The sequence below is a fragment of the Lepidothrix coronata genome, unplaced genomic scaffold (assembly GCF_001604755.1).
Source record: "Lepidothrix coronata isolate B3197 unplaced genomic scaffold, Lepidothrix_coronata-1.0 Scaffold71, whole genome shotgun sequence".
NCBI classification, from domain to species: domain Eukaryota; kingdom Metazoa; phylum Chordata; class Aves; order Passeriformes; family Pipridae; genus Lepidothrix; species Lepidothrix coronata.
The window spans coordinates 2,628,583-2,772,761 of NW_016690251.1; the positions used below are offsets into that span (position 1 = coordinate 2,628,583).

Here is a 144,179-nt window from a genome sequence, read left to right on the forward strand (position 1 = left end):
CAGCCGAGAGCCTCAGAGAACAATGCACAGAAAGGCTTCCAAGTCTTCTAACTGGTGGAGTTTCTGTCGTCTTAAATTCTCATGAGTAGTGTGGCTGCGTGGTGGAGTTCTAATAATACGGTTTCAACAGAGTACCTTTGGTTTAAAACACTGGAGTCCTGACTTTTGTGTTCTGTACAGTCCAGAGCTGAAGTGTGATCTACTGTGCAAGGAAAACAAACAAAACACCTTGTCAGTGAGAGGGGGTGGAAGAAGAATGGTGTGACTTAAACTATTTTCAATTAACTTTTTTTTATATAGTCAACAGTAACGAGGTTACTGTTAAGGGCATTGTAAACCAGACACTGGATTTTTTTGCTGTGCATCTTTTTTTCCCTGGCACTGAGTAGTAGGTTGAGTAATCCTCACTTCCAAGTTTACTGTGCCACAGCAACTGCAAACTGCAGTGGCATATTTTTGGATGAAGCAGCTGGCCTTTTTTTTTGGCAATTAATATTAGTATGGACACAGGGCTGTTGGTATCTAGAATTATGTTCTTATAGGCTAAGTACAAGTGAGTCAGTCCAGGCTTCTTTATCCCAGACAACTGTGGGATATAATAGGGAGCGAAGATAAGATGTTATTGTACATGCTTCCTCTGGGAAATACGTGGGAAAGGAGAAGATATGATGCTACTAATTTGAATGTGCAGTGTTTGGATAACTAACTTTAATAAACAGATTGCTTAATCAGTGTGAAATGACTATACAAACTGCATTAGTTGGTTGTGTTTGTGCAAGAATGCATTACTTGGGTTTTTGGCTTGAAACTTCTGGCAAGGAACAGACGAGGTTATATTTTATATTTAGATGTGTCTCTTCACACCCTACTGACACAGGCAATATGTAAACCATTGTTTCTTTTAATGTCTAGTGTGGAACTTACAATCTCTTATTTGCTTTTGCTACTGTTCGGTATGCTTATTCACCACTCATTATTCCTTTTTTGGTATTGTGCACAGAAATTTGCAACATGCATGGAAAAATACTCTGCCAATCCCACCTACTACCCTTATGTGCTGTTTTGCATCTCAGCTCTTAGAAATTAGTATTTGATAAAATAATTTTGGACGTGTCAGTGGAGAAACATCTGTACTTACAGAGGTGCTCGTAGTCTCTAACAGGGTTTATTGTTTGTTTAAGGTTAATTGAAATTGAATTAACTGAATTAATAATGTTCATTTTGGAAAAGGTTTGGGATGGGTAACAGCCAAATTTAAATACTACATGAAATATATTCTACTTCTCTCCTAAGTACCTGAAAATGGTTCAAAAATGTGGGCATTGCTTAAGAACACAGCTGGACACAGGCTGAAGCAGTTCACTGTCATTCTTGAGGAGTTTGGTGTTCAGAAAACTTTGCAAGCACTGACGTGTCTCTCTATTAAAATTTTTGCAGGATCTCATGGTTGGTGATGAAGCCAGTGAGTTACGGTCAATGCTGGAAGTGAATTATCCAATGGAGAATGGCATAGTTCGAAACTGGGATGATATGAAGCACCTTTGGGATTACACGTTTGGACCAGAAAAACTTAATATTGACACAAAAAATTGTAAAATTCTACTCACAGAACCTCCCATGAATCCAACTAAAAACAGGGAGAAGATTGTGGAGGTATGTCTGTCTAGTAGAAGCTGACACAGACTGTCCGTGAAATATTGCTAAGAGGTTTTTTGTTCCATCAACACACAGTGACTGTCTGAGGCAAAGCAGTTCTGTTTTCTAACCAAAACTCATCCTCAGCCATAGTCATGAATGCTCCCGAGCTTAAATTCAAACAAGCTGATCTCATTCAAAAGCTGTAGCAGGCTTCTTGTCTCAAGCCATACCAGCATTAGAACACAGAATTGGGAATACATGTCTGTCTGCATATATCCAAGATTCGTTGATTATGAGCTATTGGATGAATGTTAATTACTTTAAATGACTTGGACTTCTGTAAGCCAGTAATGCTGCAGAGGAGATTGGAGCTGGATGATGCTCACCAGATGGAGCGGTGTTGTTGGAGGCGGTCGAGACAAAGGTGTGATGACAACCCATGCACTAATCATTAATTAGTGCTAGGGATTATCAATGAAAGCCTTCTAAGAAGGAAAGCCTGGTTCTTGGATCCTCGATCTCAGAGGGCTGCCCGGGGTGATCTAAGCTCCACCTGAACCTTGTGTTCATGTAGGTTGTCAGATGTTGTTTAGCTCCAGTACTATGTGACAAAGATACAGTTTTGAAGAGCAATAATGTTTGACGAGAACAAAAAGTTTAGTTTCCCATTTTGTTTGTTTTTTTTTTCCTCTCAAGCATCATAGGTATTTTCAATTAATATAGGTGTTCAGTGTAACTAAAATGTAATTTAAAAAAAGTGCTCTTAGAATACCTGATAGAATGGGAAAAATGGATTCCAAGTCTGTAACCATATCCATTTATCAGAACTTTGAATATCAAAGCTTGTATATATATTTTTCCCCCAAATTTATTGCTTATTCTAATAAGAATTTATATTTATTGTTACCTGCTGACCTTTCCCTTAAAATCCTTTTGTTGTCACAAGTACAGTAGTGCTTTTTTTTTTTTTTTCCTTGCAACATGGCAGCGAATGTTATTTATGCTAATCCTTTCTTTCAGGGACTTGGGAGCAAATGAATTCTAGCAAAGGTAAAACTTAAGTGAAAAAAGTCAAACCATGCTATCTAAATTCAGCATTTTTTAGCAATTGTGTGGACATTAGGGACCCATTACACAACTATTATGTAGTGCAACACTGGTAACACCACGTCCTGCACATCAGTCAGCTGAGGTGTGATAGGCATAGCAGATTATTCTGGGTGGCCTCCATGTAGCAGGAATGGCTTTATTTCCTGCCCAGGCTTCTTTGCTTTTCAGCTGTCTACAACAGTGTTCTTGTTTCTGTTTTCCTGCTGAACACAAAAGGCTGGATTTTAGTTATTCTGGTGCCAAGCAATTTTATACCATAAATTGAAAACAGTATGGCCTCTGAACTCTGATAAAATATTTGCATTGCTCTGTTTGCTTTTTTTATACCACTCCAGAGATTGTAGATACTTAATCGTGATCTAGAGGATTAGTGAGAACTAGAATCACTTTCTGTAAATTTAAATTCGAGTTACACAGAAGCTCATTGTTTCTATTAATATTTTTAATGGAACACAATGTTATGAGGACTTGCAATATTTATTTTAATGACAGTGTATTTATACTCCTTCTGTTTTTGACATGGCCTCCTCCTTTCCAGGGAGGGTAGCCCAGTGTGAAGCAGAGGACTGAATGCAGATATTTCCTAAAGCCTGCAGTAAATATAATAATGTCTGTGCAATTTAGGATACAGTGCAGTAGCATTCTGAAAGGAAAGCTTAGTCATCTGGACCATATCAAGAGGATAGATAATTACATATGCTGTCCCTCATTCTATTTTTAGTAATTCTCATTCCTTACCTCATTTCTTCATCAAACTCAGCCTCAGAGTAAGGCAGCACGTATTCACGTGACAGCTGTATTGTAAAATATGTATTTAAAAAGTGCCTTTTCTTTCACAGCATCTACAGGACACTGGTTGCTCTTCAGCTTAACTAGGTGCTGTTTGTCTCTCTCTGCTGCATTCTCATTCTGTAACACCCTCAGAAGCAGCCAGACTGTAATGGCATATCAAGTAGCTGTAGAGATACTCGAGCACAGTCACTTCTAATCCCAGACTAGAATTCATTACCATTCTTCCCAATTTTTAATTCTTCCTTTCTAGTTAGAATATCACTTCGTAGGTAATCCAAAATCTGCTCTCAAGGGAAGAAGAATCTTTTCATAGAACATCCTGCTCGATATTTACATCTTAAGATTTGTTAACATATATGTCCCATGTCAAGGCATTTTTCATGTCAAATATGTCTTGAAGGAAAGAATAACAACCCCCAAAAGGCCTGCATATAGGTTATAAAAGGGTTTGATACAACATGTGAAGGCAGTAACTAATGCCATTTGAGTATTCATTTTGTTGTATGAAGTTGATAATTTAGGTTTTCCTTATGTTATTTTTTCATTTAATAAGCATGTTGTTTGAAAATCTCATCTACTTGGAATAGTGTTGGATTTAGACAATGACTACTCATATGGAATCTCTTTGAGTTGCTGCCCTTTCAACTGTTCCCTTTCTGTTCTTTTTCACATTATTCTAACAGAGGAGGTTTCTTAAATAGCTCAGAATTCTAAAATTGTCAGGCATCAGCTTTTTTCTTCAACAATATTTGGATATCTTTTACTTGAGCTGTGGGAGTACTTAGGATTTAATCAGTTTCTAATCCTAGAAGTTGCAGAAGGGCTCAGGAGGCTGCAGAGTAGCAAAAGCAAAACTTCTCTATGTGTTGAAATAATCAGAGTTCATCCGTTTTTCCTGGTAAAGCATTTTGAGGGGAAAATTGCTGTACAGTATGATTTGTTTACTTGGCCTTTTTTGTGTTTATAAAGAAGACAAGATCCTATAAACCCTCCATCCTTTAATCTTGGCCTGTTTCTTCACTGAAACTAGTTTAGTGGTTAGGGGAACCTCATGTGCAAGAGAAGCAGTTACTTCTCATATTTCAGTGTGAGTTCTGCAAACCTGCAGTTTTCTGTCTGTAGTGGAGTTTGCAGTAATTTTAGAAGTTTGCCATCGGTTGTGCTTTAAAGAAGGGAAAAAGGTGGCCCAGATGCAGAGAAAAACCTGTGACACTGGACTTGTTCTAGACCCAGATGCACAGGAGTCTGGTTTTACTTGACAGAATCTGCAGTTGTAAAAAGTCTGTGAGGCTTGATATGCAGAATAATAAAACCCTGAACTTCGCTTTAGAGGATACACCTTTAACAAACATTGCGTTCCCAAGTCACACTTCAGTAATGAGGTGCTTGTCTGGTCTGCAAGTACTGCCTCCCACTCATTAAGCACTTTGGAAAAGGGCTTAGTAAAGCTGCAGAAGGGGGTGTGTGGATTTTCTTGTGAGTATTCCCTTCTTGTAAGGGTTTTCTTGTAAGCATTCTGCTAAACAGATGTGAAATATTTCATGTGTCTTATCTGGTGTGAACAGGTGAGGTATGGAACTGAATGTACTACTGGGTTTTTGATTAGTAAAAATATAAAATGCTAGAAATACAGTTTTCAAACACCTCTATGAAATTTCTTTTAGTATTTGGCCTGCTTTTGGGAGCTAATTTTTGCCTTCCTCTTACAGGTTATGTTTGAGACGTACCAGTTTTCTGGGGTATATGTAGCCATCCAGGCTGTTCTTACTCTGTATGCTCAAGGTAGGCAAAAATAACCTAAAATCTCTTTGGTTTATAAATGTGTTGCTGAGCCAAAGTACTAATATGGCATCACTGGGTCTTGGGCTTAATTCAAGGCTGTTCTCTGAGTAAGCTCAGCTCCAACTCAGCTCTGACAGGCTTGCTTTTTGTTTTGGGGAAATATTGATGGGTATCACTGTCAGTGTTATTTTCATGCATTACAAGCATTCGGGGATGTGCTTGTAAATGCAAAATCCTGGCTTATCAAAACTGTTACTGTTTCAGGGTGTGATTGTTTTGCCTTTGGCGCCAAGTCTTAATGGCTGACTTTTGATTTTCTGATCATGAGTGAATTTCAAGATAATGATCGTGTGGCTTTTGCAATATTTTCAGGGGGAAAAATAAGTAGAAAGTTGAGTCTTTTGCTGCAGATAAAGTAGGTTAAAAGCTCCTCAGTCTGAGCAGAAAATTACAGATTGACTAAATCCAGTGGAAATTCTACCACTGGCTGCAGTCCATTTAGGATTTTAAGGAGTGACTCAAGCACATCAGTTCTAATACAGTGACTCCTTACATCTGTTTATTAGTGGCTTGGTGTATTTAGCTGTCACATAGCAGGACATAAATATCCTTGTCCATTAACACATCATTGTAGTTTCTGTGTCCAAGAGGCAAAGTGATGGGGTACTGGAAAGGTGGTTCTGTTATGCAAGTCATTAAAACCAGTTGAACCAAAACCACTTTTGCACACCTGAATATTAATTTTATTTACTGCAATCTGTGCTATTATGTTTTTTTCCCCTTGCTTTTTCTTCGGTTTGCTTCTTTTAAGTATTTAATTGACTAACATCTACAGTCTTAAAATCTGTGTAATTGTTCATGTACCTTACTGTGTAGTGCTCAGTTATTTTGTGAATAACAAAATGGTGTCACAACTTAGAGCAGTCTGCAGTGTTTGTACAAACCATCATCTAAAACAAAGTTGAAGACCTTCTAAGGTGTAACAATCAAGAGGCCCATAAATAAAACATTTGCTTTTGAAAATTAAAAAAGCCCTTTAAAACATCTTATTTATGTTATATTAAAGGTTAAAGTAGTGGCTAAAGTTACATAGAGATGTACCTCATTTCAGTGCGTTTTTAAAGTCTCCCTTTAAAATATATTTTCTTGCTTTAGGCAGCTTGTGAAAAACTATAAAACTATTTTCTGGTCAACTTTCACCATTGATTTGTGCCTCTAAAGTAGAGAAACGTATGTTTCTGCATGTTTATGATATCTCAGTTTTGTACACCTTAGAAGTTAATGGTTTTGTGGTAAACCTTTTCCATGAGAGTTGACTTCTTTTAGTCCGTGACAGTGGATCCGATTCAGCTTAATGCTACTTCTGTGTGGAAAAAATTAGGTGTATGCTGTGCAGTCCAAATATTCTCCACCTTATGAAAGCATTGCTTTGGTTTTTTGAATACCAGTCAAAATCAACAAGTCCTAAGCGTTGTAACAAGGTAAAATTGTGGCCTGAATATCTCTAAGTTTCTTCATATTTGAGAAATTAATATAAGGTTGCACATATACAGCTGAATCTGTGGAGGAATTTGTGCCCCAACAAGCATTTAATGAGCATAGATCTTCTCTTTAATTAGAGTGCAATTTAAGATGTCAAAACACCAGGTAAAATTGCAAATGGTAGAGTTCTAAGCATCTAGGTAAAAGTAGAGGTAATACTTTAAAAAAAAAAATGAAAGCATTTGTTACTATGAACACATTAGCTTTAAAATCCAGTGATGACTGAGGGAACAGAGGTTGTGTTAAGATTACAATGAAAAAATCTTAAACTCGCTACTATTCTGCTCTTTTTACGAAAGTACTAATAAAAGTTGCACTTTTTTTTTTTTTTTCCTCCCCATCCTTTTAGGTTTGTTGACTGGTGTTGTTGTGGACTCTGGAGATGGTGTAACCCACATTTGCCCAGTTTATGAAGGTTTCTCTCTCCCTCATCTCACAAGACGGTTAGATATCGCTGGGAGGGATATCACTAGGTACCTCATTAAGGTAAGCTGGGAAGAGTTCTTAAAGGTTGAGGCTGTTATCTGTGGTACTTTGGTTCAAGTTAAAATCCCTTGAGAGCAATAAACCACTATACAGTTTCCCTTTATTATTCATATGTTAATTTAGACAAAGAACTCCTTTGTCTCTGTATTCCTTCAGTCTATTCTTATGTTTCCTCATGTAAATCACACGTGATGATATTGATGTTATTCAGAGACATCACATTTTCTTAGTGGCAGTCTTGTGGGAAGGGAATTTATTCCATATTTGGGAAGGAAAACCTCAAAAGTTGGCTTTCTCAACACATAAAATGAAAGCTAAACTCTATTCTCTCAGTTCTACTCGTCTATTTTCAGAAAGACTTTCTTACAGTGTGGAAAATAGTGTAGTGATTCTTCCCTGATTATTAAATAAGACAGCATGCTTGAAAGACAATTTGTTTGTTTGGGTGCTTTAAGTATAAGCAGCATTCTGGATTGACAAATTTTATGGTTAAACTGGAACACTGGAGTGTTCTGAAGTGAAGTGCTAAATATAAGAATTATTCTGGTTATCTTTAGTTTGTCTTTGTGATGGTTACACTGAAAGTTGTAGTGATGAAGAAAATTTCCCACTTGGAGTCACGCTGCTGCTATTCCGCTTTTCTGGTCATAACGGATATACCGGGATGGATTTGTCTCAATACTAAATTTGCAGTTAAAAAAGGGGGATGAGCTTTTAAAGATACATGTTTAAGTGTTCACCTCTACTGAGAGATCTGGACTAACCTGTTGTGTTCCCTCCAGCTCCTCCTGCTGCGAGGTTACGCTTTCAACCATTCTGCTGATTTTGAGACCGTTCGCATGATCAAGGAAAAGCTCTGTTACGTGGGATACAACATTGAACAGGAGCAGAAACTGGCACTAGAGACCACAGTATTAGTTGAATCCTACACGGTAAGTGTCTTAGAGACAATTTTTCTTGTCCTAAACTTCCTAGGTTTAAATTGATTTAGCTTTGATTCCTTCACGATTTTTCTTGGCAGTAGCTCATTTCCCAGCCATAGGAGTCTGTTAGAATCAGATTACTTGGTTCTGGGAAAAGCTTCTAAAAGCTTTTTTTCTTTTCAGATTTTCCAGAAGACTTTGCACTCGTTTTTGTCACTGTAGATCTTTGAAATTTGACTATTACAGTGTGGGAACTTGTAGAGAAAGTGGACTTACTCCAGCATATCAAATTCTTTCAGCTTCATCCATATAACAGTGAGACATATGAGACTGATATCTGCTGTCAGGAGTGGTAAACTTGCTCCTAGTGGAAACTTCCTGTGATCACACATGGGAGAAAATAATTTGCAGAAAAGCATTACTCTTGCTGTAAGATCATCTTTTAAATTGGTAATAGGAGTTGGTATTGTAAGGAAATGTTTGGTATGGATGTGTCTGGTCCCTGATGTCTCAGAGTGAGTTGCAGTGATTAAAGAATTTGTGTATTCTTTCAGTAGTACTGAACGACTTCTTGCAGTGCTGACAAGTATCAACAATTTCCTGTTTTAAAACATTAGGGAGCAATGTAGGTCATTTCCTCTTGGTTTTTTTTTAGTATTCAAGTGGCTAAAAGTAGTCTTCTCCATGGTGTTTTTGCTTCACTAGCTCCCGGATGGCAGGATTATCAAAGTCGGTGGAGAACGGTTCGAGGCACCGGAGGCCCTTTTCCAGCCTCACTTAATAAATGTAGAAGGGGTTGGTGTGGCTGAGTTGCTGTTTAACACCATCCAGGCCGCTGACATTGATACCAGGTAAGAGCACAAATCCTCTGTCAGGATGCAGGGGTGATGTGAGAACTGCATTCAAAGTAACATCTTTTGCTTTAGACACTAATGTCTAGGGGAGGGTGTATGCTGGGAGAGGGGCTCAGGCTGTGGTCTTGGAGCTCAGCAGGTTGTCTGGAAACTATTTTAGTGTGAATGAGCAGATAAAATCTTGAAAGCACAGGTTTTTTTTTTACTGCTGGTTTGTGGTGAAGCATGAGCAAGTCTGTGTAGTCACCATTTTTTAGATTTGTATTTGCTCCCCTGTCCGTACAGGTACCTACCCCTCATAACAGGGTAAACTATACAACACTAGAAAGACTGTTTTTCTTTGGGTCAGGTCTGAATTCTACAAGCACATTGTGCTGTCTGGAGGGTCCACCATGTACCCCGGGCTGCCTTCGCGGCTGGAGCGGGAACTGAAACAGCTCTACCTGGAACGAGTTCTGAAAGGAGATGTGGAAAAGCTCTCGGTGGGTATTGAGTGGCTGCTTCGTTTGGGGGGACACGGAGTCTTATCCTGAATCCCCACTAGAGGGAACCAAGTAGTCAAAAATGAGAGGCTGCGGGTGGCCCTCCGTGTGACTTGCAAAATCGCTGCCTCTCTGTTCTTCACACCCCTGCGTTTCCTTTGCAATAGTCACCTTTTAGTCCATGCTAAAAGCAAGTAATTCCTTAAGTCTTGGATTAGTTCGAATATAAAATGGGCTAGGACACGACTTGTAATGTAGGCTAAACAAAGCTAAGGAAAGTCATTTGTGCCTTAAAGTCATCATTGGGCAAAAGTATTTTTTTTAATCTGAAAGTTTTGATTCATACTACAAATGAAATACTCAAAAGTGAGAGGCTGGAGTTCAAGTGGAATAAGTTTTCCTATTTCATTGGTTACTGTGATAAGGAGGCAACAGCCACACATACATTACAGAAGTAACACTGTGTTATAATGCTGTCTGCTTTTCAAGGAGGAGATATTTACAGAGAAAACTCCTTTGAGTGGAGTTTCCAGTGTTGAACTAAGTTGAACTTCCCTGATTCTTAATACAGTGTCCTCTAAATATCTTTTGTGGCAATATGGAATGACTCAGTTGTACAGAATGTTTTACAACTGAGACAGTATTGCACACAAATGACTGTACTCATTATTGCTCTTGAAGTTAGAGCTTTAGCATTGAAGAATTTAAGGGAATATTAATTTGTTAAGCTGATTGTATAAATTTAAAATCTGTTTCGGCTATCCTTCTAAAACTGGGTATAATTCTAAAATATTTTGTGATTTGATGATCTGGTAACTTCTGATAATTTTAGCCATTGAAGCTTATGAAGTATTTCACTGTTTACTGTGTTCATGAAATGCAAAAATTGGGTCTTTAATTTTATATTCTGACTCCTGGACTTTTTGTGGATATACTGAAAGTACAGTTTTGGAGGAGGTGTCAATAGCTGTCTCTAATTTCCAGTGCAAAGTAGTTATTTCGCTTGGGTTGCACAAGCTGGAGGCTCACACGGAGCGCCCGGTGAGCTGACGTTTCAGTTCTCCGGTCGCGTTTTTCTCACTAGACAGTTTCCACTTCATTGTTCTGGTGGAAAGCCCGGTTTTTATCTTTGTTTCAGGGATCCCAGTAACAGTTTCTTTCCTTTCTCTTAGAAATTTAAGATCCGAATCGAGGATCCACCCCGTCGGAAGCACATGGTGTTCCTGGGGGGCGCGGTTCTAGCAGACATCATGAAAGACAAAGACAACTTCTGGATGACCCGACAAGAATACCAGGAAAAGGGAGTGCGTGTGCTGGAGAAGCTTGGTGTGACTGTTCGATAAATCCCAAAGCTTGTTCCCATCACATGTCTAAAGCTTTTTTTCTTTCATTGCCAATCTCTGAACTCACTCAGCTACATGCTATGGAAGGGCCTGTCTTGGCCTTTTGACCCAAACGTCAAGTTTTGTTCTGGTTTCTTGGGGTAGCTTTTGTTAAACGTTTCTTAATGTGGCTAAATTTGACTATTAAATTTGACCACTTCCCTGCAAACAAAACGGAGCAAGAGCAGCCTGTCTACTTCATTGTTCCTTCCCAGTAGGCAATTGGGTAATTCTGGTAGGCTTTTTCTTCTGGGTTTATTGCTGTAGTCCTGCTAGCTTTTGTCTCTAGTTCACAAGGGGTTGTGTGCCTTTTCTAGCATAAGAAAACCTTTAAACAAGAGTTTTTGCTATTGGATCATTGTGGTGATTATCTTTGCATCTTTATGCCTCTCTCTACATCAAGTTTATTTTTTTTTCTTTTCCTGCAAATTAGGAATTTTGATTAAACATTGCTAGAAACTAGTTGAAGTAGCTGGAATGGCTTTAACACACCGTTTCCATGTAATGTGGTTCCATATGCACTGCTGCCTAAACTGGCTTCTGAGGGGGTTTATCCTTAAAGGTGGTGGTGGCGATGGGGCTTTCAGACTGTATTTCTTTAAAGTGGGAATGTACAGTTGCCACAAATGGAGACAACACCTGATGTTCTGGCAAATGTACATTTGTGGCCTTAGGTGTCTTTTTTTTTCTGGAGAGAGGAGACAGGTTTGAGCTATGTTGCTTTTTTTGTTAAGGGACAGCTGGGGGGGGGGTCAGCCTGACCAAAAATGCCTCTTTTTATAACTAAATTTTGGTACCATGTTGTCTCAGCATAGGGAGCAAGAATGTTAAATTAGCTATTCTGTAATTGTTGAGAAACGTAGATATGCTGAGACAGGAGCCTCTAAACTTATTGAAGTGATTTAATACTTTCAGAAACGCTTGTGAAAACTGTAACTATAGATATTAAAACCCCCAGAACTAAGTTTTAAAAAAGTCTGATGTTTTAAGTGCTTGTGTGTACATCAGAAGCACTTCCATTAAACTTTACAAGTATATTAACCTAGTGCCAAGTAGTTACTGCAAATGAATATTTCAATGACCAGTGTTTATTGCAGCAAGCAGATATTTATAAACAACCAGTGGCAGTAGGTTATAAAGAATGACTTATATTTCTTCCAGTTAAAAATAACATTGGAATATGAGATGTTGTTGGTTGGTAAATAGCCGCAATTCATTCTATCCCGTCTTGATTTTTGATAGTTAACATGGGATGGGGAAGGAAGTGAAAACCAGTGATGAAAATGCTGTTTTCGAGAAAGTACATTAAAGCTGAGCTGTTCTAAAAAATAGAAGTTGTCACTAGTAATTATCAGCCACCTTCTCTGAGTATAGTTGCCTGTATTTTTTTTTTTCCTACTAGCAGACTGGTAACTATCTTTGCAATAAAATCTGCCTTACAGTAAGCATAGCAAAAACCGCCAGTTAGACTTAGTTCTACTTTGCTTTCCATGGAAATAATACATTACTTCTTGCTGGTTTTCCAAGCCTACCATAACATTTAAGCATAAGGAAGTCAAGATCTGCTTTTGACTTCCAAACCTTGGAATGTACAAGAGATGCTTTCATATACTTGCCATTTGTCTACATCTTTACATTAATAATTGACCCCAGGAACACAGAAATATTAAACTCCCTTGGATTCTTAAAATCTGCTTTCTTTCTAAATCGAGCAGACAGCTTCCTTTGGCTGAGCGAGCCAAAGGGGCAGAAACCATGTCTGCATTTCTTTAATAACAAGACAGTCACTATAGTATTGCTAGTAATGACCATTTAATTATAGGTGGGTGGGGTTTTTTGCAGCTATATTTACTCTTAACTTGAACAATATGAATTTACAGGCATGCCGGTCGTGCCTCAGTGCATGCACTTAAGCAGTTACTAGATTTTTGGGGACATGAATGTAAGGGGTACTCTGAATTCCTGTAGTCTTCTAAACATTTAATACACAAGACTTAAAAAAAATGCTGTGGGCTTGCTTTAGAGCTATGATTTCTCAAGTGACTGTCTCTGGGCTTTTCAGACAGTGTTGGGAATCATGGAAATAAACCAAAGAATGACTTAAAAAACTTTTTTTGAATGACAATCTGTCATGTGGTTTTTCAAATCTAGACCTTGACCCTGCAACCCCTTTTCTAAACCATCTTCTCCCCTGTCCATTGGATTCGGTTAGGTACGTGCATGTTTGAGTAAAGGTTTTGGAATTTGGCCCTTTCACTAGAGAACTTCACAGCACCATGAGTAATAAATGTCAGTTGATGGTGCAGAATCTTGGGTTTCCATGGAAACCATGTATATATTAAAAAAAAAAAAAAAAAGGAGGCAACTAGCATTTTAAATTAACTGTTATCGTGGATTCAGAGGAACACATATGTAATCCAAGTACTGAATGGGGTGTTCCAGTTGTGCTCAGTGTGGTTCTCCATGTGTGTGTTTGCACACACAAGAGTGTGTGTGTGTGTGTGTTCTCTCAGCTGACAGCTTCAATATTGCTATGAAAGCAATCTGGTTTTAAAATATTTTTTTTTTTCCTGAAGACCAAATAACTTGAATTGTATTTGCAAAATGCTTCAGCTCCTATAAAATTAGAATAGAAGATGCCGCATCAGTTGTAAGTTTTTTGGGAACATCCTATTTTTAATGTTAAGCTGCTTCAAACCCTCCCCTCCCCCAGTGTTCTAGGATGTTAACTGATGTAACACAAATGGCTTTTTATACAGTTCTGAATAATGTTAACACACAACACTGGTTGAGACCGTGAATGGAAATAAACATCTATTTAAATTGACAGGTCTTTTCAATACAAAAATAAAATCAGATTTTTTTCAAAGTAGATTATGTTTGCTTTGTTTCCTTTGGGAAATCACAGTTCTGTCAGTTTTTCTCTAACTTAACTTCCATCACAAAACTACCATGAGCAGCTTTTGCTGAGGAAATCTGACATGACAACACATTCTCTACTGATTGCTGTCATACTCTATTCTCTAGCCAATACCCCACTCCTTCCATCCCAGTTTCTTTAAAAAGAAAATAAAATCCTTATCCTTGGACAGGAATCTTTTTCTAGTTCAACTTCAGTACTGCAAAATGGGAAGAGCCCTTAACTTGTAGTGGCCTCAGCATCCTTGGCTAAGCTCAAGCCACATAATGATGCCCTGTTTAGGAAAAGCCTCTTTGGCATTGTGACTTTGTGTGCTGCTTCACCTGCGTCCCTTATTTTAACTGATGGAAAAACTGTGTGTGGGGTTAACCAGTTGCATTCAGAAGGATGTACTGGTTTGAAGCAGCTCTTGCAGCTGAAATCTTGTAATTCTGGACTGGTTGTGTGGGTTAGTGACTGGTCCCCCAGTCACGATGCATTTGTCTGGCCTTTGAAAGGAGCTCAGTCAGCCTCTTCCCCCCACCCCGCAACTCGTTGTGTGTGCTGTGCTGGAGGTGTGTTCCCCAGGCATCGTGTCCTTGGTAGGATAATGCCTTTGGATTTCTTAGAAGGACCCAATATGTATACTTTGGCTCTGGATACATCTGTCTCAGTGGCTTGGTCAAACACTTGTCATCTTAGGGACAGATATAAGGTAGATGGGATTTTTAATAGGAAGAAAAAAAAAAAAAGGCTTCCCAAAACCCAAGTCTCTGTTCCATCACTTTGCATTCTTGGGAAAAAAATAAATACATCTGCTCTACCTCTGCACAGTACTAATTCATGTTCCCTGCTCCTCCCCTGTAGCTTGTTTTTCCTGGCATGGCCTTTGTGTGGAAAGGACTAAATACAACTCAGTTGATATTTGCCAGTCAACTCTTTCAATAGTGAATTCCTCCCTGCAGGCACTTCAGCGATTTTCCACAAACTAGTGTCATTAGCTGTTTCAGTGCAGTGAAAAATCAAGGTTTGCCTTTTTTTGTTGTTGTTTGGGGGGTTTTTTGGTTGGCTTTTTTGTTTGTTTTTTAAATCCAAATACATCTCTTCCTATGTTCTAGCTACAGGGAAAATGGTGTTATAAAAAATTGATTTGGACCTTTTCAGGAAGTATTTAACTAAAAATTTCTTTATTTTAGCCCTCGCCATGCGATGCTTGTTCCTTTCTAAAGAATTGGTTTGTTCTGGTGGTCACAAAGTCACTGTCACTTTGCCATTATAGGCCTCAAGAAAAAAAGATCTTCCATTCAGAGTAGACTGCTAATTTTGCCTCTTACCTTCACTTCATTACAACATTAAGATCAGCTTTAAGTAACATCCTCCCTGTAAATTGCTCACCTTTGACCCAACCAACAACTGCACAAAACAACACTGCAGTGCACATCTGCTTGTGGCCCAGAACAACTGGAGAAGAGATTTTTGCCTGCCTTGTGCCTCAGGCAGAGTTCTGGTGCTTCTGGAGAGGAGAGGAAGCATGGGACTTTGTTTCTCAATTGTTTTTTTTATTTTTTTTTTTTTCCCTTTGAAAGCAATTCATTAACATCGAAGATCAGGGAAGGAGTTTCTATTCTAGGTCACGAATAAGGCATATTAAGGGTTTTAGCAGAGACTTGGGATGATAATAAGGGGCATCCTTCAGCCACAGAACTCATGTTCCTTCCTATACGTCCTTTTTTATTATTATTAAAAAAAAATCACCGTTCCCCAAAGCCTAGGACAAGTAATTAAATTGTAGCTGCAGGAATAATGACAGATATGGGCCCCTCGCCTACACCTTTTCATCTCTGCACCCATCTCCCATCTGGTTTTTGTTTGCCCTAAAGCTTAAGTGGTTTCAGGATCCTCCTCTTGCTGGCATGTTCTCACCATGTGCCCATCTTAAATCTCTCCCGGTATTTTAACGAATGTATTAATTGCCAGTTGTTGACCTCAACATAAGTAGATCCTGTAAGTCCTGACTCTCATCAGGCGCTTTTCTTAGTGCAGCGGTGCTTCTGGGGGCTACAAATTGAAACCTTTGTGTCATCCAACAACTTTCTGTTCTAAACCACTCCGTGTAACCCTGATTTTGGCTTTCCCTGCCAAAGCAGGAAAAGCAAGGGTGGCATTAAGGACATGAAAGGCAGTATTTCGGGAAGCGCCCAACCACATAATCTCCTTGGAATATTTTAGGGGTTTCCTGTTGTAGTGGGTATCAGCACTACTTCCAACTGCTGTGGGGCAAGTCCAGTAAGAGCAGGTGGGATTGACATTAGCAACTGTAATACTGGTAGATTTGTCCCCTCAAAGTCTTCTTGTAAAGAGGGTGTTAGTGCTTCTCATGGTGTTACTGGGTAATAACCTGGAACACCAGACTTTGACACGTGGTCAGTGCTGGAATCCACATAGTGCCATGTGAGAACAAAGTGCTGTAATGATAATTGCTCATTATCTAATTATTCAAGAACTTACAGCCCTAGAGGGTGAAAACAAATTAGATGGTTATCCGCTCTTAAAATGGCAACAAAGAGATGAGGAAAACTCATTCTTTCGGCTCTTTTTCCAGTACTGTCAGCAAAGTCACGTGTTCCTTGAAAGGTGAATGAGAAAGTCCAGGATGGATAAAGCTCTCCCCATCCTGCTGCAAGGACTGAGGCAGGGAGCTTGCTTTAAGGTGAGTCGTCTGCCTACTCAAAAGCAACTCAACTTTTGTGCTCCAGCTCAAAATGAAGGAGGATTCACTGGCCCAGGTTATCCAGAAAGGCAGCCCATGCTGGCCTTCAGAGCCACATGGGTCACATTTTACACTTGCTTGTGCAGAGTTTTAAAGATAAAGTATCTGGAGCGCTTGGTCCCTTGGTGTGGATGCAATGTGCTGAGGACAGGCCTTGGTTTTACCCCATGTTGAGACAAGCAGTTTCCACCTAGGAAAAGAGCTGCCTGTCAAAAAAAAAAGCAGCTGTGTTTTTTTAATGTGTGATTCAAGACCCTGCAGCTTTTGTTGCAGCAGTAGTACACCTCTGTAAAACCCCTTATCCTGTGTGCTGAGTCCACCAAGGATCAGCACCTTAGGCTCTAATTTAACTCTGCAAAAAGTACCAGACAGCTTCTACCTCATCTCGAGCCACATGTCTTCCTTTGGAGTCCTCATTCCTGCCTCTCAGTGTTCATGTGTTATCACTGCCCTGGTAAAAACACCAAGCCCTCACTGCTTAAACCAGGGTCTCCCAAATACAAGGGATTTGCCAGCCTTTTCAGAGCAAACACCCCTGACCTGCTGTTCTTGGGGTGCTGTTGAGAGATGAAGGCAGGCAGCAAAGCATGGCTCAGCAGGACCACACACTTCAACTTCTATTGCAGCGGTGCTCCAGCAAGCAACAGGTGCTGAGCTTCTGTGGGATTTGGGAGCGAAGCGTTCCTCTGCCTGTCCTGCCTGTGTAACCCAATACTGTAGGCATTCTCAAAACACAGTCTGCAGGCTATAAAACACACCTGGCACGGTTATGGTGCTCTCTGGTAGCTCACAGCTCACACCTGGGACACTGTGGCAGACCATGATTTAGAGCTGCTGGCTTTGGAGTGAGCTACAAAGCCCAGATATCTACCCTGCCAGAAAAGCCCCCTCAAACATAACCACCAAAAAAGAGAAGCAGAATTTCTGCCCCTTTCAGAGCCAGGGACTAATGATTTTAATCAGAAAAAGCTTAATTGGGATTAGGAATGAAATTTCAAGTGAGTGCAGAGACACCCAGGCAGTTTCTGGGGAGCAGCTGATGTGCTCTTGTCCACATTCTTGCAGTTACAGGGGTGTGTACAGTTTGGGTTTGTCATTGATTGCAGAGCTGTTAGCTGGATGTCTTCTATATCCAAGCTGGCTTTTTCTCTACTTTCCCAAAAAGCACAGTGCAAGTTTCTGCTGTTAAAGGTGGGGGGTACTAACTTGGGAGGTAGGTTGGTCCCTTGTAAGTCAGAATGCTTGCTATTTCTGGAGGTTTTCCTAAGGAGTGGAGTGGGTCAGAAGGAAGTGACTCCTTATTTTTTTAATTACCCATCCCCCCTGACATTGTAACACAGTTGTTGCTTTCAGGAATATGCATGGTCTGTTTTCTTCAGACTGTTGGCTCATCTGGTAAAATAATTAGCTGTTAGGCAGACAGAGGGAAAGGATCACATCTGCACAAGACAGGAAGACTGGGACAGTAGAAAGGGGAAAAAAAATTCCCTGCTTGAATCACAGCTGCCCACCATGCATAGTAAGAGAGCCTGCCAAGAATATTCAAATTGATTTAGGAAGAAAAGCTGAGGAAACCGTTTAACCCCAGCCTGCTTGGATCCATGACAGTATCTCCATGGGCTGCTCTGCTCCCACTTCAGGCCGAAAGAAAGGTTTTCAAGCTGCGTGTTTCCCCAACCAGCCTTCCCGCATCCCCCTTCCTCTTTTGTAACAGGAACACAAAACATTGCTGGGCATGAGGCTGTGAGCAGCTTTCCACACCAAGAAAAAACCCCAAAGGTGGGCACATTTATTTCATATTGATGGGATTAAGTTGTAATTGGATCATGTGATCGAAACCAAGAGCCAGGCAAGTTATTCGTGACTAATTTCAGACAACGGGAACCTTTTTGCTGCCTGCTGTTACACTCTGAATTAGGCCCCTTCTTAACAGAAGTGGTCAGCATGTGCATCATCTGCAAACAACCTTTTCAAGTGTTCGAGGCCAAAATCACTTGCTCAAGAGTTTCCGAGCACACACATCCGTTGCAGATCATTTGCAAGCACTTGGGAGGGTTTTGCATCAAGAAATGAGCAGCAATACTTTGGACAAGTGAGTCATACAGCAAATCCCTTTCCCTACTCAAATAAATCTAGATCTGTAAGGATACGCACATTTAATGATTAAAAATTAGGGCATTTGGAGTATTCGGTCTCAGAATCTGCTGTCTCTGGGACCATCTTTTGCTGCAGGAATCCCAGGCTCAGTCCCAGCAATATCCACAGGGGGAAAAAAAAAAAAGGCAGAACTGCACAGAATCATACCCAAATCAAATAAAAGTGCTATAATGCAGGTGTTTTGATACTTGATTTCAGGTGCTGGTCCCACCTAAGCTGTGGGTGGGCTTTCCTTGCCAGCTGCAGCAGCCAACTCCAGTGTTAAGCCCCTCCAAACCTCTGCTCAGCTGCAACCTCCCCTATAACGGGAGGCCTTTGGCACATAAGCTTTTTTCCAGTTAAAACACAAGTTCCCTCGGTACCTAAAAGTCTGCTGCGAGGCGAGTGCAGATCTGTTGAGACCCTGACAGCACTGAGCAGCTATGTGCTGTGTCCATGCCTAAACCACAACAGGCCCTACCAGCAAAGCGTTCTCTATCAAGCTCGCCTGCGGAGCCAGGCTGGAAGATGTGTGCGCAAGATGTTTTTGGATCAAGTCTCTCACAAAAACAGCTGTGGGAGGAAATGGGGCCAGTAGTCAGACCACATTTACCATTAATATTCATTTATGCACAAATACTAACACAATCATAGATGACTTCTAAAGGAATGAGCCTAAATACCTCCAGGAAGAGACAGCTCTGTGCTCTGGACAAATGATTTAGAGGCCACTGAAAGGAAACCCAAACCCTCTTCCTCTGTTTCGTGAGAAGGGCCTCTCTTGCAGAGAGTTCCTGCCTGTGCATCCTGGTGAGGAGGAGACATCTCCTTCTAATACAGGATAAAGCACCTGGCTGGCTTTGAGGGCCCACAGCAGTGTCCTCAGCCTCTCCAATTTGCCAGGGTTTGGCAGCTCCTTGCCCACAGCTGAGCAACTCCCAGGGATCGATTGCACATCGTCCCTCATGCACCAGAATGAAAAAGGTACCTGACGGCCCCTAGAACTGGCAGCTCCCCCAGGCTACAGGAAAGCCACATCCTTGCATAGATTCAAACCTCCAACTGCTCTGTAACTCCTGCAGGAGAGAAATGATCCTCCCTTCCTGTAGCACCAGACTACTAAGCAGGTATTGGATATAAATGGGCATTGCAGAAGGCTCAGATACAGAAGTAACTCAAGCTATACCTGTACTTAGGTGGATATATTTGAGGGGACATGTTTAGTTATAAAAGGAGCAAAGAGGTGTAAACCAGAATGACATAATTTTAATTTTGAGCGTGGTTAATTGGAAGCCCCAAAATCACATCCCTGAAGCAGACAGGATTAAGATGCAAGGCAACATCCCAAAGAATGATGGGTATCTAGTGCCCCAAACTTGCATCCGCTCACGGTAAGACAGAAACAGAACAAGGAAAATACAACTCAAGCAAGGAAAACCAAACAGTGGGAAAGAAGCAAAGAGGGGGAAGAAGGACAATAGAGATGACCAGGAAAGGAGGGAGAGATGGCAATGAGAGGGTTACCACTGGCTTACCAACCCTGGTTACACAATCAATGCCACGTTTGCAGGTGACCATGCATTCAAGCAGAGCCCAAGGATGCACTACAGAGGACATGGTCTGTCACCCCTTGTTTTGTGTGAGGTGCCAACAGTCAATGTGCAAACTTGTGGCACTTTTCACAAGGTTTAGAGCGCAAGTGGATGCTCATCCCTGGCCAGACTCCTTTTGAAATCAATGAAATCAGCCCTGGATGGGATAAGAGAGGTGTTGAACAGGGCTCGAGGGGTCCAAGGAAAATTTTCACTTGTTCCACCATTCCATTTTTAGTTAAAGTGCTTGATGCATCAGTGATTACTCCCTGTTGGAACCAGCTATGTCACAGGGAGCAAAGATGGAACTCTGGTTTTCCTCAAGGACACAGCTCCATTTTGAGGGGCAAAGCCTAGAAAAGTGCACAAGAGGGAGGAGACACAGAAACCTTCCTCCCCAAGGTTTGCTCAAGTTCCCTGCTCATGTGGAGAAGTTATTAAAGGATACAGAGTGTAAATCCACTAACACCAGGAATGCATTTTCTTTCAAACCAAGTTTCTCTGTGAATCACTACAAACACACAAGACCAAGTCCAAAACCCATGTCATTGCCTCATGTAGACAGTTTAGCATCACCTTACATGGATGGTCCATCTGACTTTCAATATCTGCAAGCACAAGACGTTGCCTGCCAACTTCAAGAGAGATATTCACATGCACAACAGGCAGGACAAAGCTTTAAAACCACTAGTAGTTACACTTTTACTGCCAGAAGCAACATTTTAATCTAAGTATTGGCTCCTGACAGAGGCTGTATTCTGAGGCACTCCAACATCTTTGCTCCATCTGAGTAATTGCAAATGCCTGTCTTTAATCTATTTTCAAGAACTGTTGGCTTTGGGTTTTTGATTTTTTTTTTTTTTAAGTACAAAAGAAAACGTTTCTGTGTGTACATTCATGGCAACAGAGCTACACTGAGACATAAACTAGTGGAAGGTCCATATGTTGAGAGAATATCATATGTAATGAGAACTGCTGCATTTTTGTAAAATGTAATGGGACAGATACGCAGCAGCTGTGGGTTACTCAAGAAGCAGCTAATTTAGCAAGCTGAATTCAAGGATATTTCCCAGATCTCCCAAACAATGAATAGCAGTGTTGTTTAAGATTACCATTATGCCTTGCATCCTCCTTTGACTGGAAGCAGGGGGAGGAAGCCTCTATCTGTGCTTCTGGGGCAGAAGTACACGATTAGTGCCTAGCTATCATAGGAAGTCCCAGGGGAGCAAGGGGATCTGGACTTGAAGGAAGGAAGGAAATTGTGTAGGATAAACAAAAAAGAGCCTCAGGAAAGCGGTTGAGATGGGCAAGACTTGGTGAAAAATAGAAAAGAGAAATCAAAAAGGAAATGTTGAAGGGACTGACTTGAGTTCTAACTTTAAAACAAATGCACCATCTTCCAAAACAGCATAAGAAATTTAGCAGATTTGTATTTCTGTATATTTAGGTTTGCTCTAAGGCAAGGTATTATACAAATTATTTTCAAATATACAAATAGAATTTTTAAGACTTGATTACCTTTAGATTTTACTTTTCCAGGGATTTTACTCACCCTCCCCCTGTAAAATAAAAGAAGATACAGACAACCTGGACATAGCAGATGCAACCACTACTCCACTTCACTGTTCACGGAGGACATGAGGCTGGCATGCTCTGTTCTCCTAAGGTGGCTGGTTTCCCAACTGCCCAGTTTGGTGCAGGCCCCCCAAAAAGCCACAGACCCATTGCAAAGTCACTGGGGCTGCCCTGGCTCATAGCACAGCCCACTAGACCCAGCTGCCCTCAGTTCCCACTGCAGCTGGAGCCAAGTGTCTCATATTGAAAATGGGGATACACCAGGGGACCCCCTCCAGGTTCTGCTAATTCATGTATTAAAATAAGTTATATACACTGCTTAAAAAAAAAGAAAAAGGGGAAAAAAAAAAAGAAAAAAGAGGAAAAATCAAACACGGCACTGCTTCAAACTCTGGCTCCTTACAAAATCTTAATTTTTGTGGGGAAGGTCTCTGCAGTGACAATGCCAATGGCAGTTTGCAGCCACCCTTCTGCAGCTGGGAGACAGAGAGAGAGGATAGGGACTGGCTAAGCTGGAATAAGTTGTTGTGGGTTCTACAAATACAAACAAAAATGACCAGGCCCTCAGCAAACTAAAAGATTGCCTGTGTGAACAGACTCTGTAAAGGACTTTCAGTCCTTTACAACTTGGTAGTAGTAAACTGAAAAGGACATTGTTGCATTAAGATATATTGCATTTATCTATTTCCTGGATCATGATACTAGAATTTCCTCTTGCTGTACTGTTGAGATAACCAAAACCTCTGCCTCTTTATAAAAGAAAAATGCTTGAGTTCCACACAAATGGAATGAGCTTACACAAGAGAAGTACGAGGAAAATCCACCTCTCCTGGCCAAGCTCATCTCTCTGCTCCACTAGTGGAAATCAGGACTAAATGCCTAAAGCTCCAAAACTTCATGTGAACTCCTGGGGGTAGAGCAGAGCAGAGGCTCGTGCTTTACTGATGGAGTCATTCCCACAAGCCCAGCTTTAGGAATTCATTATAGCAACAGGCTCAAGACAAACCTTTTGCTTAGTTACACAGAGAAGAGATCGCTCCTTCTGTTGAAATCAGTGTTAAAGCCACTGAGTGGCTTATGTAACACAGCATTGGGCCTCCAAAGTGTTTTGTGGCAGAGGAGCACATCTGGAGTCAGCAAAAGGCTATCTCGGGCCAAGGACTTTGCTCTTTGCCATTTATGAACTGCACATGCAAGTCTGGGTGTAATTCTGCTGCTAGAGCAGCTGAAGTGAGATAACACAGCTGAAAGTTTGGGAACTACCTGAAATAAGCACATTTTAAAATAGACACTTTTTTCTTCCCAAAACTTTTTGAGCTGACCCTTTATGTTTAGTGATAAACAAACACCACTCTGCCCTCATATCAGAATGCAGTTCCCAGAGCAGCTCATTCCTTTGCACAATGACAAAAGCCCAACCCATCAGCAAGAGAAGCCGGAGTTTATTCAGGAGTCCATAGGAAACAGCTGTTGCTTTCAACCCAGCCTCTCCTTTATCTCCTTTATTGTTTATTCATGTCTCAGCTCATACTAGCCACTGTGAGCAGGTCAGGACTCTGCACTCCAAAAAGCTCCTCAGAAGCTGATGGAACTCAGCCCAGTGCCAGTAGGATGGAGGAGCTGGGTTTTATATTATTCAATTCCCAGGTGGTGACAGAGGTAAATTCCTGACTTCATTAGCTAATAGTGCAGACAAGAGCCAAGCCTTTGCCCTGGATTTTTGCAGAGGGGGGCAAACATTCAATGAGTTGCATGAAAGAAACCAAATGCAACAAGCCAAAAATGGAGCGTGCCTTTGGATATTTCCCCCCTTCTTCTCTGAGTTTGTTGACAATTCCTTTGTACTGCAGAGGATGTTTACTCCCCCTCTCTTCTGTAATGAGGTATTGAGTAGGATTATGCTCACAAACCTGCAAATGTTTATCTGTAAAGACTGTGCTGTGGTGTAACGGCATGCACAAGTGGTCCAGGGCCAAAACAGACCAGGGGTATTTCTGCAGAGAAGCAAGAAGAAGGCACAGAGCGGTGATCCGAATACATTTGCTGGAAATTTGCTACCAGGCAGGGGGAAAGACAGCAGCAATGAGCCCAGTGTGAAGAACAGGAAAACAGAAAGAAGGCAAGGCTCCCACGTCCTCCTTCTAACTGCCTTCATTTGTCTCTGTTTCCCAGTCAAAACGTGGGTGTAATTGTTCAGGCATAGCAAGAAGCTTTAAAGACTCACAGTGGATCCGGCATAGCGGGAGGACAGCATGATGTCAGCAAGAAGTGAGTTCTCCTCCTCAGCAGTGAAAGAACCAGTGAGCCAGATATCCAGGGATGTTGGGACTTTAGTCCAGACTGGAAAGAGCACTTGAGCTCACCAGATTGGCAGGAGACAGAGGTCTCCCCTTGCAGAAAAGTTTTCCTGAGTTACAAACCACCTAGAGCTGCACATACCACTCACACCCTACAAAGCTCTGCAAAAACCAAAGCAGTGTCCCCATGGGGAGAGAAGCAACATGAGTTTGCCATGCAGAAAGGGAGAGGAGGGGTGAATGCCTGCTTGTGAGCAGACCTCTTTTCATTCAACAGCAGATGACAGCGTCACTTATTTTCACAAACAGCTATTTAACATAAGGAAGCGTAATGAATAGAGAACAGCAGATAAGGCATAAATTATACAACCAACTAAAGAATATGGCTCCTACTCCACTTTAAAAGGCAGGCCAGATGTCTTCAGATACTGTCGGCTGTTAGTCGGTGTCGCAAAGCCCTTTCAAGCTCAGCTAACTCGAGTCACAATGTGCGCTTGATTTGCTTGGCTGAGCGGGGAACTTCCCGGGCTCTGAGCAGGATCTACGCGCAGCTGAAAATACGGTGGGAATGAGTCAGTTCCTTGGAGCTTGCGTGGGAGGCAAAGACAGAACTGTGGGTGGCTTCAAAGTGTTAAACAGCCTTTTAAATTCAGGCCCAGTTTCTCAGAGGAATAAGGAAACAGAGCTATTCACCCAGTCTGGATTTAGTTCCATGTCTTGGGTCAGCCTTGAGAAAATTGCTCTCTGACAGTAACAGCCACTTCCTGGTCCACTTGCTCCGGAGCCAGTTCAGCTTCAGATGTAATTCTGTGGAGTTTAACAGCAACCCAGTTAGTCCCTCACCCACAGCTAGCAGCAGCAGCTGGCCCTTCTCTGCTAACATCTGGAGGCTGCATCCAAGACAAGGCAGCTTTGGGTCAGGCACTTGTCTGTCCATCTCACTTCTCTGCACCCCACCCTTTTTGCTTGAGCTGCCTGGGATAATAACTCTGCCAACACAGGCACTTCAGGTACCCACTCCCTGTGATGACAGAGAGCTGCTTCAACCTTTCCAGTTCTGTATTGGCAGGGAGTTTCCCCATTCCCCAGTCTATCATTCCACCTCTGGTGCCAAGAACTTTGGGATGTGGTCCTACCCACAACTGGTTTGCGCATATAGGGGGAAAGGGATACTGTGGGTTAAATTACCTGGTGCACTGGAAATTCAGGCCCCATGCAGTTACCTCCTGCCAACTGTTTGCCATTCAGCCTGGTTCTCCTATAGTGCAACTGGAGTCTGGTCAGCTCTAAAGAGGATTTATTGCTTTTACTGGATCAGGCTCACCCTTCCACCCTTAAGTGGATTAATGTGGGTTAGCTCTAACTTAGCTCCACACAGAATTAGCCAAGTTAACAGAAAGTTCCCTACTTTTGGCAATGTTGTTGTTTTTATCCTGTCACAATGAATTTTTAATGGTCTTTCTGTGTGAGAGCAGCTTTGCAAAATCTTAGACTCCTGTTTTCCAACTTAGATGATTTGGCATGCGAAGAATGCAATGAATATTTAAACCTGTAGTTTGGCATAGCCTCCACGGGGCAGCCAAAAACCCTAGTCCTGGCCTTTTGGGGACTAGCCAGCAGCGATGCAAAACCCTAAGCCTGGAGGAACAGCACGGGGAGCTTGTGAGGTTACATCAATCTTCAGTGCTCAACCAAAATCGCCCTAACCCCGTCATTCTTTAGATTCTTTTAATTAACCTCAGGACTCATATGGAGGAGCTGCACGCGGGTGGAGCTGTGGGTTATTTGATAGATGACTCAGATCGCTCTGCCGGTCGTATTTTATTCACGTGAGAATAACTGTTGAAGGCTGCTATTTACCACTGGAACCAGGGTCCTCATCCCAGCGGACCATGTGCAACCATGTGGTAACAATCTCTGCCTGGAAGAACTTACAGTCAAACCAGACTAGACAAAAGGGTCAAAAAGGAAGAGACCCCTCTTTTGCCCTCATTGTACAGACGGGTGAACTAAGGGCTCACACACACACTCAAGCAGCCACCAATTAGGAGTTTACTGTAACCCCTTTGTACACAATTTAGCCCACAGCAGAATCAAGGCAAATCGACTTAGCTTTAATGGCTGTAAAAGGGCACCCAGTTCAGGAGCCACCACCAGAAATCCTCCATCATCCACCCGAACACACAAGGATAGATGCTGGAATCCAGCCAAGACAATGTGGCTTTCATCTTTTACATGAAAGGGGGCTCCCTTTGACATTTTGAGGCCCACTTTTTTAAGAGCTGTTATGCAAACTTCAGCTCACAGGAGCTCGAACAATACGGAGGCACATAGTTCTGAAACTTTCAAAGTACGCAACGTTTCCGTACGCTCTGCAAAGATGGATGTGGGAACAGTGCCATTGGCTGAACAACTCCAACAGGCATCAGTTTGCACCCACCAGCCATAAAGGATGGCAGTGTAAATAAATTTCTGGTCTTAGTGCCCCCTGAGCTGTGGTTTTTGTAGAGATATTAGCATGGAAAGATGCATGGAAAGATCTCTTCAGAAATCGCTGTTGTTCTCTATCTCAGTGTGGCTTTCTAGAAATCCCAGATCTGAATGCTGGCAGATCTTTGCTATTTAACTTGTGAAGCCATCATAACCTCCTGTAGCTGGTGGGGTTCCTCACAAGTGATTATATTTAGGAGGCTCCACAAGCTGGTATGTCATTATCTCTGTGTTAATTGATTAAGTCTGGCCTACATACAGTCACCTGGACTATTCCCTTTTGGGTTGTTATTATCAGCAAGACACAGACATTTTAAGCCTTTTGGAGCCCAGGAATCTCTCTCATCATGCAGGTAGAAACCCACAGAAATCTCTTGGTATCACTGACTTTCCAGTTACAATAATTTAATTTCATAGATGGAAAGATGCTTATACTGATGCACAAGAAAGTGATTTAAAAAAAGGTGAAAGCAGACTTCAATCTGACAACAACAAAAAAGAAAACCATCCACCTACAGCCCTTCAAAGATGCAGCCAACACTCTCAGCTGAATTAACAAATTGTGAAGCAGACCCTTTAGCAGCTAAAGTCAGACTGAAAAACACCAGGGCATTACTTAACACATTTCTTTGCCCTGATTGGGAAAACATGTCACTTCCCTCCTAGATATCACTGGTATATGTTAAAACAAGTATTCCACAAGCGATGAAATAAACAGGGCTTGGTTTCCAGAGGATGTGTCTGAGCATGACTGGCTGTTTAGGTGAGAGGTATGGTGTGAAAGCAAAGCTGCTCTGGTGGGGTGGCTGTTCAGTGTCCAGCAGGGCATGACTGCCAGCTGAGTTTATTCACAGGTAAGGCATTCATCACAAGGTTTTTCCCACACTTTTCCCAGTGTTTAATCAGGGATGAGCTCAGCAAGAGCATTAATAGCTCTCTGTTTTACCCAGCTGCCTATTTTTATGAGGCCTGTAGGAAATTAATGTCTTTGAGGCCTCAGTTTGGTTTTCCCTGGACATGTGGCTCAAGAACCATTACTGGAGAAGACTATTATACGCAGAAGATTAATGGTGCAAATACAAGTCTGTCAGAAACCAAGCCAAAGATGAATTTGTCTTTTTATTCCAAGCTGTGATTAAATTCAATGAGGCGCAGAGCCTTAGGATCCACATCTCAGAAAACCCCATACCTGCTATTTTCAGTGATCTGTGGCCTGATTTCCAGAGATGCTGCTCATCTGTAGTTCATGTTGAAGCAATTAAAAACAATCATATTAGAAGTCTCAAATTAGGATCCAAACATCAACCAGTGAGTTTCTGCATCAGAACCCCAAAGTTTCTACGATTTGGCTGAACTGCTCACCTGGCCAGGCCTTGTTTTAAACAAAGCAGGTCTTTCACTTGTGTTGCTTGTGACTAAGACTGAATAAATGACTCTTAAATTGACTGTGATGGCAACTTAGGCTGAAGAATTTTCCTGTATTTCATTATAGGGTATGGGAAAATGCATAGAAGACCTTTGCACAAAGAAATAAAACACACAGAGGCATTCTGGTATTGTTCTGTGTATTAGCTCAGGCTCTTAGAAAAATAGCTGCCACTAATTAGTGTCCTAACTCTGTATTTTGGAGTTGATTATACTTTACTGAAGCCAGTGGGAAGTGTGCCATTGACCTCAGTGGGGCCAATGTTTTACATCTACCAAGCTTACGGGTTTTCAGGAAAAAACTAAGACATTCAACACCTCTCAGAGCAAAGCCCATTGTACTTATGAGCCTGAATACCGACTTTACACCTTCCTCTCAGACACTTCATCCTAGTTTACATTCACAGCTAGAGCACGGATGCTTTGGAAAGTATCTGAGTTCCAGAAAACAAGTATTATAAATCCAGCTCAGTGTCAGCAATCTGACAGACAAACAAACCAATAGGTTTGCTGTCTTTTCACTACCCGTCTCATACCTTCAATCTGTTTTGGGTCTTTCGATACACAGGAGGCTTCAGAGAAACTGTACAGCAACAAGGACACAACATCATCCCAACAATAAGAAAATTAAAGGATTTAATTTAAAGGATTCATAAAGGGTATTAAAAATTCTTGCCAGGAGAGAGATTTGGAGGAGGAGACACTGGCATTTGCAAAGTGGCTGCTATAGGGCCACAGCTCCTGAACATTGTCACATCTGCAGGGCTATCTGTATAAAAAAATGGCTGGAAAACCCCCTCAAACTATCACTTTAGCACTAGAAAAACCACCAGAGAAAATGGTAGAAGGGTTGTTACGGTATTTTAGAGGAATCAAATACATTTCAAATAAAAAATTGTTAGGTTTAATGAATAAACTTTCATCACTGTTATGCTCAATTGGATTTTTTTTTTAAGAGGCACATAAACTTTCCTGCTTGAGGAGATAAATCAATGACAAATTGTCTGATGTTGGGAAGAAATTTCCTCTGCTAGCAGATGATTCCAATACAGAGTTTCTTGTATTCTCTCCCTTTGAAGTATCTGGTGCAGGCTGTGGTTAGAGACAGGATATCAGCCTGATGAACCCCAAAGACATTTTCTTGTAGCTCAAAGTTCAGCTGGTCACAAACAGCAGTTGTTCTGGTTAGAAAAAAGCATCACGCATTTGCTCTAAGTTCAAAAGCTCTCTGCTCAGCACCTGGATTTGCTGCTCTTCGTGCCACATCTTTACAACCACTTCCTTCAGGAACTGGCCATAAAACGTGCTCTGATGGTGACAGCTCTTAAAATGTTATGTATGTGAGTGGGTTTGAAAACACAGCCCTTTCAGAGGTGCTTCTTTGTTTCAGGACCTTTCTGTCATGAATGTTAGTACGCAGGCACCCTTTCAACTTTTTTTTTTTTAATCTTCAATTGGAATTTTTACCTTATATGAAAAAGGATTGCTGCCAGCTTGAAACCCTGTCAAAAATGAGTGAGAGGTGGCTGAGGGAACCTCCCTGCCAATTTGTCACTTTTTCAGTCAAAACTGCTTACTCCTCCAAAGATACAGTTTTTTTTTCCAAGCTGGTTTGGGAAGGTCCAAGTAAATGAAATGTCTTAGTAATTGGGCAAAGGAAAAAAAAGAGGGGACAAGTTAAGGCGCTAAGTTTAAAACTGGGGATCCTAGGGTCCCAAAAGGCCTTCCTCATCTGTCAGCAGGATACTCTTGGCTCCTTTGCAGGAGCAGAAAGTGGTTCCCATTTCAAACAGCCCTTTAAAGACAGAATCGGGGAGCTGGAGCACTGTGTAGGATAAGAAATCCCTTTTTATGGACTTGGACATTGTACCCAGTGTCCCTGAGGAGAATGGGGGAAGGGAGAATCAAAGAATCATAGAATATCCTAAGTTAGAAGGAACCCACAAGGATCACTGAGTCCAATTCCTGGCCTTGCACGGAACATCCCAAGAATCACACTGTGTGCCTGAGAGCATTGTCCAGACACTTCTTGAACTCAGACAGGCTTGGTGCTGTGACCACTTCCCTGGGGAGCCTGTTCCAGTGCCCAACCACCCTTTGGGCGAAGAACCTTTTCCTAATATCCAACCTAAACCCCTAACAGAGCTTCGGGCCATTCCCTGGGGTCACCAGAGAGAAGAGATCAGGGCCTGCTCCTCTGCTTCTCCTCATGAGGAAGCTGCAGACTGTGTGAGGTCTCCCCTCAGTCTCCTCCAGGCTGAACAAGAAGACCATGGAAAGTTCACCTCAGAGTTGCCTGTGGAGAATGTGCCAAACCTTGAGATACTGGCATCCAAGTCCAGCAGATCCCAGGAGACAAATCCTGGCTTCACTTTGGCGTATGGGATTTTTGCCACTGACTAAAGTGGAGTCAGGATTTTACCTCAGGGAACTGGAGAACAGTCTCCAGTCATCTCCTACTTTTTGCTGGAAGAAGTCCATTTGTTCAAAACCTAGGGAATAAGAAAGGCAGCAAATAGCATTGCACTGGTGATGGCTGCTAGAGTTTTGAAATTAAATGTGATTCTTGTCACCTCTCTGCCACATTGCAGCCCTTTAAATCTCCCTGCAAAGACACGGGTAAGTGTGAGGACTTTGCTCACCCTACAGACTAATCCAGGCCTGTGGCACATCTGGTCACATGTGGAAGTACAACTATGTCTCAGCCCTGTGGCAGAAACTGTACTTAAACTGTGGAACTGGCATCACTGCAAAGGCTGCCTTGCTCTGGCCAAATGGTTTGCCACAAACCCCTCCATTTCAGACAGATGAATGAATGCACAGGCTTTCTTGTTTGCCAAAATGCCCATGGTTTCCCCACAGCCCAGTCACTGGCCCCAGAGAAACAGCATCACTGACCATGCAGCACATGACCCTCAAGCCACAGCAAAGCAGAAAACTCCTCTGAGCAGAATATATCTCTCTGCTTCATCCTACAGCTATTTTGCTTTCTACTTCGGAAGCTTTCTCATTTCTGTGGCTGGCTCAACCACTTAATAGGGTTCTGGGGTTTTCCTCAAGATGAGGATGTTCACTGAGAACTATTCACTAAATGAACAGAGAAATCCTGCAGCAATCCCCAAGACTTGGGGTCACTGCACAGAAAACCCTATTCATTGTTGCCAAGCCACCAGGGGCAGCCACACAGCTGGAGTTTTACCTGTTTGTTTAGTTATTTAAAGGGTAACTGTCACTTGGGTTTTTAGCTCATGTTGGTAATTCCATATTTCTGCTCCAAAAGGATATGCATCTATATGTGTATATACATTTCCATTTTGGCAGCCTGTGCCTCAGTGTTGGTGTGAGCACTCCTCTTTGAGGCACAGAGCATCTGCCCTTCCTTGCAGAAATACATGGAAACTGCTAGGGGTACTTTAGCTGGAACATCAGGGCCCCATAGCCATACATTACTGTGACAGTGGGAGCTTCATTTTAGGTACCCCTCAAAAAAAACCAAAAAAAAAAAAAAAAAAAAAAAAAAAAAAAAAAAAAAAAGAAAAAAAAAAAAAAAGAAAAAAAGGACTGTATTTCTACTTATGTTTCATATCTAGGATGAACCATGTATCTTGCATCTGCATTCAGTCCTAGCTTCTAAGCTGTCTTTTTTTTTTAGCTGCTCAGAGTTTTCTGAAATAAATTTACTGGAATTTGAACTTTGCAATGTTCAGACTCCTGCACAAAACCAGCAGAGTACCGCTTCTTTTGACTGCCCACACCAAAATACTCTCTGCTTTAAGTTGTGGCCAGCACTTTTGCAAAACGTGGTTGAAAGTTATACTTTGTAACCTGGCTTTTATCATTGTTCTCAGGAAGTTGTAAAGAGTAAGCACTTTTAAAGTCAAATCACTTGAGTTCAGTAGTTCTGGAATTGGGCTTTTAAGATAGGAAATGACTCCCTGGGGCACAAGGATGTTAATGCTTTGAATTTTAGAAGTGTCTGAACTTTTAGTTTCTGAATCGGGTTGGAGGAAAATACAATCTGCATACTGGAAATCTCAGATTTGAAGATATTTTTGAATCTGGGAACATACCAGACTTGATACTTCAAGGATCTCACTGTACTGACAAGTTCCCTTCCCGTGTTCTTTCCTGAGATTGAAATGTCATATCAAGAGCTCTATCGGTTGATAAGAAAACACTGGCACAGCACTGAATTGGAGAAATTAAGAGTGTGAAAATCAGCATAGTGCTGGCTCAAAGCAATAAGCCTGATAGTAATCCTGTCAGTTGCCTTAAAACAGATGTTGGCCAATTCTGTAGCTCATTGTGACATAACCTTAGAAAATGCAAAAAAAAGAAATGCCAGTTCGTATGACATTTTCTATATAATTAATAATAATTAAGTAATCTAGATAAGAATTAAGTTTAATGCTGTGTGTGACTTGCCAATGTCTTAGCCATCCCAAAGTATGCATTAATTCTAGCTCCCCCATGCAACAATACTTGCTCTTACCTACCATCTGTGACTCTTTAAGTGATTACAGGGATTATATTAAGCCTGAAAATGACTTTGTACTCTCCCTGTCACCTTTGAGCATGGAGCTGTGATTGCTCATGCAGAGAGATCAGATGTGTTACAGTCCTCACAAACCTTTCTCTTTACAACCACCCAAAGTACTGCCGTGAGATCCCGTCTCACACGACATTAGGCAGCAGTGTTGGAATCAAGCAGAAGCCAAACCAAAGTCTGTCGATTCTTCCTAAATGAATTTACAAGTGGGGAATGGGGGAATGAGATGAATGGCATGGCATGGTTGTGCATGAGTGCAGGGAAGCAACTAAAAATATTTGTGGGGGTCTAAGTATACCACCCAAAAATACACACATACTTTCCACCATTTAAATATCTTGTCTCTGGGTGGAAGCCAAACATTTTTCTATTTATTTCCACATATGTCACCAAGATTCAAAGGAATTTAATTGCCTAATTCAAAATGTTAAGAAAATATCAGTAGGCTGACCATCCTGGAAAAGGATAAGGCGTGAGGAGGATGTTAACTCACCTAGCATGGTGTGCTGAAGACAGGAAAGCATCTCCTTGTTGCTCTCAAAGAAAAAGGCTGCATTTCTTTCGTACAAGAAGCCAAGTTCTGTCTGTGGTAAGCACTGAGAACACATGCAACGATACCTCTTGCTTCCAGGCATCCTGAGAGCTATTTCTAATTTGCATTTCCAAGTGGAATTAGCAGAGAAAGGAGATTTACACACCCCTGGCTGGTGGTTTGGTTTGTGCTCCATGCAGCGAAGCTCCTGCTGAAGCCCAAACTTCCCAATGAATCTTCAGAATGATAGGAGAAATGACCTTTGGATGAAGATGGTGGTGAACTTGTGCTCAGGATACTCCAGGCCAGACTGTGCCACAAAATCCCCATATGACTTTACGTAAGTCATTCAAACTCTTGGACTTACTTGTTTTCACAACAGGGATAAGTCCATTTTGCCTATTTAAATTACAAGTTCTCCAAGCAGAGTGAGAAAAGCTTAGATTACTGAGTGATTAAAGCAGGCCAGGTGAACTCTCCTCATGCAAACATTCTGCCCCTAAAAGCAATGGTAGGCAGCTACACTCCTGAGAGTATTCTAAAATGTAATTTGTATCATGTTTACTAGTGAAACAGATTTTTTTTTAAACCAGAAAATATTCAATCTTGTTTCATATGGTTGCATGCCTGCAGTATCTGTGTCCTTTCCAAACTCAGTCTCTGTGACTCCATCCTACTAAGAGGACAGTACCTGTCTCAGATGATCAGGAGTAAATTAGGTTGCAGAAGGTTGGTTGCCATTCATGCTGTCTTGTATCTTGGTGACACTTTAATTTTCCACAGGTTCGGGGTCCAAATGTACTGTTTTCTGGTTCAGTTTAGAAATCTCCAGGCATAAGCAACACCTTTGATTCACAGATGGAAGCAAGAGGACATTGCAGGCTGTAAGAAATATGGCATAGCTGGGCATTTGTGGGACAAGCTAAATCCAAGTGGTCAGGAACAGGGTTGGAGGAGTCCTGACATAATTAGTCAAGAGAGCATGGACTATGAGCAACAGGCTGTTGGAGTCACTCTGCAGCTTTGCTATGGATGGAGCCAAACACCAACACAGACGGAATGATTTTGTGTGCAGCAAGTCCTGAACACAGCACCTGACTCACAGTGTCTGTGCTTGTCATGAGGACTGCAAGTCTTTTTTTAAAAATATGTAACATCCGTACAGTTGTATAATAAACCTACACAGAAATATTTGTTTATATGAGCATATAACATTTCCAGGAATATGTAAATACAAATATAAACCAACAAAAAGGGTGCTCTTTGCCTCCTCTCTGACACTGCTCCAGGCAGCTCTGCTGTTCAGCAGCGAAACAAGCAGCAGCACATAAAAAGGAGCAACAGCTTGGCTGTGTTACCACTTACCTACGGAAAAATAAACCTGAGCTCAGCAGATGTGGTTGGTGGTGGCCTGACCAACTCCTGTTGGAAATAATTATAAAAATTTGGATATACTCACTAGTTTCCCCCCAGTTTCCTCAGTTGATTGGGGGAAGCCTGATGTCCATTTTAACTGGGTTTTTCTCCTGACATCTCCCGCATTAAGTCTCTCTGAGCAGGGATGGCAGTGCCAGGAACCTCAGGAATCCCTCCTTACGAGCCGCTGCAAACCCGCTCTGCGTGCCCTCAGGAATCGAGGCGGCCCTCGCTCAGCAGCCATGTCTGTCACCCTTCTCTGCTCTCCCCTCCTCCTTGGAGCCACTCTGCTTGGGTGAAACAAAACAAAATAAAAACAGCTCCACAGCGTTTTTACCTCAGCCCCAAGCAGCGTGTGGGATGAGGACCTGGAAAGAAGAGCAGGGAGAGCAGGAGGAAGTCCCGGTTGCTGCCAGGGCCTACTGGGGCGCGGTGTCACCAGGCCACATCCTCCCACTGAATGCGTGAAACACCTGAAAACCACCCAAAAACCACTTGGAAAAACACCTGTCCTCGTCCTCCCCACTGTGTCTCGGCGAGAACAGCCCGTGCCCAAGGCTAGCAGCCTTTACCACCCAAAAATGTGAAATAAATCAATATTTTTCCTCAGAAACCCCCAGGTAGCTTCAGAGACGCCCCCATTCCATTTTCCCCTCATTTCCCGGACATCCGAATAACAATAAACAGCATCATTTTGACAATAAACGGCATCATTTTGATATGATGTATTTATATTTACATGGTACATTTTAAAGCAATAGCTACACTGATCATACATATTAGAAACAATAAAAAAAGAAGTTAAGAACTAAAATGTACATCATACACTTGTATATATATTTTTTTTTTACACAGAGGTAAAAAGGCTTATAAAAATCAATACAACAGGGTTTTAACTTTTAGTATATAGATACATAATGATGAGGCTTCAGGCACTTTAATTTGTTAATGTGAGCAATAGCTTGGAAAAAAAAAAAAACAAACAAAAAACCAAAACCTTTCCACAACAGGAAACAAAAAAACTGGTTAATGTTTTTGTTACCACAGATACAAAAATAAAATCTGAATAATTTCTCTCAAATGATTGATGTCAGTATTGCAAAGCTGACTGGGAGAACGCTACACACTGTTCAGCAGCAGTGTGGAAATTAAGGAGAAATATTTACAAAAAACCACCCATTTCTATCCTTGTGCCCTTACACCACTGCCATCACAAACCAAATAACGCACGCAGCAAAATCTACAAGTATTACAAAAACCCAAGAGAAGAGGGAGGAAGGAGGAGGGGGAGGAAAAATAAAATAAAAAAAGAGGGACTTTTTTTTTAAACTTTTATTTTCAGACATACAGAAAGGCATGGAGTATGTCTACTTTATTTAAATAAATAGGGGCACTTCAAGACCGGACAAAAAACTGTAAGATCTTTTTGTAGTGTTGTGCTTTATAGAGAGAAGATCTTACAGATGTTTGTTTACATGAAACAACTTTTGAGAACAGAAATAAAAGGAAAAGGTTGTTTCATTAATTATTTTTTTTACGAGGCTGGCTTGATGTTTACTAGACACCATTGAGAGATTTGTCAACTGCTATTAGGCACAAAATATTTATATTTCACTCAGCAAACCCAGACACATCACCCAGAGTGTAACACTCCATCCCTTTTCCACTATCATTCAATTTTTTTCTCCAACTGAAAAAATCCCCAGTAACTGCTATGAATTAAACCTACCCAACTCTATAGTGTATAATAAGCACATTGCATACTTAATTCATGGTTGACTAGAAAGCTGTGATTAACTCTCAGAGGAACCGTCGGGACATTCCACCAAGAAAGAATGGCAAGCGTTCCTTTTACATTTATTTGGCAAATTAATTATTAAAAAAAAAATTCCTCTCTTTTAAGACTGATGTCAATGTGCAATAGAGGGAGGGAAAGGACATGCGCCCACTGGCAATTTACTGCAGAAAGAAATTATGGCAGGAACAGCAGTGCCAGCTTTGACAAGCCAATCCCTAGCTGCCTCAAAGTATTCGGATTGTACTATGCTAGTTAGAGCTCACTGCGCTAAATCAGTTTTTTTTATTTTTTAATAAAAATTATTTGGCTATTCCTTGTAATATATTAGAAAAATACTCTTTTTCCAAGCTAATTACAAGCCTTGTACACAAGACAACATGACATTAAAAAAAAAAAAAATAAAAAATTAAAGTAATAGTATCCTGCTGTATGCACCTTATGCATCCACTTGATAAACCTGGGTGGTGAACTGGGGAGGGGGAAAGCCAGGCAGACGCTTTGGTCTGGCTCCTGCAAAGACTCACATGCTTCATCCTACATACAGACTCACAGAGACGCCGGCTGCGTGCGCAGTACGTTGAGACGTGTAAGTATCTGGAGGATTGGGACCACAGGTCACAAACTGGAAGTGGTAGTTAAGATCCTGGCTTTGGATTTTTAAATACCTGTTTAGATTGCTAAATGTTGTTTCTACAGTGGACGCGTATGTTCTCATGCTCATGTATACAGAAAACAAGCAAACACGATTTTCCATATAATCCACCACGTAATGCAGCATTTCCCCAGAATTGCCATAATAGTGCTTTTGACATTGCATTGTTAGTAATTCTTTGCATATCAACAATTTTCCTCATCTGGAACCTTAGTGTTTTATTCACAGATCATTACACTGCTGGCTAATGAAGAAGTTCCCTTTCTTTTTGGGCAGAGCTCTGAAAACACAGTTTTATTTTTCCAATGTTATTTAGGGAAAAAAGAAAACACTAAAATTTTAAGTTTCCCTTTCAAGTAGTGGTCTGAAATGATTACAGGTAAGGAGGACTTCCAGATTCTCAATGGTTATGTGACTATGAGCTTTCTGCTCACAGAGCTTTGCGAACAGAGAAATAATTTAAGATGTTTGCTGAAGGAAATGACGATGGACTCTAAAAGAGGAACTGCAGCTTAGATGGCTATTTTAGCTTTGGAAAACAGAACAAAAAACCCAAAGAAAACCAGTGACAGAAATACTGTGTTGTGGTACAAGTTTGTTACTAGCACACCTTCTATACACACACAATAACTTGACGGCAAGTTAAAATATCTTCCGAGTGAGATTCCATCCACTACACCGCCCCATTTCTAGAAATGTCAAAGCTTGCTAACACGCTGATGGTACCACACAAGCGGAGGCAAGACAGACACAACCTGGAGATGTTCTACAATCCACCACCATTTAAAGCAGTTCTTCTCTCAAACTCATTTTAAATGAAAAAAAAAAAAATATAAACATGTACAAGACAGTCTGTTTTGATTACAGATTAATAATACAAAAGTCTATGCTGTAGGTTAGTTAGTTAGAACAGTTGATGAGCAAATCAATGCAGTGTGAGCCCCAGACGACCCAATGTAAAGTGATCCAAACTGGTGGTTCCCAGATGCTGTCGGGCACAGTGGCTGCATCAAAATGAGTGATCTCAATGCTCCAAAACCAACGTGTTCCTTGAACTACAGGAGAAACGTAACACTTTGAATGCATCTGTAGTCATCCAGCAGCTTTGTGTTTTCCACCACAGCACCTGCACATGACCCCACAGTGGTAACAAGCCCGAAGCGGCAAGTAACAGCACATACATGGAGCAATGAAAGACAAGGCGATAAGGGCCATCCACCGGAGGCAAAACATTTCATCACTGGTGTCGCACGAGCAAGGATCCGTATAGTCTCCTTCTGGGTCGGACATACAGTGATAGAGCATAGTGTCTGCGCACCACATACAGCTCACTCGATGGATGCAAGTCTTGACGCGGTCTGGAGCATCCTGGCACTGACCCCGTTTGTTCTCCTCGTGGTTGAACATGTCCCTGCAGTACACGCACCGCGACCTCTCACCGTCTTCCTTCCGCCTGGGCTTGAATTTGACAGGTTGAGTCTTTATCACAGCACCCTTGATATCTTCACCCAGGTCAAAGTCCGAGTTGTCTACGTAAGGATAAGTGTATTCGTGTTTTGAGGCCTCGCTTTTGGCAAAACGTACGTAGGAGTCCATGTCATCAGGATCAAAGTTCTTTCCTCGTGCTGGGGCATGGCGATAATCCTCATATCCAGTCATCCAGATCTTTTCCCGAGGATTGATGCGCACTATCTCCTCATCATCGTCTGGAAAGTTGACGTGCCGGTAGGACCGTGGTACTGACTGTGGAAGTAGGAATGGAGAGGAAGAGAGAGAAAAGATAAATAAGCTCTCTTAGCTACTGGCAACAGCTGTCTCCTTGCTTCATGAAGAACCAATATTTAACAATTTTGTCTTTCCTTTTTTGTACGCCCTTCACCGTGATCCATCACAAGAGTTTCGGCCTTTGGCTCAGGAGTGAGTACAACTGTCACAGTCCTACAGTGGCCTGTGTGTACCTGGTACAATGTCACACATTAAACCACAGTGTAATCCCTCCTCTCCCCCCGCTTTGTTTTTAATAACTGGAAGCCATTTAAAGTTAACTGAGAGGGAAACAGGGAGAGTGGAAGCGGGGGGGCGTCTTTCAGGGATGTGGGGGAAAACCACCAGCCTTAGCTCTGGCAGAGACACAGACCTTGAGGTAGCAACACCGGGAAGAAACCTTACTTGTTCTAGATGGTAGTGGTCAGAGCTATAATGGTCGTGAAGGTGTCCACGAGTGCAAATTCTTCGATGTTCGCAGGATGCAGGAGAAGCCAGAGTTCGCACAGGCTGTTCCCTTTTCTGAGAGGAGTTGGAGGAGCTATCTGTAGCATTCTGTTTTAAATGGAAAGGGGAGGGGGGAAATGGTCACACATTCAGCTGTTACCACACACGGTATTAGGAGATGTTTTGCCACTCACTGACTTTGTGCACACCTGCAATATTGGCAACACCTGACGGCTGGAGGCTTCATAAAGTTTCACATAAAATACTTGAAAGAGGCAGATCTGTTGCCAGGCCATAAAAGCTGTCGCCACACACATGGAAAAATAATATGCCATAGCCTGCCCGTGACATATTCACCAACACCACTTGTATTTGCTTGGCATGTTATTTGTTATCCTGGGCATGGCAGGACGATGAGTCGTCACTAGAAGCTCCCTCTGAGGAGGAAAGTTAAACTCTCCATCAAATGATGCAATCGTGTTAAGTTCTGCGGGCTCAGACAGAGCATCTACCCAGGCTACAAAAACACTGGCAATTTTGTTAACCTTTAGACGTTCTCCAAACACTCACCAAATTCCAGTTCATCACAGGCTACTTGAAAAAATCAGCTTTCCTTTAAAAAGTTCAGGGTTTATTTTCCCTCTCCTTTTGTCACTGCTCTCTAACGTGCAATGAATGTTGGTTGAGTTTTTATATGTTCCTGGCTCACGGTGAGCACTTTCTTTAGGTTAATTAGTTACAACATTATGCAACAATGATCATGAAAGGGTGAAATATCACACAATAACAAGCTGTTGCCAATACCTGCAGCTTCTTAACATATGTATTTTTCCTCCTGCAGAAATACACAGTGGGATAACAGTTTTAGCCATCATCTCTCCACGGCCCTTCCTAGGTTAGTATAGTTGCCATACGATATCTAGAAATTCAGGATTTTGTCTGTTAATTCTATTTATAGCTTTTGGGCTCTTTCATATTACCATGAATATCAATGGACAGCTGTGAAATGCACCAGCAAACCGGAAGCAGGAAAAAAAGAGCCTCCATGCACAACGATCAGAACAGCTGTAGCATGGAACGTGCCTAAAACATTGCTGCTTTGAAATAAGAAAAATCTCCACCCCATCCCCCCCTCAACTAACAAGATGTGCTGCAGCTACAAGTCCAAGAGAAAGGTTTCCATTTGCCTCCACAGTTAGCTAGAGACACAACCCTGAGAGCAGAGAATTGTATCAGTAGTAGAAGACTGGTTTTACCTGAAAAACCTTCTCTCCTTGTCAAGAATGCACTCTCTAAACACTGTTTTCCAATGAATCGTCCTAGACACATTTTTTACTCCAAGAATACAAGCACCCTCATTGTGGGTATTTGTTAAATAAAACAATGCTCTGCAAGACTCTGTCCAAAGATAAGAATACCTTGAAGTGTCACAACACAAAAATAGATGTTGGTTCTCTTTTACTGGTATAGCACTTAAAAAGCACTGAACTCCCAACTTACTTTGTTTAAAGTAAATAAACAGATGTTTGCAGTGTGATGTAAAGCCAGTCAGGGTTATCTGAGAGGTACAACAAGCAGGATGAGTTTTGAATGGCTGACCCACCCACTAGGAACAGACTTTTAAGGCATGTGTTTGCTTTGGTTGTTTTTTTGCCCTTTTTTTTAAACAAGTATGTACAAGCAGATCAACTCTTAACACAGTTAACACCTCTAAAATGGAACTGCACCAATATTCAGGCTCTTCTAAAAAAGTGGTTTTATCAGCCCAGTCTTCATATCTTATTATACAAAGGCACTTCAAATCTGGGGTTTAAACCCTTCAAAGCCAAGTCCTGCACCCATAACTTCAGATCCTACAATAAACAGCACATTTTGGGGACATTTCAAAAGAAAACGAGCAGCTTTTACAAATACTTCATGACAGAATTAAGCTTACAACCTGTTTGAAAAACCCGAGGAGATCTAGGATTTAGTTACAACAACCATGTTGGTACTCATACGAGTACCTTTTTTTTTTCAGAGCTGTACATGGTGCACACCCCATAGTCTGGGCAGCCTCAGCTTGCTCTCAAAGTTAAATTTTGACTGACATGAACCAAAAAGGAGGCAGGCCTTAAAACCGTGCCATGGCAGCCAGTAGAATCCTTCACCTTCACTGGATCCGTGACTGAGCCCTGCTGGGACAAGCCTTTTGTGGATTCGCTCTGAAAACATCATGGGTGCTCATGGGTGGAACAATGAAGCCTGGGAAGATTACCCAACTGGAGGTGGTTGCACATACTGTCCTGCAACTCCCTCGCTGTCCTACATGAAAATAAAAATCCCACCCAAACTGGATATAACTCCTAGATAATCTCAGCAGGGCAGCTGGGAGCTATAACCAGCCCTCCGAGCAGGGCTATTCGCTGCCTCTCGGGGAAGGCAGCATTTCTGCAACAGGCAACTGGAAAGGAGGTTGTAGTGATTTTTATCTTGCCCGATTCGTATCTACCTTTGCTTTCCTCCACACCTTCTCCTCCTTTAGACCCGTCAGGGCAACTGAGCCTCTCCTCCACATGTGTTGACATGGCTACAAAACCTGTTTGCAGCACACCACAGAGGCCGTGGCTCTGCTCTCCGCTTTCACCTTATTAAAAATTGCTGCATTTCCACATTCAATGTCCTCAGATTAGAAGGGCAGTTTGCCAACACAAATAGTTACTCTTAAGAGCCCAGAAAGGGGAAATAAAGCTATCCGAGACCAGGGCTCTGCTCACTGGTCCATAACAAAGTTCATGCTGACTCCTGGTTGGCGACGTTAAAGGCAGCAGCTGGTTAACAAAGGCAGGGTTATCTTGCTGACCATCAGCTGGGATAAGCACTGTTACTTTCCAACAAGGTCCCTCACGGAAGCTTCAAACTTCCATAGGAGAAGAGAGGTCTTGACACATATGAATGGTTTGAAGATTGAGGAAAAAGAAAAAAAGGTAGAAAATACCCACCTCCCAAGCAGAAGGTCACCACTCAACCCCACAGGCTCCTCACCTGTGCTGGTGAGAATACTTATCAATGACCTGAGAGAGGTGAACAAGATGACACAATTTTCTGATGAAACTTAAGTTATTCAGAATGAAAGCTGACCCTGAAAACTTGCTTAAGAATATCATAATGCTGAGAGACTGGATGTTAAAAAAAAAACACCCCGAAATGCAATGTGACATAGACACCTTGATCTGACCTGTGCAATGATGCACTCTGAGCCAGTTATTGCTGCTCAGGAAAGAGGTTTGGGATTAAAACAGGCAGCTCTGGGACAGATTAAAAAAAAAACAAGCAGAAGCAACAATCACCAAGGCATTGTATCTATCTGCTGTGCTTCCCCAATCTGTCTGCAGTCCTGGTTCCCCTCCACCCTGCATCAATAGAGGTTATTTCCACCATGGCAAGGTGACAGAAGCATGGCCAGGACAACAGAGGATATGGGATGGCTTCTCAACAACAGCTAACTAAATACCCTGGGTCCCTCCAGCCTGGGAAAGAGATCATGGGGGAGAAGATGGGAAGAGAAGTCTACTGGACTGTGAGTCCCCATGGAAATGGGAGCAGGAAGAGATTATTCTTCTAGTATCCTTCAGAAGGGAAGATTCTGAGGCATTCACTGAAACTGGCTCAGATAAGGTTCAGGCAGAACGGGCTACCTCTGATGGTGCCTACAGTTAAAATGTGGTTCAAGAAGCCATAGGGAAACCCTCAGAAGAAAATAAGTATCCAAGGATCAGAGACATGATGATGCCTCAGGCCTTCGAAAGTGTACTGTTCTCTCAGTACCACTCCACTGGGACCAAAACTGGACTTGGTGACCAGAGAAAGTCAGGCATGTTCTCAAAGAAAAGGCACACTCATCTTCAACCAAGTGTCACTATGAACAAATGATGGCAAGACTTTGTTAGTGAGGGAAGCAGTGAACAATTCCTGTCCCTCATGACAAGACTGGGTCTTGGCTGGGATTTTCTACCATCAGTGTAGCAGGGAAACTTTTGGGGAGGATGGTCAAGAGTGGAAACATGAGAGGTTTGCTGCAGGTCATCCAACTAGAACACACTCGCCTACAGGAATACACCTAGAAAGGACATGCTGTCTGGAGCCAAGCTATTTCACCAACGGGAAATCAGGTCCCAAACCATCGAGACACTGGCCTGTCAGAGAAACACTGTCTTCTAAAACCTGTTGAAACCAATCCAGCTCCAGCATTTGGTTTTGAGGGGAAGCTATTGAAAACATGCCCAGTAGTCACAAAAGAGAAATGAACCCAAAACTAAAGTTGGAACAGGGAGTCTGATAAGAAACTGTTTCAACATGCCCTCGAATGCTCAATTATGAGACATTTGTGCTGCACGTACCAGAGCTTTGTGATTGCTATGGCGGCCCCAAAGTCTTGTGGTTTCACTGCCTGGATAACAAAATCGTTAATCATGACCGTAAGAGTCATTTTATAAAACCTGTGCAACACATTTCCTGTTGCAAGGGAGCCGTACATATCTGAGCGAGCAGACGTACCATATGTGTGGTATGGCTGCTGTAGGAAACAACACCGTGCTTCTACAGGCAAATGATGGCACTGTGGTAATTTAAAAAAAGGAAAAACTGTGTCCTTGTTTCCCCCTCAGACTTCTAGAAGTGACTCATTAAATTAAAAAGCCCTAGTCATTAGTAAAGAAGATTATGTTAATCATTTACTGCAGTTTACTTCTCATTGAAATGGATTTGTTACACAAGAAGGCAAATCAGATACCCAAGTAATAGGCATAGATAAGCATCTATCAGAAAACTTTGAGAAAAAGAAGCCTTCTCCTGCTCCTGAACTGGACTGATCAACTTGCCTCTAATGGCTTCACAGAATAGGTTCATCCCACGTGATGCAATACCCAAGGGTGACTACGAAAAAGAAGAAAGATTCCTCTCAGAATTACAAAGCAATACAATCCGTGGCAGCTTGTCAGAAATTGGTTGCCAAAGGGAAATTATGGAGCTCTGTCCCTTAAAACTTCCAGAAGTGCTCTCAGCCAGTTAAAGGATTCACAAGTTTGCTGTCAAAAATAATTGTGGGTCAAGCAAGACAAGATGGGGTTTTTTTATTCTCTTTAGGATTTTAACAGTTACATGAGGCAGGGGGGGAACAGAAGAATCACGATGTTGAACAATTAGTTTTGCAAGTAATAGTTCTAAAGGAATCAAAAACCCATGCCAGCTTGGCCTTTGCCTCTGCAAACCAACCTGCTCTCTATTGCCACGCTCCACTTTGCTCATCTCCCCCTGACATGCAAGCCCACCCACCACATCACACAGATGCAAGGGGGAGTGCTGACACGCAGCATGGAAATGCAAAACTCGGTGGGGCTCAAGGTCTCATCTTTAGCAAGGCACCAGCCTGTCTGCAACAGCCAAAGCTCCTCACAGCAGCTTCGGGACATGTTAAAGAGGAGCCCATTGCCACATGGCCATCTGAGAAGGCATCCCCACCATTCCCAGGACAAGAAAAACAGCTCTGCACCAATTCATGGCTTGAGGATGAGCCTGGAAAAATGACAGCCAGCAAGCTGCATCCTCCTGTGCCACAGCCCGACCTCCTCCAGCCGAAACTCCCGCAAAGAGCTCCCCAAAGGCAGTCGGAGCCCTTGGAGTGCTCTGCCCAGGTGCATTCCCTTGGGAGCCCGAGTACAAGCCAGACCTTCCTCACTTGACCCGTTCCATTCACTGGCAGAGGGGGAGGCACAGCTGTGTTATCAATACAGAAAGGAAAAATGATAAAGCTGGCAAAACGGCGCAGCAAGGGAGTGATTCTGAGCTCAGCGCCGGCCTGGAGCTTATCTGCAGAGCCTCCGCTGTTTAGGAACTTCACAAAGAGGAAGTTTGAGAGTTATTTCAGATGCATGGCAAAGAGACTTTCACCTTTCCAAAGAAATTAAGATAAAATACAGTCTCCCAGAACTCCCTCAGCTTAATCTTGCCAGGCCAGAACAAACGCTTCCTTTCCCCTCCAGTTTTTTTTATTTTTTAAAGCCTAAAGAGATACAGCACTTTCGAGTTTCACAGAGAATGGAACGGCACAAATCCTAATTTTTGTCTCAAAACACCTTTCTCTCTCTATTCAAGAAATTTAGAAAAGGAAACAGCTGATATTTTCCATCCACCTCTGACTGTGCCCTATATACTCATGACAGCCTATTTCAAGTATTAAGAAAAAGGTTCAGCATGAAAAATCTTTTAAGATTTGAGTGTCCTGTCTCCTGAGCATAAGCTTTTAATTTGTCATGGTAGGATAAAGCCACGGAAGAAAATGTTTTGTCAAATTTCTGTTTGTTTCCTATCACCGAAGACAGAAATTGTCTTGTAGAAAATTGCTTCTATACATTTTTGAAACATTTTGCCACTCTCATCCACTGAGGATGGCTGGAGCTGAATCTAGTTCTACTCCTTAGCAAAGAGTCTGAAAAAGCTTTGTGTTAGATCATATTCCAGTACAGTTTGAAGACAAATTGGCTGTACACAACCACTACAATAAGCATGGATTCAGACTTTTCTAATACCAGAACAGGACTAGAATTTCTCAAATGTTTGGAGTGTAGTCATCCCTTACAAAAATACCAATATAAAGTGCAGAAAGCTAGCTGGTTTTACTGCTATGGTTTTTTTTTTTTTATTTTAAGTTTTTGTGGTTACAGCTTTCAGTGCCAGAAAGATGCTGGTGGCTGTGCTGGCTGAAGTCAGCAAAACTCAGGGAACATTTACAAGAATTTGGTGCACAAGATCATCTCCATTAAACTCCTGCTAAACCCGATTCTGGCAACACTGGTCAGTTCTGCGTGGACCACAGATGTGGCTTAACAGCTCGCTTTGAGGAGTAAAAAGAATATATGAGAATCAGACACGGTTAAATGACACGGCACACTCAGATGTGGTAAGGGGGAAACCTCAGTGAGATTTTCCTGTTTCACTGTTTGCCACATACAAGGCACCAGACATCTCTGCAAAAGAAGGCATTTGGACAGATACAAAGAGAAACGTCTGCAAAAGTCAGAGGAGGACTGAGCTAAGACAGTACCACCCATTTTACTCAAACTCAGCTCAGGACCAGAGGCTGTGAGTGGGTCCACACAACATTTCCTTCCCATATGATACCCTCTTCCCTTGCCCTTACTGTGCCACTGGGCTAGAGCATCACTTCAGTGGAAGGAAAAGTCTTTGCATCAGGTACTTATAAGGGAAAACCAGAACATCGTAAGGGGAAAAAACCCCAAACCACAAGCCCCAGAGACTAAGGCTGCTCCCCCAGGCAGCACAGCAACCCCACAGTACAGTGGTGAGAGCAGGGTGGCTCTGTACCCATGTCCTCATCAATCTGGAGAGTCCTTACCAGGACTCCCACATTTCCTTCTTCATTCCTGTAACTCCTCCATGCGGTGGCCTGATTGGATTTCTCCATGCTGAGACGAGCTACACTGCTTCAACAGGATATTTTTACCTAAACCTGGGAACTGTTTAAACTAACCAGTTGCTTAAAACCATCTAGGGGTAGAGGCAGGCTTTTCCTTTTCGCAAAAAGGCTCTGTTAATCCCTTTATGCCTTGGAAGTGACATCTTGGTGCAGATTACAGCATTGGTGGGATGATCAGCATCCAGTATTTGTGTTTGTACAGCTCCACGAGGATTAGCAAAGCCTCCCTCCTCTAAAAAGTAATATTAGCCATGTTACCACATGTCCTCTCCTAAGGCCATGGGAATGGCCACCAAGGTCTGTACTGCTGTGGGGAGGTGATGGCCACTGCTTCTCCCTCCCACGAGTCCCATCACCTGCTCTGTGGGCATAGGTGGGTGGAGGACCACAGAAATCCAGGCCAAAATCATTTCTGCATCAGCTCCCTGACCTCAGCTGACCATCTGTGTGGTGGCACAGGAGGGTCTCCAGGTGACACAGAGAGTAGAGGTAGGGGAGGCTGGAGAGGGAGGTCCTAATTTTCAGGTGCCAGCAGAGAACACAGCACATCCAACGCTGCCAAAAAGCCTTTTGCAAGATGGGTAACGATGCCAGGAAATAAAGGAGGGAAGTTCAGAGGGGGGTGTTAAACACTGGACACACACAGAGGATGGCAGGAGCCTGCACTGCTGCTGAGCACAGCTGGGAACAGATGGCTCCACAGAACCCAGCACTGAATCTCAGCTCTCCTACACAGAAACTTTCAAGGAGGGGGAAGGAAGTAATATTAGGAGGGAAAGAAAAATGCTAATGAAAATTAAATTAGCCAAGCTAAAAGAACTGATGCACCTAATCCATCATGAATGTCTTTGCTATGTAAAAATTCCAAACTGCAGCCTCTAAATTCAGCAGTGCTGCTCCTATATAATAACATCAGCTTACAAACAGAAGGGAAAAAACTCAGTTAAATGCAAACTTCCCACAGCAGACTGATATGATATTTTAGGAAGTCAGTTCGGGGTCATTTATTCACACAGTTATGAGCATTGATGTTATTTTAGCTGGTATTTATCACCAAAATAGAATCCAACAGCTGATGCAAACTTTTAAAATACCCTCTTCACATGCACTGCAAATATGTCAAGCTCTGCTTAAAAATGTAATGGTACTTATTTACTTCTGCCTTTCCTTCTCCTTTTGCAGACAGAGCCAGAGACAGATGAACTGCTTCCTATAATGACTTCTGATTTAATTTTCATAAAATATTTACAGGGCAAGCAGACCCTTGGCAAAACACATTAGGCCGGTGAGGGAAGGAAACAGGGCTATTTAGATGCAGTTCTTTATAATGCATTTCTGTACTGGGCAAAGGTCCGTTTTGAGTTCCCCAGACTCTTGTATTTTGTCGTACATCTTCGGTTACTACCAAAAACATACCTGGGACAGAGGGGACACCAACCTGCAGTATTTTGTCAATCAGAAGGTTGTGAGTTTTTTTGTGCTGTGGGGTTTTTTTTCCCTTTCTTTAAAGGGGTGGAAGGGGAAGCCTGCCAACTTAAAGGAAAATCTTGAAGCCTCATGCAAAAGCACATTTCATTGTTAAGCTTTACCAAAGTCCTTCTTTTCCTTTCCAAATTCTACAAAAAAAAAAGAAACTGTAAACAAACAAAAAAAACCCATTTGAAAGGATGCAACTAAATCCCAGTCAGACGAGCAAAATTCAGGTGCACACTCCAGGAAGTCTCAACTCTGTGTGTTGTTTTTTTTTTTATTTTCTACTTGTTACACAAGACAACAGATTCAAATTAGATTTGCCAGTGTTTAAACAGCATATGGAAATTACAGGAAGAGAAGAGCAATACAGTCATTTGCTCCACAGTTCCAGCTCGGCTCCCTCCATATCACTGCCAAGATGGATGCTCCAGCTCAGCAACCCCCTCTAAATTAGGCAGAGGCTGGGGTTGAGCACAGCTTTTGCCCGCTTGCTCCAGACCTGCATCTCTCCGGTCCCACCAGGTTATGTGCCAGGCAGCCATTCCCTAATCCCTTCTGCTGCAGCACAGGAAGTTGTCAGTCACAGCTCTGCCCCCCGGCCAAGGCTGTCTCCTTCCAACAGTGTTTACACCCTGTGCAGGGTCCACTCTGCCTGTCACCTTCAGAGCCAGTGCCTGGGGCCAGGAAAGACACCCCAAATCCAGCTGGTGCCTCCTCCTCAGAGCGCCCTGGGACAAAGAGTTTTGTTCCAACACAGCAGCCAGCTGTTTGCTGAAAGTCACTTCCTCAGGTTGAATATTAAAATAATGGAAAAGGTCATTCTCTGTCTTTCTGTCAAGCACCCCACAGCTGAAAGAAAGGATTGTAAACTTCAAAGGCTGACTGCATAGCCCAGATCAAAGAAGGAATCTAATGGAAAACTATAGTCATACCATGTATTTTCAAGGTAAAAGCCACATTTGGCCACAACACACCCACACTGACACCACCTCAGCTATTCTGTCATCTCCTTCTTGTCTCGATCGAAGGATGAATTTCACAGTAGCAACATGAAGGAGGAAAATGCCTTAAATCTGAAGCAAGATTCAGACACGAGTGCAAGAGCCATCTTACTTGTACCACCGGGTCTTGCAGAAGGCGACGTATCCAGGGCCAGGGGGTACACGATGAATTTCAGGTGTCACGATGAATATTAGTGGGGTGGAAGAGGTTTTTTGCCGCCCGCGCAGTCCCTCGACTCTTACAGTTTCCCTTTAGCCAGCACTTCTGCTTTTCCAGCCCTACAGCGAGCTGGCTCCAGGAGCCAAACCACCGGAAAAGTATTCGCTTTCTTTTATAGGGCTGGTTTTTGGTTCACTTCCCCAGGCCGGCTCAGCACTGGGTCAGCCGTGCTAGGAAAAGGGGCATGGAGGAGCCCCCTCTCTGCTCTGGTCATGCTAAAGATGCACCAGTCAAGTTGAATCCCTCGGCTGTGGTTTCACATAGGTGCTAAAATATCTCCTGCCACCCCAAATCCTGCTCCCCCACACCAGCTCCACTCTTGGCATGGCTGTGCTGCGAAAGCAAGGTGGGGGAACTGAGCTGGCTGGAAAACAACTTGCTTTTCACAGGCTTCTTGACTCAAATCAGGTCCCCCCCCCTTACATAATGCTGAAGAAATGCCCTGGGAACCATGGCTGAACAAAAGCAAAGGTAAAAAAAAAAATAAAATAACAAAAAAAATCCTTTCCCACCCTGTTTTACTGTATGTTAAGAAATGGCAATTTCATCTTGGCTGTATTTTGTTTCTGACACATTTGTGCCTTAAGCACACAAATACACTAAAGCATTTAGCTCCAGATGAATTAAAAGGGAACATGCTCATAAACAGCTTCACACTTTAACTCATCACACAGTTTAAGTACATTACTACACAGCCAATTTATTTTTTCAGGAGACAAACATGCAGCTGGTTGATCGCAAGTGTGAAATGGTGCTACAACACACTCTGATCACAAACTCACCAGCCAGAAACTGCGAACAGAGAGAGGCACCAGTCAAGTCACCTTTGGATGTGGAAATCTTACAGGCAGGTTTGCTGGTGACCCTTCTCATCCTAAAGCCTCATATTGGAAGAAAACAAGGGTTTCAGTAACCTGAAGGTTACTTAAATATTTGAGTGCAAGTTTGGTTATACGTAACAAAAATAATTAATAGAGTATAAAAGGTAAAGAGCTGGCATGCTAAAGCATGCCATCATATCATCATCTAAGTACAGGGAAAGGCCAAACTGGGTGTTAAAAAGATAAGGAAGGGAGGGAAAAAGAAGGAAACAAGGATAGATATCCTTTGAACTGCTGGGGCAAACCAAACAAAACCAACACCTAACTGGTGCACAAATTACAACACAAGCTCTGGCAAGATGCAGCTATAAGGAAACTTCCACCACAGCAGAAGATCAAATTTCCATTTCCTGCAGGATATATCTCAATCCCAGTGCACAACCAACTGTGTTTGCATGTGGGAATGGTACAGAGCCAGAAAACACACTACAAACATGGTCTTGAGAGGAAATATTGTGACAAGAGAAATTGCTTACCCTCAGCAAGGTAGCTCAACACATCCCAGTTGCAGCTATAATTAGCTACATAAAAATTACACGACAGCAAGACTTAGAATACTTGATAGCAATACAGATATTTTCTGCTTAATATTTTGTTCTTCTTATTCGTAATTCACTTAAGAGCGAAACAGTGCCAAAGTAACTGAAGTTCAATGCATTGGGGAATTGTGTTGAACTGCTTATTCCTGATCTGCAGCAAGAAAAGCATGCTTTGCCTATCAGAGAGTGAGACAAAAGCAAAAAAACCAACATGATAAATACAATAAAGCAATACATAAATTTTGCAAGACCCCTACTCCCCCTCCTTTCTTTTAAAGGAAGCAAATAAAGCTTCAAATTTACCCCATGAATCTCTCTCCTACCAGCTCCCCTGAGCTCCACACTACATCTCATGAATCTGTTATATACGCAAGAATAAATGGATTTTATGTTCTGTGTACCTCCAACGCCACAGTAATTTTCACATTTCCTTCTGTCCAGATGACAGGCTATGAGAAAGCAAGGACAATCTATAGGCTGAAGTAGATAGTAATTGCCCCCACAGTTTTGAAGGACTTAAGTAAAAGAGCAGCTGCCATCCCAGACAATACCTCTGTTTCACTGGCAATAGTATTAAATTATCAGTGAGTAAACCTTGCTTGTATTGGTAAAAAGGCAAAAAAAAAAGGGTTAATTTCCAGCATCACTGGAAAGAAACAGGAGGTCCTGAAAGAAAGGGAGAAACATAACATTAGAAAATAAGCCTGACGGCCAGAGAAAAAACTTTCCACTTGACCTTCCTTACTGAAAAATCTCTTTGAACATCAGTATCCACTGCCATTGAGTGTCGTGAATTTGTGTGGGCAAAGTTAACCTGAAGGCATCAAAAAACCCCCAAACAAACAACAAAGGAAGGGATAAAAAGCAGCTAGCATTAAAACAGCTGGGTATTCAGGACCTTTTCACTGTTTTAGTGGCATCTCTCCTGCCTTCTGACCCCTGGCATACAAGCAGGAAGAATTCCACTGAAAAGCCGATACACCCTGGGATTAATGGGAAGAAGGAAAAAAAACCAAACTACAGATAAACCAATGACTTCAGCCTCCAGGACTACCTTGGTAGTGAGCCTGCTGGAAGAGATCAAGGCAGAGCTCCCAGTGCTGAAGTGCGAGGAGTGAAAGCCGTGTTCAGACACGACAAGTGCTCGCTGAACTGGTGCTGCACTGACTGCTTGGGTGCCGGGCAAGGATGCCCAGAGCACCGTGAGAGACTCAGCTATAAAAGAGTATAAAAGAGTTCATTGGTCAAAGCCAGCTAAGGCTTCTTTTTTGTTTGTTTGTTTGTTTGTTTGTTTGTGGTTTTTTGTTGTTGGTTTTTTTTGAGGGAGGGGTTTGAGCCCGCTGGTTTTTGTGTGTGAACTTCTCTCTCCTTAGCAAGTACATTTTTTTCTTTTTTCCTTTTAAAATCCGAATTAGAATAGCTGTGGTTTACAATGTGAGCCCAAAATCCAGACATCAGAGGATGTGGCTAGCAGCAATGAACCCTCTGGCTGTCCAGGCACAGCATAGCTGGTTGCTGGGTAGGAAGAAGAACAGAAGTGAGGCCATCGAGTCCTGTCACTGTGACAATCCCCTCATCACTTTGCTCAGCCTCACAGAGCAAACAAGGTGGATTTGCTGAAGGTGACAGCCCCATCATCCCCACAGAGAGCTCTGCTCCTCCAAAAAGCATTTTTCCTGTCTGCTACTCTAGCACAGCATCAAGAAAAAGGAAATTGCAGGCTCTTGTGGCTCCTCAATCCCTGAGCACAACTTCTGACAGAAACACATCAGTGCTTCTCTACTCTCGGCAACATCTTTTTCCACAGAGGGGTGGGATGAGATGCTCCAGCATCCCACAAAACTTACAAATACATTCCAAAGTATTTGGACCGGGTTTCTGCATGTCTACTTTACAGAAAAAAAGCTACAGTGGTTCTTTAAAAGAACCATCTGAATGTGAAACGTCCAAGCCAACAAGAAAAAATTACATTTACTGTTTATCTAATCTAACTAACATAAATCTTATAAATTTTAATAGTGAGGCTCTAACACGCTTGAGGCCCACATGGGAGATGAAAGTAGACAAAAGGTTTCATGGAAAGGCAGCAGGGAGAAATCTGTTTTTTTATTTAGGAAAGCAGGAGAGATGCAAGGAGGACTGTAATGACAACATCTGCCCCAATGTGCACCACTCTGGTGGGGAATGGGTAATTGTGCCTGTCTCTAAAATGACTACCAGCACCATCCATGCCACGTAACAAACTTCCTAACTCAAACATCCCCAAGCACAGGAGTCCACGTTCAAAAGGCACAAGGGGCACAGGATCACTCCAAACACACAATTTGGTGGTAAAAACATGAGTATGAAGACTCCTGCTGGAAGTCCAAGAAGAAAAGCAGTGGTAGCAAGATCTTCACCTTAGTGAAGCAGGAGAATGTTTTCCCTGTCTTGTAGTTGGGGAACCAAGGTAAGCAAGCTTTTAGCCAGGAGTCAACAAGGGAAGCAATGAATCAAATGTAGGCGCCTCGAAACACAACTCTGTGGCTCAGCCATGGGCCTCTAGATCATGCCTGCTCTACTTCCAAAATTTTGCAGGTCTCACTTTGAACAAAAACTAGGTTTTTAAAAACGTTATTATTGATTACATGAAACAGCTGTGATTGTACAGTGCATGTCAAACTTAGTAAGGCTGAGTTTTGCTGTTTTCTCTCTTACATTCCCCCTAACCCAGAAGGAGACTGCAGTCATTTTTTTAGAGTCACAAACCAGAATAAACATGGGAGCCGCTGCTCCTCCTGCCAGTGGGTGTCTTTTCTTTAGCACTAAAGCAGGCACAAGGCTGCAGATTTATCTGAAAAACACATGAGTGGTGTTTCAGCTGAACTGGTCATAAGGTTTCAGAACAAAACACCTCTGCTTTTTCAGATGGGATGCTAAAAGAGACCATTTCAGGCACTCTGAAGACTCTGGAAGACATTGACCTTTTTTCCTTGGACTCAATTCACATTTTTCACTTTGTGGTCATGTGGGATTATTATCTGTAATTGAAAGTAAAAGTGTAGATTAAGGAAAAAAATTTACACAAGAACCCAATTCTACGACAAATTCCGTGGCTGAGGAACTATAGAATATATTCAGCCTGCATTAAATGTTACTTCTGAATCGAATGTTAATTAAAGAAGGCTGAAGATGCAGGCTGGATGGATGAAGACAAACAGAACAATCTCAGCCCGTTGCAATGACAGCATTTTCCCCAATGGAGACAGAACGGATGGCCAGTCTTACTCAGATTGCATCTCTTGAGAGGACGATTTATAATGTACAAGACAGGAGAAATTTATTTGCTAACATATGGAAAACATTTATGGGCTCTTCTGAGGATCTGAAATTAAAGAAACACAACTACATATTGTTAAAACTTCTAAATGGAGATTTCATTTAAGAAATAAGCATTTTTCAACTCGAGTCAGTGACATTTACTTCTATATACTTTTGTTTTCTGCCCTATCAGGTACGAGCTTCAGAACAGGGGTCTGCTGTAGGTCTGAGCCACAGGAAAAACATTAGTTGGCAAAGTCCTGTTTTTAAAGATGTAACCCATGCTTCAGGAAGATGGATGGGGAGCATACACCACAGGGATGGGGCTGGGTACTGCTGCCCACGTTACCATCCTGGCACTGCAAGTTACTGCGATGGGAGGAGATAAGGCTCCTGACACCAAGCAAATGTTCACACTGCCACAACTGTAGATAATTCACCCCCTCAGAAACAAAAAAAATAAAGCCACCTTCTGGTACAAGAAAATTATTTTCCACTAAGCCACACAAGAGCATAGCCTGAAGGGGAGCTCTACCTCTAGGGCAAAACTTCTCTTTCCCATGGAAGTACCTTGCTGGATGCCTGGAAGGGCTGCATGATGAATAAACGAAGTGGATGATGCACAAGTTGCACACACAAAAATATGCACATCCCACGGAGCAGGACGGGAGCTAACATTATAAAAGCCAATTGACTGACGTTATAAGGTCAGTCAATATCCAACAGCCATGTTGGAGTCAAGGCTTCTATGTAACGAGGGTGGTTGTTTTAAAACTGGTTGGTGCAAACATCGGTGCACGATGAATTCAGGGTGGCCGGCCACAAAGCATCCTAGGAAATGTGAGGTTTTGGACTGCTGTGCTTGAACAGATTGAAACATCTTCAAGGAGAGCAGGACCTCAGGCCAAATACTTGAGGCAGCAGTGCAGCAGCAACGGCTGGGATTTTCAGAGATGGGTAAATGACTGATTAAATGACTCAATCATGCAGATGCTTTTGAAAATTCTGCCGCACGCAGTTAAGTTTATTCATGCATGAGTGGGAGAGGGGGAGGACTGTGAAGATTTTAATAACTACCCTAGGAAATAAAAAAGAACAAATGTACTTTCTCTTTAAAACACGGGGGGGGGGGGAACCCAAACCCAAAAAATCCACTGCTGTGGCTGTGAAAGAGTTTACAGAAAGTTGCAGGGAAGTTTTGTGTGGAAGGATGACCAAGTGAACTATGATACACTAGTCAAAAATATGTGCAAAGAAAGAATGAAACAGAAGGGTAAAAATAAAACATTTCACAGCCCTATCAATTTCTTCCAGTTTTAAACTGCTCCATGCTTCAGTATGTTATTTCTGGCTTATGCAGACTTCATACTCCACCATAATCTACCAGATAAATAGGAGTTGAGAGCTTTGAAGAGCTGTAGGAAAAGGAAAGACTTAATCTCAGGAAAACAAAGAAGAAATATTAGGGAAGAAGATGCCCCTAAAGCCTTATTTTTGCAGTATAACAACACATCTGCCCTGATGCAACAGCTTGACTTAACAGCACCATGAGAGGAAGCACCACCAGTGAAGACCCTCTTGCTCTCTGGAGATCACAAAAACAGGCAGAGAGTGCTGCCATGCAGGGCACAACTCATCCCCCAGATCCCAAAAAAATGCTGACTGCTGCTGAGGTTTCCCTGCTTGTTAATGCTATTGAGGATCTTCTTGCTCCTTCTCCATCAGGAATCCTACCCATAAATATCTGCACGGCAGGGAGTTACCTGTCACCTCCCTGGGGTCAAGACAGTGGGAAAAATCTCTCATAGTTTTGGCCCTTCACTTTGATTGCAGGAGTTTGAGTGATTTTGATGAAGCTGGAGCACCATTCATCCAACTTTTCCAATGCGAAACAACACCTACTTAAAGGCAACAAGTTCTTCCTCCCGGTAAAAAGCATCCTACGAGTTTAATAATCAACACTCAACCTCAAGATTGAGTGTGTGGAGAAATTCAGGAGCACTCCCAGGTCCCTAAACATCAGCCAGTAGGATTTTAGTAAAAAATATCCCTTCTTATTTCCACAGGCTACTTTTCACTGCTTAAACACTGAGTATTCCCATGTGTAACCCAGTGAGAGCTGGCACACACCCACCCAAGGCACATTTTGACAGTCATTCCCTTTCTGATGAGCACAGAACAGCCACACACACATCAAGAGCGACTGTCCATCCCCAGCAGAGCACAGCTCGTCCGGTGAATCGGGGAGCAAAACAGCACATATCGGTAAACGGCTCTGGCTCCACCGGTGCCTCCCCCCGGTCTGTCCCATCCCAGAGCCTATAAATCACTTCTGGCAGGTAGTTGGGAAGCAGCTGCTAATGATAGTTTTGCTGCAGAGTGCAGGAAGTCACCTTTTAACCCTGCCTGCTGTTGTTTGTCTCCCTGAGCCTTGACAAAAGGACAGATGCGGACAACGTGCCAGCCGTCGGGAGGATCTGGTCAAAACGCAGCAGGGAACCTGACCCGGTCCCACACTTGGTGAAACACCACCCTCAAAAACACCTTTTGGCTTCTGGTGCTTCCTGGTACCCGTTTTCAAACAGCTTGATGCTTGTACTCATTTTTTTCCCCGTTCACCTTAACGATCCAGGGAAGTATCACAAAGACAATTTTGTGATACTGTTGCTGCACAGGGGATGTCCCACCTTCCACCCTCCTGGCACTGAGGCCCCACAGAACAATGACATTTATAATATACTAATGCATATATATATGTGTGCATGGGGGGCTGCAATCTAAGGTGAGCAAATAAATTCAATAAGACAAAGTATACACTGAGTAACTCATTTTCAGCCTGTGAAACAGCCCTGACCAGATCCAGAATTTCACCTGACAGGTTTTTTTATTTTTTAACTTTCCTTTTAAAGTGTGCAAGTGTAGCCACTTCTGTTTCAGCAAAGCTCCAAAATACATTTTAGACAATACCACAAATTAACTGCAAACAACTCACTCTTATTTAAGTCACTGCTGGTTAGGTAGATGGGACATTACTGTGCCTTCCTCCACCTAAAAAGCCACTTGTTTGAACTTTCTACATTTTATGTACAGGTGAAACATCTTTAAAGTTGGCTTCTGTTAAGAACTGTGATTCAAAATCTTATTTCCATGAGTATGTACCTGAGTAGCAGCCACCTCCTTGAGTTTGTAGGAAGCTTCTCATGGACAGAGAGAAGTATTGAGAGGTGTGTGTGCACCACTCAGACTAAGCCACAGGAAATTTGAGGGTGACTATTTCTTCACTTCTAGCCCCTGACATCATCTGCTCTGACATGCTTTTCACGTGGCAGTGGGAGGCCAAAAGAAACCCAACATTCTGTAGAGGATATACTTCCATCAAATAAAACACACCCAATGGCCAAACACGATGGTGGCTGAAAGCCAACCCTGAGGCATAAAAACAAAAAACCCTTTCAAACTTGACCATGTAAACCTGAGCATGAAAGAGAACGACCTTGGGTGACATGTACTTACAGTGAAGACATCATCATCGCCGACCTCAGCCTCGTTGTGAAGGGTGGACGAGGAAGTCGTAGATCCTAGGAAAAAAAAACAACAACTTTTTAAACACATGATGACATTTCCATGCAACCTTTGTTTTTGTTTTTTTTTAATCGGCCTAGTAAACGTTTGGATTCTCACAAGTTTGTGTGTTGCAGATATGTGAAAGAGTGGCTCAAACTAAGGAAGAAAAACCCATCTTCTGGGTTTTGGAAAGGTAAAATCCAAGCTAGGTTTGCAAAGGTAAAATCTGAAAGTGTCTGTAAAAGCAACTGTGTGGCTGGCAATGCTAATTAACAATGTTAAAAATAGCAGTTACCATTTCCAATTACAGAAGACTTTAATTTCTGTAGAATGGTAAAGCTATGCACTAATCAGTGCTTGAGGTTATATCTGCAGCTGTCAAGAAACCATATAAGAGTTTTTCTTCACATATTCCCTAAATCTGGGGGCAAAATAGCCTTTTGTTTAAAAAAAACCAAACCTGACTTCGAAAATGAAGAGTTGGACTGAGTTTTTTTCTCCTTCCAAATCTGGAAGTTGTTATATACTCTAAAGGTCTTCTCTGTTATCAGCTGCTTCTCAGAAAACCACCCTGCCCCACGTAAGCAAAGCATTTGAAAGGAGCTGATACGTGTAAAACCACAGAAAAGAGTAAAATATTGGGGTGCCATTTTCACTAGTTACATGGCAATCTTCTGGAAAAGTGGGAAAGCGTATTAAAAAAAATCTTCTTCCAGTGTCTTTCCTCACCCTGTGGGTGTTCCCCTCCAGAGCCGCTGGAAAGCCCAGTCAGCACCCACATTCCAGAAGGGCATCACAGAGGGTGGCACACACCACTGTTGGACTTGACAGTAAATTTATGCTGTAGCTAAAAGGGGGTGACCCCTCTCCTTATACTAGCCCCCCTTCCTGTCTGGCTTCACCCTCCATGAGGCCTCCAAGGAAGGTGGGTGCAGCAAGATGGTCTTGGGGGAGAAACCCCAAGTCAAAGGTCTATTTTTCTGCTGTAAGCCCACTGTTAAACTGAATTACAGCCACATCACATCTCTGACCAAAATAGTTGAACGGTTCGTACCGCCTTCATTCTGGAAATTTGTTAAAATAACGTGCTTTATATAATGCTATCAGCACCAGCCTTGGCTGCTCTCAGTTGCATCATCATGAAGATGTGCAGAGCTAAGTGTGAAAGCCCACTTAAAACACTGAGTAATGTGGAAACATTTGTGCCATTTGCTACATTAGCTTCAAAATTAAAATACCCCAATGCTCTATGGAGCTGCATAGGATTCCTGTACTTGTGCACCAAACTTCTGATGCTACAGGGAATGAACTGCAGGTTAAATATTAACAATAAAGCAGTGATTTCATGAAGTTCCGAATGCACAGTCAGCTGTGCTTAATATTACCTGCTAAATTCGATCAAGTATGTGAACAAAAAATGAATGACAAATGAAGTCGGCTGCCCGACGCTGTGTGTGCATGAGCCAGTTATTGTTGTTCATTCAGAAAGCCTTATTTGGAAGTTAAGGAGGAACACATTCATGAGGATCAGCCTGTACTGTTAATGGGATAAATATAGATTTGCTGATTTTGAAGCATCTGAGATGCAGCAGAACTTGATTTTAAATACCTCCACTGCAAAATGGATCAAAAAGAGCAAAACAGGAGTTGCCAAGTATCGGCATCTCCAAAAGACCACTCAATACAGACGAGTTATCACCTCCTTGAAACTTTGCACAGTCCCGTGCCACTTACATAAAAGTCATCACTTTTATGACTCAAAATGCTATGCTTCACAGTTTTAGCAAGAAGAAGAAAGCGGAAAGTCTGGCTGTAGCTTCTTCATGTTAATTGCACAGAAAAAAGCAAATGAGTAACTATTTGAGAACATCCTTCCTCTAATTGATGAGGTATTTGCCAGCAAGGAGCACTGGAGGATTAATTGTCTCCCAGTATCTACCATGATTAATTGTCTCCCAGTATCTACCATTTTCATGCTAAAGCAAGGACAGGGTATCTAGAACATTAAGCTGTCTTATGGAGCTGGTGTCCTCAAAAATAATACATATCTGGACGTATATTTGAGTGAGTATCCTCAAAAAATGATACCATCTGTACATAAAAATGTCCCGGTCACACAGAGGGAGAAGGCAAAAGGTTTTGAACCACTAAGTCCCTACGTAAAGTGGCATGGTTAAAAAAAAAAATCAAGAAAAAACCCCCATGAAGAATCAAATGTCATTAAAATAAAGTACAATAGAATTATAGCTGTATTATGATTGCCTGATTGCAATGAAATGGGAAAAGGAAAAATTTATGACAACTTCAAAGCACGGGCAATTCAAACGCATTTTTTGCAGAATTAAAAAAACAACACCCCAAAACACAACAAAGTCTTCAAGAACTACCATTCAACTAAGAGGATGCAGACAAAACTAATTACTTCAAAATAAAACCAAAGACAAACCAAAGTTTTATTCAACTCCAGGCAAGAATTAATCCTATGATTTAACAAAGACTTCAGCAAGACGAGCTTTGACTGCACATAAAGAAGAGCCTGGGCTGTTTGAGTTGCCATCACTAGTGTGAAACCCAAGCCTATCAAAGAAAGCAATAACAACAAACTTGATGATAATTAAGGGTGAGAAGTGTGGACAGATAGGATTGAAAAATACTTGGGACTGAAACACCTTATCTCCTTAAGGGAAGAGAAAACTCAGTTCTTAAAAGCTGATTTTAAATCCATCCCTCTTCCCAGCTCCCTGACTCAAACCCCTTCCCCACTCTTCCAAGGCTGGAAGCGTCCACCTCCATGCTACCTTCAATGAGGTCCTCGATGGCTTTCCTCACTCCTCTGTCGAAGGCTCGAGCATCGGCGGGGCTTTGAAAAGTGAGCCCAAACTTTCTGTTGTCAACTTTCCAGTGGTGGAAGGTGGGGTTTGCCTTCGTGTACACCAGGTCCTTCTTCACAAAGCACTCCAGAACCACCTAGGAGGGCGTGAGCCCCAAAAGAGGAGCAAAGTCACTTTTCCCACCCCAAGGACACAGCCGGCACCATCTCAGGCCGGACCCAAAAGCAAGCCAAGTCATGCCTCGCGTAGGGGAACATCCTTCCCTACCAAACGATGACTAACAAACACCAGACTCTGTAATTGTTCTCATAACCACTGCACATTCATCTTTTGCTTGTGCTTTGAGTAGGCGTTCATTCCATAGCGCAGGAGCCTATTTTAGACCCAGGCTCAGCATTGGCACAGGTTAAGCTACTGGGGGCTCAGGTGGAGGGGGAACCTCTTCCCTCCATAATTTTGCTCAGCAGAAATTTTATCCACCACCAGCAGCAGATTTGGGAGGAGCTGCAACATTCCCCTCACCATTTTTAAATTGTTCACCCCCAGCCAGACACTCATCTCAACATTTGCTGTGCCAAAAACCATCTCTAGGGTGATGCTCTGGGAGAACAGGAATGGCTTGTCATGTCTTACTCCATCCCCCAAAACCATAAGCATGACTCCCAAATAATATCAAAAAAAGCATCCTAAGCAAAATAGAATTGCAAAAGACAAACTACAACTGAAACAGCTTTAAAACACCAGTCTTTTTGAAAGAAGGATCATTTCTGACTCCAATAATGCAGTTTTGGAGCCTGTGCAGGGAGTGCTATTTTTAAGCTGGCCCATATCTTCACAGGAGTCTATTTCAGAAGAATCAAACATATAAAAACGAGACAACAAACTGTAACATCTAAAACTGCCCCTGGAAATCAGGAAAAGGCTTTATTAATTTGATTTGTGCAGGGATAGAAGAGAGCTCCTTTTTAGATAAACAGCTACCAGGAGAAACCGAGTGTGTCAATTCATAAGAGACAACTTGTCTTCATATTCTCACTCAGCTTGTTCAAACCTTGAACGGCACGCAGCATAAATAATTCATGGCCCATTTTAAAAGGCTTGCGCTGCATTACTCAGTGCAATGTGACTGGCTTCATGGGTTCTTTACACTTCAATTCACTTCTCACTTACCCCCGCTAGGTCTTAGAAAAAAAAAGAAAAAAAAAAACCCCAAAACAACACAGGCCCTCTTTCATTCAAAGGGGATCTTTGCATGGATGTCAAAAATTTACCTGCTCCTTCCAGGTGGCAGCTTGCCAGCCCAGATAGCAAAAGGTGGCAATTCTAGATGAGGATAGGTTTGTTTTGTCCAATCTGATATTATTTGTACATGGCTGTTTTTTATGTTTTTAAAAAACAAACAAACAAACAAAAACAAACAAAAAACTTGCACAAGAATACAATAGCAATAGATTTGGGATAATTCTCATTATAAGAACAGACAAAAGTTGAATTAGGGTCTATTACCAGTTTGTCTTTCTGCCTTTCACCATGGATTAGAAATCCACTTCTTCCATTGCCCTCCGGGTACGTGACCTTGCAGACGCCAACTCTACTGAGACCGCCTCCTTCTTGCGGCAACCATCCCCCACTGGAGTCATCTCGGGTCATAACCACAGCTTTGACTCGCACAATATAGCTGTCACTGCAATGGTAACAAAACAAAAACAGAACCTTTTGTGAGCATCACACAGTCTCATCGCAGTGTTTTTCTCGAGGGCAGCATTTAGATGGCGCTGGGCTGACCCCAGCAGAGAGTTCCTGCCCAGGATGGAAGTCCACCTCCGTGATGGATGGCCTGGACCACTCAAGCCACCATAGGAAAGAGACCCATCAAACAGCAAGGGAAGAACCCATTTGGGCTTCCAGATATTAACATACAGATCGAACAACCCGTGGTTCCTGACACTCTTTCCCTCATGCAGCTGGGGACAGGGACCAAGAGAGTGGGGTGAACAAGGTAGCACCCCAAGGCCACCTTCTACAGGGTATGCATTGGGGCATCAGGTCTCCAAAGTGCTGGAAGGACACGTGGAGCTCAAATAACCCATGCACAAAGTGTTTCAAGTTTTTTGTGATCAAATTCTTGAAGCGGGTTTTGGAAGATGACACTCAAATTCCTTCACATCTGGGACAGCCTTGGGAATCATCTCAGCTCAGGTCATCAGGACTAACCATGTCCCTAAAATAGTTTCACCAGCATTTCAAGGAGCTTTGAAAGGCAGAGTGTCACAACCTCACAAGAAACTATTCTGGAAGCACCTAAGATTTGGGGATAATCCAGATGCCCACCGCAAGAGCTCAAAAGAGCCCCCACAGCGGGTGGCTCTGCTCCCCCAGGCCTCCTCTGCTCCACCCTTTCCACAGAGCAGTCACTCTATCATCTGCTGGGGACATGACCAGGGTCACTCAGAAGCAGAAAGGCCACCACAGAACGCAAGCAAAAGAAAAAGAAAGCACCTTGCACAGAATACGCAACAGACCTCGAGCTAAAACGGGTTGTCCCCAGCACAGAACTGCTGGGCAATACCCAAATCAGATTTTTGGTCCTTGATGCTTCCACTGAATCAGTGCAGCCCACCACATGTTGGACATGGATTAACACAGCGATGCTCAGGACAGCACTGGCAGCTGTGATGCCCTCGCAGGGAGGTCAGCACAGTGTGGCTGGATGTCAACCAGGCACAACCAAGGCACTGCTGGCTGCAGAGCTGCCGAGGCACCCACTGGTGCCCACAGAAGTGCTGCAGGGCACTCAAACCTGAGAACATCAAAAAAAAAAGGATGCACAAAGAAAACTGCCCCAAGGATTGTCCATCTCCAGGCCACCAGGTGAGCTCACCAGGAGGAGGAAGATCAACTTGCTCCAAGAGGGCTCCAAGAGGCAGCCCTTCAAAATGACAGGCACTATCCTTTAGGAAAAGAAATTTCTCCCTGAGGGAAGCTCTGTATCCGGACATTTTCCCAGCATCCTGTACAACATGACAACATAACCAGTGTCCTGTACAACATTACAAGCAGCAGTAGCTTTCTTCATCCTGCACCAGGTAGAACCGCCTCTTGTTTTCCAACATAATTTCTGCAACACTTTTGTAATTCAGGTGCTAATACTTAAAGTCTGAGCTTCCCTTTCTCTAACATGACCAGACCTAACATCTAAGCAAGCAGCCTCATGGAGCCTACCTGAAGGCAGTTTTGAGGACAAACCAAGGGAAGCAGTGAGCATCTTTTGGGACCAGCTCATCCCTTCTGCAGCCAGAGAGATCTCGCCAAGCACACGCTGCAATTTTCCCTTCACCGCCTTTATTTTATGGATACGCCAACTTTCTCACTGCACCTACACAATGAGGGCAGTGCACAGATGCTTGAAGTTCATCCCCTGTTGCTCGGAGGACTTTGCACTGGCTGATAAAAAGCTTTTCAGCACACTCAGATACGTGGCCCATGGGGTACCACGGCTGACACACACAAGGCATTCAGAGAAACTTTGTTCTTAAGAATATTTTTGCTCGAGTCCTTAAAGCAGCATCCTGGTACAGAAAACAAGGCAAGTGTGTCTATAAAGAGATCCAGTTACCTTTTTATTTTTTAATGAAAACCCATTTCTAGATTTTACAATAGCAACTTTACTCTTTGACTTCCTGATACTCAGAATTAAGCAAAATACCTCAGCTCATTTCCTACTGTGCAAAAACTGAGCTGCTTCCATGCAAGACAGTTTTTGTTTTCTTCTCTGTACCTTTCCCATATGGTCTACAAGGATTAGCAATTAGCAGATGAAGAAAAAAAGCAAGCCAACTATACATTTCTATATCGTTCTACAGTTCCCCAAGGATCCTTTCTAGACTTATTTTTAGCTCTCTTCTGAAGTCGGAGCCGCTCAATACGACCTTCTCTCCCATCCTCCCGCAAAAGTCATCCACACACAAACTGCTGCTTCTACTTCCACACTTGAAAATTGCCACTGGCATTATAGCTTCCTGCAGGATTTACCATTCACTTTTATGGCAGCAGTTGGAGCCTTGGGCTGTCCCAAAAGTAATGTCTGCCTTCAGTTACTCTGCTGCAAAAACAGTCCACTTAAAGGAAAATTAGCCAAGTAGCAGCTACTCAGTACTTTGTGATTCCTGCCAATTACCTGTGTTTCCATCAGCTCTCAGTAAATTCTCTAAGTTTGTAGTTATGTTTGAATACTAGTGGATGCCTACACATTAAATTTAGGTGCCCTGACTACTATCCCTGCCCATTATAATGATGACCTGGTGAAGCACAAAGCCATATGGTTTTCATCTTCATATCCACACTGATCCTGTGACCTGTAGCTCTTACAAACTCTGCCACCACATGCCAAGAGAATACCATATAAACTGCATTCTTCCCATCCTGGAGAGCTAACTCCTTAAATATATCAAGCCAGAAAACCTAGTTTCCATCCCCTTACCATGGCAAGATGCCCTCTGTTCCCCTGTTAGAGCCTTGTTCAGCAGAAGGGTTCACCTTTGGCAGGGCAAGCAGAGCTCTGGCTCTGTTAACGTAATCCCTTGGCACGCTTTCCTGCAGGATCAAAAGTCATCAGTGACGCTGGGCTCCCTGCAGAGCCCCGTCCCCACTCCCACTGCGCTCCAGCCACAGGCACATGCTTCCCAGAGTGCAATCTGTGCCCAGGCACTCGGGGAAAAAGGAAGAAAAGACTGAAGGAAAGGAGGTGGTTAAGGGTTCTTAGGGCTTGACATCTTGATTTAATCACTGGATTAGGACTCAGAAGCTGCACGTTGAAGTTTCAAGGCTATGCACAGCTTCCTTCAGTCTTCTGTCTAAATCCTGCCCGCTGCTTCCATCCACAAGCCTAGAATAGGCAATGCTTCTTTCCCTCATGCCAGTGTTGATAAATACTTGGGAGGTACTCAAATATTTCAGGTCCATATAAGGACCTCGCTTCCTTAGTGTAAAAGCTGTTTATTTTCTTTGCTATTTAATTTTACGCGACTGCAACAAGGCTCTCGCTGGTTCCAGGCATTCAAAATCCTGAGGAGCAAAGGAGCAATCTGCAAATCCCAAGTGCATGTCACTGCTGAAACCATGATGCACCGAGGCAGTGAAACACCTGCATTTTTATCATGGCACCTGCAATTTGACTCTTTCAGGAAAAACGGTTAATGAGGTACGTGAATATATTTGGTCTGTTACAATTAATGAGATACCAACAGCTAAAAATGAAACAGTTAAAGAAAAACCCCACAGTAGCCTTAGTTCCCCTTGTTTTATTGGCTTCTTAAAACTTTTAAGACTACTCTAACTGTCGGGTTTATGGCCTACGTGTTATGCATTTCATGCAAACTATTCTTAATTATGCTCTTAAATGGAATACTTTGCTATCTTAACCCTACAGATTTGTCTTCAACAGCCTTAAAAGCTTGGGAAGAAAGTATCTGAAGGGATTACCCAGCTGCATGGCAGCCGGCCAGCATGTTCCAGGGCTGCTCCAGGTTGTCTGCCCGTCCCATCCTGAGTAAAAAAAAAAAAAAAAAACCAACAAAAAAAACAACAAACCAGAATGAACTTGGGGAGTAAAGGTAGTGCTGAAAAGCACGTTCTGTTTTTATTGGAAGGAAAAGAAAACCCTTTAAAAATTATAGCTTGTGGGTGTGGGTATATATATAAAAGTATTTAAAAAACTGTGTGTGTGTGTGTCTGTGTGTATAATTGCTATTCTAGAGGACACTGAGCATTTTCCTAAACAAGAAATAACTGAAGGATTACCTTTGCCATCACCGAATGCCAGTTTTACCTACAGCCCAACTTACAAAGCATTTGTGTGTCTAAGTGGTGACATTTAAGGCTGATAGAAGTGCTTTCCCCCAGCATGTACAAACGTGGTTGACACCATCCGGCGCTTTCCAACATGAGCCACATCACTTCCAGCAACACCAATGGGGGACAAAGCCCTGAGCTGCCTTGTATGCTCAGTGTGGGTTTATGACTGCTATCCTGCATCCAGGACTAAACACCAAATAATTCACTTGCTAGTTAAGGCTTTAATCTCACCAGTGCCTTTGTAAAAGGAAGGTCAAAGTAGACAGCTCCCTTCCACCTGCTGCTCTTCTTCTCTACTTTGCTTCCAACGCAGCAACTGCAAATACCATGTGAGATGTCTAAAAAATCCCAAGGGAAAAAAAAAGTAGACCAACCCACCACATTTACTATTCTTTGTTGAGTCACACTTAGCATCTAAAACACTTCCCAGACACATTCCATAATGCAATAATGTTTTTTCCTCCAGCCAAGCTACTTGACCAAAATATAAGCTTATAAACTTCCTTGATAATGTAGCCATAAGGCACTTTAGTATTTTCCTCCCTTCCCAACTTTGCAGCCTACAAGATCAGGAGAGATTCAGGTCTCAAACAGAAAGGTAATTGCATTCAATGCGTTTCAAAATTATGGTCTGCTGTCTTTTAACAAATGCATTGACATTCCCAGATCCCAGGTTTCAGGGAAGAGCCAAAAGGACAGCAGGAGGCTGCTAATTCAACAGCAGCAGAGGTCAAGCTGTTCAGCTGAACTGGACACATAAACACAATTCAAACTATTTGGATCCATGCAAACATAACTTTACGATCACTGGGGCATAACCTGTTCTTGGCTGAGCTGGATGTATTTCGCAGTGCCAGGTATTTTCCCTGCCCCAGCAGCTCTGGCAGCTGGAGTTAAAGCCATCCCATTCCGCCCAGGTGATTGCTGCAAATTATATTGTGAGCATTCCTCTTTGCAGTTCATCCCACAGCCAGAAAGCAGTGACATTTTGGTGGAAGACGCGAAAAACTGCTATTTTTGGAGTCACACGTTCTTGATTTGATGTTTGGTTTGTGAACCTTCCAGCAAGGGTGAAATATCTGAAGATTACAACCAGCATTTTCTCCTTCAAAACCTAATTTACCCATTTGTTGGAAAGCAAACTTCTGAGTGCATGCAGCTACAGCAAAATAAAGTTGATATTTCCATACCAGTTGAATTTTCAGCAGGTTTGAAAATCTTTCAGTAAGTTTCACCTTGAAAAAAAAGCCACCTGTGCCTCTCTGGTCAGATCAAATGTTAGAATGCAGCCTGAAGAAAACCATGGAAAACCTCCCAAAAGTTTTCCTTGCCCTCACTTCTGCACCATACCAGGAACACAGAACCACTCCATCTGTAACCCAACTTCAGTATCACAAATTTTCAATCTGTATTTTTCTGTCTTTCAAATCTAATACCACCAGAATAAAAAGGCATCTGAGAAATTTTAATTTCCACACAGTCTAAGTAAATACAAGACAGGTCAGCCTCCACATTCCTTGCTCCAGAGATGCTGGTCAAGAGCAGCCCCAAAGAGGGGTCAGGTCCTCCACAGCCAGTGCTCAGCAAGCCTGGGTTTGCTTCAAGCACTTCAGTGCATCCAAAAATCCTTCATAAGAAAAATTAATAGCAGTTTTGTTTGGGGTTTTTTTCACGAAGAAAAAGGACTTCTCAAAAAACCAAGACACCTGCAACAACCCAGCCACCCGCCTCCACATCTCCCTTAAATACCGAGGCAGAGAGGAACAAAGGAATCCTTTCACCAAAACGTGTGTTCAACATTTAAGGCTGATTTTATTGAGTTTACGAGAAGCAGCTCTATTCTAACCAGCTCAAATGGGATTTCATAATGCCATAATTATTTCAGATGCTTCCAGGAAGTGCATGAAAACTCATTTTTAAAATACATACATATATATACATATAAATACATACAATGTAGTCCTGCATGGACTACATCCATCTTTCAGCCTCTCCTGTGCCAGACTTGCCTGATGATCCCCACAAAGTACTGTACACATGGGCAAAACCTCGAACAAACTGGTAAGCAGTTTTTAGGGAAAAAAGTTGGCTTGCAAGAATGCTGATGGGCAAGCAAAGATCCATTGATGCAGCTCAAGTGCATGGAATTTAAGCGGTCTCCCAGAAATCAGCTTATTATGCAAACAATTTTGAATTAAAAAGAAAGTCTAACAGCATCAGGGCAGGTTAATTTATGAGTTGTGTCTGTATAGAAGCATCTATGTAACATGTTGAAATTGTGTTAGAGCTATCAAAATCCACAGCAAATCTTGCCATAAAAAGACCCAAAAAGTTGGGTTTTTTTCCTATAAGACAGATGTGTCATCAGTGGCATACACACACTCACAACAGAACTTTTAATGAAATCTTATTTCATTTATTTTAATGAAAATGTTAACGAAATTTTAATGAAAACAGAATCATTTAATGAAATCTGTAAAAAAAAAGTTTTCTTTGAATTTGTTGAATGGGTCAATTTTGCAATAAATGGCTATAGCTGCATATGGTGGCATGTCTTGAAAAATTATAAAGGACAGCAAAAAACAAACAAAAAAATCAGTTAAATAACACAATACATTTGAATAATTTGGTCTGCAGCTTGTGCAGTACTGGCAAGAGTTGCACACTCAAGTCCTCCTATTTTTGTGCAAGAGTATGAAATATTAACAGATTACAGGGAAACTAATTAGTACTATCATTTACTGTAATGAGAACGGAAGTTGTTGTTGCATGACAGATGGTATTTGTTTTATATCACATGTAAGATAAGCAAAAATCACATAAAAGTTTAGCCAGGCAAACAGGTAGATCCATAAGAACTGCATCCTGAATTGATTCCCCCTCATCTCAAAAAAAGTGCCACAACCAAGTTCTACCCTAATTTTTTTCTAACATACACTGACCTTAAACACTGTTAGTGCTATCCTATGCTACCTAACAAGCACAGCAACTGTATTCCATAAAAATAATTATCTATCCACGCCAACATAGACACAGTCTTTCTGAAAACTCAAAGTTTACAAAGGAAAGAAAAAAATCCAGAAATTGCTCACCCAAAGCAATTGAATTTCCCCCCACTATCCTCCATTTTCATCAGTGGAGACTACTTTATTTATCCCTCTGTAAACATCCTCCATGACATGTATGTTACAACTACAAAGGGTAGGCAATATTTTGCAAATATAAAAAAAAATAAATTCTGTGACTCAATTCCAGCTGAATCTGTATCAGAGGAGGGGTGAGGGAGTAAGCAGGATAACTCTGGTTTAAAGCTAAGGGGTTTTTATCTTTTGCCAGATAAATGAACTTTAAAAAAAAAATACATTCTTAGCTACATCAAAACCAGCATGCACATTGATTTTGCCTTCCACCTCTCTTTAAATCTCCTACTTCATCAAGTCTCCATGGAGAGGGACATCAAGGGAAGCAGCTTCCCAGGGAGCATCTATTTTCCTCTCTGTATTTAAGAGAGGGTGCATGCTAAACCATTACTTCTGAAAAAAAAAAAAAAGAAAGAAAAAGATATGAAACCAGAAATGAAAGGCAGTGTTTCACAGAAGTAGTCTTACATATTCACTGATAAATCATATGCTGATTTAGACAACATTCAGAAGGGCTGTGGGGGCAGATGGGGGAAGGCGGAGAAAAAAAAACAACCACCAACCCAAGAGAAAAAAAATATGAAACTATATCCAGGCAGAACACACACTTACCTGCTGGGGGATGCCATTTCCTCTACATTTTACACCCTCTTTGCTCCGTTTTACCATCATTGCCACCGCCAACCTCCCGTGGCACTGGCTACCCCACGTCCCAGTGTCCCAGCTGGCTGCTGCTGGGCGAGGAAGCGGCTTCCCCCCATGCGTGATTCAGTCTCCTTGAGGGATGTGCTGCATTGTACCGGGTGAGTCATCCCAGAGGTATTCTGCACATTACAGCCCCAGCCGGACCATTACTCATTCGCAATATCCTCCCGGCTCGAAGAGCACAAGCGCACGCATCGACCAAAGATCCTCGCTTCCCCACCCCGGTTATAGGCTGGAAAAAAAATAAAATGATTATGATACAACCCCCATAAATCCATAAGGGGGGTGTTCAGCAGCAGCTGACGGGGCGAACGTGCTGCCCGGAGGTTGCGCCAGCCCGGCAGGCGCGGCACTCGCTCACCCAGGACTACAAACAGGTCCAAAGTTGAACGCAGGTGTCACATCCTCTGGTAAACCCGTCAGCACTTTAATTCCCCCAAAGCTGCTAACACAGCGCTGGGACCAAGGGTCCAAAGAACTCAACAGGCCCAGAGGAAGCACTCAGCCTCCCAAGGTGTCTGTCTCCATCGCAAGTTTTAATGGGATTTTAAATATTTCCAGCTTGCAGCAGGTTGGTATTTCTAAGTATCAGCTACAGATCCTTGTGTACCATACCTTTGCAGGCAGCTCAGGCTACTGAAGCGCCAACACAGCGACATCCCTACACAGGAGCTTAATTTTGGACAGCTGGTCTCAAAGTGCTCCACTGCAGCTCAGAAATTTTCCCAGCCACTGGATCTCCTCAGAGCTCAGCCAGTTTGTTGTGTATGTCCCCCCAAGTTATACGATCATCCCTAAACACCCTCTCATTAAAGCAGAAATGTTGCTCAAGAGCTGCTTCGGCACCAATGACAAGAATAAAAATTGTGACACTGGGGCTCTGAAAAGCAGCTTCTAAAAATACTTGTCCAGTTTCTGAACTAATCTATGCTGATGATTAGGCAGGAGGGGAGAAGAAAGCTAACTGAAGTGTTTCCAGGCTCAGTTGCTTCTGCCTTCCTTAAATCCAATCTGTTTTAACTCTGATTTGGAGCAAAAATTACTTTTTTCTCCAAGATGGAGAATGGTGAACGCCTGAAAACATCCTTTAGGAAAGGTGCATCCCCACCTTGGAGACATAGTAACCTAAAACCACATACGCTCTAGAAAACTTCAAGCTTGGACCACAGCAATGCTGAGCCTGAGATCAAGAAGGCTTGAACCCAGCTTCAGTGCACAGACACCGGGCTGCACAGAGGACATTGAGGACATCTGAGGGGGCTGGACTAGATGGCCTTTAAAGGTCCCTTCCATTCCAAACTATTTTATGATTCTATGACATTCAGAGTCACCAGCATTTATTCACTGCTCCTCTCCAGCACCCAGCAAGCACTTGTGCAGGTGTAGCTACAGGCACCTATTTGCAGCTTGGCTGGATTGTGTCATGACAGTGGAATCAAGCTACGCTCCAAAGCCATGCTGAAGGCAACAGGCAGCATGTTAAGTTTGTTATAGTGGTATCAGGTGACAGCTGCGTGTACTGTATTTCAATATAGAACATAAAAGGGTCTTTAATTTAATGGGCAAAGACTACTGTGTTGGTAGTGGTGCATTTTCAGCTCATGGGTACCTCTTTAGTCAGAGTGCCACGGTATGCAAGCAATTAAAAAAATATGTGTTTGGTTTTTTTTTTTTTAAGTTTTAATTGCACATCCCCAGTCCACTTCTCATCCTATTCAGTTCTACTAAAATTTGCTGCCTCACTTTCTTCTTCAAGCTCTGCAGCAGCCCTGCTTCCTACCATCAAATGCTTAAAGCAGCAGCCATCAGCTCTGTTCTCAGCTGTCTCCAGCAAGAACTCAGAACAAAAGTCCAAGGCAACATCTGCCAAAAAAAAAAATTAAAAAAAGCTGCCTGGCACTTTTTGCTTCAAGTCCAGTTTCTAAAGCTTTTCTCCCAAGGGACAGAAGATGAAATTAACCTCCCTGTGTTAAGACAAAACTATCTTTGAATAAGCTGTGTTGTAATCATGTTTTTGAAACAATAATGTTGAGTGGTTACATCTCCCCAAAGCTTCCCTGTTTTCTCCCCTTTCTACTGCTCTGCAGACCATCCTGCCACTGGTCCTCCTAGAAACTCAAGGCTCAGCACACGGAGAGACTCGGGACTATGAGAAGGTTTTTATGGAGAAGCGGTGTAACAGACACTATTCCAGCATTACCACATTACATGGAAAAGCCATCACACTGTACAGGGAACACGGTCTCACAGCTGCTGCGGGGCAGCTCTCAGCTCACAGGGCTGGGTTCATCCATGACCTGGGTATTCTCTGCAAAGCTGCCTGTTTGCTGGTCTGCCCAGGGTCAGGAGCAGGTAGGGAGAAACACTCTGCATGCGAAAATGCAAGACAGAGAAAAGCTCTCTGTTACAAATGTTACAGTGTGCTCAATCCATAGTGATGTCTCCTGTCTACACTGAGAAGCTGTTGCATCAGCCAAGAAGAAGAAGAACCACCACTTCATTCAGGTGGCTTCAAGCCCTGCTCCCAAGGGTTTTCTCTGAAGGGAAGCAAGTATCAAGTCACCGGATCAGCATCAGCTGAATCACTGGTTGGGTTCTCACCTTTGCACGTGTTCTTTAACCTTAAGTCTAAGCTAGCAAACCTCAGCTCCAGTGTTGGCAATGCTGCTGCACTTTTTTCTTTAATTATTATTATAACAGTAAATATTATTTTTCCCTTCAAATACTACCCCGTCCAGCAGATTGCACATCCATCCCTACTAGCTCAGTGCCACAGTGAAATATCCTCTAAAGCTTTCCTGCGATTCCTACCTTGGACTGGTGAGTGGCTGCGCCAACACACAAACACTTCCCCCATTTCCCAGAGAGGTGCACACTGCTACGGGGTTTTGCTGTTACAAATCCAAAGCAAACATTGCAACTGGAGAGCCAACAAGGTGGTGGATCTGCCTTTTGCTGCCCACCTTGCCAACTGCAAGCATGGTTCAAAGAGCTGAGACTGGTCGGAGCGAGAGGAGCCCGTTTTCACTGAGGCTGCTGGATTACTTGTGGTGAGGAGAAAGAAATCCAGTCACCTTGCTAATACCAGTCATATTAATGGGCTGAACTTCTGCAGCACAACATTAACATGGTGCATGGGACCAAGCCTGACAGCTTGTGAACCAGGAAAAAAGATGTTTCAGCACATAATTTCAGTGCAGTGTAGGGTTTCTGAGTATCTGCAGTCCCAGGTCCATATGGGGGACATAAACTTGTCATGATTCATCATCTGGGAACACCAGGCAACCTATCTTGGGTGTAGCATTCAAGATTATCTACAGAATACTGCCTAAACATTGCTTACCGTACCTTGTGAGAGGTAAAGAAGGTTGCTTTTCTCCATTTTTGTTTTAACTAAAAAAAAAAAAACCAACAAAAGAAAACAACAACCAAACCCCCCTCCCCCCAAACAAACAACAAACCCAAACAAAAGATTTTATAGACATGGTCAGTGTAGCTTTATGCCTAGCACTTCAGAGACACCCATTGCACTCATGTTGTCCTTGTTGCCCACAAAGCTGTTTTGAATACAGCGTTCATTAAGAATTGTGTTGTAGGGAAGAGCAGGAAGTATGGCGAAAATAGGAAAAAGGGCACAAAAGTAGATCCTTAGGAAGGACTCAAACATTTTATGATGTGCTTGGGGCTTCTGAACATTCTGGGAGCACTGAAATGCTCCTCCCTACATATCATTATCCATGTTTTCCTTATTTTCCACGTCATTCTCAGGGATGAATGGACCTTTGTACATATGGATGACAACAAAAAAATGACCCCAGCATAGATGGTATTTCCAGCCAGGACGCAGAAAGGCTCTGGGTGGAGGCCATATGGATTTAATTTTCCTGCACAGAGATCAAAGGAGAGCGCTCAGAGCGTCTTACTTGACTCCAAATAAACATCCATGACCAGAAAAGAGGTTACACAAATGACATGCATCGAGCTCCTCTGTGCCGGAAAAGCCTCATGTGCTTTTCTTCTAATTAAACCCTTCCTCCATGGCTCCTAATTGATACCTGGACAAACAGCTGTAATATACTCCAGGAAATCTAACCCTGTACTTTGCTTTACTTGTGTGACATGGACTCGATCATCACAGGGCACACTGCAAACTTTCATTTCCCTGACAGAAAACTGATTAAAATAAAAACCCAACAAACTGAAAAAGCAAGGCCTTCCTCCTCCCCTTTTTTGCACTTTAATACTTTGCTCAAAGTCGAAGTACTTCACGTGAGAATCTTTTAACCACTGCATCTTTGCTTTCTCTTTTTTTCCCATACAAGTGTTCTCAGACTAATTATGCACACCCTAGACAACATATATCCAGTTTCTTGTCTTCTCCAGTTTCTTCCTTCTAGATTTCCAATCATCTTTACTGCTCTTTGAGGGCTGGTTATTTCTTTTGCAAAGCCCTCATGCCAGGACTCCACACTCCATGCCAGAAGCACCTGCAAAAGCAGACGAAGAAGCAAGTACCACGATACGATAACCTTTATCCACCTACATTTCTAAAATCACTGAGAACTCCCATAAAACCATGTTGACCAGTTCCAAGTTCATACTCTCAATCTGATGCTGACTGCACCTCCTGTCAGCCAGCTCCCTGTTTTGCTGGGGCCTGACTTCAGCTAACCAGCTTAAATTTCCAGGATCACTCTGCTTCTCCTGTCAGTGTTAGTAAAACATTATCCTGCCCTTAAAATGTACCTTGTCCAGCTCTTTCCAGCGCTCTTGGGAACAATCTGCTACTTTACAGACTTAAAGGAAGATGGTTAACACTTACGAGTCTACTTTCATTTTTAGTAGTGTGGGAATTATTGCTCATTTATGACAGTGATCCTCACAGTCTGCTTTTGTCAGAGCACAGAAGACAACACCGGGCAGGCTTTCCCTCCTGTATGGAGCACTGCAAGCTTCACCATGCCTGCCCTGGATCAGGACATCCAGCATTAATTATTTTTACAAGGGTGTGCAGTGATAAGACAAGGGGGGAACGGCTTTAAAGATGAATGAGGGCAGGTTTAGATTAGACATTAGGAATAAATTCTTACTCAGAGGGTGGTGAGGCACTGGCACAGGTTGCCAAGAGAAGATGTGGATGCCCCATGCCCCATCCCTGGAAGTGTCCAAGGTCAGGTTGGAGGGAACTTTGAGCAACCTGGTCTAGTGGAAGGTGTCCCTGCCCATGGGAGGGGCTCTGGAACTGGGTAAACTTCAAGGTTCCTTGCAACCCAAACCGTTCTATGGTTCTACGATTCTATTTCCTAGCTCTCTGATTTTATTAAGTCCTCTAGCAGGCAGCACCAATACCTTTGGTTTCCTCTGGCCAACTGTGTTCATCTCCTAACCTCTACTTTGTTCTCCCGGCAGCCAGCTTTCCTGTTTACATCTCTGCCGTCGTTTCCCTTGGAAAGCCGGAGGGCTATGGAAAAAAAGGACAAACAAACAAGCACTTCCTCAAAATGCTGGCAGTTGCGTGCCTGCGCCTCTCCTCCTACCACCGTCCTTCGCCCGGTCACAACAGTGTCACATGCATTTAACAGCTTGTATTTCCTGAGATCTGCTTTAACAGGCAGACCTTTTAAATGCTAAAAGACGTGGTGGTGCAAAGTGCCTGCTGAACGTATCACTGGCAAGAGGCATTTTGCTTGCAGAGAAGTCAGTCAGGGGATCATCCTGGGGTCATTCTGTATTCTCATTCTGGCAGGTAAGTTATATATCAGATGAGTTATTCAACATGCTGCACATTCGCGTTCTCACACCAATTCCTTCCAAAAAGGTTCAGTATAGTGACAGCTGGAGTCCTCTGGCACCTGAAGGAGGTTGAAGCCTCCCATGGTCTTTCCTTTTAGCACCAAAGATGGTGAAGGAGCTTCTCATCCTGTACCCATCAGAGTTTTTGGTGCACTCAAATTCAGCTGAGAGCTGCCATCTCAAATCTCCTGGAATACCATAACATCAATGCCCCACATAAGGCCAAAAAAACCGCTAAGCAAGAGCTTATGCAAGTCCCATTTAATGGGCGACAACACTGTTCAAAAACATCAAAAAATGAATACTGAAGAAAAGCAACATTATCTTCTTGTGGAAGATCTGTGAGGAAAGCATTTACCTTTTCTCTTTGTGTAAAGCCCCATCTATACCATGCATTGCCCAATTCCAGTAAATTATTACAGTAATATCTACAAGAGAAAAAGATATACCCTGATTTTTTTTCCCCTAACTTCCTATTGGTTTTTTTGCTGTCTCAAGCTCTGTTACCACCACTCTACGCATGTTCAGCAGATGATAATAAAACCACAAGTGTTTATCTCAATCCAAAATGGCTTCTTTTTTTTTTCCTTCTCCCCTTAAACTCAGATTTAACTAGGGTTTTAATTCCTGTTTATCAAGGTCACAAAATCGACAGGAGATGCACACTTATCCTTTGATGCCCCATCTACAAACTTGGTTTTCTTTTTCCTCAAGGCAGTTTGATCCAGTTATAAGTCTGACTTCTTTGCTTAGGATTTGCCTGCCTCTGCCACTACGTCCACTAATATCTTGCAGAAAGAGAAATTACAGCAAGGAAGAGCCTTGGTCTTTAGAAAGGTCTCTGCTGCATTTGTGCAAAGGGAGGGCAGCTCCATGCCCAGCACTCCACTGTGATGTTTTGGTTCCCAGACGAGACAGTAGTGAAAGACTGACATGTCAAGACTGCCCTGCAAGGCCTTCTTTTGCACTAGAAATTAATGTTCAGAGGAAAGAGCAATGGCTTTGCAGCTTTTCGGCCTCCTAAGGGAGAGACATATGCACACACTGCCCAAAAGCAAGATGAATGCAAGCTTTGCTAACAGTTCTCACCATGACGGGAAATCACAAGTTGACAAGATGTCTGAAAAAACCCCATCAAATAAACCCCCTCATCCAAGACTCTCTGAGGCAGATGAAGTGCTATTTTCAGTATTAATCTGCAAGGTGGGGCAAGGACCAGCAAGCTGCTTCTTCATCCAGGGATGCCTTTTTATTAATGTTAGCACCATGAGGAGGCCGGTGCCCAAACTGTGCTTCCTCCACTGCAGGGACAGCCCTGGGAGCTACCAGGCCAACACTGTGAAGATGCTCTGGGATATCAATGCAATCCAGTGCATCCCACCACAGAAATCCGAGGCAGTGCCAGAACGAGCACCGAGTTACAGGCCCAGCTCCAAAGGATTCAGTGACAGAGTCGGATGATGACAGCTCCATTCGAAATAGAAAGCTGAGGGGGAAAGTCAGTTACTCATCCAAATCCAGTGCTCTCCCTTGGAAATGCATGGATGATGCATACTGTCAATTTTGAGATGGGAGAAATCACATTTCTCCCATCTTCACCCCATCCAGATGTGCCTGGGCTGTAATGGAGGATTTGGGAGTTCAGTCCTCATCCAACACACAAGTGCATGCATGTTTTAGGAGGAATACATTTACATGCCCACATTTAATGCATGTATTTTAAAACTGTGCTGAGATAAGCTAACAGTAACAAAAATTAGTAGTGTAGTGGCTGAAAAGATTGCCTCCATCCCATTATAACAAGGCAACACAAGAGCTGGATGTAGAAAATGGGCACTTCTCTGTTGACTAACACTCAACCTTGCTAATAAATTAGGTGGAAATCTGTGGTCTCAAGAGAAAGCCCAGATGTAGTAGCATCCCTCTTCCAGGAGTCCAGCTCACACTTGGACAGGAGACCTCCAGATGCACTCACAACCAAGTAAATGAAGTCTAGCTGAAACAATGCTTCGCCAAAACCAACACAGAGACAATGACCTCTGGAATTTGGTGCTACTTGCAGATGTCCTAAAGGATGCCATCAACTAAGTCATAAAGAAAGTACTTTAACCCCTGGCAGTGATTCATCAAGATATTTTTTCTAGCAAAAAAGCCTTATTACTGAGGGGAGGGTTTCCTATTATTTGTAGGAAAACTCAGAAGAGAACAAGTAGATACTAATTTGTTAAAAAGACAGATAAACATGTACAGGAAATACTTCTATGAAGGTCCTGATCCTCTGAAGATTAACAATCTACAGTACTGGAGACAAAACCATGACACTGAGGAAATAACGAACTATAAAAACAGGAAGAAGTGGAAGTTTATTTTTTTATGTTATTTTGAGGGAATATTTGTTTTTCTGAAGCTTAAGATACCAGCAAAAGCCTCCATCTGCAGGTCACACTATTCTCTATACTAAAGCAGCTGCACAGATCTTCCTCACCCAGGTCCCCAGAGTTGCTGGATGAGGAGGCCATCCTGCACATTACAGATCTGCTGCCTCCTTAATCGACATTGTTATTCAGTTTTCACCTCATCTGAAGTCATTACAAGTTGTTGCATGGACAGTGTTCTGTCCGTGACGCCAATAAATCACGTTATTTTGCTGTTGCATTTCCCCCCACAGCCGCAGGACTGGGTGCTCCCTCCAGATACGTATTTTGGTATATTTACCGTAATAACATTAAGGTAGTACTTGTTGGAAATGAAGGGTTTTGCCACTAGCGTCATGTCTTATACCTAAGTTATCTCCAGTGAGTCAGTCTGAGGCACAGCACTGCCCAGGGGTCTTCTGCTGTTAAAGGAGGTGGAGAGTGTAGGAGACAGGGACACCACATCAATTTATCTTCACCCAGGATCTTTCTGAAGCAACTTCTCCACCTTTTCCCTGCAAAAGCCTAGTAGAAATTTAGATAATTCCCACTGCAGCCAATGCTACGCACATGTGCTGAGCGCCAACCTAGAAGCAGAATGACGCTCACATCTGCCTGCAGAACTCCCAGGGCACGAAAAGCCATCAATGCAGAAAATAAGTTTAACTTAACACGAAAGAAAGGTTTAAGTATTTATTCTCCTAATATGTCCTCATCACTTCACTCTTTACTGCCACTTACAGTTGAATTATTTTTGCCCACTGAAAGCGATCCCTTTGAACTAGGGCATTCGTAGTTTAGGAAATATAATTAAGTTTCCATGTTAGTTAGCGGATGTTAGTTAACTATCATGGGGATAGTTAACTAACTATCATGGGATCTACATTAAAAAAAGACAAGTACAATCAGCTTTCCACTTGGATTTGACCTCTACCACAACTGGAATGAAGATGTAGATGCTATTTGTATGCTTACTGCACGGAGCATTTGTACAACTATATAAGTATCTATATATTGGATCAAATATTAAGCATTTGCTTTTTGTTTGACACAGAATATACCAAGCCACATGTCTTCTGGTTTTGTGTCAAGTAGGACTATGACGGTATGGTCAACAGTGGGTACCTGCCTTTTGCCAATTCACATTCCCTTTTCACGTGATACATTACATTAAAATCCTTTAATGAACTGCTGCACATTCAACAGACCAGCTGTTACCTTTGCTATCTTTTGGTTTTGTCTCTCATGTGTCCTAATGTACCAGGGTTTTATGAGACCAAATGTTCTACATCACCTTGTAGCTCCTCGTGTTAACTACCAGTGTTGGTAATTAAACATCTCACATCAATTACAAGCAGAAATTGGAATAATAATAACACAGAGACAGAGCCCTTGAGCACCAGCTTCTAGGAAATTACTATCAAGACTGTTAAAGTTTATGCTCTCTTGCTAATTAACTATTTGAGGTGGACCTGTATACAGCGCTCACGAAGGTTCCCTAAGCTTTGCACTCTGAAATGCCACGCAGAAATGTCATTTCAACCTTGAAATGACACCCAGACAATCTGGCTTCACCCCTTCTTTGCTCTAGATGAAGATGAAGGAATGAGCTACCAAAAAAACCTGGACAGTACTTCCACAAAAATACCAAACTTTGACTTCTGCCATTCAGGCAGATCATCAGGTGAGAGCCAATCCCCAAGAGATACATCTGTCATCTGCCAATACCCAAGAGATACTTTCACAAGTCACAGACTGGCTCTTCAAGTCCCTGCCTTCAAAGCACATAAAAATAGCATGAAGTAAGACAAAAACAAATTAAAACGATGGGTAGCTTGTCCAAAGCAGGCTTTCAAGCTTTGGCAGCCCTGGTGACAGAACACATGGGGTCCAGGACAGTTGTAAGCCAGCTGATGCTGAAAGTATTGGACATTTCTTCTTCTGGGACATCTCATGGTTTCTTGGCTTTGCACAGCCCTGGCTGGCATGTTTTTGCCTTATCCAGTTTTGGAGATCCATGGGTACTTGCATGCCAATGACACCAGGAAAAAAAAAAAAAAGAAGTCAAGCAGCTTCAAAAATCTTGATGGCACTTACAGACTGTGGACTCTCCTGCCAACCAAGGTAGCAAGGGGAAGGCTGGGCTCTGGTGCCAGGGACCCCAGATGCCCAGCATGCCTATAACGACCACCTTTTGCTGGTATGGAGGATGGTACAGGGACTATTTCAAAAATCCCACTCCTGGATAGCGCTTGGGACTTCCGCGGGACCCTCTGCCAAGCATGTGGCATTGCAAGCTCCACGTGGCTCCTCACTTGCTTTCCTGAAACCCTGCTGTGAAATGGGCAAGGATGGCTCTGCTGAGCCCAGCGGTGCTCACACCATTTCCAAACAGCAGGTTTTATTAACTTCAACCTGCTAGCAGCTGGCAAGGCAATAACCTGCATCCACAGGCTGCTGAAAGTGCTACATCCCATTGAGATTTGTAGGGATAAAATTAAGTTTTTCCTTTGATAGGGAGTAATTCTTGCTCGGTGCCACAATGCTTGTTCGGGCAGGCTTTCTATTCACCTGGGGCAAGCATGCTCTTCAAGCTTAATTAGATCATATCCCTGGCTAAAACACTTAACAGTTAATTGAAACTTTGTGCCAACCTATGGTCTTCTCTGCATGTCTCTCATGCCTCGTGTAGTGGAAGTCCAAGGGTGGGAGTGCATTGAGAGGTGGGAAGAAGGTTTAATTTGAGCCAAAAGGAATAACACGTTTGGCAGTGCCTAGCTAAAGAAATAAAAATAAAATGAAAATCCACTCTGCCACAGTCCTGCTCCATGACATGAGCAGACTAATATACGCACGATCCATAACGCAGAGGAGAGCTAAATCCCAAAAAGCGTTGACAAAACTAGAGGCACAACCATGGACAACACAAGCCAAGACTGCTGTGCTACACAAGATGGGGAGACAGCCTGCATAAGCCTTGGAGCTACCAACAACACACTCTTGACAAAACTAAGGCCATCCAGCAGAGGGAAGTTAGCACATAGAAAAGCAAGTATTTTTCTGAAGCACAGAAGAGGTTAGTGTATTTAGCATTTAATTAGATCATGAATGACAAAGCTACAATGTTGCAAAAGAAAGTTCCTGTATTTAAAACGTTCCAAAATAAAATGAATAGAAGGACTGGATTTTAGCCTTTCAGGTATTTCCTTCCTCATATTTAAGGTCTAGTTTTCAGAATAAGTTAAATATAAAACAGTAAGAACATGTACAAGCTGTGAACAAGCACAATCCTTTCAGTTTTTCTCTATTCAATTAAGTGAAGAAACTCATTCATGTTCCCTGCAACACAGCACCTTCCAACAAGCCACACTTTCCCCTCTCTCCAGTTGTACATTTTCTCTGGGTTTTAAAAATTTACCTTTGCTGTCAGAGGAGTTTCTAAATCCCCTCTGTGAATGATGCAGCCAGAGATGCCTGAAACAGATGCTCAACCAGGGACAATTCCATTGAAGCCATGCAAGGAAAACCCTACTCAGGGAGTTGTAAGGACATCTGGCAATCTACAGGTAGGACTTTCCTGGACCTTATATAATACATCCTCAAGCAAAAGATCATAAACTTTCCAAGTGTTCTGCTGTCCAGAATTCGAAGCTAAACATCAAATCAGCAAAACACCCTAGTGGGCTATTTCCTTTCACTGATGAAGACTTATAACTTCCAAGTGTCTTGAAATGCACGACATAACAGGAAAATTCACCTCTGGATTCAAAAAGACAAAACAAAAACCCAACAAACTTTTCTGCATTTTCTGTACTTTTTGCAAGAGTTCTTGGGCAGAGCTTTAGGCACTAGACAGTTTTTTCTTTACACAACACCACTTCTGTGAAACACAGCACGGCTCCCTTCATTGTTTGCTCTGCACTGTGGACTTCCACGCAGCACGTCCCTCCTTGCCAACCACAGCCATCCGTCATGCTTCACTTGCCTCTCCCTGGCTATTTACTTAAGGCTGGGTACAGCCAGGAATTCCTTCGTGTAACAAAGTGTACAAACGTGCTTTTATACCGGGCATTTCGACGCTGGAGAGTGCTCTCTCAAGGAGTTTCCCTTTTCTTCCCTGAGGAGCCGGTTTTACTCAGAAGCTCAGGGACCAGCAGAAGTTTCTTGCTGACAAAAGTCACATGCAGAAGTGGAGGAAAGGGGCTGAACATTTATTCCACCCACCTAAGGAAACGAGAGCTTAAAAGAGTGGTTGGGTATTGTTGAGAGCCTTTTTCAATTAAAGAACTTGCAAAAACCCAAAGCACTCCTCTCTCTTGAACCATTCTGTAAACAGGGGTTCGGTGTGACCTTCTGCTCCCCACCACTTCATGGAAGAAAGCAGAGTTGTTTTTCCTTTGGAAACATCATAGCAACTCAGTACTGCCAAGGAAATGCACAAAACTGGCGGTGTTGTACCTCTGAAGTCACCTGAAGATACACTGTTATCATGCATCTGGGTGACATCACGCAGGCAAGGTGATGAGGATGAACCCGAGGCATGCAGGCTTGAACCAGCAGCTGAGATAGAAGCCAACTGCCACACTGCTGGGCATCTGCACCCTGCAGAATCCAGAAAGGAAGACATGATAGGGCTTAACAGGCAAGAAAAAAGCCAGGTGTTCTGTATCTGGTAAGGCATGCACCTCTGAATGATAAGCCAAGGAAGACCCATCACATCTGACACTGGAAGGTACCGTCTGCAGACAGAAGAAGATTCACTTCTCCTGGTCTAAGAAAAATACAGTCACGACCTTCCTGTGCCCCCTGTAGCAAGGAGTGACCCAACTGGCCCCAATTCACACCATGGCAGTTAATAAAACCATAAACTGGAATGAATCAGTACAAAAAACTAAGTGTTTTTTCTACTGACCTATCACCAATTAAGACAAATTTCTCTGCCATCCTATCCTTGCCTTCTCTCCCCGCTGCTCTCACTACATGCAGGGATGTTTACATCAATATACACTGAAAAAAAAAAAAAAAATCTAGTGCTAAGCACACTCAAAAGTAACATTGGTAGCTATTTACCAAGTATTTTTTAATGCATGCTAAGATTTGGACAGGCCCTTTCATAAAAAGATGAGAGGATGTGAAGGATCTGTCTTCGATGCTCAGTTCTCAGCTGAAAGCCAGTGACCATATGAAGAGACAAACTCTTCCAGTCACAGGCATGTTCCCTACAACCATCATCAGCAGCTTTCAGCTAGATCCCTGAAGTCCATTAATGAGTCCTTTATAGCATTAATCACAACAAACAGCATATGTTATATATTGACTCCAACTGTTCCTCAGACAACTGGTCAGAGACAACAGATCCAGATGCCTCTCCCAAAGCAGCTGGGTTTTTCCACCCTTGCTTACAAGGCAGGGGTTGCTTTAATATTGGACAAAGGCAGCACCTGGCTGCTTTAAATATCCATACCATGAGTAGGTATAGCCAGGGCTCACTACCTGTGATCCAAGGTAGATGATCACCGGGAGAAGGTCCAACCAGGGATGCTCATTTTTAGTCCCACCTCTACCATTTATATCTCAAGAAATCAGAGCAACCTTTTCCTTCTTAAAACATGTACAGGCAAGTGCTACTTGCAGTTGAGTATCTTCAGGAAGGTACCAGATTCATGTAGAACCCCAATCCAGTAAATGGTCTTGTGAAAAATTATTCTTCCCATTCCTGCAGCAGAGAATAAGCAGAAGAGGGAAACAGTCTAGTAATATTTAACTGCCTTTTTTTTTTCTTCATATCAAGTTTGCACAAAAGGTATGTGTTTTACTGAAATCTCAAAATTTAAGTGCTGGAACAAAGGACACATTTTCCCCTGTATCATCGTACCCAAAATCAACACAGAAACCTTAGATATATTTGTAATCCAACGAGAAATGATTCAGAAAAGCACCTTGTGATTTTATTGCTTTAATCACTGCAGAACGTGGAGAGCATTTGGCCAACAGACGCAGACCCAAAGCACTAAGTGCTGTCCTGCCCACTGCTATTCCCCTTCGGTTTTCTTTTAAGTCAGCACTGAAAAAGCAAATTAAGCTTCCAACTCTCAGCTCCTATAATCACATGAGATACATGGCACCGACTCCAGAAGTTTATATATTTTCTTTTTAAAACATGAATGGGAAAGTGTACACAAACACCCTTCTTTCCCCATCCCTTCCTTCCCATAAGGAGGGCTGTTTGTTTTTTTATTTGACCTTATGAAAGGCTAGGGAAGCTATTCCACTAATACTCTGATAAAGGTAGCCCACGCTTCCTTAGAGATACAGCAAAGGGAAGGAGGAAAAAAAAAACCCAATCACCAAAACACCCCCAACCAGCCACAAAGCTGCTAAATGTATTTTTTCATGACTTTTGTATAGAACAGCAAATTTTATCAACAAGTTATCCCAGTTCACAGTTCACTTAGAGCCTTCCTGAACAAGAAAATATAGAGTACATGAATGTAGAGGCACTAAGCACTGTAGAATCTCAGTGGTCCACAGCCAAACCCTCGTATTCAAGATAAAAACACCTCAGACAGGGCTTTCTGTGTTTCAATTTATGGATCCTTAGGACCACCATTTCTAAAAACAGTCCATTCAGCTGCCAACTCTAGGGAAGAGTCTTTTTTGTTACTTATGGAGGTTTGGAACGAAGGGGAAGGGGGGTTGCTTTTTTGCATGCCCTGGAAATTTATTTCAGGAATCTTGTTTAAAGGCGTGCATGCAGAACCAAACCAAATGAATGGTTGGTGGCAGACTTTGTTAAGCCATAATTTTTTTTCATTCACAGGCTGTGATTTTAAAGGGCTCCTCAACCACCCGCTGGGGGAGGATCAGCACAGCTGAGGTGAACAGGAACACCAGCCACTATCTCCACACCCAAAAACTGGGAGACCCTGGCTAGATCTTGGCCTCTGGGCACATGAGCATTTTTGGGATCTAATAATAAGTCTTGGACGAAAGCAAGAAGATTTTTAGTGTTCAAGCATAGGAGATGACTTGGGTAAAAACATCACACATATTTAACATCATCCAGCCTGGTATCATGCAAAGACAGCCACCAGGACCAACAGACTCTTTTGGAGTTCAATCCAAGGCATCAAAATAAATATATTTCTGGCTCCTCTTTATGTGCTGTCTCTTTATCATTTCTGCACATACCACATACTTAAAATCCTAACTTTTAGGTGGGGGAAGATCATCCTCCCCCATGTACACATCAAGTCGAATGGATAAAATCCCCCACCTTCCTCCTGACTCTGCCCATCCGCACAACTCTGTGTTTGGAAGGATTTTAACCAAAAATGGTCACTTATCCAGACAGACTGACCTGGGAAGATTTAAGACTTCTGGGGAAGGGCAAGGGAGACATAGACTTTAATGACTAATAAACAAACCTGATGAACAGCTCAAAAAACAAACAAACAAAAAAGGCTGACATTTATCATATAACTTGTTTTAGGAACTACTGTAAAAAGGCACATCACTGACTTGATAAGATCTTTCAAACCAGTGGAGTTTATGTATACATAGGCACAAGGGGAAATGGTTTATTTGGGCTTTAAGGTTCTTCCTGCAGGATGCAGTGTTTATAAAGGGTATTTCTAGAACTTCCTCATTACATTTGTGAGATTGTGCTCTCCGTAAGTCTCCAGCTCATCTCTGCACCAGCCTGCCCCTCTCCTATCACTCCCCCTTTAATTATTTTATTTTATTTATTGTTTTTAACCAACCTAGCTAACTCTCTACATTTCACTTCCTTCAGACAACAAGCAAAAGCTCATCTCCAGCACTGCTTAATAACTTTCCAGCCATTCAACACACTCTCATGAAGCATTACTATACCAAAATGCCAAATACTTTCACAGAAAAAAAAAAAAGGAATTTTTTTTCTCTTAAGCAGCTCTAGTGGTTTAATTGCAATTAAACAGAGAAAAGCTCTTCACTAAGTTCTTCCTCTAGGTCAACCAAACACCAGGTGCCTTTTTTAAAAACACGAGCTCACTCAAGCAATGCAAATATCACAATTACTATTTTATAAAACTCTGTACCATTTCCTAACCTTTTTATCTTTACAGCCACCAAACTGCATACATCCAGTAACAACATGTAAAGCAACGACGAGCTGCAACCAGCTTAACAGCTCCCATGCCAAGTTTCAGTCAAGGATGAATTATGTTGGCAGCACTATAAATTTCCAGCGATAAACTTTTTGCTGTAATTTCACTAGTATTTAAAAAAAAAAAGGCAGCACACTGCTGAAGTATCAGTGTGATTTAGACATACAGACTTTAAATACATGGAGCATAACAAGCTCCTGAAATACAGGGATTTATGCTGAGGTCTAGCAGGGGTGCCTGTCCTGGCTCTCCCTTGCCACTGAGGCAAGCACGGGTTTTAATAAAAGTTAAAAAATTAAAATAAAAGCATTAAAAAAAAAATCAACACTAAGGAACCAGGCACCTTGGGTTTTAACAAATGTGATCACATAAGGCAGCAGCATTGCTGAAATCGCAGAGAAGATGGTAGAAGGCAGGTCTAGCCCCCACTTTCAGCAACGTGCTCTCCCATGCAGCTCTTCAGTAGCCAAACTGGAAGCAGAGGAGGGTGAATTTCTAAGCTTGGCATGAGCAGGACCCACTGCATGGGGCATCTAAGGCAAAACTGGGCATTCATCACCCCACTGAGCTGCTGGACTTCTGATCTCACACCCTCACCCACACAGTACAGACGAATCACGGAGAGATGCAAAGACCCAAGCATTACAGCAATCACTCAAATAAATCGAACAAAAGTAAGTAACTGCACAAAAACTAAGCTACACAGCTGAGAAACTCCAAGCCTACTTTAAATTAGCTCAGGTGATACTTTCAGATCTCCACACAACTTCTAAGAACCAGACAGTTTGTAAATAATCGCAACCCCAGAGCCAGATCCCTGCAGCAGCAGCTGAATGCACTCGCCAGCTCTGCTGATGCCTTCCAGCAGCTCTTCATGGCATCCCTTGGATTACTGCAAGACAAAAGAAGGAGCTCTCCAGTATTAACACCTGGATACTTTTTCTCTTCTCAGTCCTCAAGGTTTTACAAAGGTCCCAAGGACAACTGTCTCAGTGGGACCTTCCTGGCATTCCGACCCAGAACACCGCTTGCTTCCAAGGTATGATCCCAGCAATTCACCCGCCCCTTGCCTCGTTTTGTCTCAACTTGAGGGAAAACACACGGTTCCCTATATGCTGCAACTTGAAGCATTAGTTAGCAACCTTCCATCAGCTCGGGGGCATACCTTTCCACTCATAAAACCAGGTAAACAGCCAGCATGCCTTCCCAAGCACTTGGAAACCCGGGCGGGAGTGTTTGGACATGTCAGCGGAAGAAATGCAGTGAGCGGAGGTGAGCTGAGCTCTCTGCCTTCAGCCTGGGGGGTGAACACGATGGGTATGTTTTTGGGCAGCATCCAACTCACCATGGGGACCTGCTCAAGGTGCTACAGCTGAGGAGTCTCTACAGCGGCAGAAAAATGAGTGCTGCCAATATCTAAAGGGAGGAATACCCCACCTAAAAACAGATATACACAAGGCTATGTGTATGTCAGCTCATGACCCTGCTCCCAAAAAGCGCTTTCCACCACCAGCATCTGAATTAAGAAATAAATAAAAAGCATAAATGGTCTAGAGACTCAAACAGAAAAGAAGAAAAAAAAAAAAACCCACACAGATATGTTCTAGCTCAGATGCTAATTGCTGCTAGTGGCATCAACTAATCCTAAGCATGGACTTAACTCCTATAAAACCACATCATTTAAGAAATCTTGTCTTTCCGCAGGCAAGGGGAGGACCAGGAAGGAGCTGGTAGGCGAGACCGTGGTGCTGCAACAGGCTCTGGTGTTTAGGGAAGGAGCTTTGCGATTTCCCACAGCATTTTGAAACTCTGACTGCTGTGCAAATGCCTTCAGTGTATTTCAGATACTGCGATGGAAACTAATCTTGCTCCCAACTATTCAACAAACAGGCAAGCAATGCTCAACACTTCAATGTACAGCACAGGGGGAGAAGCTGCCTAGTCCTCAGACTCACTTTTAACCGGCAAGAAAAGGAGTAATGGGACTATCCAAACAGGATGTATGTATAACGCAGTTAAACCCCCCCAATCTAAGTGTTTCCAGATCTCCTCGGGACTCGAGTGCATGTGCAGAACACGCTCCTGTCCTTGCACGGCAGCACAGGTCCTTACAAGCAGAGAGATGTGTTTCCCATACGCAGGATCAAAAGACGCTATCAGGTTTTACAACACATCTCCCAGCACCATCAGCACCAGTCTGGCAGAGAGCAGCAGCAGAGGTGGAACAGTCACCAACTCAACTTTCCTATTAAAATAGGTGGGGGGAAGTGGTTGCTCTCAACAAGACACACACACTTTTTGTTCCTAGGAAGAGATGTATGCAGGTAACAAGTTCTAATGTTACTTTTAAAAGCCCATTTAATACACATGCAAATAAAAACCATCTATTTATTGTTTAGGTAGTTCACTGAAGACTACTTCTGGCTTGCCTTTTGCCTGATTTCTGTAGTACCTTGGACAAAAAGAACTAGCTAGCAAGGAGTAAGTTCCATCATCACATCAGTCTTCAGGTCATGAAATGCTTCTCTCCTTGCCAGGCATCTCTGTCAAAGTCCAAACATTTTGGGCAACTCTGCAATTCCACTGTTTTTGAACACACCTGCAGATGGGGAAATCAACTTATGTTGTTAGAAAGCCCTGTAACCCCTCCTCCCAACGCCTGCCAGTAAGAAGTTTCCTTCCTAGCTGGAATAGCCATCAGCAATACTCAGCTGATAGACTCAAGATCTCTCCTCCGATTACGGTACACGTAGGAGTTGAGAACAAAGGAGGCGGGGAGTAGAAACACAACAAAAACCCAAAACATAGTCCTTGAAGTGTGAGTTGCAAGCAGAGAAAGTCAAAGAATAAAGTTATTCAAAGAGCAGGCCGGAGACAAAAACAGTACTTTGGGTTAAATCTCGCTTAGACCTACTGCAACAGGTAGAACCTGCTGGCTGTTGGCAGAAAGGTCTCCAACAGCCTTGAAAGTAGACCTTGTAATGCTGCTTTTGATAAAACACACCTTATTTTAAGGTGAAGCATCTACTTTTACTGCATGGGGCAGACAGTATTTCACTCCAATGGCTACATCAGATGCATGTTACCGTGATCACCTTCTCCTGATGTGAGGAGAAAATACTGCCAGGAGGGTTTCGCTGCAGCAAGAGAAGTCCCGCTTCCAGACAAGAGCGATACATGAGGAAATAGAAATAAAATAGGCAAGAGGCAAAAAACACCCCCCAAGAGCTTAGGGAAAAGAAATGGAGACAGAAAATGAAATGCAGCAAAGACATCCTCTGGACTTTGAGATGATGTCCACCTGCCCACCCAACGCTTGTTTGGCATTCAGCTGGAGTAGAAAAACAAGGCAGGGAACACTGCTATATTTTTGGGTACCAACACTGACGGTCACACCGATATGATAAACCCCCCCAAAACCAGCAGGCAAAAGTGCAGTATTTGGGCACTGCTTTGCTGTTCTTGCTGCCTCAGCAGGGCTTGCCCTTCATCCCAATTCCATCCTGCCAGCCGGCACCCTCGGCTCACTGAGTAGAGGGGGCCAAGCAGATGGTTTGCCTTGTGAGGAACTAAAGCATGAGAAACTACCTGGGCAAACTCAACTTTGCTCTGAAAAGCTGATGCAAAACCAAAGGTGAGGGTTAGATGCAGTGGGAAGGCATCAATAAGGCAGTCTGCTGCATTTCTCTGCAGCTTGAGAGGGTCAGGTTTTCAGTACTGAGCAAGCACCAGAAAAATAAATGATTAAAGGAAATTTGACAAGGAAAGGGGGTGGACGTGGGTAGAGAAACGGGAAGGAAGGAAAGCTCACAAGATCTTGGCAGAAAACCAATAGGTAAGAAAAGAAACAAAAAAAAAAAAAAAAAAAAAAGAAAGCATTAGAAACCATCAGCTGAGTATACCCATGGCTAAGGTGCAAAGCAATGGTCAGTGCAAGGAAGGCTGGGAGATGCTGCCCTGCTCTGCTTGCTGCCAGGCTTGGAGTAGACCTCTCTTTCCAGTGCTGGGATTTATGTGACAACAGCTTCTTGCTTGCCTTTGGTAGCCCACAGAAATGGGGACTGCTGTGGCTTGCATCTGCTGTCAATCAACTCTGCAGTCTATTTGTGCCTTTTTTTTAGTCAACTGACCTTTTTTAGTTTTCTTCTTTTTAAATTTCTGCACTGCTTTAGAAGTGTAAGTCCTCCAAAAATCAAACGCTCCACAATGCAAACAGGGCATGTATCAAAAACAGTCTACAGAGCTGTACTTTTAGTTTCACTGATCTCTGTGCCCTCTCCACCCCTGCACAGCTCTTGCAAAAAAGATCACCTTCTTCTGTTAAAAAAAAGGGGGCGGAAAAGAAAGAAAAACAAAACCCTCACATTTTTCAATGAATTTGTTGTAGGAAGCAGTTCCTATGGCCATTCTGCTGGAGGGCAGAAAATTGAATTTATCGATTCCTCAAGCATGCCAGAGTGTGTAAGAAAGAAATAGGAGGGATTGAAACAAATAGTTGTGTCTCATTCCTGAGCTCCTATTTTCCAGCCTGGTCCAGGAAGAAGGAGGACAACTACCATCATCTCCCTGCAATTTGGTGGCCGACAGGAAACGATTTTGTGGTTTAAAACCAGCTAACAGCAAACCAAGCCCATGTTGAGAGCGAGCCTTGCCACACAACGTACTTTTGTTTGCAGCCTCGGGATTTAATTAAACAGGCAGATAAAACCTACCTTTTAACCCACGCTCCAGGGTGTGCCCCGGCGAGATAAAAAACAGGCTGCAAAAACAGGTCAAAGAGGATCCCATTGCTGGTGCGGCATCTGCACTGCACTCCAGCACCATCCCACCACCAGCATCCCAAAGCACTTCTGGATGAGGGGAGTCGCACCGAAAAACCTCACTTTTTGGCCCAAAGGTGGGTTGTTTAGGTTTCTTCTCTTCAATGCAGAATCGGGGTTACCCAAGGGCTGCCCAGGGCCACGGTGTGGACTAATAATGTGCTGATAAATTCAAAATCCATCTCCCTCCTGCTTGTGGCAACCCTCTTCCCACAGGTTTCCTTTCCAGTTGTCCGACAAAATACCCTCTCCATATATCTTCCACCTACAATTTCTTTTTAAAGCATTTCCAAGACAGAAGGAGAAAGAGTAGAAAGGGTAAATCCCTTCTTCCCTCCCCCCCTCTTTTTTCATCCAACAGAGCTATTATTCCCTTATAAACAGCAACTTCTCCCAGTGACTGAACAAAGCAGCTACTTACATGTCATATTTTAAACAGGCATGTTTTCAGGCCAAGAAATAAACAGTTATATTTTGGCAATCCTTCATTTCCTGTCCTATTTGCAAGCAATAATGTCATGACACGCAGCATGTCCCATGCCTTCCTCCCTGGCTGAAGCTTGCAGCAAAATAATTTGGCTGAATGAGCTGCCTTTGATACCTACAGAAAAATCACCAGGCAAAAACACAGTGAAAAATGAAAGGGGGAAAAAAAAAAGGAAATAAATTATTTTTTTCAGCATAAAGGGCAAACTGCAACATTGATGGACTCAGTATTTAGACAAGCATCGCTGATCTCTGCTCAGGGGTGAAGGGAAGTGGGGTTTTGGGACCAGCAAAAGAACAAATGAGGCTTAAGTTTAATTTTCTTTCCCTAGACTGGGAAAAACGCATCGGTGTGATCTCACACCACATTCTGCTGTCCTGGACAACACCACAGCAGCCCTACACATATCCCACTTAACCCAGCTCGTTAAAAACCTCCGGGGGACCAGTCAGTCCCACTTGCAAACACTTGGCAGGCGTGCTCTGAGCCCGCTGGAATAAATCAAGCGCGCGTTCCGAGGAGCGGGGACACTTCGGGGACACGGGCTCAGGCAGGGCACCGCGGCTCCATCCCAGGCAGCGAGAGGCTGCGGACCAACACTTCCTCGTTCTCTGACCTTTTCCATTTAATTACTTCCTGTGACTTTCTTGGAACCATGCATCGGAACGAGCAGGCGGCAGCCTCCGGCCATAACCGAGTCACTTTAAGGGTTCAGCTCCATCCACCCTACGGAAAGACACCGGCAGCCCATCTGGGAGCTGGTGGTTTTGGAGAGGGTCACCGCTCGCAGTGGGCAGCTGCCCATCGTCTGGATACAGAGGCAGCACTTCCCGAAAACTCTCCCACCGTTGCAGCTTTATGCCTCCAATTTATTATCAGGCGTCCCCGCTCTCCCCCAACCCTGCGTCGTGTGGAGGGGGGGAAGGAGGGGAAGCAGAAATAAAGGCTGAGATGCAGATTGAGGCGCTCGCTTTGCAATGACAAATTGACCTCTAAGTATCGATCCGAAATGGTGCAGTGGTGAAGGGACCGATGAGTTTACAGCATCCTAAGCCCCATTTTTTTTTCTCTCCTCGGTTTTATAAATTGTCTCAAAACTCAAAATCTTATCTAGCTGTTCTCAAGAAATTATTAAAAAAAAAAAAAGGCAAAAAAATGGAGGGAGACCCCCTTTGTTGTTTACTTGAGGGTTATTTTAAAAGGCATCCTGACAGTGGTCCTTTTTTTTTTTTTTTTTGTAATCTGGCTGTTAACATTTGCTCACAGTGCACTCTGTGAAACAAGAATAGCTATGCAAATTAAAGCCAGATATCTAGGGCAAATAGCACGCTATACTACCATTGTTCTGACAGCTCGAGAAAACTTATCAGGAGAGCCTGTCCTTATTTCTTTTAACACCATATATATTGGAAGGAAAAAAAAAAAATCAAATCACTTCACCCACCACTGAAATGAAAAAACAACCCATGAGTCACCGGCTTCAGCGACGCTATCAATCAATGCAAGGCTGGAAGCGAGGAGCTTACAGAGGAAACCATGGCTTACCTAAAACACCTAGCTGTGCCCTACAAGGCAAAGGCCTGGACTGAACTCTGACAAGCCCAACCATGGTCTCCAAAAGAGCCACTCGGGGTAAGGACCATGAGGCATCATTTATCCTGAAAGCCACCACATCCAAACCCCAATAAAAAGGCTATTGGTGGCCTGGGAATGGGTTGGATACCAGCTCCCCGTGGCCACCAGTACTCCCCATCTCCCAGGGATTGTTGGGTTGACTGGTGACCCCACAAGAGGTGGTGTGACCCAAGAGCTTCCCTCCCCAGCTCAGGTAGGGACACACATGAAACCCATCCAGCTGAAGCCTCCACCAGCATGGCAGCGCAGTGGCACGTGGAGGAAGAATTTACTCCAAAACAAACTGCAGCCTACAATTAAGGGAAGAAAACCCCAACCAACCATCAGAGCCAAGTGCTCGCTGTTTTACACTGACACTCACCTCCACACCAAGCCCTGCAGGAAAACACATTTGGAGCAATATCTTGCCACAGGATGAAGGCTGGTTGAGCATTAGATTTTGTCCACTGAATTGGGTTAGGTTTGTCCCTGTGTTCTCAAACCCAGAGACAAGGACCCACTTCCCCTCCTCTTGTCCAATTTGCAAAATTAAACAACAAAAAAAAATAAACCCCAAACAAAGAACCGGCGGGTTTTTATTGGAAATGAGTTGGCCACATTTTTCCAGCCTGTTAGGTCATGGTAATCCATGCAAGAGAAACTCAACTTTTTCTTTTTTTTGTTGCAAGAACCTTACCAACTTCAAAATAACCACAATTTCAGAAGCTACATATAAACACGTATTTATAGTCTCTTCATTAAGAACTGCCAAAATAACAATCCCTCTCAGCATGTTGCAGGCAGAAGCCATTTCCTTCGCCACTCATGTTTCTCCAGCAAATCGCCCTAAAATAAGTTTACCAGGACGAAGGTGCGAGTGTGGCACATGCCACCAATTATGATATTTTCTCGGGCTCCAAACGAGCCAAAAAGTTGCACAATTTTGACACTGCTTTATAAGCCCTGCGAGGAGTCATTTTAAAGCACGGTACATCCTATGGCGCTTGGCACCAACCCAGTCCTGCACGCCAGTGAGTCATTCCTCTTGACTGTCAAAACCCCGAAGGAGATAGCCAGGAACAGCCCTTGGGCCAGCGCGGCGTGAAAAAGCCCTTCCTGCCGTCCCCCTGCAATAGCTTAGGGTTTTATTTTTGGGGAAGAAAACATTAAAAAAAAAAAAAAGAAGGGAAAAGGGCACCGTCAGGCATTTTGAAAGCCTCGGCGCGGCCTCTCCTGAGGGGGGGGTTATTCGTGCGGGGGGTTTATCCGCGGGGAGGCGGCGGGAGCGGGCGTGGGTACCCGCATCCCCCCGGGGGTGCGGCGCGGGGGTGCCGGTGAATGGGGAGGCCGCCGGTGACCGGGTTTATGAATGCGGCGTCATGTGACGGCGGCGGCGGCCGCCCTCCTATTCACAAAACGGCGGCGGCCGGGGCGGGGACCCGCGACGTCGTGTCTGTCCCCCCCCCCCCCCCCCCGCCTCAAGCTCCGCGTCCCGAACCCCCCCACACACCCCCACAGACCCGGGGGCCGCGGGGCGGGGGCGCGCAGCGCTCCCCCTTCCTCCTTTCGCCGCCGCTTCCGCCGCCCCCGCCCGGGCGCCCCGAGCCCCTCGGCCGGGGCGGGGAGCGGCGGCGCGGGGCCCCCTCCCCGCGGAGCCCCCGGAACCCCGCGCCGCCCTCCCGGGGGTTTTTTATGAATGAAAGGGCCGTATGCAAATGAGCGCGGCCCGGGGGGGAGCGCGAAATGGCGGATGCGCGGGCGGGCGGCGCGCACACGTACGCGCGTGCCCGCCGTCCCTCTGTCCGCCCGCTCCCGGTCCGTCTGTCCGAGGGGAGCGAGCGACCCCCGCACCGCTTCGCGCCGGGGGCAACAAAGGGTGCCCCCCCACCCCGGCCCCCCTCCGCCCGCCCGCGGCCCCGCTCACTCGTCAGGGTAGGCTTCCTCGGTCATCTTCTCCCCGTCTAGGCTCATCCCTCGCCGCGGGCGGCCGGGCTGCGCCTCCGCATCTTCCCCGGCGCTTCACATGGCGAGGGAGGCCGCGCCGCGGCGGGCCGGGGCTGGCGGCCGCGCCGGGCCCGACGGCGCGGGAGCGCGGGCGGCGGCGGGGGGTGGGGGGGGAGGAGGAGGAGGAGAAGGGAAAGGGAGGGGGGGGCTACGGCCGCGCTCGTCGCCGGGCGGCGGCGGCCGGGGGCGGAGGAGGAGGAGGAGGCGAGGCGGCGGTCAGCGCGCCGCGGGGGCGCGGCGGGGCGCGGCGGCGGCGGCGGCGGCGCGGGGTCCGGGCCCGGGGGAGCGGCGCAGCGCCCGGGGGCAGGCGGCGGCGCCGGGCCAGCCCCATGGCCGCGCTCACGCCATGGCGGGGCGCCGCGGGGGGCGGCGGAGCCGGGAAGGGAGGGAAGGAAAGGAGCGGGGAGCCCCGGCAGGAAGCGGCGGCGGCGCTGCCGCGGCCGCCGGGAGCGGGGCAGGGCAGCGCCGGACTCGGGAGGGAGGGGACGGAGCCGCAGCGGCGGCGGCGGTGGAAGGAGGAGACGCGGGCGGCGATGGCGCCGCCCCGGCCCGGCCCCCCGAGCCCCCGCGGCGCAGCGCAGCGCCCCGGGTGCGGTCCCGCCGCGCTCGCCCCCGCCCGCCGGCGCCGCCCCCCGCGCCCGCCGCAGCCCCCGCGCCCCGCCCGCCACCAGCGCCTCCCGCGGCCAGGCCCGGGTGGGATGGGATGGGACGGGACGGGATGGGACGGGATCGGCCCGCCCGGCTGCGAGTCTGTCCGACCCCCGCTCGGCTCGCCCGGTTCAGCCTCCCCCGGCCCCGCTCAGCCCTGCGCAGCCTGACCCAGCGAGTCCTGGCGCAGCACTCCCAGGCGGCGCTCAGGATCACGGAATCACAGAATCAATTAGGTTGGAGAAGACCTCTGAGATCACCGAGTCCAACCTTTGGCCGAACACCGCTATGTCAACTAGACCGTGGCACTGAGTGACATGTCCAGTCTTTTCTTAAACACCTTCAGGGACAGTGAGTACACCACCTCCCTGGGCAGCCCATTCCAATGTCTAATCACCCCTTCGGTGAAGAAATTCCCCCTGATGTCCAGCCTAAACCTCCTGGGTGCAGCTTAAGACTATGCCCTCTTGTCCTGTCACTGATTGCCTTGGAGAAGAGGCTGATCCCCACCTGGCTACAACCTCCTTTCAGGTAGTTGTAAAGAATGATAAGGTCACCACTGAGCCTCCTTTTCTCCAGGCTAAACACCCTCAGCTGCCTTAGCTACTCCTCACAGGACTTGTGCTCCATTCCCTTCACCAGCTTTGTTGCCCTTCTCTGGACAGCTTGGCTCACCTCAGCCTGACCTCTCCAGCCCAGCTGGGTTTGGTTCAGTTTGACCCAGGGGAGCCTGGATCGGCACAGCTCCTTGTCATGGCTGATGAGACCCATAGGAAGAATTTCCATACCACGACGCCATGTGTCCAGTGGGGGATCTGGCAGCCAGTTGGTAAAAGAAGAGCCCAGGGAGCCAGTGTTGGCCCCACAGCAGCGTGTCCTGAGGTGATGGGGCTCCTCAGCCCATGCATCTGGTTTCTCACCACCCTTGTGTTCTTCCCACTGCACCTTCCCCTCGTGAGAGCTCAAATCGACATGTAGCCATGTTCAGCATTGCTATGGGGTCTGTGCTGGCATTCTGGTAGCATCGTTGCAGCTTGTTTTGTAGGCCAGTTTAAATGTTTTTTTGCTGCAGTGAACAGTGCCGTAACTGTAAACACTCTCTCAACTCGTGTCTATAGCTACGCCTTGACGTCTGCCCTCAGGACTTGTTTGGTCCACAGAGGAGGGAGTAACAGGAGCTCACTATTGAAAAGAAAGTTTGGCCCATGAATCTGAGTAACCATCAGTGAGTTTTGGTTTTGCTTTCTCCACCAGGTGCTCTGTGATCAGGCAATCCTGGGAGAAGAAATGTGTCTGTCCCACCCAAGCTCATCACCTTGACCTTCCAACTTCCATAGGCCCCTCCCGTTGAAGCATCCCTTTCCCATTGCAGGTAGGGAGATGTGCCTTCTCTGCTCTCATTGCATAGGGATATTCACTCTCAATGTGGCTGCAATTCCTGAGGGAGCCACTTGCTCATTTGTCTTTCAAGTCTAGTCTGTGGGATTTAGTCTTCAAGGGACCTTCAAGTTTTGGTGTGGAAATTGTGTTTCTGCTCCATTGGGTTTCAGTTTCTAAGTTCTGCTAATTTTCTTTTCAGGAACAGAAATGGACACTTGGAGAAAAATCTGTGGACTGCTAGTAATGCGATGAAGGCAAGAGCTGATGAAAGCTTTGAGGTCTTCCTTCTGGGCAGTCACTCCCAGGGAGAAGCAGCATATCCTTTGGAGGTGGTACCAGAATCCACTGCTTTGGGGGCATTACAATGTTATAGTGATGCTCCTGCCACTGCCAGAGGTTTGGCCGTAACACCAGACAATATATGAGAGTGCAAGCCTTCTTTCCAACCCTTGGCAGCCCATGGCATGCTCTTTTGGGTGGAAATGCTGCCTACATCCCCACCCCATTCCCACCCATTCATTCCTCTGCAAAGCATAGTTTGTCACCCCCTCGGCTGTGCTAATGCACCCCCCGAGCTGAGGAGTGACACTGCTGGATCTGCTGAATGGTCCCAGCTAATAATACCCCCCAATACCTCTTTATTTTGGAAAGTTATTCAAGGATCCAACTTGCAGAATGGCATGATAAACATCTTGGCAAAGCTGAGTTGGCAGCAAAAGGAAGTGTCAGGGCAGGAGTAAATGGTTAGGGCCAAGGAAATGGCAGGAACGTCTTCAGCTGCTGTACAATAAAAGACCAGAAGTAATGATTTGACACATTTCTACCCATCCTATGTCTTTTTTTTTTTTTTTCCAAATGATGTTGTGATTGCACAGACCTCTAACATCCTTAAAACCTTTCATGCCAAAAATTTCCGTGGTCAGCAGGAACATCAATGCACCTGAAGTGGGAAGTGTGGCATTTAGCAATTGGTTACTACAGAAGCAGAATAAGGGCAGAGTTATGGCCATATGAAAAAACCAGGGCACAATCTTGTAATTAAAAGACCATCATAATGCATGTACCACTGAGGAGGACTGGGTATTAATCACTGTCTGATTAATACTTGAGAGCTTGTCTGTGTGATCTGGATGTATTTTTATGTGCTCACGTTGTGTATGCACGTATTTGGCCCAGTGGTGAGAAGCAAATGTGTCTGAGGCTTGGAAGCTGAAGTTTCACTTGATCTGGCTTCTTGAGTCATTTCCTGTGGATTTGCAAGATCTCATATTTGATCTCTGCTTTCACTGTCCTACTAATTTAGAAGCTGCTGAGCGATGTATTCTCTGAATGATTTCTCTCCCTCTTGATATTACTTTCATGCCGATAGATACTCAATTTTATTTCTCTGATATTCAGGTTACTGTGCCGGTTCTTGCGAGTGGTGCATTCGAGATGACTGACTTTTCTGAATGAAAAGGCTCCCTCTCAGAGGTGTGATTTCTGTTTGTGCCTTGTGTTGTTTGTATACAGAGTTTCTGCTCAGACACAGAATAGTGCTTCCCTGTGATGTGTTCATTACAGTACCTAGAATTAATTAGCTATGGGTGGCAGAGCTTCAAGGCAGCAGCTCCTGCATACTAACGATTTGCATGCTGTGACTGTCCTGTGTTTTGTATTCAAAAGAAACATTTATTTTGCAAAGTAATGCTTTAGCTGTTGCAGAGACTCTGGCATATGGACCTCGTTTCTGCTTGGATTGGAATGGACTTCCCTGAGTGCTGTTACACCTTTAGCTACCACTTATTTAGGGTGAGAAGTAACTGGAATTTGAAGTGGCAAACTTCAGGATGGCATTTACTGCAGGCTTGCAATGTAACCTCCTACCTTCACTTACTCTTGCTTGTAAAACCTTTGAGCTGAAGTCTTCCACACTGTTGATTTAGGAACCTAAATATGAATGTTGGTACCCTGTTGACTGTGCTGAATTCAATGATTTTTCCACTGACTCACTCGGTGACTTTGAATGAGTGAGGAGTGGAAGTCAGCAGTCCTGAATCATGCCATCCTCCAGACAATTACCCCCCTCACTGATAATTCTTTCGAGCAGCAATCATATTTTAAAAGCAATGATTACATCTGTGTTTTCCCCAGTTGACACTTTTTGGGAGGTCAGAGACTGTGGAAATACTAAGGGTTCTTTTCAGCAGGAGTGGGATTTCAGCATGCCTTTGGAGAATTGATTTGGAGAATTGTCAGGATCATTTCAGGCACCTGCCAGGGGAAGAGAAGGTGGAGAACTCCTTGCAGTCTTCCCAGGATGTCGTTTTGGAGGGTGGTAAGATCAGAGCAGGAAAGCAGAAAGGACCCTCACTGCCAGATGAACTGGTTTGCTGAAGAACTGACTATGCCACTGTTTTCTAGTTTTTATTTCTTTGTAACTGTGTTTTACTAGGGCTGAAAGTGGCAACAAATCTTAGGAGATCTCTTATGCTGTTGCCTGTGTGATTTTTCAGGACACCAAGGGATCAACCTGGGCAACAGCAATGACTGTGCTGGTGTCTGGGAGGCATTGACCAGTGCATGCAGTCAGCCATGAGTCACTTGTGTGGGACAAATCTGCTGTCATTTGTAGCTGATTTCACGAAACCATGCGCTCTCCTTCACCCTCTCCCAAAATGCAAACAAAGTTTATTGAAATGAGGAGACTGTGAGGAAAAGGGGTCTTTTCAAAACCCTTGCTTTCTAACTGGGCACTCTGTTGCCCTCGTAATATTCAGCAGTATGTGATTTATAGCTCCCCTGACACGATGGTTTGGTGTTTCCTTTGTGTGCATAACTTCCTTTTGATATAAAGGGATGATAACAAACCTAAACTGTAATCTCACTAGCACATGACACATTGTCTTTGTGGTGCAGATGGCAGGAAAATGCTCTGATCTTGAGTTCAGCACTTCAGCCTTCCCACCCCCACCCCAAATTCCACCCTGGTAACAGGGTGGGCATTAGCAAGTTTAGTGAGACAGCAGTGTTGGTGGGGGCGATTCCTTCAGATGCAGTGATGCAGGATGATGGTTTTGGGAGTCCCACTGGAGTTGAGTCCCTGGTATGGACTCAGCAAGAGATGGGTGCACAGCTGCTTCTTTATCTTCTTCTTACCTTTTTGTGCTGAATGACTAGAAGGAAAAACTGCTACAAAACCTTCACTTACCGCTGTCAGTCCCCCAGCGGAGCTTTCCTTCTGTGCATTCCCAACTCAGCGTGCCCTGGCCCGTCAAATCAAAAAAATAATGTGCACGAACTCTGCAACTGTCACGGCAACCTCAGGATTAGTCCTAAAGCTGGGCTACTTTTGGCATGAGGGAAGGGCTGCTCTTCTCTTGAGATGCCTTTCCACCCTTGAGAGGTTTCTGCATTTTTGATACAGCTGCTTCCAGAGCCTCATGGGAGCTGAACAAACAGATGTCAAATACTCTGTTCGTACTTCAGGGAGCACAAAAGTGGATGGGTCTGGGATAAACACTGGAGCTGTGCACACCTTTTCCTCCCCTCCTCGGGGATTATTTGAATTAGGCTTGAACCCTTAAGTGTATTTCAAAAAGTTGCCTTCTGATGGCCAAAATTCACTTGGGTGTTCCTCCCTGTCTTGCACAGCTATTGTGAGACCAACCCTTCTGAACACTCGTGCCCCCTTTATTGCAAAACTCTTTGATTGGCCTCAGCAGGTGACACAACAAACAGTTGACTGCTTACTTTAGCAAAATCAGTTTTCATGGCTTGACCTCCTTTTCTGACCCAGTGTCTTGCTGTGAGTAGAGGGTCCTATTCAGTGTCTGAGCAGTTGTAATGGCAGGATTCCCCAGTCCAGGCCCAGACGTGGGAGAAACCCCCCCACAGGCATTGATCAGGAAAGGCTTCTGGAGTTAAATTAAGCTTTTGAAATATGGAAATGAGGACATGGCTTAGTCAGGCGTTCAGTGGCATATGATACGCAGGGGAAATGAGTTATATGCACCCTATTTGTGTCCCTCTGAACCCAGCCCTCAGCTTCAGGGCTGCTCGGTGACATGACCCATACAGAACTTTAAAGATGCTTGACAATGTTTGATTTCAAAGGGTGCCAGTCCACCCTCTTCTCCAGGCAGATATTTTTCCTTGTGTCAACATCCTCATAACAACTCCAGCTAGGCAATTATAGCACATGGCTTATGAGTGTCCTGGAAGGACTCAGAGGTGGAGAGTTAGAGCTAAAGAAGGTTCATGGTTAACCCCATGCACCACTGAATAGCTTTTCCAGGGATAAATCACAGCACATGATGAAGAAGCTGGGAGGAGAGTTTAATGGTCCTGCAGAGAGCACCACCTTAGACAGCCACCCCTCAAGATATTCCCAAGGATTCTCATGGAAAATAATCCTACGCTCCTTTTATGTCCTTGTAATCACACACATATTATGCTTCCCTGCCCAGTTCTAAGGAGAAAGGTAATTAGTCACTCCACACAAACCTTTTGGGACTATGCATATACTCCAGTATGGAATACAGCTCTGTCTAGAAGGGAATAAAAATGCACAACTCTGCTCTGGTTATTAACAGAAGCTGCCATTTGCAGGAACTGGGTGCAAGGCCTTCCACGTGCTCCCTGCCAGCTGCATCTCCAGCAACATTGGCTGCCAGGCTTAACAAAGCCCAGAAATGGAAGCCCAGGTTATGAGAGCTTCACACCTGTAACGCCAAAAGCACAGGCTTGACTCCTGCTCACAAAACTCCCTTGTTTTAGATAGCAGGCTCTCCAGTTTCTTAGAGGAAAAAAAAAAAAAAAAAAAAGAAGAAAGGCTGGTTATTGCTGGGTGTGTGTTCTGACCTTAAAAGCTGAAAGTAAAAACTCTTCCAGATATGGGGTGTGCTGAAGTGGCAGCTGAAGGGCTTTTTTTGTTCGTTCTACAGTTAATACCATCGTGCTAAAATTGCACAGGGAGGAGTGGGGGTTAATTTAAGATTTAGTGTGACCAAAAAGAATTATTTAAAAAACAACAAGTGGACGACATTCTGAAAAATAAGCTTGATTTCCATAGTCAGGAGTACTTGACTTAAGTTGCAGGGACTGTGAAGGAAGCCTCCTGGATCCATGGCAGGTAAACATCTGCTTTTGATTCTGTTTTTCTCTTCAAGTAAACATTTGCTTTTGATTCTGTTTTTCTCTTCAAGTGTAGAAACCCCAGCATTTACACTTAAATGGATGTGCTGTAAGCTATGTTTAGGAAGAGAATTTCATCCCCTCCTGCACGTACTTTTAACACATGATAATTATTTGACTGCAGCTTTACAAAGTATGGCTGGAGGGATGGTTTGTAAGGGAGGAGTTACATGGCACTGATAACTGCCTGACTCAGCCCCACTGAAGGCAGTGGCAGCAGGATCAGGCCATCCAGAAGAGATATTTTATTTTAAATGTCAATTATGTACCTTCAGTGGCTTATGGTAAATTCCTGCCTCTTGATTTCACGCGTTGGAGAACACGTGTATGCTGGAGTGATGAATGTCTTCAGGGTCACGTGTTCAATGTGGACAGGAATCTCTGCATTTTATAACCTTTTTTTTAAAAAAAAAACAAACCAGGGAGCCAGAGAGCTTATGAAGATGATGTTTTGGTGACTGATACCATTGGTTTTGTCTTCATCAAACATATCACAGAGTCTGTGCTCTTCCTTTATTTTTTGCTTTCTGCTTCTTCTCTCCCACCTGATCTGTTCCTTCTATACAACAGGAGCTATAGTCCAAGATTCATCAAGGGGGGAAAAATTTGCCCTAACCACATGTCCAGATGCATTACCTTGCATATAACTGGTTCTGCTTGTGCCGAAGCCATTGCCACATTACCAGTATTTAATTTATTATTGCACAAAATGCTTTGGATAGCTGTGACATTAAAAAGCTTTTCATAAATTGGTTCCTGCTCAGCTCTGAAGAGATTTGGGTCTTTTCTTTGATGTTTCTCGGTCTAAGAAAGTGAAAGCTCTCCTACAAGACTTGATCAAAGTCCTGTGAGATGGCAGTCTGAATTTTGGCCCTTCCTCTCTTGGAGGAAAGCAAACCAGGACAAGTCTTTGTCTTCTTGAAAGAAACATGGATAACTGTCTTCTTTAAAATCCTGTGAGGATGGAAAGCAGAGGTTATTTTCACTTTCCTGTAGAAAGGTCAACTCTATCCCCTCTGCAGATGGACCTCCCCAAGTAACAGGATGAGCAAAGCACCTTTTGAGAAGGGTCACCAGAGCCTGTTGCTTTGTGCTTTCTGTAGAATGCTAGCAGTGGAAAGGGCTTCATGCCACTACCATACAGCTGTCACCAAAATCACAGCCAGAGGTTTATTTGATCATAAAATCTGCTACAGCAGGAAGCAGTGGAAGCTCTGCAGTAACTTACTTTGCTGCACACAGCTACCCCAAAAGGGGCTTTGACCTTTAAACAATGGCACTTTGTTATATGGAATTTTCTTATGTTAATTTTCCAAGTATTGAGGGGAAGAAGATCACTGAGAAACAGGAGATTTTGAAAAAAAAATTTAAAAATGTAATAAATCATATATTGTGACTTTTGATATAGTTAGTACATCCATGTAATAACGTCTGGTATGACTAGTCTTCATTCGTATCCTTCACAATCATTTGTAGGGGTGAAGAGTGTTGCACTTCCATTACAGCAGAAGAAATCACAGCCTGAGGAGATACCCAGGTGTCAGGGAGAGGACTTGAACTCATGAGCATTTGGGAGTCATCTAGGGCAGGAAAACAACATCTACTCGAGTTTAATTCCCTGTGCTTTTTTATGTGTGTTTAGCTGCTTGGCTGTGAGTGGTATTTAAATCCCCTGAGCCCCTCTGTTCTCTTGTAATTTACTATCAGAAAGGACAGAAATAAATTCTAACATGTTTGTGAGACATATCAGAATTACTTCAAACTTAGGAGAATTTTGAATTAAACTTAAATGCTTCAAAGCCTAAATATCACACTGCTAATTATCTTCTTATTAGTTTAAATCATCATGGATAAAAATGAAATGCTGCTGTGAAAACTGCCCCATCAAACTGAACGTGGTTGTAGCTGTTTGCCTGGTGTGGCCTGAGTAAAAGTGCTCTACTCTGCATTTCTACTTTAGAAAGATTCTTTATGCCCTGATTTCCAAGTTCGAAAATAACTCTCTACAGATGAAACACATTTTTCACCCTTCAAAGAAGTGTTTTCACCTACAAATACTCCTTGCTGCCTAAACAAGAGCCCTTTCCTTTACACTTGTGCCAACATGTAACTTGGATAAAGAATTAAACTTAGATTCTTAGTTATAATGCTTCCCCTGACTTTTTTTTTTTTAAATAATGACTGTAAGACCTGTGCCTTCTTCTTTCTGAATTTTAATCTTTCTAGTGAAGGTGTGTTTGAAGAAGGCACACCCTTCAGAAAATGTTTTGTGGTATCGTATTTGTGCCTTTAGTGTTGAGGACGAGCTTGCCTTTTCAATATTAAATGCACTTTTCAGGGTCTTACATCACAGAGGCCTAAATTAAAACATGCTTACCATAAAGGGGTGCAGCATATGCATTCATCCTGGAAATTGCACTGTGACATGAAAGATATCCAAGCACTAAATGTAATTTTGAAGATGAGCAAGGCTTGGCCTTTCAGATGTCCCACGCGAGGGAAGCACCCACATCCCGCAAAATTGTAAGCTTCTGAATCATGGAAGTAGGATCATAAAGCCTCTAATTCCCACTGGTTTGAAGATGTGTGGGACTGTGAAAATTAAGCCCAGTGCTGGATGGGGGGTGGATGTGAGCCTGTGCAGGAACCCCTGTGACCTGGCACCCAGCATGACCCAGGGAGCTGCAGAGCTCAGGGATGGGGTAGCTCTCACTTTCTGCCTCCCAGCTCCTCCTCCACGTGGTTTTAAGGCTCCAGGGTCAGGATCTGGTTGCTCACCACGGTGTGAAAATTTTGCTCAGTGGCTTGCAGGCTGAGAAGGGCTGGTCATGCCCTGTGTAAAGAATTATTTGTTTAGCTCTAAGTGTCTTTCTCTTAATTAAGCCTGACAAAGAAAATGTTTCCCCTCTGGTATGGTGGTATAGACCAGGAGTAAGACCACTGGCACCCTTATTTTGGCTATATATACCATGGTGAGACCAGCAGCTGGCCTTTAACATACTGTGAAGGTATGCAGCTATGGGTGCACCTTGCTGCAGGCTGTGCACCCCTGCAGATCTAGAGACCTTCTTTCTGGGTTCATATGGGATTAATGCCAAGTTCATTCTCCACATCCATGTCTCCCAGGGGCCAAACTGTAGCTTCCAGGAGCCATTGGCTCCATGAGCCTGTGGGTATACAGAGGGAACTCCCAAACTCCAACCAGAGTGAGACTTCCTGCCTCTATTCAATGTCAATTTTTACTCATAACTGTTGCAGGGACAAATTTTGCAATCCATTCCAAGTATTGGATATTGGCAATCCCTCTCCTAAAGTGCCATGGTTGGAGAGTATCCTGGGCTAACTTTGGAGGCTCTAGACTCTCCTGTTTCTAGATATTGCAGTAAATGTTGTTATTTAGCCTCCTGTGATGTTACTGGACTCTACACAAATGTCGTAGTCAAGCTCACAAGGAAGAGGAAATATGGGAATATTTGCCACCAGAAGACACTGCCTCCCTTGACATTTTTGTCTGTAAAACAATGACTTATAGAGAGTTTTAAACTGGAAGGTGTTGTTGGCTGTTTTCTTTTTAATTTTTTGATTTTTGTTTCCTGTAGGAGACCCTCTGAATTCCTTAATGTTGTCATTGAGTCCTAGGGATTTCCCTCCCTCTCCTCTTCCAGTTGTGCTAGCTACATCTCCCAAGTTGCCTGCAATGCGAAATTGCTGAGGGAAGACATTTCTATTTAAACTGAAAGCCATGAATACAAGAGCTCCTCCTCCCAAAGGAAATGTTGTTGTTCTTTTTACTTCCATGTCCTCAAATAAGTCATAATCTTTGCTCTGTTCCCTGGTATTTCCACTTGGGACTTCCCAGTTTCCTATAAATTCTGTTTTACTCTCTTGCTGAGTCTGTGGAACCAGATACTAAATCCATCTTACTGAAAAAAAAAAAGAACAATAAAACCCTAATTGAAATATTTTGCTGAAAAATGCCACACCATAGTGATTTTTGAAACAAAAGCCCTAGAAATACTTTTTTTCTTTTCTAAACTAGGAAAAGAAAAGCAATTCACTTTTAGTGGAATTGGAAGTCTTGTGTGGTATGCAGTGCCAGCTTCAGGAAGAGGAGAGCCTGACTTTGTCTTTTTATGTGTATTTGTGTATCTTTGTTATCAATATTGTAGAGTCACTCTTGTCAAGTTTTGCCATGATGTTAAGGAGAAGGTGGCTGTTCCAGGTACTGTGAACTCCTCTAAAACCTCAGTCAAACCTCAGGGGCTCTGCCCCCCACTTCTCTCTGACGGAGGGCAACCAGATGTCCAAGCTCTGTGTCCATTCTGGAGTCCTAAGAAGAATCTTTGGGATACTGTTTTGTCCTGGGTTTTTTTGGTGTGTGTTTTTTTGGTTTTGTTTTGTTTTGTTTGCTTGGGGTTTTTTGTTTTGTTTTGTTTTTTTGGTTGGTTGGTTGGGTTTTTTTGGGGCTGGATATAGTTTTTCTCCCAGCAAGCCATTCTTACTTTTCAGTGATCTGATGTTATTCCATGCCAAGAAGACAGGAGTCTCCCACGCAGGAGACTTGTGCCTGACCCACCTCACTACCCTCCCCAGCTCTTCCTCCCTTCACTGCTCCTTTCTCCCTTCAGAGTCATCACCCAACTAAGTTCCTTATAACTTTGGTGCATTTAAACCCTTGCTCTCCCAGATCTTGAGGAATGAATTCCTTGTTGATCCCACCCAGAGGGATCATTCTTTTGTGTGTAGTGACTTTAGGCTGCACCATGCAGCACCTCAATCCGGGAGTCCCTGGCCAAAACCCAAACACCATGTTCCCCTCCACCACGTGAAAATGAAAGTCAGCTTGGCCACAGCGAAACCACAGAGCCGTGGCAGAGCCTCATGTGTTTGTGGAGATGGTGTAAAGCACCCAAACCTTTTCTTCAGATTTTCAAGGGGTGCAAAATACACAGACGTGTCCGTCAGCGGGACCTCCAGAAGGACAAAAGGCCACTGGGATCCCCACTATGAAAAGCTGCCCTAAGGTCGGTGACACAGGATTTCCGCAAGCTTGTGCTTATCTTATAGACAAATCTCCTGGGGAGGAAAAGTCAGACACACACACAGGTACAGTGAGCACAGCTGTCTGTAGTGGGGCTGTAAGGAACCGCCGGAAACCCATGGAGGAAGATGCAAAAGAAAAAAAAAAAAAGAAAAGGGGAAAAAGGCGGGGAGGGAAGAAGCTGTTTTTCTCAAAGCTTGGCTGCCCTTGCAAGCAGAGTAACATCACAAAAGAGACACATGTTAGGCAGGTTTAGACTATTAAATCCTTTCAGTGTTCTGTAGATGGTGAAACAGAGGGAAAGAAATTTCACTGTGCATTAGTGCAGTGGTAACATGATGTTTTCAGGAGAGTGCACCCATGAGCAGGCACAGCAGCTTGCCATGCTGATAAAGCTTGTTTCTGGTCTGGAATAGGGGAAACTGAGCCATGGGAGCAAATCAACTTGCCAAAGCCACACAGCAAGTGTGACAGAGTTAGAAAGATTAAATATGAACAGATTGCCCTTACCCTTCCTGCTTCATGCACGCATGCAAAGACAGTGCCTGCACTGAGCGTTTCCGATGCTCCTGAAATTCTGAAGTCAGGTGGCCTGAATAATATTGACTCGCTTCTTATGTAGAAGTTATAGATGGAGTAAAAATGAGCCACTCGAGTGTTCAGTTTGCCCCAACAGGAGCAGAAATTTGGTGCTCACTCCATGTTAGCCCATGCACTGTATGTCAGGGAGGCTCAAAGCAGAGAATACGCCCTCTGAGAGATCTGGGGAAATAAGAACTGCCTCAGTTCAGGGGCTGAGCTGGAAAATGGAGAGAAAAAGAACTGGATTGGGTCAAACCAAAAGGCAAGGTAATTTTTCCCTTTTTTTTTTTCCTGTTTTTGTTTGGTGGAAATGAGAAAAACCCCAATGTGTTATTTTGGGTCAACCCGAATCACATTTTGAATGTAATGGGTTTTTTTGAGGTTAGTTGCCCCTCTTGTTTCTCACACTTTCTTTTATTTCAGGTCTCTTTTGAGTGGAAAATGCTACTTCAAAATAGCAAATCAAAGGGTTCTGTTTAAGAGGCAGTGAAATAAAATGCTGTGGCATTTTCAAAACAAACCATTTATTTCAAGAAATGTAGATATGTATGTCTTTCCCCCATAAATTTTGGATACAGTTGTAAATGTTTGCCATGTTTCATTAATCTTGGAAGTTCCAAAATTGCATGGTTTGGGTTTGTCTTTTTTTTTTCCAAGATATTTTAGTGTTTTTTTTTTTTTTTTTTGCATCATTCAATTCCTGCTGAAGCAATTGACCCTGCAGAAACAACAAAAGGGAGGTGTGTGACCTGAGGAATGGGGGGGTCATAAGATTTCAGGGCACAGGACAAGGCTCACAAGAGCACTTGGGTCAGAGGCCAGTCTATAGCTGAAGGCAAAAGCATTACCAGTGCCCTCTTATTTCCCAGCAAAGCTACCAAAGTAGCAGCAGTGAGAAAAGAACAGAGGCCACAGGGGATGGATGTGTGTGGCTTCATGTTGCTCGGTTTTAAATGGCTGTGCCACTGGAGGGTTGGTTTTCCAACACCCAGATCACCAGCATAAACCTTTCACCCCAGGCTTTCTCATTTTGCTGGCAGGTCCTAGAGAGGTAGATGTGTAGGGTTGTGCAAGAGATGTTGGGGTCTAGTTTTATCACTGTGCACCCCATGCCCTGTGGGGATCTGCAGGGCTCTCTCCTTCAGCTGGTTTGCCCTATTAGGTCTACGGATGTGTAGGTGCACTTGGAGCTACTCCTCTGCTCCAGCTGTGGGCCTGCTTGCTCGTCAGCAGGCAGACCAGGGATATATGGAGGAGCAAAATGCCTTGTGCTCACTCCAGATAAGAGAGGTGATGCTGATAGGCATGAGGAAAACATCCCAAGCAACTGACTGAAGCAGGAATGTGGTTTGCAGCTCAAGTGTTTGCCTGACTTGTTGGCACTCTCGGGCAGGGGCAGACGGGAGCTGGTCCAGGGGGACTGTGCTGCACGACGATGTCCAGTCCTAGAGCTTTTCTTTCCAGTCATAACATCTACTGCGAAGGGAGTAGCCCTTTAAAACCAGATATATGGTAACTGGCAACTTAGGTGAGAGGCCTTCCCTTCCCAACCAACAAATAATGCTGTGTGCTTTGACTAGCAGGGGACAGACATTCAAAATTCAAGCTGTTTTAAGTGAGCAAATTCTTTTCCGATTTTCCCAGAGCTGGCCAGCTGTGGCCTTCTGTGGTTGCTCCATCATGAGATGTTTTGTAATGAAGTGGTGGGGTCTCAGCAGGCCTTATTCTGTTGCTGGAACAATGGAGCATGGACTTTCTTTATATCCCGAAGGGCATCAAATAATAAGAACAAGAAAAGTTGTCCAGCTGTGCTTCATCTGGACTAGTTTTCTCTTTTAATTTTTTTCAGTCAGCCTTAGTAGACAGTACGGCTGCTTAACTCACTTGTCTTCTGAGGAGGATACTTGAAATGTAAATAGAAAACTGGTTTTAAGAAGTGAAGTGTGTCTAGCATGAAGAAGTAAGAATTAGTCCTGCTGGAATAACCTTCCTTTTGTTGGGATTATATTACGGAGGGATTTGGTCTGCTACTTGGGCAGCTCCGTGCTCAAGCTGGCTGTTGTTTTTAACATCTAGAAATTCATTCCTAACTTTACTCACCTCAGGTGATTTGCACTTGAAAAGATCACATAGCCTGGTAAATTTGGGAAGGATAAATAAAGGAATAGCAACACCAAACTGCCTTCTGGCTAGTAAGGGCTGTGGTTACTCAGGTTTCTTGGCAGTGCTGGGCTATTCACTACTTCAGTTTAACCCCCTTCAAAGTCCATGTAGAGGTGGAGAATTGCAGGCAAATCCCACTGGCTGGTCCTGCACCTCAGAGCAGTGCCCAGAGGTGGCTGTCACGGCTCAAGGTGTCACAGAGAAGGAAGCCAAAGCATCTGTCAGGCCCTCCCTCTGTGGGAGATGCGCCTGTGAAGGTGCAGGCGGATGTTTGCTGCTCACAGCCTGTCTCCAGTTGTGTGTCACAGCAAGGTGAAAATGAACCCAGTAAGTGGCTTAAAGAGCAGATTTTGAAGGGAGCAGATCAAGGGACCTGTGGGGCCTGGCAGTGGGAGCAACTCGACCAGCACAGCTGCAGCTGGAGGAGAATGGGCGGCTCCACCTGTATTTTCCTGCTTGGAAAAGACTGGCTGGCAGGTAAAGCCCACTGAAGCAGGGGCCTGGGAAAAAGGGGGCTGCAGATGATTCACCTGCATCTATTGAAGCAAATCAAGTGGGCTTCATGGAGAACAACTTATCTGCTAAGCCCATCATATTTGCTGTCGTATTTTCTGTTGTTTTTCTTGTTGAAACCACTACAGAGAGCAGCACTTTTCCAGGAGCCTCACTCCAGCAACGAAACTTCCCTGTGGCTTCCCGCTGGCTTGGGAAGGATTCGTGACTGGGGATGCTTTACCTCTTCCGTGCCAACTCGACTGGAACCATGTCTCAGGATAGTTCTTTGATATCCTGTACAAAGGCTTGTTCCTCATTTGTAATGAAATAATATGTTTCTGCGAAGTTTAATCTGATTAAAATACAGAGAATTGGGATGGGGGACTGGGTACGTGCATAGTGGTATTTATGTATCCATTTCTTTTGTTAATAGATAGGCCTGCCAGTCCCACAGAAACTTAAACATGCACTTAATGTTCCCAGTGGCTAATCCCATGAAAGTCTACTCCCAGAATATAGTCGAGCACACATCTGTATAAGGCATGGACTGCACGGCCCTAATACTGATATGCTGACTTAGGGCTGTTGGTTGTGAATGTTCTCGTGTCTGGAGCGTATCCTCAGACTCAGGGGTGCCTAAATCCTCACTGTCTGGATCTGCAAGATGTTAATAGGAAATGGAAAATGGAGGGCTGGAATGGAGAGGCAAGAAGTTACATTTAACGATGTGAAATAATGGTAGAAGCCAGGCACAGAATTATGAAGTAGTGGCTTTGGCTAGCAATTATTTACTTCAGTCTTCCTTCTGCCTTTGTGAAATGCTGACTCCTGCGCCGTCCATCTAGTAATGGCACAGTTGCCACCACTTTTTCCAAAGGGACATTTTTGTTTAATATTTCAAAAGCAGGCCTGGAACATCCGCAGGTATCAGTGTCAGGCAGAGGGACAGAAAGCTCAGAGATAATAGGGTACATAGTAAGGCATGCACCTTATCCTTCAGCAAAATTGGTGAATTACTATCAGTGCCACAACACTGTTCCAAATTACTGCAACAACTTTAGGACTTTGATACAAGACCACCAGAATTTTGGTCTGCAATCTGATAAGAAGCCAACTGTACCAGAGCAGCAAAGAGATTAAAAGCAAAACAAATAATTAATGAAAATGGAGGGGGGGAAAAACACCTCCAACAAATGAAAAATTACAGACTAGAATCTTTTATGCTAAAAACTCTCAACATATATTCCAGTATTGTTTTGAAGGCAGATCTGTTGCCCATGTGAGACTGAAGTGACACACCACTGTGTAGGTACTGCTGTGCAATTACGGGATCTCTAGAGCACTCATGATTGTGAGTCCTTTCTTCTTACAAGGACCCATAGGCCTGGATACTTGGGGAGATGTGCTGGGTTTGGTTTTCAGTGTAACCTGAAGCAAAAGTCAGCTTGAGGCTGCCAGATTGTGCCTGGTTTCAGATCAAACCCCTGTGAAAGTAGTGAATTGAGTAGGGTTTCCACTCAAAACCATAAATCGGTCTTGGTTTGCTTGAAACTTTGCCCAGATTTTTTTTCTTTTTCTTTTTTTTTTCTTTTCCAAACTTGGCCTGTGTTCTAGCTTTGTAACAAAACCTAAAACAAACATCTCTGGGTTTTGGGTTTAGTTGTGAAAGTTTAACACAGAAACCATTTTCCTCCAGGATGAAGGGGGGATGCTGGCCTGCGTGCTAAGGCTGAGCTTAGTTTTTTATTCTTTTGAGAATGATGGTGACAGTTTTTAATTTCTACCTTGAAAGCAGCTGGAGAAGAGGCTTTGGCTTAACATCTGATCTGAAGGACAGAGCAGAGGAGGGTAACCATCCCACCCCAGCCTGGTTTTCCCATTCGCTGTTAGCAACGGGGAGTGCAGAGAAGTTCCGCTGTCTCACTGTGATGCCACTTAACTCAGACCAGAGCAGCTCTGAATCAAGGTCAGCTTTTGATAGCATGGAGGCCAAAGATAGCAGGAGGACAGATTTTTGCCTGGCACATGGTAAGATCAGCAACTGGGAACCATGCCACCACAAGAGAAGGAGCTGTCAGAAATTGCAGCTTCCAGCTCACGCTGAATTCCCATCTCACCGGGAGTGAGGCTTGTTGTGTAAGGAAGCAAGATACCATCTATTAATTGCTGGCAGCATTTTGTCTTTCTGTGAGACAGAAGCTTCCGACTCCTCTTGTGTTTCTCCCAGCAAGCTGGGCCTCACATTTTGTAAAGAAAGTCCAAGCTGGCATGCTCCCCTTGCTCTGGTCTGCATGGCAGGGAATCCAGGACTCCAGCATTTTCCCATTAGCCTAGTGCTCCCTGTGCCACATTGTGTGGCGTGAAACAGAGATTTTTTATTTCTAATTTTTTTTAGTCAAGATTACTAATGTGCACAAGGTCAAAGACTACAGGAGTCACCATTTGCCATGCTAAAAAAGGTTGCTGCTGTCTCTGATGAGCACACATACACCGTGTGGTCCTCACAGCTTTTGACCCAGAGGCGTGAATGCCAACACCGGAGTTCTCTCTCGCTGTGCCTGGCTATAATCACAGGAAGCTCATTCATTACGCAGGTCCTGAAGATGTGGAAGTCTTGCTAATCATTTTAGATGGGAGGGGTAAATTAATCATTTCCTTTTACACTTGTTGATAGAGCAATTCATTCTGTCAGGAGAAAATTTGGAAGTGGGGGGAAGTTTCAGTAAACTGTGAGTAAAACCTGAGATTTCAATCAGATGTTGTGGTCCAGCTTTGCTGCTGCTTTTCTCTTTAATCTTACTTCCCCTGTCTCCTCACAGCAGGGCCTTTTCCAGGGCTAAGCCACACTTCCCAGAGCTGTCCTTTTGAGATAACCGGGATGGATGGTAGGTAACTTTTCAGCCAGGGAATGGACAGGGAACCTAGGGAAACATATCTGCTATCCTCATTCAAGGGACTAGATAAGATCCTGAGAGAAAAGAGCCTAAAGCAGTACAGCTACTGTTATCTCCAGACATTGGCAGCTAAAGCAGATTAGGGACCTCCCATGCTTTCCATGGAAAGTAGTAAAGGAGTGTCCCAAGCAGCTGGGACAAATCCTTTCTGCCTCTGCCTGTCCTGTTGGGCACTGCTGAACTCACTGCTACAAAAGGATCCAAAATAACACTCCTTTGGCTGCTGCCCTGGGCTACCTTCATGGAATGGGGGAAATAGTGTGCACCTCCAGCACTCTGTGTCCTTCTCCTGGCAGGGCAGTGCCTGACTCTTGCAGGGATATTTTAGCCACTTCAGAGGCAGCTGCTGAAATATTGTTGAGCATAACATTGGAAAATGAGGAGAACTGAAGCTGGGTTTTTTTGTTTTGGTTTGTTATAGTATGGTTTTTTTGCTACATCAGGCTTTAAACTGTTAGTTCTAACAATAACATTCCAAATTATAGTCCAATAATACCACCAAGTGTTTTAGGGATATTGATGTCATGGTGGTTTTAGATGCTGTCTAGGTCCTACAAATTTTGGTGGGGTATGTACATAAAGGAGCTTCACAATAATCCATAATGCTGAGGTCTGAAACCAGGGATCATTAACAAAATGTATGTGTCAAGTCCATTTAAACATCCTACATCACCTGGATACAGTAGTTGTCACAGAAAATGAATGGTACCTTTGCATGGCTCTTGCATTTGAAGAACTTGCCGTTTATTTTGCCTGATTTCTTATCTGTCTGTTGCAATCTCCTTGTGCTAAGTACAGACCTCTCTAAAGCTCCTTGCAGGGGCTATTTGGTAGGGTGGGACTGCATATTATTTAAATTAGGAGGGGGGAGGAAAAAAGCAATTAGTGTTTCCTTCGATCACAGAATCACCTTTCAGTTGCACTAGTGGGAGATAAGGTTTGTTAGTTAATTGGAAGGGCTGAAGCCCCAAGGCACCAGATGCCTTCGCTTTTAGAGGCTACAAAAGAAGACAGAACTGTGTGCTGCGGGAGTTTTTAGTCTGCCAGGCTTGCCTGAGTGTGACTGCACTTTCCATTTTACGAAACAGAGCTATTTTTGTTTTTATTAAGTTAGTACAGGTGTGAAATGGTCTCTTTTAGACCTTTTCTCCTCAAAGCAGCAGCGTTGCTTTATCTGTGTTGAGGCACTGAAAATGCTACATTCTACCAACCCAGCTGTGCACCACACTAGTTTATGGAGCTGACAAAGGGGTTTTAAGTTAATCCAGCCGATTTGGGAATGCTCTGATATAGAGCTGACCTCTAGCTTTTTGTTGATGACAGGCAGCAGCGAGTAGCACCATCAAAGGAACTTGGTACTTAGGTGTCTGTAAGCTGATGTAAGTGCTCCTTCTCACTCAGGTTGTACTGGTATGATGCCTTGGGTATTTATAGTTAAAGCTGTCATTGGACAAAACATCACCCTGGGCTTGCAGAGACCTTGCCAAATCAGGTAGTACCAGCTGGACCGAGCTTGAAGTGAAATGATGAAGTGTTGGCTACACGCAGATGCCTGTGGGTTGGGTGTTGGTAGCCCTGCTGCTTGCCAGGACCTACTGCTGGAAGGCAGTAGCCACAGCTGCTCCTTTGACAGTCAATGGCCCAAACCTGTATTGATTGTGCCAAACTTTTTGGCTTCTGCTCTTGCTCTGGTTCCTCAGGTCTTGAGTGCAGCTTCTGCTCTTCAGCTCCCGCTCTCTTCCTGGGAAGCTCATGTCGTAAAGACCCTACTCTGGCAATACAATGCTTTTACCTATGCAATTCTGGTCCTGAAGTGATTCTTTACTGCCGTGATAGTACATATGCGACATTGTTACTGACAAAATGAAGTAGTTCAGTCTTCCCTACCTCCTCATAGCACTGCCACCCAAATCGCTGTGTTGGTAAAACAAATAGCAAAGTTTCAGAAGAGAACTTGAACTGGTCTAATGGCAGATTACTGCTAGGAGAGGGGAGCATATCCCCTGTTTCGCTGTCCACCCCCTTTCTGCCCATAACCGTGATTACCCTGCTTCCCCCTTCAGCCAGTTTGGGATCTTTCAGTTGAAAGCACTGAATCAGGGGCTTGATAAAAGTGAAACCTAAAGAGAAAAAGTAAAAAACCTAAATCCACACATACAAAAAAAAAAAAAAAAAAAAAGGAGATTTTTTGACACTGGTAAGCAGAGGGTAGAGTCCAGCACATGGGATGGGACAGAACGCAGAGTGAAAATGAGACATGCAGTGAGAATGGAAGTGGGATAAGGAAAAAAAAAGAAGATAGGGAGGAGGAAGAGGAGAGCAATGAGCTGTTATTTAAGCCCATCCACTGGATTGAACTTCACTTTCTTTGTGTAGCCCAAGTCTCAAGGTGAGAGACCTGTCCTCTGCCTTGCATCTTTGGCAGAAACCTTTGCCATTTTTTTGCAAATGGGTCTGGCAGCAGCAGCAACAGCCACAGCACCCATGGGCCTACAGGAACATGGGATAGATATGATGAATCAGGACTCCCTGCTCTGGGCACTGGGATGAGGCTGTTGGCCTCAGCTTACTGAGCACTGCTGCTGGACACATTCATATACAGCAACCTGGAAAGAAGCAGGGAGTTAAGCTCTGAGGCAGGGAGGAAATGAGCTGAAATGAATGTAAGAAGCACTGTTTTCAGGCTGCAAGACATGTAATGACTAACCTGAACAAAAGCTCTCTATCCCAGCAAGGTGTTAATTATATGCCTTGTCTTTCTGGATATGTGTGAACAGGGTCTCTTTGCCCACTGGGAACAATAGGTGTAATTATTATTTAGTTGGAAACAGAGGAAGCCCAGCTGCCTTTAATGCACAGGATCAAATGAAGGCCAATAAAGTGTATGCACACGTGGCCTGCACTCTGTGGCTTAGTGTAACCTACAGAGTTTGCCAGTGTAATTCTAGGGTGTGGAAAGAAATCAACTCCCCCACTGCTGGCAAGGTGCTGGTGTAGACAGAGCTGTGCTGACAGATGAGTGTTTCTGACAGTTTAGCATGTCTGGGTACGTCGGTGGCGTTGCCGGAGGCTGAAATTCCCTTTGGTGGCACAGGCCGTGTCTCTGCGAGGGGATTCAACCCACGCCCCTCCATGGCAGTAGTACAGGCAAGGACAGTTTCACTTATTGTTGTTACTGCGAGATACCTCCTAGCCTATGTTTTTCATGTGTCAGTTTGCTGATGTTCCAGACGTATTACGGGGTGCAAGCACATGTTTGTAACAGTAGAGCTCTGTGTTTCAGGCTCTGGCTAAGGAGAGCCACAGTGGAATGAAGTCTCTGAGGCTGAAGCAGGAAAGTATTTATGCCAGAAAGTGATGCAGAACTGCTCAGGTCTCTTGGAGGGGGGCACGGGGCTGCATCATGAGGATTTTGTAGAGATAGAGGACAACCCACTAGAGCCTGTGTATATGACACTCTCTCTCCTATCATTCCACAGCTAAATTAGAAGATAAGTCTCAAAAGTCACCATGAGACTGCCCAGGTCGGGCCTGATACTTCTCTGTCTCAAGCAGCATCTGTTCAGTTCTCCCAGTATAGGACATCTCCTCTGCAGAACAATCCTGTGCACAAAGCTGCCCAGCTCTGCTCCCTGACACAAACCCTGGATGCTGCTGACCACCTTGTCAGCACGCTCTTGTTATAGTGTGTTCGTCCAGCTTGCTCATTTGCTCCTTCACTTTGGGAACCAGAGGATTTTCCCCCTCCTGGCTGAGCACACAAAGTGTGGACCATTATGTCAACATCCATGCTGGCTCTGATTTCAAGAGCTGACTGTCATCAAGCATCAGTGCCACCAGGGAGCATTCTGCTAGGTATGGTCCAGACAACTCCTTGGACTGATCTTGCTAATGACTTATGTGCAGCTGTAGAAGAACATGGAAACCTTCTCTGCCAGAATGCTAGAGGAGTTTCTAGGTTTAACCCTCCATGGAGTATCCTAGGATTTTGAACGTGAATAAAAAGGCGTCTTCTGGTAAATGAGATTACTTTTAGCAGGAGGGAAATTGTAAGAAAGTTAGCATTAAATTTATTCACAAGTACGGTAAATGTTGGTTGGAAGAAAGCATAGAGACCACCTTATGGATAACTTAAACAACCACAGCTAACCAAAATCTAAGAGTGCAAACGTAGAGCACAGATCTTTCTGCTACCTCCTCAAAGCGTAAGGACCTGGCAAAAAGGTGCTTTAATGAAAGTTTCTTTCCTTCTGCTAAGTGCATGCTTTTCCTGAAGAGGTGCCATGCATAAAGAAGAAATCATGCTAAAGGCATAATTTTGTTTTCCAAGTCAGTGTTTCATTTGCCTCCTCTTAGAATATACTTTTCTTTGCTTATGATCTTGGCATGGCTGTACATATTTTCTATTCTCTTCAGGGGTGGTTTGCTTTGTTGTCATAGCAATGCCTTCTAACTCCTGCACTCACCAGTTTCTTTTCAGGCTCCTGCAGGCTGCAACCAGTCCCTCATTGTGATGATCACATCTCCGAATAGCTTTAACGCCTCTTTTTTTATCTCCTAACTATAGGCACATTCAGTAGCATGATTCCAAAGAATTCTGGCCCAAACAGGTTTACAGCTTAAAAAAAAAAAAAGAAAAGAAAAAAAGGCAATAACATTGTTTGTAGCTGTTTGTAGCTGATGATCTAATATTTCAACATTTTTATTTATTCATCTTCTTAGTTTTTCTTGGATATGAGCTATAATTGCCTTGGTGGTCTGGCTATTGGGGATGAGATGCACCAGGCTCATCACCTGGAGAGGTCCCAGTTGACTGGAAGCTGGCTAATGTTTTCAAAAAGTGCAAGAAGGATGACCCTGGAAACTACAGGCCTGTCAGTCTCACTTCAGTGCCTGGTAAGGTTATGGAGAAGATTATTCTGGGAGGTATTGAAAAACATCTGAAAGAAAGACAACACAGTCATTGGTCACAGCCAGAACAGCTTCACGAGAGGAAAGTCCTGCTTGTCAAACCTGATTTCCTTTTATGACAAGGTAACCCATCTAGGTGATCAAGGGAAACCAATAATCTTTCTGGATTCCAGTAAGGCTTTTGATATTGTCTCTCACAGGATCATTCTGAACAAAATGTCCAGCACAGTTGGACAAACTCATTATGTGGTGGGTGAGCAATTGGCTCTCCCTGGACAAAAAGGGTAATAGTGAATGGGGTAACATCAGACCGGTGACCTGTCAGTAGTGGGGTTTCACAGGGCTTGATCTTGGACCCTGTACTCTTTGACATCTTCATAAATGACTTGGATGTAGGACTCAAAGGGATACTAAGTGTGCAGATGATAAAAAATTGGGCTGAGCTATTGACTATCTTGAAGGCCTGAAGTTTTGTCCAGGGAGGTTTAGGTTAGATATTAGAAGAAAGTTCTTCAGAGAGTGGCACTGGAACAGGCTCCTCAGAGAAGAGGTCACTGTACTAGGCCTGACAGAGTTCAAGAAGCATTTGAAAATTCTCTCAGGCACATGGTGTGATTTTTGGAGCTGACCTATCCAGGGCAAGGAGTTGGACTTTGATGATCCTTGTCGGTCCCTTCCAACTCAGGATATTCTGTGATTCTCTGATCAATGTGGCTTTAGGACTGTTTCTCTCTAGGTTGTGATCACAATGGGAATGTGAGGCTGGGACCAGACCAGCTCAAACAAAATTGTCCCCTTTTTCTGTGCAGCTCAGCACCTTTCCTTCCACAGAGCTCCATTTTGGAACACTCTACCTCCTCTTGTGTCCAACTCCACCTTGAGTGGTTGGTGGGGCAGAGCTGTTCATCTGTTCACTGTTAAGCCAAGCAAGAAAGAGTTAAAGGTACAGGAGTGAGGAAGGCTAGATGAATTCCTTAAACTCCATCCCCTCATCCAGAATAGTCTTTTACTATGAATCAGATTATCTCAGCCTTGGGATATTGCTGGATATGGGCAAAGTGGGATGGGGTAAGAATTCAACCTTTGTGCCCAGCTTCGCTATGGGCTTCTCTGTCCTTGAACAAGTCGGTCCCTCCATCCTGCACATCAGCACATCCAAGGCAAAAGAGAAAACATTTTCTGCCTCAGGTGGGAGGGCAAAATCTTTCCAAGCACATCTAGGCTTAAGTGTCCCCATGGAAGGGATGATGACAGATACTATGTAGGGAGAGGACAGACTTTCCCTGTCAATTCTGCTGTTTATGAGAGATTACAGCAGGGAGAACTGTGGGTTTGAGGGTACTCAGCTAAGGCAGTGATGCTACTTTGAGCAATGTACCTAGATTTGTGTGACCTCCTTGTGCTACACCTCCACAGTGTGTTCTGCAGCTGCTGGTTTTAATGTGTATGGGAAATGCTTTCAACAGGATGGGATGATCTCACCATCTTCCACTGCACAGCTCTCCCTCATTTTCTTGATGCAAGCTGCGTATCTACAAGGATACATGAGGCTTCCAAAGTAGTGAGCCAAAGGAGCCATAGCCTACATGCTCACCCCCAAATATTCCCTTGAGACAGATTAATACAGGCTTGCATTCCACCCTTACCACACAAAATACAAATCACATAACAGAGATGGTTCCTGCTCCAAAGAGCTTTGTTCATCACACAGTGGCTGTATGAGGTTGCTGGCTTATATTTTGTTGCTGTTGGAATTAGTTTCAATATGAATCAATACCATTTTTTTTGTGCAGTAGGTGCAGACGCTATACAATTGAAACCAATTTTAAAGGAACTTGCTCTTAAATGAAACTCCTCTTGGGTTTCAGTTCCAAAGAGACTATCAGGCAGGTTTTTTGCTGTCTTGTAAACATTACATTCAGTTTGGATTGTTGTTGTTGTTGTTTTTTAAACCAAAGACATTAGATTTTTTTTTCCTTTTTCCCCAAAGTAGGAATATTTAACTTAGAATCCTCCAACAGCTTTGGAATGCAGCCTCCACACAGACTTTAATAGCAAAACCCACTTCTTCTGACTCAGGGACCATTTGATGAAATGTCTAGAGAAGCAAAAAGCAGCAACAAAAAAAGCTTTACACAGATGCTTCCCTGTGACTAACAGAATGTCCACCCAAAGTGGGGAGAGTATAAGTACGTTTGTCATATGTGGGTGTATTTTTCCCATACATTCATTTTTAAAGCTATGCAGCAGAGCACTATAAAATTATAGTTTTACAAATAAGCATTATTTGACCGTCACTGGGCTGAGTTGATGACTCACTCTGTGACCTCCATGCAAGTCATTTGATTTTCTTGTTCCTCAGTAAAACTATCTGGGAGACAGGCTGGGAAAAAAAATTAAAAAATAGACAAACCCAGAAGGCATTCCTGACAATGTGTTCCCTACCTAAGCTTTGTGTGTTGACTGGAAACACAGCATTTGAAATAAGAGCTTTACAGCTGTTGGCTTGGTGTCTGGGCCCAGCCCTGTAGGAATTGTGGGTGGCCAATGTCTCTGAAAAGCATGCTCTAAATATGGCTTGTGGTGTCTGACCTATTCTAAAAACATTAGCAGTAGAAGACTTGGAGGCAGCTGCGAATATCATTATAGTGTCCCACCAATCTCATTATAGTGTCCCATTGTCATTGTGGTGTGAGTCTTTTCAGTCTCCAGAAGCACTGGGAAACATTATCCTTACAATACAGAGCTTACAGGCAAGTGTGTCTCTTGACATGGTTTACCTCCTGATACTAAGTTTCTCTTTGACCTGAGAGCAGCCTGCACAGAAACACTTTTTTAAAACTTAAAATAGTCCCATTATGTCCAGAAAGCAGCACATCTGTATAAGTGTTTCCAGGGCCCAAACTATTAATTCATCCAACCCATGCAGTATTACCAGCATTTTGAACGCTTTCTTGATATTCGAAAGTTGTGGGGCAAATCTCAAAGAATTACCAGGTTTTGATCTGGTTTTAAAGACCCAATGTTTGCTGGCCAAATCTGGGTGCCTTTTCTGGGTTTTCTTTAAAGCACATCTATGTCAGGTTTTTGAAGCCTTCTTTGCAGAGGATAGCAAGAAGGAGAAAATAACTTCCTTTAATGACATTGGGGACCATATGTAATCTCCTGGCTCTAGGAGCTGGAGCTTAAAGGGTGAGGCTTGGAAAGGCCTGTCGGTTTTGCCTCTGTCCTGTTTTACATATGTTTCTAGTTTATTTTCCTGTTGCCATTCATTGCTTTTTTGTTTTACTTTCATTATGCTTTTCCCTCAGTTTCCACCTAAGGGGCCTTGATCTATTTTGAGGAGGACACAGCAGTTATCTTAAAAAGAAATCTAATTAACTTTCTTTTGACTCCTTCTTTCTGGTTGCCAGTTATGTGAACCCCTCCTTCCAACCTGCTGTCTAGTGTAATTGCTGCCTAGGAACAACTATGTTAAGCTTTCCATACATCCAGAGAGACTTATGAGGTGTCAACTCTGAAGCATCAATACCATACCTTGAAGGCACAAGCCTTGCTTCAGAGCTGACTCATGACTGACAAACCAAATCTACTGGATTTAAGTGCCACAGCCAAAGAAATAATTGCCCTTCTTAGTTTGGATTGCCTGTCCATCAGGTGCTGGCATTTCTGCAGCAGGGTTGGAGAGCTGGCCTTGCTTCTCTCTGTCTTTAGGCCCGGTTTAAGCTCTGTCATTTAGATTATGTGTCTGATGAGGATAGGACAATGGTATCAGGTGAGCAAAGCCAGTGTTTCCCTACGCTAGCAGGAGTATCTTGCTGGCTCCTGGTGCTGTAGCTGTCCTTATCCTTGCCCACTGTGGTCAGCTGCCTGGGACAAGACAGGGATCTGGGATATGGGATGGGTGAGAGCTGCAAAAGGATCTGTGTGATGGACAAACTTGCCAAGCAATGGAGCCATAGTGAAGTCAGCCCTGGGAGGGTGACTCTGAGGATGTAAGCTGCTGAAGCTGAGTCACAGTCCCAGGCATTTGAAAGAATGTGGGGCTGGAATGAAATATAGCAACAATTAACGAAAGCAAAATCTACTGGATAAGAGCTTCCTCCATTTCATTTTCCTTATGGATGTTATTGATTCATCACTCTAGCAGCCCTGGCTCCCACCCAGGATGCAAAGTGCATAATATAGGTTGTCTGGAGGCAGTGGCCATGGAAGATAAGGAATATTTCTGTTCATTATTTTGTACAGGAAGCTCTCTTGTACGTATCCTACCCAAATTGCTCACGTAGAACAGCAAAATTTATCATGGGGAAAGAGTCGTGCCTGTTTGGATTACTGTGCTATTTGAAGGTGGCTATTACCAAGTGGGTTGTATCAGTCACTGCAAGTAGTTGTTCTGGGAGCAGATGATGCAGTGAAAGCTGCTTCCTATGAATCTTTATTCCATTCCTCTGTTCACACAACCCTTTATATACAGCTTCACCCAGTGACTTGCACAGCCCCACACCACCACCTCCGGTTCCACCGTCACAAAAGTCCCACCTGCTTTCCTACACCACAGTGCCAGCTGGCCAAGCAGCAGACACTGGCAGTGAACTGGGAAAGCTCGAGTAACTGGTGTATAGACTGGCTGGTATGTGCACCCTGCTGGGTCACCCCATCAGCCAAACGAGTGACTCTGGAACTATAGGGTCTGTCCTAAAACAAGGGCGTTCATTTGGGTGTCTCTTCTCAGCTTGGTGCTGATTTTCATTAAGCTTGGTGAGGTTGCAGAGATATTATTTTGCTATCTCTCTGCCAAATTTAGATGGAATTGGCCAACAGGTTTAAAAGCATTTGAACAGAGGAGGAAGGTGGGAAAGGAGAGGAAAACAGACAGAAGGATCGCATAAGCCTCATTTCATTAGGAAGCCAGGCTGAAAAAAAAGAGAGCTTATCATCTAGCTATTAATTTTTTTGATTTGTTTTAAATACTTGAATACAAAGAGCTGTTTTTTGGCCCAGACCAGTAAATAAACAGGTACCACTTAAGTTTGAGAGATGGTTTTTCTGTTACCTGTGTGAATGAAAGGAAGAAGGAAAAAATCCTGAGGCTTACATATTTGGAAGGGGAAAGTGGAGGAGTAGAAGAGATTATGAGCAGACAGAAGGGGCAATGGTGATCATATACAATTAGAATAATTTTCACCATGGTAACAAAAAATAACCTCCCCTAGAGGGCACTTGAACCTACAGGACCAATGTAAACAAAGAGAGTGATGAAGTATGTCTTGTTTAGAACATAATTCATTGCAGCTCCAATGAAATTCTTAATGCAGTATGATATTTTCCCCTTAAAAATCACTTTTAGAAGATGGAAGCTGTTAAACTCTTTTAATCTTCACTTCCAATGGTTGCCAGCAAAATCTGATCCAGAAAGTCAATTAGAAAGAATTCTCCTGTGTGCCAGGTTTAATTATCTCCTTGTTGTGCATTGAATCACTATGTAACTCTTCTCTTTAACTTCCTGCACAGAGTTTAGGATTGTTAAATCTTCTTTTCCAAAGGTATCAAACAGAAAAAAGTTAGTACCATTCTGACTGCCTTGCAAAGGAAGGGGGATACTTAGATTTAAACAGAACCTTAGGGAAAATTTTCCCTCAACAGTTACGGTTTGCTGATTAATACAATTATGTGTAAATAGAAACTTTGCTTGGTTCTTGTGTGGAAGAAGCTACGCATGAAAAAAAGAGTGCATCTATACCCTAGAGTCTGAGTCTTACTACACTAAGCCAGCTGTCTGAAAGGAAATGGTCAGAATCTTGTCAATTGTTAGGAAAGAATTTGTTTACCAGATGTTCATAATAATCCTGTGAGTATAAAAGATAGGGAAATCTGACTCCTTACTGAGGACCAGGGCTTGCCACTCCTGTTTCATTGACATCAGCAAGACTCCTCATGTCACAGAGGGCAAATATTTTCTGGGAGCAGATTCCTGTTCTGAACCCTCCTACGTCATTTACATACACGCCATCGTTACAGGATTGCTCAGAAGCTGCTGTGGGTGACCTCTTTCTTCTCATCTCTCCCACACTTACAGTCACATATGTGTAAGCTCTCTGTCTCAGAACCCAATTACCAATGCGTGTGGTCTGGGCTGGGTCTCGATAGTATGTGTGAAAGGGACAAGAGACCTGCTCTGGAATCTCCAAAACATCTCCAAAACAGTGAAAGGTGAGTGGTACATTTGAAAAGGGTCGTTCAGCCTGGGAAGCCACCAGAGACTGAGAGCCTAGGACACTCATTCTCTTCTCCACCTTATTGGACCTACAGAAAGATAACACCACTGTTATTTTAATGGAGTTGTCCATCCAGTATCTGCCACAGGCTTCAAGGAAAATCCACTGAGCTCAGCCCACCAATTCAGACTGCTTGAGCCAGGCTGTCTTGATTGTGCGTGAAGGGGATTAGGCAGCACTTAGATAAGGTGATCCTACCTACAGAGTCAGGAAGGTGATAACCCTCTAGCAGATGGGAGTTGACAAGTAAGTGGGAGGTGGACACATCTCCCAGCAGACTAGCTGTTGCAGCTAGGTCTTTTAGTCTTAACTTGTGACTGCCATCCAGGGCTCAACTGAAAAGGAGCCTTGCAAGAGACCCATTTTAGGATCAAATGGTCGCATTTAGTTAGGTTTGGAGGGATGCTTGGTCCGTATAGGGGATTAAGTAAAGACAGTGGCTTTACCTAGAGTCACCATAAGATGCTGCTGCACTCTCCTAGCAACAGGAAATAGCAGGAATCCTCTTAGACTGCTCGATTTGGGAGTTTTTCACTGCTCAGAAGACACAGTGAATAGGCTGGGCTAAAGGACTTTGGTGTCACAGGAACAGAGCAGAAGGAACTGGCCGTGGAAAGGAAGCCTGGTGTTGCTCAGGGCTCAGTTTTGGGGCCAGTCCTGTTTAATATCTTTATCAACAACCTGAACTGAGGTTGTAGCAAGGTGGGGATCAGTCTCTTCCCCTAGGTAACAACTATAGTACAACAGGAAATGGCTTCGAGTTGTGCCAGGGGAGATTTAGGTTGGGTATTAGGAAAAATTTCTTCACCAAAAGGGTTGTCAAGCAGTGGAACAAGCTGCCCAGGGAAGCAGCAGAGTGACCATCCCTGGGTGGGGGTGTTGGAAGGAGGGGAAGATGGGACACCTGGGGACACGGTTTAGCGCTGGATTGGCATTATTGGGTTAATGGTTGGACTCGATGACCTTAGAAGGTTTTTTTCCCAATCTAGGTCCTGAATCTGCGCGGGGACTCCAGGACAGAGGGAGCCCAGAGGGGAGGAGGACAAGCGGCCCCGACCCCCTCCTCCCCCTCGGCCGTGGCCGGGAGGCCCTCGAGCGGCCCCGCGACATGGCGGCCGCTGCCCGAGCGGCGCCTTCCCGCTCCAGCCTCCGGCGGGCGGGACCCGGCAGCTCCCGGGCGGCCCCGCAGAGCCGCCGCCCGCCGCCCTCCCCGCTGTCCCCGCCGGCGCGATGGCGGGTCCGGCCCCGCGGGGGTCCCCGGCGGCCCCGGGCCCGGCCCTGCCTGAGGGGAGGGCGACATCTTGTGGTGCCTGCCGCGGCCGTCGGGGCGGCCCCTGGGTCGGGCCGAGGGCGGAGGGGGCGGCCCTCGGGGTCGCCGTCGTGGCGCCCGCCTGCTCTGCCTCCTGTGCCTGTGGCTCCGCAGGGGTAACGCTGAGCTGCTGGTGGAAATCACGGAGTCGTAGCAAGGTTGGAGGAGGCCTTCAAGGTCATCCAGTCCAACTGTCAAACGCAGCACCACCATGATCACCCCTGAACCATGTCCCCAAGTGCTGCATCCAGATGCTCTCTCGAACACTTCCAGAGATGGTGACTCCACCACCTCCCTGGGGAACCTATTCCATTCCAAAGCCTAACCTCTCCTTCAGTAAAAAAAATTATTTTAATGTCTAGTCTGAGCCTCCCATGCACAGCTTAAGGCCATTTCTTCTCATCCTTTCATTTGAGACATGGCAGAAAAGATCTACCCCCACCTCACTACAGTCTCCTTTCAGGGACTGTATCACTTTCAGGGACAGTGATAAGATCACACCTGAGCCTCCTTTTCTCCAGACTAAACACTCCCAGCTCCCTCAGCTGCTTCACAAAGGACGTGTTTCCTAGACCCTTCACCAGCTTTGTTGCCCTTCTCTGGACATGCTCCAGCATCTCAGTGTCCACTTTGAAATGAGTGGCCCAAACATGGACAAAGCACTCGAGTTGTGTCCTCCCCAGTACTGAGTACAAAGGGACAATCGCTGCCCTTGTGCTGCTGGCTATGCTATTTCTGATACAGACCAAGATGCCATTGGCCTTCTTGGCCAACCAAACACACTTCTGGCTCAAAGTCAGATGTCTGTCAACCAGCACCCCCAAGTCCCTTTCTGCTGAGCAGCTCTCAAGCCACTCTTCCCCCAGCCTGTAGCACTGCATGGGGTTGTTGTGACCGAAGTGCAGGACCTGGCACTTTGCCTTATTGTATCTCCTGCTGTTGTCCTCAGCCCATTGATCCAGCCTGTCCAGATCCCTCTGCAGAGCCTTCCTACCTTCAAGCAGATCAACACTCCCACCTAACTTGGTGTTGTCTGCAAACTGACTGAGGATGCACTCCATCCCCTTGTCCAAACCATCAACAGACGTTAAACAGGACTTGCTGCAATACTGAGCCCTGGGAGACAGCAATACTGAGCCCTGGGATTTGTTTTGCTCAAGTCCAGTATGAAATTACACTACCTTTTCAGAAGTGGGTGGGTCCCTGTTTCATTTTAGTGCCTTTAGTTGCATAAGGAAGAGTGATTTGTGGCAGAGCATCCTTAAGTGCTGTTACATCCCACCAGGTTTCCACATGGATTCTCATGAAACCACAATGTGAGGGCCCACAAGTAAACAGATTAGTTATCAACTACTGTTCCAGTCATGCGTGTGATAGAGATACGGTTAAGGGAAACTGGCAGTGGTCTGGGGATTAAGACATTTTGTTTATATTCCTCTTTCCACTACTTAGTTGTAAAATGACCTTGGATAAATCCTACCACCTTATAAGGCCTTGGCTTTCCCATCTGTAAAGTTAATAGCTGCGCTTCAATACCTTTCAAAGAGAATAATAGGATTTCTCTTTACTAAATTGTTCCACAGCCTAAGAAGCCTTATTTTAAAACAACTGTTTCTTACTGGTTCTTTAAGAATTTCAAGTAATTAATTAGTTAATTAATTTGTAAAGATGATTGCTTTTCTTTTTGTTTTTGTGTTGAGATAGCAACATGTATTTTATTTCAGGGGAGGGGGTGATTTGCTACTTTATATATTTTCAGTTTACTAAGATGGATAAATAAGCAGATGGCTCATTCTGATATAAGATTGCAGGCAGAGTTTTATAGCCTATGAATTAATCCTGCACAGAAATATTTTAAACATTTCTGCTCTTTTTTTTTTGTGTATGTAGAAATAGCTGCTCTACAGTCTTTTGTATCAGAGTCCATCCCCATTCCAAACAGTACTGCCTCTTGTGAAATATTATCTCTTGCTTTACTCATCTATTTATTGTTATACAATAAAATGAATGCCTAAGTCAAGAAATCTCAATACTCCCCACTAAAAACAGTGAGAGCAAGGCTGGTGGTCCTGGAGAGCCTTCTCTAGGTGACCCTACTTGAGTAGGGGGGCTGGACAAGGCGACCCCCATAGGTCCCTTGCCACCTCAACCAGTAATTTTGTGACACCTCTGAAAGTCAGGTCGTGGATTTGCCTGCCTTTTCCATGCTGGGACTGAGAATATCGGTCTGGGAAAACAGGACTGTTTATGCTCTACCCGGGCATGTTACGCTCAGGGGAATTTGAGAACAGCTTCAACTCACAGGATGCAAGTCTCAAACTTTGCTCCTGTCTTTGTCCCCAAAGAGGACTTGACAAAAGTGCTGAGGTCATGTAACATGTTCTAGTCCCCGTGCATCAAAAGGAAGTCACTGCCACAAAAGGGATTCACTTGCCTTACAAGGATCAAAGAAAAGGGATCTGATGAAGTTCCCAAAAGAAGGAATAATATAGGGATGAAAGAAGGAATTTTCTCCTTGTTCCACCATCCGTGGGACAGAACTTGCTGGCACATCTGTTGCAATAGCAATGGTGCTCATCTCTTTAAGTCCCTGCACGTTGTGCCCTCCTTTCATATATCTCTGCCTCACACTTTTATGACTCAGTTGTCCATTCATTCCTATTTCGTGAGAAAGAGTGCTGATTGTCTGCATCTGTAAACCTGCCCTCATTCCAGCTTGAAATGTGGGGCCAGGTGGGTCTCTGATCTTTAAGGAGACTTGCTTCTTGTTAATCATTTACTAGTTTTAATAAATTGATTTGCAAGGGGTCTCTTTTTGGTATCATGATTGTCACCCTGTGACACAGGTCCAGCCAGGAACATGCCCATGTCCTCTGAAGTCACACAGAAGAAAGAAAGAAGCAGAGAGAGCCACAGAGGTGATGCTCACTGTAACAAAAATCTTCAAAGCTACTGATGGGTGGGACTGAGGGTTGGTTGTTCTGGTGTCTGCATAAAAGGAGCTGGTAATGTCAGTCAATCAGACAGTTCAGTCGTACATCTCTCAGTGGTCACTGCTCATCACAAGCACTGTGATAATCAAAGACCTAATGGGCTTGGGGATGGACTTTTGAATAGCTTTGTCTAGAAGCATTGTGCAGCTTCTGGTCAGATAAGGGTTTGAGTGGAGGGAGTGAGCATTTGATCATTCTGCTTTGCTGTTTGTAGTAATAATACACAACCAGTGTGACTGACCCTCAAAACAGGCAGCCAGCAGCTGTGTGGTTTGCACTGGCATGAAAACTGCTCTAGAAGCACTGTTGTCATCATTAGCATGTTTGACAGGGAATAATGCTAGGGAAGCCTTTCCACTCTCCTTGTGAGGGGCTTTGCTTTTATTCTCCAAGAGATTATGAATGGTCCAATCTGTTGGTCTTTTAGTCCCTTCTGTATCCTGTGTCCATGGGGATTTCCAGGGACCCCACAACTCCAGAAAAATGCTCTGTTCTCCCCTCTATAGAGAATAAAATGATTTTCCTTAATTGTTCCCAGTCAGCCCGTCTCATTCTTCTTGGGGGTTCTGGATCTATTCCTTTGACAGCTCCTTGCCAGACTGCTGTTTCTGAGAACGCTCCGCCTTCCTTGGGCTGTAGTCTTTTATTCCAACCACTGCTAATCAGTACATACATAGCTGCAGAACATGAAGTAGGCTGCTCAACACATTAACTCCTTGGTGACTGGATAAGTATGGGGCTGGAACTCAACATTCTGCTCCTTAAAGGATATGAAACTGTGGGACTTCCTATTTTCCTATGGGTGGTCTTTCTGGAGAGGAAGCACTTTGCTAAAGACTGAAAGAAAACCTGACTGTAAGGAATTGCTTGAGGAATATAAGTTCCCATAGGAAAGAATAGAAAAGAATTTCAGTCCGTAGTCTCAGCTAGTGAGTTACTATGGGGAAAATTTAATTGGCTACATGGATAATCATATATAGCATAATAGAGCAAAAATAGGAATCCTGCACTTGGGATCCTTCATTCTGCTTCATATTTTTTTTCTTCTTTGTGCTTAACAAGAAAAGTTGAGCAAATCTAACAGGAGTGACAGAGCTCAGCTTCATCAGAGTGCATTTTGAGGAAGATGATTCCCTTACTTCCCAGACAGGGATGTGTGTGGCTGCATTCTGTCCTCCATTTTCTGCAGAAACTATCCCACCCGAAATCCTAGTGTTGTCACAGGGAAGGATGATCTTCAGCTACTTCACACTATTGCTACATAAAGATTCCTTTCTGGCTGTTGAGGATAAGGGCCATGGTGCTTGGTAATCAGCATTTGACTTGGTTTATTCATTTAATTATTATGACAGCTTTTGGAAGCCATCCTTAGATGCCTTAGATATTTCAGTGTGATCAGGATTTCCTCCCCAGTGCAATTGTATATCCTCATGTTGTTTCTTTTCCTCTTGCCTTTTGGTGTTCTGAGTGATCTAAAAGTTCCACTGCCAAGAAGAACAAGAAAGATGAGGCCTTTTCCCCATTCTTTGATCTCTAATAAATTTGAGCCAGTAAATAATATCTGCTAGCAATTCTTGTGTGTATCATATCTCTCAGGAAACCACACCGAGACTTCTATAACAGTTTAAGGAGAAAAGTGTGCTGAAAGTAGCCTTTCATTGTCTGTATTTGATCAGGAAATACATGACCTAAAATTTATTTCTATTTTAGTAAAAACAAATCAGTGGCTTTTCAAATCCCAAAGCAAAGGAAAGAGATAATACAGAGAATAATAATAAGAAAATATTTGAGTTGTTTTTGTTAATCTGTGTGTGTGTTTATAGACAGAACCAGCAAGATGATACTGATCCAGATTGATGTGTGACTCTGTTAAGGCAGAAACAGAAGGCTGCCTTTCAACAAAGGGAAAAATAAGGATAATTCCACAAAACCTGATATTGTTGGGAGAAGAAATTTTCAGGATCCAGAGACTTTGGTATGGTAATGTGTGGTGATTAGGCAGGGTGAAAAACTCAAAAGAGATACTGCAGAAAGTCACATGTAAGTGTATCTTTGTCCAGTTCTCCACAATTGACTTTCTATCAATGGGTATATAGGGGAAAAAAAAAGATATTGGACACTGGAGAAGGTGCTCTGTTTGTGGGCATATATGTATTTATAAACATACAAATGTGCACACACACACATACACACCCACACTTATATACATGTGAATGGACGTTTATGAAAGACATTTGGCCTTCTCAAACTGCCAAAAAAGAACTGTAATAATAAAAGTAACTTACACCATAATTGTAAATTTGAAAAACACTCAAACAACTTCAATGGAGATCGAATGTCTTGGGCCAGGGTTGGTAAAAGATGCCTAAAGAGTAGCGGAAGTTGGATTTAAGAAGTCCAGTGTGTGGAATATCAAAATGTTATTTGCTTTCCTATCTTAGTCATTTAAAAGAATGCAGGGTACCTATGTCCTTTGGGCTGTAGAAAAGAACTGCTTTTCCTCCCTCTCCCAGAAAATCAGGCCATTGAATTGAGGTGCAACTAGCAGCAGAGGAGGCCTTACTGGGATGTGTTGTTCTTCTTTGTGCTTGAAAGGAAAAGTTGAGCAAACCTCACAGGAGTGGCAGAGGCCAGCTGGCCATGACTGACTTGTAGCTGGTCTTGCCAACTCTCTGTGTGAATTCAGGAAAGAGAACTGCCCTCTTGGCCCTAGAGCTGAAGGGTGGCACGAAAATTATGTTGAAAGAGCTACAACCTCTATGAGCTTTTAGTTCCTTATCATCCTACTCAAGGAACTTGCTGTTTCTGCCCAACTTTGGGAGAAATAATCCTGTATATCTTGGCAACAGCTTAGACTTCCCCCGAGGTCTCAGTTATACAAGACCCTGTTGCTTCACAGACAGCTTTGTCTGTGCTTGTGGAGGACTGTCAGGGCTTGAGCGGTCTCTGGGCTGCGGTCACTAGATGGCAACATGATCACACACAGAGACAGAGGCATGTTTCCTATTCCCTTCCTTGGAAGACACACTCTCTTGTGGAAGGACGGAGGACCGGAAGATTGCATTCAACTTCCTTGATGCCCTAAAGCTTTCCAAGATGGCAGGCAGTGAGTACAGCCTTATAGGAGACGTGCTGTGTCAGATACAGCATCTGCAAGTTACTTCATATTGCTGATTTCTCACTGTCTTCAAGGTGTCCCATCATCTGCCTTTAGGGATTTGTAGTGAAACGAAACTCATCACATACTTTTCCTCCTGGTGGTTCTTAGCACAGTGTTGTGAAAACATATTTTTCAACTTTCTGTTTCAGTGTACACATCTCTGTCTGCACGGGAGTGCATTTATACAATGATCTTTACCTTGTGCCTTGCTATTTAGAAGAAGAGTGGTCCCTCTGGGCATGAAGGCAAGTAGGATTCAAGTTTTCCTGCAGGCTGTTGATAGTGCGTTGCCAAATTCTATCTTAGCTCAGTGGAAAGGGGGACAGCACATCTCAATTTCACTTGCAGGTCAGCATTTCTCCCAGGGTTGGTGTATCCTGTTTACTGGAAGAGCTGCACAGTCTCAGATCCTTCTAAGGGGACATTATGGGTTAGCAATGTCCATTGCTGATGGTAGAAGCGTGTAATCCACAGACTGACACGAAACTGCCATCACAATTGTGCAAAGGTTCTCGCGACAGCTAACAATTGTCATCTGCATTAGTCTTGTTCCCGTCCTTCTCCAAGCTATGGGGTCAGAATATTTAACAACTGCAGTGTTCAGTGATAATGAAATTAGTGCATTGAGGTTCCTGAGATAACTCATGTCTTTATATAAGATTAGCATTATTCATTTGGCTGAAGGCATTGGTGCCTCTGTTTTAAGATGTGTCAGAATATTTATCAATATTTTGGAGGGCTACATACCTTGTAAACACTCTTAGGCATGTCTCCACTTTCCAAAAGAATCATCAAGGGAATGAACATTCATTAGCTGTGTGTTTACAGTAAGTGGATCACAAAATATTGGCAAGACCTGTACATTTGTGTGCCAACTGACTTGGGAACTTTTAGTGGCTGAACCTTTCAGAATGATTGAGATTGATGGGAAATGATTCCAGGGACAGGACTCCTGTCTAAGTCTGTTATCAGCTGCAGGAGCAATATCTTGCACAGGTGAATTAGTCACCAAGTATAGATAACTTCTCTGGGCCAATACCCTGCCATCAACCCACAGCGTTTTGTAAAGAAAAATGTCATCCATACTGTGCAATGAACACACTGTTTTCTCTCTGTTGAGTGGTTTACCCGAGACTTTTCTGCAACTTCAGTGCCCACAAAACACATATTTGTTTGCCTGGCCTTCAGTGGGTAGTGTAGGTACAAAGCATCTATTGCTTTCAAACTTAAGCAGGTGTATTATTCCAGGTGTGTGAGAAATCTTAACAAGCTGACATTTCCTGGTGCACTGACCTCAGCCAAAGACATCATCTTCACATGCAGTCTGACAGAAAGACCCTTTGCAGGGGACAGATCCCCAGCCATTTCACTCACTTGCTTCCAGCATTGCATTCATCCTCCACTGATGCTTCTTCCACAGTTGCTGAGAAACAAGAAGCATAAGGAAATATAAGGGCATGTGAAAATGCAAAGTCTACCCTCCTCCTTCCAGCAGGATATCTTACTTCAGTGTTGCTGTAGTGGTGGATTCACTTAAAGGCTGTATCTTCTCTTGCTCTGCTGAGTGGTGTCCTGCGTTTTGCCTTGAAAATTGTTTCCTATGCCAACCATTCTTTGGGAGGAAGAACTACCAGTTGCTATAACTAGTCAATGTACTGTTATTGCCTGTTCAAGTTATTTGATCTTTTTTTTTTCTGACATCTTCACTCTGATTCACCTTATTTTTCACTCCAGCTAACAATCATCACTCTCTACAACTACCTGAAAGGAGACTGTAGCCAGGTGGGGGTTGGTCTCTTTTCCCAGGCAATTATCAGCAAGACAAGAGGGCATAGTCTCAAGTTGTGCCAGGGGAGGTTCAGGTTAGATATTAGAAAGAATTTCTTTACAGAGAGGGTAATCAGACATTGGAATGGGCTGCCCAGGGAAGTAGTGGATTCTCTGTCCCTGGAAGTTTATAAGAAGAAACTGGATGTGGCACTTTGTGCCATGGTCTAGTAACTGCAGCGATAGTGGATCAAGGGTTGGACTTGATGATCTCGGAGGTCCCTTCCAACCCAGCTGATTCCATGATTCTATGATTCTATGATTCTATGATTCTATGATTCTATGAATAATAGGAAATAGTAATGGAGAAATGAGCTCTTTACTCCTTCCAGGCACAATACTAACTTAGTAATTCAGTTGAAACCTTGTCTAGGAGAGCAGAGTTAAAACCTGATCCAGAAGTCCCCATTTTTGTTTTACTTTATTTATTTAACATTTCATTATAGCCCCATATGAGTACATGCCTGATAGAAAGCGTAAATGCACAGAGCCAAATTTTCCTTGGAGGGCTCTATTCTGCACGAGGTGTTAAACAGCTGCACAACCACAATATCTGCCTGGAGAAGTCCCACTGCAATAGATGGAATTACCTGGATAGTGTAAATAAGAGCAGATTCTAGCCCCAAGGCTACTTGCTGTTATTTTGATTTTTATTGCTGGCCAACAGATGAATACTCTTTCCCACAACAGCCTGCCAATAAAATAGCTCTGTTGTTATGATTCTGGTGTTTTCCTGTCTTAATTAATTGAAATTGTTATGAAAATTCAGTGGTCATACCTACCAAAGTATTTGGGAAGCCTTTTTACCCCATTTTAATTGTTGTCAGCGCTGTCCAAGGTAGGCGCTGTAAATAGGAAAAAGTGTGATATCTTTTGTTTAAATCTCAAACTGAAAAGACTTGACTGACCTCCAAATAATAACTAAAAAAATTATCATGGCTATTTATTTATACCATGTAAGGGATTTAGAATTCATCAAGTGTGCTGCTGTGACCTCCTTTAAAAGGAAATAATAATGCATAGCCTACATTTGCTAATTCATGTCTTTTTAGCTGAATTCAAAGCCTGAAAATGATTCTCAGCTGTAACAATGTGTCTCTGTGACACTAACTCAATCTTTCTGGGTGTTGCATTTATTAGAGGAAATGCTCAGTAGACTACAAGAATGACTGCATGAGCTTTTCCAAAGTAACTTAGGGGAAAATCTTCAGCATTTCCCATATTTATTCAGCAGAACACAAGTGAGCACACAAAACCATGGCATGTTGTTATTCTCTTGTGGAGTCAGGTACATGTAATGTACAGTGTAAAGGAGGGATACATGTGCTTTAAAGCTGAATGTTCCAGGAATAGTTTAGTGTTTGCTGCTTTTGGTGATATGAAAACAGAGAAACATCCAGCCCCCAAATGGGCTTGTTTCAGAAATGTGAGCAGGAAGAAAACTGGGCCATAGGTTTCAGCTGGCTTTTCTTAACCTGTACTTCAGTGTTTGCATGCTTAGATGTCTTTCCATTAAATTAGCAGGGATGCTCCAAGGTAAGCTAAATTCAAAATGCCAGGGGGTTTGTATTTTTTTTTCTTCAGTAAGTCTGCATTTCATGGATAATAAGCTTTCCTCAGGCTTTAATTTTTTTTGGCTGTGAAGGTGATTCATCCCAAAGGGAGCCCTGCTAGTACTGTGTGGAAATCGGCTTCAGAGCTCATTGGTGCTGGGCACTTCAGACAAGCTTTTCGTGTGTGAGGAGCTGATCTGCTTATGGCCTACACAGCTACCCCTGACTTACTGTGCTAATGTAAGGAAGGCACAGGTTTGGTGCTGACAGGCAGCAGGGATGATGCTGAAGCTGCTGCCTTGGTTTCCCCGACTGGGGACACAACAATTTGTCTTGCAGAGACTGTGTGAAGTTGTTGAGTATTTGTAAAGCCATGTGGGGAGGAACATTCCCACCCTCTACCAGGCAGAGGAGCATTAAGAGGCTCTCAGTCAGCCTGGGAGTCCTGTGCAGCATGAGAAGGCTGGGCTATAAAAAGATATTCAGTTGGAGTGGAGTAGGACAGCTGTGCCTTTGTGGGAAAGAGGGTTCTGGAGATCTATCCCTTTATTTGATGTGCAGCAGGATTCTGGGGTTAGCAGGCAGCGGAAGCTGCTCTCTGAAGGCCCAGCAAAGTGTTGTTAACTCTGCTGGCTGTGTGGGAGCTGATGAGGATGTGCTTGGTGGTGGGCAGTTTCAGAGGTGAGGAGGAAGCAGTGGATGTTACACCCTCAGGTACTCCAGGTGAAGCTCTGCTGCTTCTTGGGCAGATGAAACTCTTTGCAGGAGGTTGTCAGGGTTCTGTGAGTGGCTGTCTGGTTTTGCTCTGTGCAGAGATATGAGGGGTGTTGGCTCAGATGCAGGAGTGAGAATAGTTACATATCTTTCAGGAGTAGCTTGATGCCAGAAGTGGTGGTGTTGCTGTTAAGCAGCCCTTGAGCAGTTAGCTGATAGATCTGGTGCCTCTAGAAGTGGGACCGCAGGCAGAGACAGCCTGCTCCTGTGTCAGTGGGTCTGAAAACTTGGATTGTGACTGTACTGCATCTGATCTATGTCTATGTACTGTTGCTTTGCTTGAGCTGTCAGTGATTCCATTTGCTGGCTTGGGACTGGTGTTGTTGCAGGGGTCAGGAGGCCTCATGGATCTGAGCTGAATCTGTGTGCTCAGTTTGCCTGCTGTATGCTCCTTGGTGTATCCCTTATCTCTCAAATTATCTGGAGTTTGCCATTGCTGGGTGTTTGTTAGGGGAGATATCCCTGTCCTTTCATAGTCTTGCTATATGAATTATACTGTTTACTGCAATATGTAACTACAAAGATATACAATTACACAATCTTTCTTCCTACTTTAAATAGTAACCTTTTACCATTAAGCTGCCTAGAAAAAGCATAAATCTTCATGGCAGATTTTTTCTAAAGAAAGCTCAGTTATTTCTAAGACATGTGTTCTTTTAGAGTTGTCAAGAGCTGGGATAATATTAAATACATACAAACAAATGTGTACTCAATTTAATAATTGGGTGGCTGGTTGTATACTAAAGCAACCTTAGGAAAGACGCACGTGGAAAGGCAAATTGACTTTGACACATTAAACATGTTGGATAAAAGCTTATTGGGGGCTGTAAAGCATTCTGGTAATAGCAGTGGGTAGTATTATGAATAATCAGTCTTGTTTCTAGATAGCAGCTTCATTGTTAGGCAGAACAAATGATTTTGCTCTGAAATATCATACTGTTGCTGCACTTTCTTCATCTCTCTCTCTCTCTATCTACATATATCTCACAGTGATTGAAAGCTCTGGTGAATTTTACTTGATTCCCCCACGTGGCAAAAATTTACAATGGTATGAAAGTTATGAGAGAACGCTTTTACTTAAAGGAAAGATCCAAATGATAAATGAATTAATTGACAGGCAGATGAAAATATACCTTCTGGTCATCTGAAAAAATTATATGCTGTAAATGCAACTGTAGTGGCTTTTAGCAAGTGCCAAACTAATGTGAAAAAATGTGTCTGAACTAACTTCTTGCAGCTCTACTAACACACAATGCAGGCTCCAGCATTTTGCTTTGTTTTAGCTGAAGGGTAGAGTGTATTCTATCCAGAAAGCGGTTGCCAAAGTTTGCAGTCCTTCTTTAGTTTTTCTTGCAATCTTAGGCTCTTGTCCTTCAATCTCATAGGATCTTCCATGTTCTTGTGAACACATGCAAAGTCATACATGCTTGTAGGAGACTCTAAAACCCTGGAGTCCTCCCATGCCATCCACATCTTCCACTGCCTTTTGGTGGCAGTCACATCCTGGTCCCAGGCTCTGATTGCTTGAGCAAGGAAGGAATTTCCCAGATGTCATGATCTAGCCAGGAAAATAAGTTTATCTTGCCTGTGTAACAAGTCCCAGCCTGTAACAGGAGCAGGGATAACTGAAGTCTGTAGTCCATAGACTTGGAAGATGGCAAAGCTGGAACAGCCTCAGGGAAGAATGTTGGCAGACAGAGGGGAGGTAGGAAGGGGATTTATATTGGTGCCATTCCTGCTGCTAGATTTTTTTTTAGAAGACTCAGTAGAACTTTTCTACCTCTGCCTTTTTCCCTGGAGAGAGTATCCCAGTTTTATTATCTGTATGATACTGTCTCTACTATTGTTCTGTGTATACTTTGGATAATCCTTGGAGGCTTTTTAACTATTTAGACAGGAGTTGTTGAGAATGTTGTCTCTGTTCCATTCCATTCCAACTCTTCCTTTCTTTCTGTTAACCAAATTTCAAACATTTCTAAGTATCCTATTTCTCTGGCTCTTCTCATGTCTGTTTTCTACCATCTACAAACTCTGGCTTGTTTTTAATTCTATTTTCATCATTGCTTAAAAACAAGACTGGACACAACCAAAATTCCCCATGGCATCCCCTGAGACACATCCTCCCCACTTTCTGCTTGTAATCCTTTGTTTATGGTATTTCAGCCAATTCTCAATTAAGGATCATGTGACAGTGTTTATATTCAAACTGAATGCAATTAATAAGTGTCAAGACATCATGAAATGCTGTGTGAGTTGTGTGCTAAAAGACAAATGTTCTATATCTAGGCCTTTCCCTTCAGGCAATTAATTAGATAATATATGTTTGAAAGGGTTGAGTCTGTCAGTCAAGCTACAGATCTGTAAATCCATGTTGAAATTCATATGGCAACACTCATCAAAACACTTAAATGTGTGCTTAAGTCTTTTCTGTGTTCAATCAACTACATAAGCATGTGCTTAAGATTTGGGTCTCCAGGCAGACCCATTGAGATTAATGAGAGAAATGTTTTTCATCTCTATGCACCAGATCTCCATCTTGCTAGCAGGAAAACTGAAGCCTTCATTTACCAAGAGCAGAGTCATTCCAAATCTGACACTTCAGTAGATATTTAGTGCACTTATTTAAAGCACTGGAGTTATTTAAAATAATGCTTAGGAATGTAGTTTCTTTCCTGTCTTCTAAATGTAGTTAAGGTCCTTTAGGGTGAGTATAGGACTCATCTACAAACTCTTATCAGAGGTTCTGTCTCACATCCGTAAGTCGTGGCAGTCTTTTCCATTGACCCCTTAATAGTTCATCACGAGGTCAGTGTGGCCTTTATTAAATTTTAGTAGCTGTTCTTTTCGATCCTGTGAGATGGAAAATGGGAAGCCCTAAGAAATAGCATGGCCTTTGTCACTCATACTGCTGACACTGCAAATTTTCAGAGAACTCATCGTTTCCCAGAAGTATTTGGGCATCTACCTGGGAGAAAAGTATCAAAGGACCTTTGGACATTGCCTCAGCCTTGAGGCACTCAAGAGCAAACCTATCTCTTCTAGAGATAGTTAGGCTGGACTAGTGATCCTGACTTGCTTAGATAGGCTGTCTCTGACACGGCTGTGGAGATGGTGGATGGTTTGATAGGGATGCCCAGAATATTGTGCACTTTTGTGGAGACTCTCCTTCTATTGTTCACAGAAGAACAACAGAAGGCTATAACAGCTGCCATCTGACTTATATGCTTTTTTCTTGGTCTGAAACTTTTCCTTCAAGAAACTGCAGGTTGTAAACAGCCAGTGTTTTTCTGGAAGAATAAGAAGTGCAATAGGTTCAAACAGGTAGAAATAAATTTAGCCATTCTAGAGGGCAGAAAAAGAAAAGAGAGATTGACTGGGACAAAAACTAAGGTTTCCTCTGAAGTCAATTAATTACAACTGTTGAAGAAAGGTGAAGCTCCAAGTCCTGGGCAGTTCTGGGAACTGATATTAAGAATACCAGTTTGAACATGGTGACCCACATCTGTGATGCCTGCAATTCTATAAGGTAAGCTACTATTATAGGACAGCCACTCTGAAATCTCAACTCCTGTTCTGCCAAGACTCACATGTTTCTCTAAAAAGATGAATTAATATATTTAAAGGCAATGACCACTACTTGACCTGCCAACAGAGCCTTGGCTACTATTAAAAAGAAAGTTTTGGGAATTGCTTCTGCTTTCCAGTAGTTAGTGTTTCTGCCAAAGGGTAGAGGGAACCAAAAAATTTGAAATGGGTAAAACTGAAAGCAAGTTTCAGATCTTCTTGCTAGTCCTTTCCAGGGACTATCCATATTATCCCAGGGTGTTGACATTACAGTGCTGAAAGAATGGATGGTTTAAAGCCTGAGGGAGAGCATGTTTGCATCCTCCAGGAGTCCTTTAGTAGAACTCCAAGAGGAAAATGTGTTCATGTGACACAGTGCTAGGCTGTGACCAAATCAGAGTGAAAGTGCTGCCTGAGAGTTCAAGAAGCCATTAAGTGAGTCCAAAATGTAGTTGTAAAACAAGACAACAAAATCCATAGCCAACAGAATGAGGTGACAGGGTTGAGTTAGATTTGAGTAACCTGTAACATAAATTAAGGGTAAACCAGCAGTGACTGGTGGTGTAAAATCTAGTGGGTGAGTTCACACTGTTGGCTGTTGTCATCTGATATGAGGCAATGGAGTTCAACCAAGGCCTATTTTAGCCAAGGTGAGCCTTTCTGAGAGCTCTGAGCAAGCCCTCAGGGTTGTACCTGGCTTTGTGGTGTCTGCTGGTGCCCCAGCACGCTCGGGACAGATGTTGTTTTGTTCGGTTGGGTGCTGTTAGCAACAAGGCTGGAGGGCAAACTACCAAACCCCTTATGGCTGGGAAATTGGCAGTCAATTGGCAAAGGCTTATGAATACGTGCAATTTTTTAGCGTTCATTGAATCTGCCCTGCTTGGAGGCAAACCCACCTCATGTGATGGTGAGTAACCCAGTACGGTTTTCCTGGCAAGTGGCGACTCGATGCCAGCATTATGAATAATCCAGGGCAAAGCAAGGTCAAGTGTTCAGGTAACACAGGTGTTCTTAAATAATCCGTGGACCATGAGTAACTTCTGTGATTTCTCACCTTCTTCCCCTCCCCCTTGTTTTTCTGTTGTTTTCATTACAAGAGCTGCCAGATCCCAGGCCTAACTCCTGCAAACTGAAAGCAGCCTTCTCTATCATGCACAAGTGGATTGTCAAAATGGAACAGCAGATTGTGTTCTCATCATCCTTAATCACAGGGAGAGACAATATTTCACAGCTTTTCATTCTTGAGCACTTGGAGCCATTCTAATAGAAGCTACTATAACTAGTAAGCAACATTTAGGTGGCTTCCTTTTATTTTTTTTATTTTGGTGGAGGGAAAAACTATAAATACAACTTAGTATCTAGATCAGTACAACCTCCATCAAGAACAGGTCACATGTGGGGAAACCCAGCCAAGTGTCATCATTCCTGAAGCAACCTTGTTGCAACAGGTTGTGTTTTACTTAATCTATTCCATTGGCCTAACTCTTTTGTTCTCAGGAGATGGCATATTCTTGTTTTCAGTTGTTGACCTGGATAACTTTTTTCAAGTAGTTTCTCTTCAGATTCTGTAATGAAAGCTATTCAAATAACTTAAACTCAATTAACTCTCAAGATAAATGAAAATAACTATGCTAATAAACTCATGGGGAAATTGAGGTGATCATCTTGAGGCCTGGCTAAAATCCTGTTCACACTTAGCTGGAGGCCACCATTCTGTCAAAAACACACTGGGAAAGATCATGGGTTCAGGGCCTAACTCTTGATCTGAAAAGGTGGACTGAATGTTGAGGCGAAGCATTCAAAAAAATCCTTATTCTATATCCCTACACTGAATTTCAAGATCAGTTTTACAGGGCTTTGTGTTTTCCTACTACACAACCTCTGCTCAATGGTGGTCTGCCTTGGTCTCCTGAGCCCTCCCATGTCTTTGCATTCTTCTCTCAATGTGTGTTTGGGCTAATTCCATTACTAAGAAAAAAATCAGGGTTTGGGCAGAGTGAAAAACTGTGAAGGCATCTCTGGGAACATGAGGGGAAATGACAGCCAGAGAGATGCTTCTATGGCCTTCATGTTTGCTTTGAGTGTGTTATTCAGCCTTTATAGAGTCCATCAGACCCAAAAGAAGTTACTGAGAAGGAAGTGTTGATTTTGGTTGAATTACAATGGGAAATGGAGCTGCTGTACAGCCCAGGAAGAGGAACTGAGGGAGACAGAAGAAGAGAGAGAGAAGAAGAGAGAATTTATCTTGATTTGAATAAATTCTTGAAATCCAAAATTTGCAGAACCTTTCTATTCCATAGGGAAGAGTGGAAAGTGTGAAACTTTCATCTGTTCCTTACATAAGTAAAGGACTTCGTATGCTTACTCTTCCTTTCTCTCTTCATCTTCTTCCCCTTCCTCCCTCCCTCACTCCTGTGCTATCTCATGAGTCAGAGTGGGTGTATCACATGTAATTAGTCTAGATTGCTGTTCGTGTTGGGACAGCTACCTTGCACAACCATCTTTCATCAAGAAAAACTTGCCAACTGAATGACCTGCAGCAGATAGCCAGGTGACCTATTCCACTTGAGAGACTGCTGTGCAGTTTGATGCTTCTTGGATTAGGAAGTGTGACCACAGTAATTAGCAGGAAGTTTCTGGATCTGGATACAGCACATTAAATGCAATCTGGCCCTTGGAGAAATCTGACCTCGATAAATGAGAGAGGGCAGGCTGGGCTGGGGTGCAGAGATGAGATGGGCAGGAGAGGACGTGAGAGAGATGGATTTAATGTCACAGAGCTTGTCACAGGCTGACGCTGGACACGCTTTTTTCAGAGGCTGCAAAAAGAATTACTTGCAGCTCTGTGACAGAGAAAGGTACGAGTTAAAACAGATTGACTTTCCTCCCCCAGCGCACACGTGCTCCTTAAATACCAGGGGAGTACAAAGGGAGCAAGTCTTTAAAAAAAGATTTGTTCTGTAGACTGCAAAGATGTGCGATTATTAGCAGTTCTACAATTTGTGGGAGGCAAATGTGCATGTGGGGCTTTTATGATGTGCAAGTAAAGTAAGAAGATAGAGAGAAGGAAAAGGCATGCTCTCCAAATGCCCATCTTTTCTATCAACAAATGTTCCCTCAGAGGCAAAAGCTTGGGTGTTTCTTTTTCCCTTGGTGTTCTGTGTGCTTGTATTAGTCACACCCATTTATTTTTGGCATAATTCATGCACTATTTGAAACTTGGCAAGAGTAGGGATGTTATGGCCAACAGTCAGTCTTGCTTCAAGAGTTTCTATGAATATGAATGCCTGAAGTTCACATAAGCTTACTCTGTTGCTATAGCAACAGATTTGTTGTGAAATCCTTGTATTTTAAAGGCTAGATTCTGTAAATTAACTTCATCTTCACTATGTTTGATGCTAGTGATTTGTACATGTATTGTTTTCAGTGAAGTTGCAAATATTAGGGAAATGGATAAATTCGAGGATTTAATGAAATTAGGTTTAATCACAAACAATTCCAGCACTTAAGATCAAAGTAAACTAGTTTTATGTCCCATCCAGAGAGGGGCTGAATGCCCTCAGCTCAAGCAGAGTTCAGAAAGAGTTGAAGGTGCTGAATAACACAGCTCAAGGTGCCTCAGAATGGTGCCTTACACATGAATAGTGCAGACCCCGCCGAACATCCGACACCTACAGGGATGTGTTCAGTTGTAAAACAACAGGATAGGAAGTGTCTCATAGAAGCAGAATGGGGAAAACCCGCTGGACTTTTTTTTTTTTTTTTTTTTTTTTTTT

At 43.6% G+C, this 144,179-nt stretch overlaps 2 protein-coding genes and 1 long non-coding RNA gene across 7 annotated transcripts in view; 2 read left to right on the plus strand and 1 right to left on the minus strand.

Annotated features, from left to right (window-relative positions):
- Nucleotides 1-13,863, plus strand: part of ACTR2 (ARP2 actin related protein 2 homolog) — a 23,246-nt gene extending 9,383 nt beyond the window's left edge. For all 3 annotated transcript variants that reach the window (XM_017818849.1, XM_017818847.1, XM_017818848.1), the window contains 7 exons: nucleotides 1,438-1,653; nucleotides 5,250-5,322; nucleotides 7,214-7,350; nucleotides 8,133-8,282; nucleotides 8,979-9,124; nucleotides 9,477-9,609; nucleotides 10,782-13,863. In XM_017818849.1, the coding sequence (XP_017674338.1) occupies nucleotides 1,438-1,653; nucleotides 5,250-5,322; nucleotides 7,214-7,350; nucleotides 8,133-8,282; nucleotides 8,979-9,124; nucleotides 9,477-9,609; nucleotides 10,782-10,952 (1,026 nt within the window). In that variant the 3' untranslated portion in view covers nucleotides 10,953-13,863. The remainder of the gene's footprint in view (nucleotides 1-1,437; nucleotides 1,654-5,249; nucleotides 5,323-7,213; nucleotides 7,351-8,132; nucleotides 8,283-8,978; nucleotides 9,125-9,476; nucleotides 9,610-10,781) is intronic.
- Nucleotides 13,864-35,382: 21,519 nt separating this feature from the next.
- On the minus strand, nucleotides 35,383-95,643 carry SPRED2 (sprouty related EVH1 domain containing 2). 2 transcript variants are annotated; one of them, XM_017818846.1, is made up of 7 exons: nucleotides 70,930-71,093; nucleotides 70,222-70,546; nucleotides 62,123-62,300; nucleotides 60,584-60,752; nucleotides 57,735-57,799; nucleotides 39,292-39,441; nucleotides 35,383-38,865 (listed from the first exon to the last, which is right to left on the minus strand). In XM_017818846.1, the coding sequence occupies exons 2-7, from the start codon at nucleotides 70,236-70,238 to the stop codon at nucleotides 38,215-38,217; spliced, it is 1,230 nt and encodes a 409-aa protein (XP_017674335.1). In that variant the 5' UTR covers nucleotides 70,239-70,546; nucleotides 70,930-71,093; the 3' UTR covers nucleotides 35,383-38,214. The 2 variants fall into 2 exon arrangements, with proteins under 2 accessions (XP_017674335.1, XP_017674334.1); XM_017818845.1 differs by lacking the exons at nucleotides 70,222-70,546; nucleotides 70,930-71,093 and adding an exon at nucleotides 95,517-95,643.
- A 703-nt stretch (nucleotides 95,644-96,346) lies between these two features.
- On the plus strand, nucleotides 96,347-104,861 carry LOC108499232. Of its 2 annotated transcripts, none has more exons than XR_001875471.1 (4): nucleotides 96,347-96,595; nucleotides 97,499-97,616; nucleotides 97,824-102,737; nucleotides 104,276-104,861. It is a non-coding gene; the product is annotated as an uncharacterized LOC108499232 (long non-coding RNA). The 2 variants fall into 2 exon arrangements; XR_001875472.1 differs by having other exon boundaries at nucleotides 97,824-99,097; nucleotides 99,814-104,861.
- Nucleotides 104,862-144,179: the final 39,318 nt, after the last annotated feature.

Excerpts from the sequence above, each read along its gene's own strand:
- SPRED2 (XM_017818845.1), bottom strand. The coding sequence starts at position 95,563 with ATGAGCCTAGACGGGGAGAAGATGACCGAGGAAGCCTACCCTGACGA. Across the intron at positions 60,753-62,122 it reads AAAGGCAGAAAGACAAACTG|GTGGTTCTGGAGTGCTTTGT; the intron begins GTAATAGACCCT and ends ACGCCCTCCTAG. Across the intron at positions 39,442-57,734 it reads GCGATGATGATGTCTTCACT|AATGCTACAGATAGCTCCTC; the intron begins GTAAGTACATGT and ends CATTTAAAACAG.